This window comes from Colossoma macropomum, unplaced genomic scaffold (assembly GCF_904425465.1).
Source record: "Colossoma macropomum unplaced genomic scaffold, Colossoma_macropomum, whole genome shotgun sequence".
NCBI classification, from domain to species: Eukaryota; Metazoa; Chordata; class Actinopteri; order Characiformes; family Serrasalmidae; genus Colossoma; species Colossoma macropomum.
This window is the reverse complement of record NW_023494792.1, coordinates 40,363,729-40,507,907: the sequence shown is the minus strand read 5'-3', so window position 1 is coordinate 40,507,907 and position 144,179 is coordinate 40,363,729. Positions and strand designations below refer to the sequence as shown.

Here is a 144,179-nt window from a genome sequence, read left to right as displayed (position 1 = left end):
CCAAACCAGACCAGTGACAGAGACCCGGCCCGACCGGTACGGCTTAATTTGAAAACCAAACCAGCTTGCACAAACTAAGAGAGATGGACGATCACAAACATGGTTTTATACAGCTTTGCTTAGTTACTAAGAGCGTGAGATGATCAGCAGAAAATGGCATGCTGGGATAATCTTTTTGTAGACATTCCTTTCAGATAAAACAAAACAAAACAAAAAACAGATTAGAAAACAAACAAGAGCCTGATGTACATGAAAAACGGGCCAAACCTGGCCCAAAACTGGATATTTTGTCAGGCCCCGTCATTGTCGACTAGTTAGACCTCTACAGGAAAATTCTTTTTCCTTTTTAACAAACTATTCCTGAAACTGCAATAATAAACGAGATTTGTGTATTGATTTATTTAATCATTCATAAATATTATGTTAATTGAATAATTGTTTTAAATGGTGATTATAATAAGAAACTGATTTATCCCTCATTGCCCTTAGAGATGCTGCTACTTTATTGACATCGAAGCCTTACCTTCTGGTCTTCAAAACAGGCTAAAGAGCAGTTTACTCTCTTTTAGGTTCAGTATTTTCTGTGGAGACTTTCCCTCCTCTGAGATAAAGTCTTAGCGTGTCTGTGGGAAAAGAGAAAGACTGTGTTATCTGCTGGAGTGTGGAGGAACACTATGCACTTTGTTTCTCTAAGAGTGGGGTGTTTTGATTTGAAACATTGCCAGCTCACGCTAGTCGTATTAACTGCTCACCACATGAAATAAGATTCCAAACTGATCGTCATGCTAAAACAATCATCTATATTTCATTAGTTGATCAAAACAGATGTGAGTTTTGAGTTTGCCTTTGATATGAGAACCTGATGAACTACAGGTTAAACTGAGGTAAGGCATGTATCAAAGATAGCACTGTTTTTCTTTTAAACGGTATCAATCAATTTACATAATATACAAAATTGCCTCTTTTTTTCACTTTAACCCGCTCAGAAACGTAGCTGTGTCATTTTGCTGTATATTCAGTGTACATAATTACATAATTGCATGATGAATTACATAAAGACTGTAACAATAACTTTTCATCCAATTCAAATCATACTAAATTATCTCATCTTCTACATACAAACACAAATGTGGAGTGGATTGATAGTTGTGGTTTGTGTGATTATACTTATGATCTGTGTGTGTGTGTGTGTGTGTGTGTGTGTGTGTGTGTGTGTGTGTGTTAGCAGAGGTGGATAAGAAAGAGGCAGAGAAGGAAGCAGAGGATAAAACTCAGCCTCGCTCCATACGGGATCGCAGACGACCCCGAGAGAAAAGGCGCTCTACTGGAGTTTCCTTCTGGACCCAAGATGTAAGAGACGCTCACACTCTCTCTTTCTCTCGGCCAATGGACAAATTATTATTTTTTGTTTTGGTTTGATCCCCCCTCACCCTCAGACGCTCACACTGTGTGGGCTAAGCGAACACTTGAAAGGCAGTAGCACGTTTTTAGTTTTGTCTTTTAGCCACAGCCAATAAAAATAACATTATTTACTCTTTAACAGGCCACACTGACATGAAATGTCTTCAGTTTTAAATCAGTCGCCTGTTTAAATAACATGAATCAAATAAAGTGCTGTATCAAAACTAAGAGGCAGCTGGCTGTTTAGCACAATGAGTCATGATTAATTATGCTACAACATTTGTGTACAGGTGTAGCAGCGCGACTGTGCTTATCTGATATTAGGACATCTGGCGTTGCCTGTTTGACATTAGAAGTCTCACTCATTGTCTGTTATTTAGGATATTGTATTGGTGTGTCTGATTCCTACCAAAATAGTAGGATCAAGCCCTGTTCTCGTGTGTGTGGGGCGTATTGGTGGTCCACTACTCTATCTAACTGTTCTTAATCACTCCACTGACAGATAGCTTGCTCTTACCTGAAAGAAACAGCACCATCTTGTGGAAATAGAAGGAAATACATTTTATATTTTTAACAATGGATAAATGTTACAAATATTAATAATTAAGGAATAAAATAATGCTATTTTTCAGCCTTGTATATCAATACAATTTTACCACCAAATATTGCAGTAGTGTAACTGTACAGATTAGTTTTTCTCCCACCCCTACTAAGTTTTTCTGAATAAAATTAGTTTTCACTGTTACTTTTCAATTCAGTCCCTTTTTTAAGTATTGTCACAATAGATTTATTGATTGATTGATTGCTCTAATGATTTACAGTGATGTACAAAATTACATGCAGTGTATATCACACACTGTACATATACATACATCACTTACATAGTTGCCTACATGCATGCAAACAGCTCACGTCAACATGTATCATTAAACTGAAAAGCTCCTTAACACTGGATGTGTTTATTACAGAGTGATGAAAATGATCCGGAACAGCAGTCGGACTCAGAGGAAGGAAGCACTAAAGGAGAACCTCAGGTAATCTCACCATGACATCATTTCTCTCTCTCTCTCTCTCTCTCTCTCTCACTCTCACACACACACACACACACACACACACCTATTTACCCTTTTTAAGGTCAGCTGGATTGATTGATAGATGTTTGAATTATTGGTCATACGTTCTACATAGGGATGGGCAGTTTAAATCTCTATCAGACCTCAAATAGTAAGAAATAATTTGCTTAGTATTTGAACAGTTGGAATGCCAAACAAAGGCCACTAAATGCATGTTAATAACAAAAAAATATAGAGAATTGTATTTTGACAAGTTATCATATCAGTATTCTTGGTTACAATTTCATGATATTTACATGATATTTAGGCTTTCTAAAGTTTGAAAAGTTGTCTCACAATTTACTGGTCACATTTAAAAATGAGTACACCAATGTATTTAATATTTTACATACTGCACTGTAATGAATTTCAGTTAAACCTGACTAATTATGCTGTCTATGTAAAAAAAAATAAAAAAACACACAGTTCTTATCCATGATAAGCTCTGAAAATGAAAATAACGCTAAAATATTGTCATATTGCCCACCCCTATATTTTCATGCTATGTACAAGCTGTTAGTGGCCTTTAGAAAGGATCACTGTTAGTGGTCAGTAGAATGGAACACTGTGAAACAGCTGCACATAAGCCTAAGGTCTCTAGATCCAATTTTTGATGCTTAGCTTTTAGTTCAGAAATATGATGTTCTAACATCTCTTTGCTTTTTAATGGTTGCTGCTACAATTCTTAGATGCATCACGATGCAGACGTGAACGATTCTGAATCGATTCATAAATGTCAAAAATGGATTTTCTAAATATTTAATTTATAACGTAATGTTGACGGAATGTAAAAGGCGGAACTTGGAAGTGAGTAAGTACAGTGCCCGGCACATAACAAAAACACAACTGGATGAGCGAGAAATCCGACCGGCTCCCTCTGCATTAAAGCCAGGTTAGGTCAGGAGTCACAACACAAATGTTCAGAAGAGACATTTTGTCCTTTCAACAAAGTCAAAACCACCTTGGGAGCCACAACATTTAATGTCCAGTATGTCTCAGTATGTGTTGATGTCGTAGTATGGGCTAAAAATGTAAGCGAGAGCGCAGATTTACTTCGCTCTGCTTTAAGCTTTAGCTTTAGCCGCTTTCCTCCCATCTCCAACCTCAAAACTAGAAGAGCTTCTTGTAAAATGTCTCAGCATTCGGCTGTTTTACGAGGCTGAAGTCGCTTCTCATTCGCTTCTCGTTCTAATTGTCCCGTTCCACCTTAAATTCTGCCTTAGGCGCCGAATGTAACTGCTGCACCATTTAAGGTGGAACGGGAAAATACGAAAGAGAAGCGAGTTCATTTTCGCAACTTTTTAGAGAAAGACAGTCTCTCAGCAGATTTAACCAACGGCGCTGCTTATAAATGCGAATAAGTCTCCAAATGTTCGTCTTAATCTCTGTTTTTTCGTTCGCTACTGGCGAGGCCAGACCTCGGGGCTATGTGACCTGCTGTCTGCTGTCTGTTCTCGGTCGTTGAGAACCAGGGCTTTCGCGCTATGCTGCACACTTTGGAGCTGAGATTCGATCGATTGGATTTTTTTATTAATCAGCACCAGTGTGCACTGAAAACACTAAAGCTATCAAAAAAGGCTGTTTATAAATGTTGGTAGCTGTTTACTGGCTGAAATGTGTGACTTTTTTTGAGTTTTTGAATGAAAATGAACAATACAATCAAAATTCAGGCTTCACTACTGTTTTTTGGTATGCAAACGTACTTTAGTCCATGTTTGTAGATAACAGCGATCCTCATTCACCATTCTTAAAAAGAAATTTCTTTTTAAAACCCACTTACGCAGTTTTTACTGAGATTCTGACATTCACCAGTGTTTTCTTATTTGGGATTTGTTCTTAGGTAAGAACGGAATCTACACACAAAGGTGCGAACAATTCTGCAGTTTAAGAACGCGTCATGAATCTGACATGGATTTCTTTTTTAGACCTTTCCTAAGAGCAAATTTAAGAAAAAAGGAAGATATTGGTGAATGAGGCCCAGTGTGTATTTCAGTGTCACAAACCAAATAAGCACCATGCCAATTATTGTACAAACACTTCTATTACTTGTTAGCCTCATAGCTCTAGTCTGAAACTGAAGAAGCAAACTTAAGACACCAAACATGTCTTGTCTGATTGGCTACATTTGAATAAGTAAATAAAAAAAAAATTGTTGTTGTTTTTGCCCAACCATAACTTTAAAGCAATAAAAAGGCTATTTGTAACTTTCGGCAGCTGTGCTGTTTATCAGCCACGTGTCTGATTTGATTTTGTTGAAGTTCCACCCTGTTGAGCTTCTGAAAAAAAGTGATGAAAGCAGATTTAAATCACCAGCGTTTATTTTTTTTTTTAACTTGTTTTCCTGCTCAGTTTCATCCTTCACCTTGTATAGTCAAAGCACAGCAGGGTTTTTCTTTGATTTGGCCATGTTTGGCTAAGTACACACACTCACACACACACACACACACACACACTCACACACACACACACACACACACTCACTCACAGTAATGATGCTGGCTCTTCAGACTCACTCCATTTTTCACCTTCCTGTGATTGTGTTTGTACTTTGGATTTTTAAAGATTTTTATGGGATTTTTAGCAATAAAAAAGCAACAAAAAAGGCTATTATGAATTGGATTGTTCCATTTCTAAAATCTAGTGGGGCTTATTAAATCTATTAAAAATAAAGAAATATTCACTTTATTAATGCCAACTTGCTAACTTTATTAAAGCCAAAATATTGATTTTATTAATGTTAACTTACTAACCTTATTAATGTTAATTTATTCACTTTATTCATGCTAACTTACTAATCTTATTAATGCTCAGTTGTTAACTTTATTCATTCTAAATGGTTCACTTAATTCATGCTAACCTATCAGCTGCTCAAAGGCTGTGATGTAAAAGTCATTCAGAGTGGTTTGATGTGAAATAGGTAATTGTACGGAAACTTACTGACTTTACTGACTGATTACTTTACAGTGGTGATAGGAACCAGCGGTTGTGATGTCTACAGCACAAATATAGGCATTTTATTTACTATCCAAACCACCAGTGAACCTACACACGTCTTCTAAGTTTTATATGTAATGATGATGGTAAAATAGTGGTACAATAGTGGTACTAAAACTGTTCTGCCTCACAGAGCCCTGCATGTACCTCTTTGCCATGAATGTATTTAAAAATACATAATATTAATATAAAAATATGTTTTGGGCCAAAACCTTCTCAAAACTGCCATTAAACACTGTGTTAGTAAGTTTCTCTTGAACCAAGCATTTCACATCAAACCACTCTGAATGACTTTGTTTACATCTTAACCATTGAATTGTGCAGAAATTGTGAAGTACTGATGGAATTCCCCTTAAACCATGAGAATCACTGTAACAGATGGTGCATAGTGCTTTATAATATCAGTGTGGTTTCTCTGTAGGCCTTCAGGCAGCCACAATGGAAAGCAGCTTCAGCCTGTAGTTCAAAGGCTGCTGGTGGCCTGAAACGAAATCTGCTCACATCTTTTTCATAATGTTTCACTTCCAATAGATTTACACGCCATAAGCCATATCCAAGGTACGGGAGGGCCTGTTTTTCACTTTCTGTAGAGCCGGAACAGTTCTGGCCTTCATGTTTTGGATGGAAATGGCCTCTAAGCTCAGCTTCTGGATCAGATTCCATGAAATAAATTCTAATTTCTGAGTATCATAGGCGCACATGACTGTTCTCAGGTCAGCTTGTAAAGCCGAGCTTAAGACACAAGACCAAATTAAAGCTGTGAAAACCTGAAATGTTTCTGTGACTCAGCAGTGGGAAAGATAAGAGTGCCCTGCCTAGTGCTTAGAGAGAGAGAGAGAAAAACAAACCAGGCTGGATTTGCACCAGACACAGTGGGATGGATGGAGGTAGGGAAAAGGAGAGAAAGAAAGAAAGAGATAGAGGGGAAGAGGAGCAGACAGAGGAGGTGAAAGAGAGAAAGAGGGAGAAACTAGAGGTGAGTTTATGTCTGGCTAGCAGCCACAACTAGTACAAAAAGCTGCATTAGAACAACTCATACCAGTTCAGTGAGATGAATTATAAACACTTGTCAAGTGCTTTGCTAGGTGCGTCATGGCTGAATTATTAAAACGTTTGAAGCTTTCAGTTCTTCGGCTAATCTAGTGCTGCTAATATAGAGGGAAAGGTTGTAAATAATATTATAATAATAATCACATTTTGGAAATAAATCATGCTAATCAGTGGCTGTTAGCTTTCATTCGTAGTTAGCCCTGTTAGCACCTTTTCCTTATATTTTTATATAATTTAGCATGCCGGTTTGTTTAAAAGTGCTATCTTTCTGTTAGCCACCTCTCTTTAGACACGAGAAAAGCTAATAATTAAAAAGTGGGCTTGTTTGCTAGAGTTAGCAGCCTTCCCTTCAAGGCCAGGGTGAGTGATCAGAGTTTTATCAAGTCTTTTGAGAACTGGGTGGGTCAGAAACAAAAATAGGAAATGAGTCATTATCCCTGCACGACTGAAAAGAATGGACCATACTTGTGAGCTATTTTAAGCTGAATCGCAGCATGCTTTGCAACTGAAATATGAATGGGTGTTGTCGTTGGAATACATGGATATCTGAACCCAACTTAGTATTTGTTTGCTTATTAAGGTGTGAGCATTAAAAATAATGTGGAATTGAAAAATATAGTAAATAATGTACCACTAAAGGGACAAATGTATTGGGTCACCTACAGGAGTTTCATGACATCCCATTCTAAATTAATTAACGTTTAGGATGTAAACAAAATCAGAGTGGTTTGATGTGGAATTCTCCGAAGTCAGAATTGTTCACAGTGGTGATAGGAACCAGACGTCTGAAGAGTTTAATGCCTCTAAAAGCTCCCTCTCAGAACGTTACTAAACATAATTAGGCAAAATGAATATGGTGCCTGATGTCTAAGACATTGTTTTATGATAGTTTTGCAGCCAAACTGTCAACATGTACTTTTTTAATTCGTTCATTGCAGAGATTACATGCAGGGTGTTGTAAAGCAAACTAGTCCAGATGGAAAATAAATAAATAAATCATGTGTACTTGATCAACTTTTACTGGATGTTAATTAAATGAAGGATGGTCGCTGAGTTTTGCACCATACTGTACACAACAGTAGAACAGTAATCCAAATCCAGAGAACCATGAATGACCTCGTATAAAATGCGTCCATACCTTTAGCATGAGAATAACATGTAACACAAAATACCTTTTCCATCAAAAATAAAATAACTCTGCCTCAGTGCTACATTGGCTGCATTGTTTAAGGCTGTGAGTTTCTGCTGTTTGGTTGAGTATAAATTATAATCATGTCATTTCTCTGTTTTTCTCCGCAGAGTGACCGACTGTCCAGGTGTGTGCTCTTACAGACACTTGGGCCTCCTCCGAGGTCACACAGTGTTGCGTTTCATTTTTTGGAAATTCACTGTTACTTTGCTCTGTTAAGGGACTGAATGCTGTAGTCTGCCTTAAACCCCTGATACCTCTCCCTAGTATAAAACTATCAGAATTAATAATGCTTATATTACAAATGTTTGCAATGCATAGAAATATGTAATATAGCAAATGTATTATATTAAATTGTTTTATAACATTGTAGATTGTTATCTGAGTGTGTGTCTGTCAATGAGGTAATGAATTTTCAATGTTTTCCTCTTCAGAAACGATACAGTGCCCAGTAGTACATCTTATACCGACCGCTACGAGCACCTGGATAGCCGCGGCTACCGAGAGGGCCGTCGGCCGTACTCACGACTGGACAGAGATGATACCACTGACTATAAGAAGGTACAAAAACATCAGCCAACTCTTAACAGCAGCAACAATAGCAATAACAATGTCAAAATAATAATATAATAATACAGGGACTTTTTTTTTGGCTGGCGGCAGTTATGAGCACTGGACAAGATGGCCATTTTGTAAAAGAAAATATTGTATCAGAATTTTCTGACGGCTAACCTTAAGTCTTACATGACTTGCCATCTAATATTGATGATTCAAATTTTTATCGGTGTCATTAAAAATATTGCAGATATTCCAGTGTTGTGTAAATTAGAGGGGCAGTTTTTCGTACAAAGCCATACACTCTCCATCAGAAATGCTTCTTTTATTATTTAGTGCTTACTTGTTTGGGTTTATGTTAGTCCATTTGTGTATATGTGTATGTACAGCTTTATGAACAGGTCCTAGCTGAAAATGAGAAGCTGAAGGCTCAGTTACGTGACACAGATCTGGAGCTAGCAGATCTGAAGCTACAGCTGGAGAAAGCCACACAGGTGAGGCTCCAAATGAGCATGCTCAGAACAACTGTCCACCTGATAACTAGAGACAATGTGCACACAGATTGATTTGTAATCGCACATTCTGCTTTTTTTTTAATCAGACTTTGCTGATTTGTGAAGGGTTATAGGAAGTGGAAGCTACAGTTACAAACACACAAGCCTTTAAGATTTAAGATATTAGTGTAAACACACTTGTGAAATGAAATATTGACCTGTTTTGTTTTACTTCAAAGCACTGTTTAAGTAAATAGTGATACATGTAAGATACGGGCATGAACTTCGTTTAGACACAGAAAATTAACATTTCAGCATTTCCTGATTGGAGGCATTGTGGGAAGTGGAGCCCACTGTGATAAGTAGCCCCCTTAATTTTGTTCTTTACTTTATTTCTGCATCTACTCGACTGTCTAGGCTAGTTTACGCAATATGCCTGAGGTTATTCATCCAAACAAAGTTATAAAATTAGATGTTGACCCCTCCACTTCAAAGCACTGCTGAGCAACATAGTTTGCAGTTTAGTTCATGTTGACAAGATGTTGATATTAACTTTAACACAGAAGGCATTTATTCCTTTTTCTTATAAACAAAGAAATGTGAGATGGTGCTGTGGTGTCTGCTGATGTAGCATGAAGTTTGTAGATGTCCTGGTTTGCAAGAAAAAAAATTGTTTATGTGTGTTTGTGTTACAGAGACAGGAACGCTTTGCTGATAGGTCACAGCTGGAGATGGAGAAAAGGGTAAAGATGTTCATCACACTCTTGTACACTATATATGGATTGTTTTTCCAAATAGAACATAAATTGTATATACTAGTAGTACAGCGGAAGCATTGAAGGAAACAAAGCTCCATAATGTGATGTACAGTATGCTTTGGCCTGTCTGTAGATATGGATGAGTGAGTGTACTTCATGGTGATGGAGCATGATATCCATAATAGACATTTATGGATTAATAAACAATGCTCTATCACTGTTTTTCATCGACACATCTCATCTCTGCTTCTGAGGACCCACAGAGAAATGGAGCTACACGTCATTTTCATTCTACAGATTTAGAGCTGGACTATCAGGTTACACCCAGAGCAACACCAACACAGCTTTCAATGGGCAATGATGGTGTTTGATGGAGAATTATAGTGTTTGTTGGAGAAAGACTGGCAATTAGTGGAGAACAATGCTGTCAGGAGAATGATTGGAGAAGCGTGGAGTTTGATGGAAAATGATGAAGTTTGGAATAAAATCATGGAGCTTGGTAGAGAATCATGTGCTTTGGAAAACGTGTTTGATGGTATTTGTGTGATTGGTGTTTGTTCAAGAATGACCTCAGAATGATGTTCTTTGGTAAAGAATAATTGTTGAATGATTTTAGGAGAATGATTGATTGTTTTAGACTGATAGTGTTCGGTTGAGAATGTAATTATTTGATGGAGAATGAAAATATAATTGGTGTAGAGCGATTGGTGCTTATCGAAAATTGACGATGTTTGGTGAAGAACGCTGGTGTTTGGTCGAGAATGATGGACATTCGGTGGAAAAAGATTGTTTGGTAAAGAATGGCTGGTATTTGGTGGAGACTTTTCTTGAAGCTTGATTGTCATTTTTCTGAAGACAGTAATTGTAGAAAATGTTTTATGTTGGAGACCGATGGTGCTTTTAGTCAAAAATTATGGTGTTTGTTACAGAATGGTGGCGTTTGGTGGAGAATGGTGGTGTTTGATGGAGACTAACAGTGTTTTGGGAAGAATGAATTTGATGTAGAATGTTGGTTGGTTGATGGAGACTAACAGTGATTGAATATGGTGGTGTTGAAAAATGATGGTGTTCGATAGAGACTGACAGTGGAGAATTATAGTGTTTAGTGGAAAATACTGGCATTGGAGAGTAACCGATCGAGAGTGGTTGGGCATTTGTTTGATTGTGTGATTGAGTGATTAGTGTTTGTTGGAGAATGTTGGGTTGGTGTTGTCTGGGTTTATTGATCATCTGTGGAGCTCAGATGCAGAGAGTGAATAGCATTGATGTAGATGAAGGTACTGCACTGTGTCCTGTAAATGTCTACTAACTGGCCAGCCCATAATCCCTTCCCACTCGTTTATGTCTGAAGGTTGCTGGCAGGCCTCAGTACAAGCTGGGTGCTATGGGTAAAGTCTAACCTGCGTTCATAGAGTTTTACGGTTCTGCTGTTGGCTGAATCACATGCCTGTCACAGCCGAAGGGGTGGGACCAACCCCATCAGCCAATCACAAACGCCCTCTGTCACCCGTGTGTGTTTTGAATTTAGTGCAACGTGTGGTCACCTTTCGGTCCAGCAGTAGTCATAGAGTGTATGCGTGTTTGTGTGTGTGTGTGTGTGTGTGTGTGTGTAAGTGAAAGGTATGTGGGCTTTTTTTTTCCATTTGAAGTTCTGCATGTGCTTTTTGTGATGATTTGAACACACATCTTCAAGAATTAGTTTGAATTACATTTGCATGAATTCTTTTTTTTTGCAAAATCATCATATTGAAAACACAGATGATGTTCTAATATAAATCTGTTAGCACAAGTGAAGGGATTTGGAATAAAATTGTTTGAAATCATTTTACGTATCATGGGCTGGCTGTAGATTTTGGGGGTCCTAAACAGGTTTTTGGGGGCCTCCCATGTGCCTAGGCACTCCCCTAAATTTACACTTTGTAAAAGGCTTAGAGAATAATTTTTCCTCAAAGGTTTCATGCTATCGTTTTGAATTATCAGTCTTAGTAACTTAGTTGACGTGCCCTTTTTGTATTTTAGTCGCCTGTTTGAATACTGTCATGGCATTATTAATTTAATTCTAATTTTGTTTGTCTAATATGGAAAAGATTTGCTAAGGCATCCGTCACATACACAGTGCATCTGTTATTCTATTTTATTATAATTATTATCTTTTATTATAATTATTGTTATTATAACATCATACAATATTACGGTAATACTCTAGCTTTATTTCTTCTGTTACCTTTTACTGTAATGTACCGTCATCCTTTCTGTTCACTCCCAGCAGTTTTCCTCGTTCCCAGCGTTACCTAAGCGTTCCAGATTGTGCTGAATAAGCTTTTGTTCTCTAACGTGAGATTTCCCTCAGAGCATTCGTGACATTCCTAAGGCTGCATTCATTCCCCCCATAATGGGTTTACACTGCCAACTAGGACACACTAAACTATTCCTTTAAAACTTTTACCCAGACACTCATTTACCTCACTTATTCAGTGCCCCGTTAACACTCCTTAACAATCCCATCATGTGCATTTCTACCACCAATGTGTGTTTATTTCACAAATTGTGTTTTGTATTTAAGCTCTGCACTTTCATCTTAGCTTTTCCACAGATCAGCTTGTTGTGTTTTTCACTTTTTAGCAGCCATTCACATCATGCATCCTTTTCTCTAAATCTGTGTGCGTGTGTGTGTGTGTGTGTGTGTGTGTGTGCGTGTGTGTCTGTGTGTGTGTGTGTGCGACGTGAACTTGTCTCTAAGCAGTATGTGTTGTGTATCTACAGGAAAGAAGAGCTCTAGAAAGGAAGATTTCTGAGATGGAGGAGGAACTTAAGGTACTGACACACACACACATGCATCTTCTTTTGGACTTCCACCAATTTCTCAGTATTTCTTCATAACTTACTGGTTGAAGTGTATGTAAAGTCACTCAGAGTGGTTGGACGTGAAATGGTTCATGGTAGAGAAATTTTTGGTCTCTTTAATTTCTTTATGGTTGCGTTGATAGGAACCAGGGTTTGTGATGTCTAAAATGCAAATAATCATTTTATTTACTATCCAAAACCACCAATGAACATGCATGCATCCTCTGAGTTTTTGTATGTAAAGTTAATGATGGTAAAATAGTGGTACATCTAAACGTACTACAATCTGCATGTACCTCTAAACCATGAATGGATTTGAATACATTTTAGGTCAAAATCTTCTCAAAACACAGATGTTTGGTTTCTACCACCACCACTGTCAACAATTCTGAGGCATTTTACAGTAAACCACTCTGAATCTTACACTATAAAGGAAGTCTGGCTTTATCTCTATGCCTTTGTATCTCTGTAAACATACTCAGCAGTCTCCTTCCCAATTCCATTACTGTTGCATCTCTTGTATAATTGATATTTGTATAAATATAAGCTGCATACTATTGCACTGTGTATTGCTACAAGAAAATGGCCATTCTTCTCATGTATTAATGAGAATCTGTATCTCTACTTGCCAGAAAGTATTAGGTGCTAGATTTTTGGCTTGATGGGAAACTGGTCAGTAAAGAGTATCACATTGACAGGAACACAGTGTGCACTGACATGACTAACATAAGCACTATTAGAGCAGGATTAGGTTTCCCAGAGGAAGTTGTGTAATGTAATTTGTGTGATTTGATTGGCTGAGTTGTTTGGGATAGTTATGTGTGTAATTTCCCCAAATTCCCAATGGTTAAAAGGTCACACTTAATAATGGTAAAGTGTATCTAAAAGCAGGTTCTATGTTACATTAGCATCAAGTGGATTGGAACAGGACTGCTATTACTGAGGGAGCTCCAAATTAATTTACAGAAGAACATTTATATAGTTCAAGTATAAAGACGCACAATGCAGATTCAGACTGGATTAAATCACTCCACAATTATTACTGTCAGACTGTAATCACTACAATTCATACTGGATTAAAATTACTTAACAATTTTTTATTGTCAGAGTGAAAAAAGTACACCCTGTAGATTCATACCAGATTAAAATCATGTCATAATTATTACTGTCAAACTGTAACCAATACAGATGCATACTGGATTAAAATGACCCAACAGTTATCACTGTCTGACTGTCAAAAGTACACACTGTAGATTCATAGTGGATTAAAACCCAGATCCAGTGACTAATTGCACAAATTACAGAAACAGCCCAGCTAGAACTAATCCAGCTCCCATAGTGCTAAAGTTATTTGAGATAAATACACAAAGCGCAGACATTACTCATATCATATATTTCATAACGTGCAGCTGAGTAAGCCTATAGAAGACAACAGTAAGAGTAAACATGTACACATAAGTTAAGTGACTTCTGTTAACCCTCTGGGGTTCGCGAACTCACCCAGGCATCAGATTCGATGTTTGTATAAATGTTTGTCTATCTTTGAGAGCACAGCACAGAAATCCGGTCAAAATATTCAATCAAATATTTCCTGAATCTGTATCGCACTTTCCATTCCATCTTATCACAAGATCACACATGACTTACATCTAGGTTATGAGGCTGAGAAGAGGGGCTGAGATACACGTCATCTGCCTCTCAGCGTGTGTAATTGGTGGATTCCTGTGTCCATCTGCATTTTATGTGAAACCGACCATTGGACACTCGGGAAATCACAAGGACTGACCCATCACGCCAGAAACCCTTCATTCTTCATTCAGTCGACATTGCAGACATGTGAAATGCAGTGTTTTTGGAAAGTGGCAACAAAGATCATTTTGATATGAAACATATGGGTATCATGTTGTATGCAAGTGCCTTTAAAGGCGAATTTAAGAAGATAAAATCGAGAAAATGACCTTAGACCCTAGAGGGTTAACAAAAGTGCTGTTACATTCTGTGTTTAGTTCCTGAAAAGGCCTGTGTATGTGTGTGTGAATGTGTGTGTGAATGTGTATGTGTGTGTGTGTGTGTGTGTGTGAATGTGTATGTGTGTGTGTGTATGTGTGTGTGTATGTGAGTGTGGTATACATGTGCAGCTGAAGGGTTGTGGCACTGTTGAATGCTGTGTTGAAATTTTTACTGAATCTTCGCTCCTTACATTTCTCTATTTTCCTCGCTCTTTCTGACCCTCGCTTCTTTCTTCATGTTGTGGTCACGTGACCTGTTGCTCTGTGTATCTCTTACTTTTTTATTTTTTTTCTCCTGTTTCTTCTTTTCCTTAACTGTATCTGCTGTCTCCTTCACGTCTTTCCACATTTCCGCTCTCCATTCTTCCATCTCTCTCTCTGTCTCTCTCTTGCTCGTTCTCGTTCTCTCTCTCTCTCTCTCTCTCTCTCTCTCTCTCTCTCTCTCTCTCTCTCTCTCTCTGTAGAGTCTGCCTGAGGTAAAGCAGGTGCAGTCTCTGCGGGGGTATAATGAGCGTTTGCAGGCGGAGAACAGGGCGCTGGCCCGAGTGCTCTACAGACTCACTCTCGCTCAGAGCTGCGGCCAGCCGCCCTCCGCTGACCTCTAAACCCCCAGCACACTCACACATACCCTCAGACCCGCCCTCACACACAGGCAGGTGCCAGCCTCCTCCAGCTGTGACTCCGCCCGCTCTGAAAATCCCCTGCATTTATTAAAGGGGACGTTTTTCCCCTTTTTATTTACAGTACAATTATTACTGAGAAAAATCCTGATAACGTTGCAAGAAATACATTCAGTAGATGTAAACTTTGATGCAAAATACTCATATGTAACCTATATTAACTTATTATAAATACATATTAATACATATGTACACACTATGGTTCAAAGGTTTGGAATCACAGTTTTCGATAATATCAGTGCAGACAAATGTATCTGATGTGCTAATGTGCTATGCAGATTTACAGCTTGCAATTAGTACTAAGAACAAAAGCTATAAATAAAGAAATAAGCAAAAATAAATGTTACTTGAGTTCAGAATAGTGAACAGAGTTGTAGATGATTCTAAAATGTAGATCATCAAGAGTGATTTTCTTTAAAATTCATATCCAGAAAGAGGTTCTGATAAAATTAAAATCCTGCACGAGTTCAATCTTCTGAGATCCCCTACGGCCATCTGTGCCCAGAAGTCCAGGACAGCTCTTGGTTTCACTCTCTCTGGGTGGAAAGGATGGCCCTTCCCCTCCCCATTACTCAGCATGGTTCTGGAGGTGGGGGGGGGATTAATAAAATTAATGTTCAGAATTAAGTTATGAAGTTATAATAAAATTAAATTAAAAACTAATTCAGAAAGAGGTTATAATAAAATAATTTTTGACAGAGATTATAATAAAGTTAACATACAGAATTAAATTATAATAAAAAGAGATGCTGAATAAAAAATCCAGAAACAGCTGTTGTCGTTTAAAGTGTAATATTTAAATTAACTTTGTGCGCATTATTGTTTACAAAATAATAAAAGAAAGTGATTCCAAACTTCTGAATGTCAGTGTATGTGTGTTGTATTTATCTGGATAACAAAAAGGATATATGTACATATACAGTGTTAAATTTAAAATATTAAAATTTTAAAAATAAGTATAGAATTAAAATGCAACTAATTTATAGTTTTTGCAGTTTCTTAGTAATAAATTGAACTGTTATAGATTTTGTTTCCTTTTTTGTGTTGATTTTGCCCCAGTCTCGAGTGATTTGCTGTGGAGTGTAGCTCCTTTTGGATTGTCCTGGCTTCTTGCATGATGTGCTTGGCAAGCATTTTGGTGACTTTTGGACAGTTTTGTCTGAATTTTTGGATTTTAAAGAACCTCCTTTTGTTTTTGGATCTTGTTCTGGTTCTGCTGTGTCTTTCCAGCCTGAGGCTATTCTGAACTGCATGGCTTCAACATTATTCTAATTTTGTAACTGGCAACCATGCTGATTTATTTCAGCATCTTTTTCGGCATACTTTTGGTAAGATAATTAAAGAAATAGTTTGCAGAAAATACATTTTTACAGTTTTCCCGCTTACCCCAAATGTAGTTGTAGTTGTAGACATGTTTGGTTTCTGATGTTTGCTTGTGTAGTTTTACACTGGAGCTACGAGGCTAATGTAGCTAGTAAGTAATGGACGCTTGTTAGCATCAAGAATTAGCATGGTGCTAATTGGCGCTAATTGTGCCAAAAATACCACACGCCCTTCTTAAACCATGCACCAAGTAATCTCATAGACCATTATAAACATAGACAAAAAGATGGACACATTAATTATGCTAGCATGCTTTTGTCCACCATAAAAGCCACATAAAGTCTATTGAAATTACTTAACAGCTCAACACAGTTTGAGGCAGAACTGCGATGATTTAGGCATACAGTTAGCGCCATGCTAATTGTTGATGCTAATAAGTTTCCATTACTTCTTAGCTACATTAGCCTCATAGCTCTAGTGTAAAACTAAAGACGTAAACGTCAGACAGGGAGAAAACTGGGGAAATTTATATTTTTGCCAAACTATGATTTAATTCCAAAATCCTGTTTCATCTGTTTAGCTTGAATCGGTCACTTTTTTTTTTTCCCCTCCACTCCTCTCTTTTTGGACACTTTCACTTCCTCTGGCTGTGTTTTGGAGCGTGTGTGTGTGTGTGTGTGTTTTTATGAAGCGTTTTATTGATTTTTCCAGTCTATAACATCTTCATAATTCTCCCACTGGGACAAAGCTGGCAGGCTGCAGTGTGATTATACCACTAAACTGTAATAGGGATAGTAGTATTTTTTATTATGACAGGGCTCGAGTTTCACCATGTTGGTGAAAAAGCGCTTAAGGGTTTTTAAATAAGCCACTTTAGGCCGGTGTTAGTCGCAGTAAATTCCCACTAGTTTCCCCTGTTGTGTTATAGCACCAAGGCTAGCGCATGCAGTACTGTGCAGTTTTCGCCATCTGAGAAAATGATATGTAAAGATGGCCGGTTATATACAAAATACAAATAAATAAACAGTCCATTGTGATGTGAGTTAGCTTAACCATTTCCAAGTTCTAATCAAGAATGTCCAATATACAGTTACTATCCAACAACTGGTGTATCTAATCAGTTATTCATTAAATTAAATCAGGTGCTGCAGATTGAATGTAGTAGCCAAACCAAACCTGTTCTTCAAACCAGCATATTCATAACTTTAATAAAAACAACACATTTTTATTATGTTCTGCAGAAAACAACACACTCTTATGTGCTACTGTGTTTATGGTTAGTGGTATTTATTATAACATTATATAGTGTTTTTACTGGCAAAAACACACTTACTGCCAATAAGCATATAAATATATGCTGTGATATATACAGGAACCAAATTTTTAATTATAGTCATTTTTGCCACACTGCCCACAACCAGGAGTTGCTGCTGTTGAAATGTTCCATTACTTGTTAGCTATTACTATTGATTTATCCCCGTAGCTCAGGTGTAAAACTACAGCAAACAACTGACAAACATGCCTTGGCTGATCAAGTACATTTGGGGTAAGATGGGTGCTGAAAGTTTGGCTTTTGGCTGAACCGTTCCTTTAACCACTCTACGCTTCTGTTGTAGGCTCTCCGGTCAGAGAGATTAAGCCTTTGTGGGTGTGTTGAGCTCCTGAGTGTGTGCATTTTGTGTGTGAGAGAGATTAGTAGTTTCTCCTCTTCTCTTCTAGGTTTGAGAACTGCAGCAGCTTTCTGATTTGCATGGCTGGTGTTTTGCAGAGTTTTGGATTGACCTGCAGTGAGCTGATTAGATTTGTAGTTCAGGCTGCTGTCAGTGTGTGGAGATTAGTGTGTGACAGTGTCTGACAAAGAGTGTTGGGGAAAGGAATGTGCAAACACTAGGGGTGTAAAACCGCAGAAACCGCACGCCGAGCACTATTTATTCATGCAGTTTATTCGGATGTCAATAAATGAATTGGAACGTGTGTTTAACTGTTGATATCGTGCACGTCGAACGCCATTTTTCAGATAGGGAAAACAAAACGTTATTGTATTCGACATGCCAATCACTGCTGTTGACATGACGACAACCAGTACGACTGGTCAGCTGTACCCCGGCGACCAGAACTAGATGAACGTTATAGGATGTCTCGTGTGGGGCTGCATCTACAAAATTGAGCGTTATTGAGATCCGAGCTGAGGCACATATCTTTAGTTCCAGCTCCTGAATGAGGCAGTGAGCTCCTTTCACTTTTACTATATGGAAAGTAGTCTGTCTGTGTTACCATATGCCCATTTTGTGCATTGACAGTATATAGAAAATGGACCCAGCCATCTCGCTATTTCCAGGGGGAACCAGGTGAGGTCAGTCATGTCACTTCTGACAAACTGCTTGAGAAGCTGCCCAGCAAATTTTTGTGAACTTGTTTACACGAACATAAATCATCACAAATATTCAGTACGACAGTACATTTTCACCACTAAATGAATTTTAGTTACTCTTTCAGACTTCCTCCACTGTGAGCTGTTTGCGTAAACTATATTGTTGAATTAGAGATGAGAACAGAGCAAAAGAACAGCACAGTAAAAACAGTAAACATGCATTATAATACTGATCACTATAAAATAAACGAATAAATAAATAATAGTTTGAAATAATGTAAACAATTGTAATTATTGTACTGTATTGCAGCTTTATTGTAGCAGTAGTAATACCCACTCCATGCTTTTTACTATTGAGGAGCCTCTATTTCAGATATGTCTTTTGAGTCACAGCTTTATCACATCATTTTCTGTACTGTCATAGATAAATGTTCATTCTGAAGCTATGAAGTGATGCACATGTGGATAAAATGAGACAGTCCAGTCTCTGTAGAAGAGGACAGGGCTATGAAGTGATCTAAAACGGCTCAAGTGTGGCTTTATTTTTGTACTGAAAACAGCCCAAAATAAATTCCAATGACACTTTCTGTGAACATCAAGACATTCTGCCTGTTTTCCTGTTTTTTTCTTGGCCTGAACTTACAGCAGAATTCCAAAAAAAGGGTGGGGTTCAGTATGCATTACATTTTGATGTGAATAATTGAATATTTCACTTTTTCGTGTCGTTTACTGACGTCATGTTCGATGTGTAACTGAGGCTTAGAAATTTTACAGTAATAGTAGTAATAATTTGGCTATTTCAAGCATAATGAGCAAAATAAAAGCTTGATGTATAGTTTTTTATTGTCTGTATTCCACTGTGTAAATACACTGTGTGTCCAAAAGTCTCCGTACAACCCTTCTAATGAGTGAATTCAGCTACTTTAAGGTGAGCCCACTGCTGACTCCAGCATTCAGTTGTGAGCTCACAGCTTGTATAATCTTCATTATGGAACACTCTGGAGCAGCTGCACATAAGCCTAAGGTCACCATTCCCCATGTTAAGCATCAGCAAGCGGGGTATAAAGCCCCCCAGCACTGGGCTGTGGAGGAGTGGAACTGTTCTCTGAAGTGATGGAGCTCCATCCAATATCTTGTCAGTACCTGACCTCACTAATGGTCTTGTAGCTGAATGCAGTCAAATCCTCACAGCAATGTTCCAACATGTAGTGTAAAGCCTTGCCAGAAAAACTGATTTGTGGTGAAATTTCGTGATGAACTGAATCGTTTCCTAAAGAGTCGCAATTGATTTTGAGATAAGAGATTTATTTACACCCCTAGCAAACACCATCAGGAGCTAGAGCTGATTTTGGCTCCACTTATTTGGATTTTTCATTCAGATCTGTCTAAATTCTCTCTTTCTTTATTCCTTTTTGTCTTTCAGACGCTACCAGACTTGAAAGCTGACAACCAGAGACTGAAGGATGAGAACGGTGCTTTGATTCGAGTCATTAGCAAGCTTTCCAAATAGAACAGCGCCTCTCTTCCCCCAGTGGCAGCGTCTGGTATTACACCCCCCCTAGATTATTAATTACAGCAGACATCAGCAACGAGATGGCTCCTTCTTCCTGGTCACTGTACCCCATTTCCTTTTTCTCTTTCTCTTTATCCCTCTGTCTTTCTTTCCCCACCATCACTCGCTCCTCTCCTCTCCATCTGCATCACTTCATCCCACCCGCTCTTCTGTGCACGCTCGCAGCGCCAGAGTTTACATTTACATCGCTGAGAGAAAACGAGAGACGCTGACGGCACAGATGCATTGTTGGCCTGGATAAAAAAAAAGCCTCCAGAACTATTTAACCAGTAAAGCCTTAGCTGTACATAAAATAAAAACAACAAAAAAATCACAGAACACTTTTTTTCTTTCTTTATTTTTTCCTCGTTTTCTCTTGGCTTTCACAGAAGAGCAGTTACACCTCATTTTATTTTTATTTGTGCCACATGCTAGCTTTTTCTAATTTTTTTATTAGTCTTTTTTGTGCATAGAAATGTTATGCAGCTCATTCTCTTTCTTTTTTTCCCCGTCTTTCTCGCTCTCTCGCGCTCTCTCTCTCTCTCTCGCTCTCTCTCTCTATCCTCCAATCATCTCTTTCCATGCTGTAAGTCCCGCCCCCTTTTTCTGATTTGGCGGCACTGTTTCTCAGCAGTGGACTTCTCAGCATTCATCAGTGTTGGCACGCGCACACACCCTGACCTTTTCCCCTGCTCCTGCACATACTCACACACCCTGACGACCCCCGCCCCCCCCCCACGCCCCCTTTTTTTGGATCAGGTGGAATCTTAAGCTTTCACTGAATGTGCAATACGCGTCTTATTCTTCATTAAATAATAAAATGCTTTAAAAGATCAGTCCATCTCACATAGAAAATGTTCACTTCTCTTTTTCCATCGCTCACCCTCCTCGCTTCCTGTCACTTTTTCCTCCCCTCTTCCTTCTCTTTCTCTTCCTCTTCCTTCCCCCTACAACCCCAAATTTCTCCTCTTTAAGTTTGTAGTGTAGTCGATGGTTTATATTCCTCACGTTGTTTTTAGCAGGTACTGAGTGAAGCTGTATATACCTGTATGTATTGTTTGAGACAAGCACATGGCATGCTTTCTGTCTGTTACTGTTGAAATATTACCAACTCCAGAGGATGAAACGAAACTGAAAAAAGGTGTGTTTTAACTATTTTCTTCTTTTATAGTCTGAAAACATCGAATAAACAGTAGCGCCTCCCTATGAAAATAAGGGAACAGCTTACAAGGTGTTCAGCGCATTCTTTCAAGTTTTAAAGAAATATTCACGGTAATTGTGACATAAGAATAATATAATTCACTACTTTTCACACGCGTTGTATTCCGTATATTTGAAAGAGTGCTGTTTTTTTTTCTTTCTTTCTACCCTGCCCCCCCGCTGTTAGTATTAGCCGAGGTGTTGTCACTAAGGATATGCCTAGGTATCGCTAACCCAGCCCCTTTTTTTTAATTTTTATTTTATTTTTACATTGTCTACATGCACTGTCGATGATGCCATGCCAGGAGTCTCGCTGTCCATTTTTTTCTCCTTTTTCTTTTCTTTTCTTTTCTTTTAAAGCAAACTTTTGGTCACCGTGTCAGAGGAAGTCCGTGCATCGGAAAAGAATGAGTGAATGAACTTTATGCATTTCAGTGGCCTTTTAAAAATACTGTAGTTGAGAGAAGAAGAAGGATAAAAAAGTCGCTGTTGGACTGTCAGCTCTCCTCTTTTGGTTTAGGTTTTAAAATTATAATTTTTTTTTCGGTTTTGTTTTAATGTTTATTTTTTCCTCCTTTTTAAAAATTTCCCATCCTCTTGTTGTAAAATAGACGTGTGGCTTCCTACATGCAAGCTGTGCTGTGACTACCAACCACTGAGAGTTCATTAAAAATAAAGTTGTACATTGTAAAAATCCGTTACGGGCATGAGTGTTATTTATTATGATGATTATGATTATGATTATTATTGTTGTTGTTGTGATCGTATCACAAAAAACAAGAAACGATGTAGTATGTAAACACTGTTAAAGATTCAAAACATCCTGTTCACTTATCAGTCCATATATGAAAGCTAAACTGCAAAAACAGCCTGTTTTGTATTTACTGTTTTGTGATGTCACAAAAGACATTGCATTTACATATACATACCTTATAAGCCTTCAGCAGTTTAGCCCCGCCCATTCACACTGATGTTGTTATAAGAAGTGTTTAAGCCTGGACTGAGGCTCAATACAGACCAGCCGATAAGAACACAGCTCATTTACCTATATCAGTTCTAAGGCCACAGTAACAAAAGAGCCTGTTTAATTCTAAGGGATAAAAAAAGGTTTAAAAAATAGGCATGTAAAAATTTATTTAAAATTTATTTATATTTGGTACTTAAACACACAAATGTCATTAAGTGGACCTCACAAGAAAAAAATAAAATGCAGGAAAAATGAAATGAAAAAAAGGATGTGTGCTTTAATCTCCCTTTTGGAGTGTAACTCGTCATCAGTACAAACTGTTCTCACTGCCTTTTTAATGTTTCCTTCCAGATTTGATGGTGTTTACAGTAGCTATAAAAGAGTCATACAAACTGGACTGTGAGTGAAATCTGTGTTGCTCATTATGGTCAATATGACTGACTGGAACATAAACAGAATGTGCAGTAGTGGACACTTCTGCTTAATGCCACTAGAGGGTGCACATCAGATTCCACTCAGCTTGTTATAATGCTAGTTTTGTCTGTATGTGAACTTTAACCCTTGAACCCTAGATTTCTTATTAATCTTAGTGTGACAACAGACTGAATATGAATGTTTTATTCAGTAATACCTATAGAACATGTATGTTCTGGAGTTGAGTGTGAGGAACTAAATTGTGAGCTTACATATGGCCCCTTGACATTTAAGCAGTTCTAATAGTAAATAATAAGCTTTTGTATGTTTGTCAACTTTCATACATGTAATACAGCTCAGATTTCTTCAGAATAAAAATAAAATGGCATAGAACATAAAAACAAGAAGGTTACAAAATGAATGAAATGAATGTGCTTAAAGGTAGTAATAATAAATAACAAATAAATTGGCTTATAGCACCAGGGCTCAGGGGCTGTAGTTGAAAATTAGCCAGTTGGCTAACACTAGCACATTCATGTTGATTAATGTTTATTGTCCCTGATTAATAAATAAGCTCATCTTAGCACATAATATCTTTCCTTATGTACTACAAAACTTTCTTTGGTGTATATATATCAGAATAAGCTTAGTGTCCGTCTTTAAAGAATAGGTCCTGGACTTTTTCAAACAGCTGTTTCTGCTGTTCTGATGTCAGTTGAATGTTCCCTGATGTAAAAACATTCACTCAGCATGTTGTTTTGTTTTGCCTTCCTTTTCCTTCTGTGGGTCTTTAGTTTCCTCTGGCGTTACTCACACATGAACACTTTAAATCCACAAATAAAGCCATTGGACATGCACTGTTTTCACCAGAGGGGTGATTTCTCATCAGAACTGGAGTCAGTGGGTTTATGTAGCACGCTCCAGATTCATTTCCGCTAGTGAGGAACGGCTCTGTGTTGATAAACAGACTTGTCTCTGGTGTTTAAAGTCATAGCAAAAAATGCTTTCCTATTCACCTCCACCCCACACACACACACAACAAATGTAGGTAATCAGCCAGGATGTGTTTGGTGTCTGAAGTTCGCTTCTTTATTTTTACGCTGTCGCTACAAGGCTAATGTAGCTAACAAGTACTGGAAGCATATTAGCATGGTGCTAACTAAATCATCACTCATTTGTCTCAAATTGTCAAGTTATCTTAAATAGTCTTGCCTATGTGTTTCCAACACTGTATGGCAAACTGTTGTCTATAAATATGAACAAAAGTACGGACAAATTTCAGGCTTCAAGACTCTGTATAGCTATGTGACATACTTCAGCTTGAGGCAAGTGTGTGGCAATTTAGGTGTGTGCTAATAAGCTTCCACTACAGTAGCCTCACAGCTCCAGTGTAAAATTAAAGACACCAAACATGCTGATCCTCTATTTGGGATCAGAGGGAAACTGAGTAAATTAGATTTTTCTCCAAACTGTTGCTTTAAGCCCAGCAAGGTCGAGTCATGCTTTGTGGATAAGTGGTGGTGTGGGAGCAGCAATCTTAGGCATTCATGCAGTAAGACTTGTTTTTCCTCTTGCTCAAGTCTCCCCCTCTGTAAATAAATAAATAAAAGCATAAATAAAAGCATTCCTCCACTGCTTGCTGGCCCAATCACGGGCTTGACCAAAGATAATACGGAAAAGATCAGCTGGACATTGTCCCAGTTTAAAGGGGGAAAAAATGTCTCAATATATTTTTGGAAGCGAATGGATTTAATTACTTTTATTTGAGCCACTTTGGAGGAATCTAGACAATAAAACCCCTCCAAACTGCTCTGTGTACTCTGCCACTAAATTACTGAAGAATATAAACATTTAAACTGTATGAAATCCTCCAGAAAAGAGACACATGGACCATTTTATATAAAAAAAAACACCTTTAAGAGTATTATCAGCCTCACTGTACACTACAGGGCATAAGAATAACTTTTGTTGCCATCTAGTTTCCCCAAAGCAGTTTGTTTCAGAATATCCCGTGAGTGTTGCAGTGCTGTACTGTCAGGCTGACTTTACACTGTGAAACCTGCATGAAACTAAACACCCGAATTGCACAATGTAAAGTATCTAGCCATTCACTTGAAACTCAGTTGCACACAGCCACAGCAATTGCAGGTGTCGACAGGATGAACGACATAATTTCAAATGACCGATTTCACAAGAGAAATGGACAAGAAAATAAAGAAGATGGTTTACTGGACAACTGGGGAAAAAGATCCTCCTGAACAACTTTTATGTAAGTTTGTCATTTTGTCAGTTACCTGAACAATGACAACAAACAAACTACAACCTTCTTTCCAAAAAAGTTTAACCGTTGTGCAAAATGTATATGAAAACTGAATGCAGTGATGTGCTTATCATTTAAACCCTGTATTGAATTGACAGTAGTACAAAGACAACATACAAAATGTTGAATGAGAAATGTTATTGTTTTTTACAAATATATACTTGTTTTGAATGATGCCAACAACATGTATAAAAAAAGTTGGGACAGGGCAAGAAAGGACTAGTAAAGTTGTAAAATGCTAACTAAAAAAACACCTGGTGGTTGATTGGCAAAAGGTCAGTAACATGATTGAGTACAAAAGAGCCTCCCAGAGAGGCTGAGTCTCTCAGAAGTAAAGATGGGAAGGGGTTCATCACTCTGTGAAAGACTGCACGATCAAATAGTGCAACAATTCAAGAATAACGTTTCTCAACATAAAATAGCAAAGAACTTCTGCTTTTCGTCATCTATGGTACATAATATCATTAAAAGATTCAGAGAATCCAGAGAAATTTCTGTATGCAAGAGACAAGGTCAAAAATCAATATTGGCTGGCTGTGATCATCTGGCCCTAAGACAGCACTGCATTTAAAAGAAACAACTCATTCTGTCATCACATCCACAAAAGTTAAAACTCATAATGAAGAAATGCTGTATAAACAGGACCCAGAAACACCACCACCTTCTCTGGGCCTGAGCTCATTTAGGAAATTATTTTGAATTATTTGGAAATCATGGACACTGTGTCCTCTGGGCTAAAGACCATTCAGCTTGTTATCAGCACACAGTTCAAAAGTGAGCATTCGTGATGGTACAGGGGTTCATTAGTGCACATGGCATGGGTGACGTGCACATCTGTGAAGACACCATTAATGCTGAACGATATATACAGGTTTTGGCAACATATGCTGCCATCCAGACAACGTCTTAAAATATGTATCAGTTTTAGCATTTGATATGTTGTATTTGTACTGTTTTCAATTAAATATATTTTATAAATAAATATAAATTAAATATAAATAAATTTTCAATTTACTTTATTTGCATATCATGGCACTCTGTTCTTATTTATATTTTGCACAGAGTCCCAACTTTTTTTGGAAACAAGTTTGTAGTGTCTCGAGCTAACGTTTCTGTAATTGGCTGGCTTAACACCTTTAGAGTAATTAAATGTGTTGTATGCAACTTTGTGTTGTATTGCTTTGTGTAACGGTCGAGTTGCACAGAAATTAAGTTGCATGAAATTCACAACATGCTACTAGTTTCACTGTGTGAAGCCAGCCTTACTCTGGTGTACTCTCTGGGTAAAGCCGTCTTCACATTTTTGTTGATAACAGTTATACTGAGCACTCCTAATGTAATACACTAGTATTTTAAAGGAAAGTAATCATTATCCTGAACTAACACTTCTATTTTCCTAATGATAATGTGAGTTACCTCACCAGCACTTTAGCTAACTGGCTTGCTAGCTAGGTGTCTAATTTCCACCCAAACTGTGAGGTCTCTTAATATACTACTGTGGAAGAATTAGCCATCCTTAAGTCCATAGGCAGAACGGTTGCATCCTCAAATGTTTGCCTCGTCTCCTATCCGCCTGCAAAAAATGTGAAAAGGAAAGACAAGAGAAGTGGAAATCAAGTGAGTGAGCAGTAATGGGGGGACAGCTGATCCATTCCAAAATTTCAAATTTGATGTTGGCTATAGATGAGCTAATGCCAATACAACTGCTTATTACCATTACATACATACTAAGAAACGTCACTAGCTGGCGCTGGTAATGTTAAAGGCTGCGTTGAAATTCAATAACACAGAGGAGTGGCCGCCTAATTCAGTCATCTTTGGGTTTTAAGCTAATTAGCTAGCTAGGAAAAAGACCAGCATGAACCAGCTTAGGCTAGCATAGAATTCATGCTGGTCTGTCCTGCTTTTTTTGCCGAGAGGTCTGTTTGTTTCTAGAGTTGACTCTGATTTCAGTTCCAAGAACCAATTCTACGGAAAATAGTTTTCAGAAACGACATCTGGCAAAAACAAAGAGTACAGTATTAATTATATTGAACCCAAGCAAGGAAATTTGGAAATTTATCTAACGGTAGCTAAATTAACTTAGCTGACTAACGGGGGCTAAACTGAACATGATCCTCCTGTCAACTATTCAGATGGGTTGATGTTTTGCTGCTGGCAATTGTTTGATTGTTAGCAAATTTTCTTGCATTACAAATTTTACATTGTACCTTGTTTTCCACTTTGTCTAAAGTACATTTCTGGACTATCAATGCGTGAGTTGTGGAAGGACGTATTTTTTGTACACAGTCCAAACAGTAACAGCAGAATATCTTGCTCCATGTATGCAAGTGGAGGCAAACATGAGCGACCCTGTGCGGTATCGTGACCAAAGCTTCATAGTCGACTCTTGATTCCAGAATGCCTGGTATCGAGGAATCAATTCTTCTTGGGATCGACTCTCGACCCTAGTGTCCAGTGAGTGTACACAGAAGATGTTACCAAGATAAATGGCTGCATTTAGTTAAACCCTTTTGTCGAGTGTTGTTAATAATCACATTGCTGTCTTCGTTGAAAAACACGATTTATTTTTTAATGTAGTTATTATTGTTTTCAAACTTTTGGCCTTGTACCTGACGTGGTTTTCTCTCTGCAGTATGGCCGCCGCTGAATGATGAGGGGTTGAGTTTACGTTTAGATGATGCCGCTGTCTCTCCTGAGATTTGTTCTGAATGCTGGAATGTGGCTGGGCAGGAAGTGCTTTACTCAAATCAACATTCTTCTCTTCCTCTTCCTGTAATAAAGGAGCAGCAGCGGAGCTCCAGGATATTGGAGATTTGTCTCTGAAACATATTCTTCCCTCCAAGCCCTTTAATTTAGACACTAGGCCTGAACTACAGCACAGGAGAGTGTGTGTCTGTGTGTGGTGAAGGAAGCTGAAGGAAGCAGGAATGTTTGTACTTCAGGTGTTCTGGTGCTGTAAGTTAGCAAGTTAGCAGTAGCTATTCAAATAACAGTAATGTACGAGTAGGCATTTGAGAAAAAGTATTATTCAATTAGCAAGATTACTTAATTTTCCCCCCTGGAGTACAATGTAAAAAACTTCAAATTATAACAGATATCTGCTACTAGTATCTACTGCGAAACGTTCAGTATCTACTACAAATTGTTCAGTAGGTACTGTGAATTGTTCAGTATCCACTATGAATCGTTCAGTATCTACTGTGAATTGTTCAGTAGGTACTGTGAATCGTTCAGTATCCACTATGAATCGTTCAGTATCTACTGTGAATTGTTCAGTAACTATGAATCTTTCAGTATGTTCTGTGAATAGTTCAGTATCTACTATGAATTGTTCAGTATCTACTGTGAATCGTTCAGCAACTACTATGAATCTTTCAGTATGTTCTATGAATAGTTCAATACCTACTATGAATTGTTCAGTAACTACTATGAATCGTTCAGTATCTACTATAAATTATTTAGCAACTACTATGAATTATTCAGTATTTATTGTGTATCTACTGGGTTCATATTCATTGTTACAGGAGGATAATTTGAATTTAGGAGTGGCCAATGTTTTGATAATCATTTGGCTAAGAAAAAAAGTCAGGCTGTCGCATGGAATGTTTTTATCTTTTTTTGAGTTGGTTTTGTTCTGAGTTTGGATCAGATTTATGAAGTTATTATTTTTGTTAGGCACTTAGTTAATTCAGCATAGATATTGACCTGGCACCATTTCATAACAAAACTGTTTTTCAGTGTAATACAGGCCAGAAAACAAAGGCAGTTTAAACTGTTTAGCTGCACTCTTTGTGATCATTAACACACTTTTCTTTGTGGTTTAACAGAACTGTAACAGTATAGCACACTCATTAAAGGACATCTGTCACATCAGAGTGGTCAGATTTAACGGTATTACTGTCCATTCAGTTGAATAGAGCAGCAGGCTGGATCAGAACAGTTTTCCACAAGTATGTCTAGATTAGCATTTTGATATGCTACTGGGTATGACTGTGACTGGTCTGAAAGGTTGCCAATGAACGAGGTCAACACAGCCAAAGCAGCAGCATTGTTGGACATGAATGTGTAGTTCCCCAAAGTTGAACTTTCTCATAAAAAAATTTTGTGTGAAATTTTTCACACAATGTGTTCATCCCTGTGATGCAAGTGAAAATTCAAGCACAAGTGTGACTGGTCCGTCCTTTGGCTAGAAAAGTCAAAAAGACAGCCGAGTTTCCTGTGGGGTAGGAAAGTTTTGATAATGGATGAGAAATGTGACTCATTTTATGATGGTACCTACAAATACAATATAATTGCAAAGTCGTTTTCTGAACCACTTAACCATGTAGATTAAATACAATTGAAATACAAAACTCTTTGGTGTCAGAGCCGCTTTGTGAGATGTGTAACAGTGACGTCTTTCGCACAGCAGATTTTATAGTCTGTTTTGTAGAAACACTTATAAAAACTATATTTTGTTTTTTTGTCACTTAAAGAGTCACTGCAGCCTTAAACTACCATTTCATGTTATTTCTCTTGCCGTACAGTGTTAGAGCAACATGGTATCCATCAGCCTTATTGGTTTGACAGAGTTCATGATTTTATATAGTTTTCATGTTTTCTCACTAGAATACCCAGCTTGCATTACCCAAATACACATTGACACAGCCATTAGGAATCTCTGTGGTGTCAACCAGTGTTGACTAACCACTTATCTATAGACTAAATACAGCCAAGCTAGCATTGGTATAACTCTCACTTCAGTCACTGAACAAAATTGAAATGAAAACTGATTCTATCTTTGTTCTACCCTTTCAGCAGAAGAGAACATGCCTATCTGAGGTATCTAGGTATCTAGATAGCAAGATAGCTTTGCTAACTTTAGCTTTTAGCTTGTTGTCCTGCTCATCTACCAAGTCATTTCAGTAATGTTCCATTGTAACGATGGTCTGAAGACAGTTATGACAGTTATATGTCTGTAATTACATATTCAGCTTTCTGGCAGCAGTGTTAGCTTTCGCCTTGCTTCAGCAGCAACCAACTAGCAAAAAAAAGCCTGCCCCCAAAAATCCACTCAAAGTAGTTGTAGTGTTTCGGAAGGGGGTTTTGCAAGTCTTTAAACTGTAAAACTACACAACATACACACTTATGTTAGTATTTAATAGCAATTCTCGTGTCACCACAAACCACAACTACTACTGTAATGTTCCAGTAATAACGATAATGATATGTGACTCTTATTGTGATAGCATTTGTGTTCCTGCTGAACAAGAGTGAAGTTATAAGGAGTAAATTGTTGAATTCTTAGTGAATTTATTTTGTAATTCCATTAATTTATGATGTATCTACCACTGTTGCGTATGAATCCACAAAGGTAGATTTAAGTTACTATCTAAATTAGAATAATAGCGAAGTTAATTATAGCTAAATTACAGCCATACCCACTCAGTGTGCACTGTTCATGCTGCTTCAGGTTTTATTTGAATGATTCCAGTTGCATGCAGCACTTTATTTTTGCTTTGAACAACATAATCATCAGCCTGAGCTGATTTGATATAGTTTAGGTTGGGTAACCAGCTACAGTGTCTGGAGGGTAAAGCAAATCTACATGCCTGATTTAAATATTTAGCCACAGAGAAACAAAACAAAAATATTTGCCAGCTGTATTTAAGCATAAATTGCAAATATGTGATGGCTGTATGAAGCTGTCTCCACATCTGACCCACAGGAGACCCCTGTTTTACATTCTGTGGAGGTTCTTTAAACCGTGTTCTTCACAGTCGCATATCTCATTTACAAAATCAGTTCCCTAAAAAGATCAATTGAAAGGTTTTTAGGGGAATAAAAGTGCTTCTTCTATATATCCAGAACCATTTTTGGCATGTTTATTTTTAAAAGATGAGAGTTGCGGTTGTGCCTGTTATTAAAATATTGAGTAGACCACTTAGCTAGAACAATGAAAGTGTGCAGAAGAAAACCCAATTTATGAAAGACCTCCTGCCCATCTAAGCAGATGGCATCATTCAGCTGGCATGGCGATGGTCAACTGTTGGGCCAGGCGTGCGCTATGATTTGGATAATCAGCTTTTGTTTGTGCATGACTGTGTTTGAGAGAGACTTTAAAATGCCCATTTAGCCAAATAGGGGTTTGTTTAAACGTTACACATTTAGCAGAACAAAGTGGTAATCCCACCACCTGCTATCCATAAAACTGAACAAATAGGTTGCAGTTATTCTGCTCAGCTCTCACACACAATGAGAACTGGATGCACAAAACAACAGTCAACAACCTGAAGAACTTATTCAAGTATTGTTTACACCTCCTTTATTTAAAACCATGTTAATAATAAAGCTAATGCTAATGATAAGGCACCATGTTAAGTTCCTTAAAGCAATGAAGCTGCACTAAATACATGTTTTTCTTTTGTGGATTTGAGGGGATAGGTGAAAAAAACTAAATATACACCATTTCCCCAAATGTATTCACAGATCAGATGGCGTGTCTGAAGTTTCTTCACTTTTACATTGGAGCTATGATGTAGCTAACAAGTAACAGACGCTTACTAGCATGTTAGCATGGGGCTACAACCACATCCTTAGCTTATTACTTGCCTCAAACTGTGTCTAGTTGTTAAGTAATCTGAAATAGACTTGCTCATGTGGTTTCTGACACCGTATTACAGACTGTATTACAACATGGACAGAAGTACGGACAAAATTCATGCTTCGAGATTTTTTAGCTATGCTAACATACTTTCCCAGAGGAAGTAAATATGTTAAACGAGACCTCTTAATCTCATCTACTTCTCCTAGACACAGTTAAGTCCTTTTTAAAACCAGAGGAGATTTTCTCCTGTTTCTGAAATTTGGCTCCTGAGAAATAAGATTTTCACACTTTGATCAAAATATTGTCACACATATGGATTAACTCCTCAGTGTATCTCTCATCTCACCCCAGTCTCAGCTGAATAATATTTCCATATGAAAATGTGAGATCTCATCATTTTCTTATAAAGCTCTATTCTGTGTCATAGAACTCTTTCACCAGTCTGTCAGTATAGAAGAAGAACTTTTCTCATTCATCACCAGAACTTCTTACAGTGAAATGGTGATGTTAATCCCCTCTTTTCTCCTAAGGTGGGGAGACAATCTTAAGAAGGACATTTTCCTTTGGGTAATCTATGTTAAAAGATAACAGTGTGTCTTACAGTGTCAGAAACCACATGAGCAAGTCTTTTAGAGATTATTTATAACTCAACACTGTTTGAGGTGAGTTTGTGATAGTTTAAACGATCAGTCAGCACCATGCTACATAATGTGACAATAGGCTTTCATTACTTGTTAGCTACATTAGCCTTGTAGGTCCAGGGCTGAAACTCAAATGACAAACCTCAGATGACAGACATGTCTGATCGGCTGTATTTTGATTAAGGGGGTTGGGTTTTTACACCATTAACTTTTGATTTAAAGGAAAATTCCATAGATTTTCAAAAACTATTGACTATTGGCTTTATACTAAATGAATCATACTGTTTTGATGCAAAATGGTCCACTGCTTATTATTTTCTCTTTACAGTGGTGATGGAGCCAGCGGTCATGACATCTACCACATGAATATAGCAAATTTTACTAATAATATTATTAGAATTTAATATTATGTACCATCCAAAATAACCCGCAAACCCACATGTCTTCTCTAAACTATCATAAAACAGTGTCTCAGGTATCAGGCAGCACATCTGGGTCCTATCACCACCACTGTGAACAGTCCTGACACAGGAGGGCATTTCACATCACACAAATCTGACTTTGTTTACATTTTAACTAACGAATTATGTGGAAATTGTGAAAAATGTTGTGGAATTCCCAGTTATGTGGGGCTAAATCTAATGTCCTGTATTCAGATAAAGATAACAGGTGGTATATTTCATAGTCCACTCAGCTCAGTCCTGACAATTTGCCAGACTGTATCTAACAGTTTTAGCCCGAGACATTCTGTGTTCATTCATTAATGAACACAGATGTTTAGAAGTTGAGCAGGGAATATTGCAGGTTTTGTTCGTCTTCATTTGCTATTCTTAGAATGACTATCATCCATTTTCATCCATGGCAAAGCACACATACACAAGTCTCTTGCACAGATGTGTTGCAGCTGGAGCTGATTTGGATTACTGGCCTGGAATGGAGGTCTAAACTAAACGAAAGCTGGTCAAACAGGACTCCTCCGACTTTATGGCCACGTTCCAGGTATTTAGACATATGTATTTCCATGTATGTTCCATGGATAAGGTTTTTTTTTCATGTGTAAGGTATTTGTTTTGTACATTTGTTCATACTGGATATGTGCCAACTGCACCATTAAAGGTGTGGTGACATTATACATTGATTTTCCAGGTGTATATATATTTTATGGTTATCTTTAGTTATTTCTACAGTTATTTTTTAGGGGTGCACATGAGTCACATGAAAGTAGCCTAACTGTGGCTGTGTTAGCCAGCTGTAGTCCCTGATTCTTGATGTCATAAACCAAAAACAAAATAACAGACAATTTACACATGGACAAAACTAGCATTATAAGAAGATTTAGGCCTGGTCTTTGTCCAGATTACACTTTAATGGTGATTTTTCTCCTGAGTTTTCTGTGTTCTGTGGAGCAGTGGAACTGTGTTGTCTGAAGTGCTCCATCCAATACCTTTGGGATGAGTAAAGTGGAGTTTTCATCCAGAACTGACCATCAAGCATCAGGACCTGCCCTCTGTAGTGCATTTGTGGCTGAATGCAATCCGATTACACTTTAATGGTGATTTTTCTCCTGAGAGTTTCAAATACTACCCAAACCAGTTCAGTGTTCAGTGTAGTTAATAATTGTAGATGGCATGACAGTCAGATGACAGTCAGATGATGAACAAAGTTGCCTTCGACTGTGTTCAAGTGGCTAAAATTAAACTAGCTGAAATGTGGAGCTTGGCTAACTTTTGACTTATCACTTCATTGAATAGTTCAGCAAAAAATCAACACCCCCCCACCACCTCACCCCAAATGCAGTCCATCAGCAAAGACGTTTCTGAAGTTTGCTTTTTTAGTTTTACACTGGGGCAACAAGGTAATGTAGCTAATGGGTAATGGGAGCCTATTAACATACCATTTCGCATGGTGCTAACTGCATTGCTAAATTATAAAAACACTTTGTACTAAAAAGTAATGTAAGTTGCTTGACACTAAGACACTTGCTTATGTGGTTTCTGACATTGTATGATGTACGGTTATCTATAAGCACAGATGAAACTCATCATCAAAATCCTTTTCACCGTGATATCAACCTAATAGGAAAGCACTAAATAACATTAGTGACTATTGGACACCACCAGGAATCCACAGAAACGTTTAATATTTTCTATGATTTTTTTTCAGCAGGCCTTACTTGACATACACTATCTCTCCAGCGATGTTCTAAAAAGAGAGTTCAGCTACTTTATGGCGTACTCATTGCTGACACAGGTGCTGAATTATTGAGAATAATCTCCATAGAAAAGCTTAGCCTGATTAGCCTAATGCTAAGCATTGGCTAGAGGGGTATAAGCCCCCAGCATTGAGCTGTAGAGCAGTGGAACTGTATTCTCTAGAGTGATGGAACTCCATCTAATACTTTTGGGATAAGTTAAAGTGGAGTTTTCATCCAGAACTGACCATCCAACATCTGGACCTGACCTCTCTAATACTTTTGTGGCTAAGTGCAATCAAATACTCACAGCAATGTTTCAACAGTGTGAAGCCTTCCCAGAAGAGCCGAGGCTGTTCCTGCAGCAAAGGAGGGCAGAATCTCTATTAAAACCCTTGATTTCAGAAGAAACACTGGACAAACTTAGTGTGGTTTGAGGCAAGCGTGTGATGATCTAAGCATGCAGTTAGTACCATGTTAATTAGTGGAGTATAGGCTTCCATTATATCTTAGCTACTTTATAGCCTCATAGCCAGTGTAAAGGTAAAGAAGTGAACTTCAGACACAAAATGTTTTCACTGATCGACTGCATTTGTGGTAAGTGGAGGAAATTGTGTAATTTAATTATTTTTGCTGTCACTTTAAGGAGTAAAAGTGGTATGAGAAAAAGGGAAATCAGTGTGTGAACCTGTCGGGCAGCTTTTGCCAGCGGCTCCTGTCTCCAGGGTGATAAGGCAGAACAGTGAATTTAATTCCCAACGAGGGAGTGACTCTCCACTTATCTGCTCCTTTAGAAAGCGCATTGTTGGAATGCTAAGTGGGCCGTAGTTGAAAGGGGAGCAGGGTTTGCGTTGGAGTGAAAGCCGAGGCACTGGAGAGCCCTTTGGCTTTTTCTTTGAGCTTCCCGAAATCGGGCAGAAAAATGCTAAACATGCTGTATCATGACCTCAGTCTTTAGATCAGAGGCTATTTATAGAGCACGGTCTTTACACTGTACCTTTGCTACTCTCTCATTTATCTTTGACTGCATTGTGGAAAGGAGAATGCTGAATGCTGAAAGTTTTACCATTTTCCCAAATGTAGTTGATCTGACAAGACTTTTTTGGTGTCTGAAGTTTCTTTAGTTTGTACTGGAGCTACACTGTAAAAAGTGGCTCGTCAGATCTACTTAAAAAATGACTTCATGTGGTTACAAGCAATTGAACTAGTTTTATTCAACTTAAAAAAAACTATGAAATAATCATTCATTCAAAGTATTTATTTAGGTTGAATACAATTTTTTAATTTACTTGTTACCACATGAAGATTTTTTTTTTAAGTAGATCTGACGAGACACTTTTTACAGTGTACAAGGCCAATGTAGCTAACAAGTAATAGAAAGCTATTAGCAAAAGTTAGTATGGTTCTAACTGCACGCCTGAATCATCTTGCACTTGCCTTAAATTAAGCTGAGATGTTAAATAATCTTAAAAAGATTTGATTATGTGGTTTCTGACACTGTGTAACATACTGGTATCTATAAATATGGGCTAAAGTACATTAGCATGGCTAGCACACTATCAAAATAAAGGCTTCCCTGGTGAAAAAAAATTCATAGAAACCATTAAAAGTTTCTGCTTATTCTTGGTGGTGTCCAACAGTAACTAATGTATTTAGTGTTTTTCTGATGGATTGATATCACAGTGTAAAGGATACTGATGGTTTAACAGGTGTTCTGGGACTGATTCCAGATGAACGTGATGGTTGTCTAATGGGATCTAAAGATGTCCTATAGAAAACTAGTGGTCTTTACTGTAATCATTAAGCCAATTCCCATTAGAAAGGAAACCCATCAGGTTTTTATCGTAATCGTTCTAATGGTCTCTTTTCAGCAGCGTCCTAAATTGCTCTTGGCCTCGATGTTTGATTCTATTAAAAGCCCCTATTGGGAGAAAACTTGTGTTGTTTACTTGTTTTTTACTTTTTACCCTATCTGAAAACAACTGCTACTCTTGTGTAAACATTTCATGATAAATGGACATATAGAAATGGTCCAAAATGACTTGTTATAAAATCTTGTTACATTAACCTACGCTCAAAATTAAAAGGGAATTCTGCTGATTTTTCATAATTCTGCAGAATTAAATGATTAAGATGTACATAAAGTCAACTGGAGTGGTTTGATGTGAAATGCTCTGTTCTAGAGAGTCAGAATTGTTCACAGTGGTGGTGATAGGAACCAGACATCTGAAGAGGTAAATTCAGGAGAGCACATCTTTGGTCCAGCTCTGGTCCATCTTGGTAATTTGGTAATTCAGCTTATCTGTAATTGCCAGGTTTAGTTAGTGTGTTTGAGTAGGGGAATTACCAAACTGTGCTGGACAGCGGCCCTCCAGGACCACAGCTGTGCACCCCTGGTTTAATGCTTCTAAATGCCATCTCACGGAAACATCTTGTTACATGAAATGGTAATGAATACATTATTCGATTTCCGAGACATTATTTTACAATAGTACTGAGAAGATTATGTCCTAAACTGTATGTGTTTAATCTAGTCATGGTATTCACTTTTTCAGATTTATCACATGACACATGTAGATTCACTGGTTTTGGAAAGTAATTAAAATGGCTATATTTGTGTTGTAGACATGGTGACCCCTTGTTCATATTAGCACCACTGTAAAGAAACCTGAGTCAGTAAGTTTCTCTTCAATGAACCATTTCACACCAAACCGCTCTGAATTACTTTATTTACATCTCAAACATCGAAATATGAAAAAAATTTGAAAAATCATTTTTAAGAATGTTGTTCCTTTTCCTGCTAAATTGACATGTTAGAAAGGCAAGGTCTGGCTTGACAGTGCCAATTTACAAAAGTGGTCCTTTAAAGAACCATCCAGTGGAAGGGTCTTTGGCGAAGCAACAGTGGTTCTCCCGTGACATCACTCCAAACAACCGTTTTTTGGCAGCTTTAGGAGTATAGAGACCATTTCAAAGCTTGGTTTTTGTCCATAGTTTTGTGCATTTTAAAGAATTCCTGCTTTAATCTTAAGGTCCACTCAGTCTGACTGCTGTAAAAGAAGCTTAATCTGCGTCTGGGAAAGCAACACAATGAACAAAACGGCCATATTGACGTGTCACGTTTGCCTCTGGGCTTTCAGGCATTTCTCAGCAGGCCAAACCCTAAGAGAACCAGTTTGACCGTGTTTGGAAGTTGTGTGATGGTGGAAACAGCAGTTTCCAGCAGGTTAATGCTATGCCCTGAAATGCCTAAAGCTAAGACAACACACACACACACAGGTAGCAGCACAGCAGCACCACTAATTATCTTAGCATGAAATGAGCTTGCAGTCATCAAAGACAGCTTGCTATGATTACCCAATTCAGTTCAATTTTGTTGCTATTATGCATAAACCCAAGTGCATAGAATAACACAAGAAGCTTATCAAATGTCCCAAGGTGCAACGAAGAGAACATTCAAAGTAATAACAGTGCAAAACACCTTAAACAACCAGCCATCCACTAAAACAGATGTCATTAAAAATCCCCATACTGTAATCTCTAGTGCCAAAGGGAAGAGACAAGACAGAGCAAAACAAACACAATATTAATGTATGAAATACAGTAAAAAAAACCCTATGCTAGCTCTTCAAAACCAGCACAGGAAAAGCTCTGAATATGGATGGGATTAAAGACACAGGAAAAGTTATTTCACTGTCAAAGAAACAAAGAAAACATTCTTGTCAACGGAGCATTTAGCTCACACCCTACAAATTAGCTTCAGTTCTGACAACATAACGTTAGAGGATAAGTTAAAGTTTTTGTGGCTACATTGATAAAATATTCTCATAATATTGTCAATAAGTTTTAAGGTAAAGTATAAGCTTTCATTCAATTTTGTTACTCAAGGCTAACTGCTTGTCCTGGTGGGTGTTTGGTCAGAGAACTTGTAGAGAGGTGAATTCCCACTCTGCAATGTCTTTTGGGTTTTTCAGACGCTAGAGGGCGCTCCCGAGTGAGTCCAAAATGAATGGGTTGATATGGAGCATTTGAGCAAAATCATAGTTTATAAAAGCTTAAACATTTTTAATGTAAAAGAATACATTAATTTCCTGAACACGGAACAGCATAAAACATTTTAACACCGCTGTTATATTTTTAAGAGCTTTTAAACTCGAGCTATAGGAGTTTAAAACTGCACCCCATGTATGTTCATGACGTCAGTGAGCGCGAACAGCCAATGAGCTGCTCCGCTCGCCAATCAATCATCACGCTCTAGGAGTAATGCCCGCCTCCTGCTGCCCAAAACCCGTTTGCTGTAGAAAAAAGGGAATATATAGGTAAGATTTCTTTGTTTTTTAGTGAAATACATACTTCTACTTTCTAAAATTAAAGGAAAGTTCTGGGCGAGTGATTAGAAACTATTTAAACTTTTCGTTTTTAGCCGTTGAGCGCCATTTACTCCCATTCATTGAGGACTCACTCGCGGGCGCCCTCTGCTGTTTAGCAGTCCTGTTTTTGATATAACGGGGAGAATAGGTAGTGGCCAGGCTCCTCATAAACCGGCTCTGGTTTGGTTACTGTTAGCATTAACAAACAGCTAGCATTGCTAGCTAACTTCTCTAATAGTTTTCTGAAAGTTTTGGTCACTCTAAGCCACAAATTTAGCTAGCTGCTGAGTATTTTCATGCATTATTCTATAATATTCATATATTCCTGTGTTTTCACAAACTCTGCCACTTAAAAATTGGAATCCAAAAGTGTGAACATTTCAGTTTGCATCAGTGAGTTTTGGTCACTACCATGTAGAACTGAATGTTTTTAATATTTGCATTATTACGCTGGAATATCTATAGAACTTCATTTTAAACACTTTATTGTTTCAAAAAAGTAAGCAGATCATCCTCAAAGGCTTTCAACTGACTTTGTTTGAGTTGGTGGGCGTTGTCACTTTCTCGACAGGGGACGTGGTCGTGTGTTTGGTTGTAGAACAGGTGGCCTCAGAGAACTTGCGCTCGTGGGCGCCCTCTGGCGTTTTGCAGTCATGTTTTTGATATAATGGGGGCAACAGGGAGGACTCCTCATAAACCGGCTCTGGGTGGCCTCGCTGTGGCTCGGGGATATTTCTGTGCTGTTAGGGGCGTGGTCCTGTAAGGGCCACAGAACCCGAACAGGTAAATCAGAGCGCCATCTAGTGTAACAGTGTTAGCACTGAACATAAACAGTTTTTTGCTGATCAAAAGTGAGCTTCACGCATTCGGAATGAAAAATAAATACAAAATTAAATCCATTTAGACGGAGTTATGTTGCCTCGTTATGAATGCACATGAACGTCACCACAACGTGTTTAGTTTTGGGAAACTCGGATTTTCCAGTGAGCCCCGTTTCCGAGTTGGGGGCGTGTCAACAAAAAAGCAGCGATAGCCGCTGATTAACTGGCTGTATTTCAGTTATTCATCAGCTACAACCCTTAACACTGCAGACTAAAACCATCCACACATGGAAATACAGGTATAAGCATATTAGCTATGTGACACATCTAACTGCATAATACATCACTCTCCTTATAAGCGTCCTCTGCTCTGCACTTTGTGGCAGTAATGCAAAATACAGACTCTATTTAATGACAGAAAAACAAAAAAACCCAAAACATCATATCTATTAAACATGATATCAATCTTATGTCCAACCAAAACCACTTGAACACAAATCAAGTCGTACTCACGACCTCCGAAGTCGTAAGTAGGACCTCCCGAGGAGGACTTGGAGGCAGCAGCGGAGGTGGGCGGGATCTGTCGAAAAACGGGTGGGGAAAAAACTCCGGTCTGTTCTTCGTCCTCATTCGTGCGTTTCCGTAAAGTGCTCGGGAACGAGAGCGAGAGGGAGAGAGAGAGAGAGAGAGAGATAGAGAGAGAGAGAGAGAGATAGAGAGAGAGAGAGAGAGAGAGAGGAAAAAAGTGAGAGATCCGACCGGTTTAGCGTGTGACTGGCCGAGTTGTGAGAGAGGGACTCCAGCTGAACGGGCTGCGGAGAGCAGGTGAGTTTTTACCGCGTTTTCTTTCAGCTTTGGCTTCAGTTTTGGGCGCGTTTTGTGGACTGAAGCATTGCAGACTCTTCTCCTGGGTCTGTAAGACGACTGGGGGCTGTGGAAGGAGGTTAACTGTGCCCCAAACCAGGCAAACCAGGGTACCGAGGCAGCGAGAGAAGTGTGCTGTTGCTTTTTAGTGTGGTTTTGTGTGTTTAGTGTCAGCAGCAGGCTGTGCGTGTGTTTTATACAAGTTTAGTATCAACAGGTCCAACAGGTCGCTGCTGAAAACAGGTAGTTTGTGACAGCAAGAATGTGCGAGTGTTTTGCAAGAGTTTAGTGCCAACCGACAGGTTACTGTGTGCTGTGTGAGGATTTTGGGACAGCAGGTAAGTTTTGTGTTTTTTCAGAGTGAATAGACTCCTGTGTGTGTGTGTGTGTGTGGGGTGTGTGTGTGTGTGTGTGTGTGTGTGTGTGTGTGTGTGTGTGTGTTTAGTGCCACCAGGTTGTTGTGTGTGTGTTTGTTGTGGGTGTTGAGTGACTGCAGTGTGTGTTTGCTGTGTGTGTCTGTGATTATTTCCAGTGTGTTTAGTTCCAGAGGTCTGCTGTGTGTTTGTGTTTTAGTGCCACCAGGGGGTATTTCACAAAGCTAGATTTCTCAGTTTAGCCTAAACCTAAGCCTAACGTCAAGCCTGTCCAATAGCTGAGGGACATTCCTGTTTGACAATCCAAGGCCAGAACTGTGGGCTTAAAGGGAAAATCAACCAGTTTTTCAAAATGTCTGCAGAATTGAGTGGTTGAGATGTAAACAGTCATTCAGAGTGTTTTGATGTGAAAATTTTCATTTATAGAGAAGCTTACTGCCTCAGATGTCTTTACAGTGGTGGTGATAGGAACCAGGGTTCGTAATGTCTACAATACAAATATCGGCATTTTATTTACTATCCAGTGCCACCAGTGAACCTACACGAGTCTTCTGATAAATCTGAAAAAGTTTTCTTTGGGGACTTTTTGCCTCACAACACCATTCTTGTATTCTTCTACCATGAATTGATTAAAATATATTGATTAAAATACATTTTAGACCAAAAACGTTATTGCAAAGCTACTGTGAATCTATGCCTCAGACATCAGGCAGTGTATTCTTAACCATTTCATGTAATAACTTTATGTGACTGCACTTTCTTGAGGCAGATGTCTGGTTTCATCACTGTGAACAATTCTGACTTGGTAAATTTCTCTAGAACTCAGCATTATACACCAAACCACTCTGAACGATTTTGTTGACACAATAACCATTTAATTATGCAAAAATTTTAAAAACTGGTTGAGTTTCCCTTTAAGTGATCTGGCTAACTCAGAAATCCTGCTTTGTGAAACACCCCCCAGGTTGCTTAAATGTGATTATTTTTTGTAAATTAAGCTCCAAGCCTTTATTTTCTTAGGAAGACCAGCACACAGTGTACCACACTGCATGTTCACGAGCTCTGGTGTGTTTTAGGTGAAATATCCTCACCTAAAACTTATGATGTTGAATAGATAGAGATAGATATAATTATCATTGTAGCTCTTCTGATTTGAGAATTGCACTTTTTCAAACTGCAGTTTTGATATAAACATAATGAGCTGTTCAGCCCTATACTGTATATATAAGGTATGTGTATTTTGTGTGTGTTCAGTGACAGCAGACTGCTGTGTGTGTGTCTCTCCAGCTTTCCTTTTTTTCTGCTCCTTTGGAGGAATGTGGCATTCCTGATCCAGAGAGGGAAGCAAAGTCGGTCCTGCTTCGTTTTTGTGCGACTCCGAGACAAAAACAAAGCAAAAACGAAACTTCCTGAGCAGGAAAAAACAAAACGATCGCTTCCACCACGTCCGAAAAAGGGATGACCATGGCCTCTGGAGGTTTCAGAGCCAACGCAGCCACGGACTTCTTGGAGGAGTGGAAGGCCAAGAGGGAGAAGATGAGGGCCAAGATGCTGGGGGATATCGCCGCGGCAACCGGCCAGTGCCCTCCTCCTGGCACCAAAGCACCTGAACCGAGTAACAACGGCAACTCTGCGGCTGTGAATTGCGTTTCTTATCCAGTGGCTCGGTCTTCTTCTTCTTCTGCTTTAAGAAGGCCTGAAGATGACCCCGGCTCAAGGCCAGCCGATACGCCTGTGAAAAAAGCTCCTGACACCGGCCCTACTGCTGCCACTGCCTGCCAGGACAGCGATAAGGAAAGCCCCCCACACGGAAAAGGCAAGGAGAAGAAAAGCACCGGACCTAGTGCCAGAAAGGGCAAAGGTCAAATAGAGAAGAGGAAGCTGCGGGAAAAGCGGAGGTCAACTGGAGTTGTTAGCATACCATCAAACGAGGTAAGGTCAATCTGAATCACTTTATTGGCCAGTTACACTTGTGTGCACTTAAACTTGTCTGGAACTGGTGCTTGAGTAAATGGACAATACAAGAATAGAAGTATTAAATAAATAAAGACAAATAAGTGTTAGTGTCATATTTTATTTTAACTGACCCTCAAAATGAATTATTTTAAAGTGATATTGGTTTTATGTAAGAAAACTTTAAAAGCTTTAAGTTTACACAGATGAAAGAGCTCTAATGAGAAATCAGCTCACTTACGACTGGCCTCTAGCTGTGAATCATTACAAGAGTTCACCTTTTCTGGATAAGACTCCCAACCAAGAGCATTCTAAGGAAATTGGAGATAAAGTTACAGACATGCACACCATAGGAAAAGGCCACAAAAAACAAGTGTTTGGATATCCCAGTGAGCACTATTGGATCACGTGTTGGAAATGGAAGCTGAATCATACTAGACACTGCTTAGACAAGGCCATCCCTCAAAACTCAGTGTCAGAGCAAAAAGAGGACTTGTAAGAGAAGCCACAGAGAGGCCACCAATCACTCTTAAGGAACTACTGACTTCAGTGGCTGATACTGGAGTGAAAGTGCACCCATCAACAATATCAAGAGCTCTGCACACAACTGGCCTGTATGAGAGGGTGGCTGAAGAGAAGCCATTACTGAAGAAATAACACATCAAACCCAGCTAAAATGTGAGAGAAGGTTTTGTGGTCAGATGAGAAAATAGAGAAAATGGAGCTTTTTGGCAGAAATTCAAAATTCTATGTGTGGCGCAAACCTAACACTGCCTATTTCTTAAACACCATCCCAACAGTGAAGAATGGGCTGGTGGCACCCTGTTGGGGGCATGCTTTTCTGTCTGCTCAAGAACTGTTATTGTTGGAAAATGTAGTTCTATCAAGTACTGGTGTGAAGGAGCTGAATATTTATGCAAGCAGCAATTTTCAGTTTTTATTTTTTTTGTTTTTTATAATCTGCTGACAAATAACACATTTTGACTTTGATCTTTATTAATAGACTTTATGGGGTATTGAACACTTTTGCAAGGCACTGTTTTTCAATATTTTTCTGCACTTGAAACATAATTAAAACATTTAGTGACTCAGAGTGGCTTTGGTGACCAGTATTGCAATAGCTCAGCAACGATTAACAGACGATATATTGTGCAGCCCTATTATCTATAGCGTGCAAAACTGAATGTACAGGGTGTTATACAACAGAATAGGTTAGATGAGGTAGGATATGACCATAATAACATAATAGACACCTTGGATTCAACTGCAGTAAGAATTATCTCTGGCGCATTTCAGCGCATTTGGAGGTTCTGTTAAGTCTGGTTTAATTGCGGCACCACTAAGGCCAATCAGTGGCAGCAGTATAGAAATATGTAGCCTGATTTTCTCTAAGGATGATGATCTCAGTCATTCTTTCCATTGGTTGAAGCTTTCGCTATTGTCATATGTGCTTTTCTTGTTAAATTGTTTCATTACTAGGAAACTTTCACCAGTTTTTAAACATCTTGCCAACAAGCTCTTGCTACAGTTATACGTGAGTGACATGGTCCAAGTTCATTTCAGAATTACAGCCTGTTGCAATTTTTTTAGGTCCAGTGTTTTCTGGTGTGCTTTGATTATTTTAATGCTAAGACACACAGTTGAAAGTCTGAGCAGTTTTCTTATTCTCATCTGTTTGGGCAATCAAAGCTTTACACACTTTTGGACACCTGAAATTTTTCTTTGACCTTTCAAAATGATGTTGCCAGTACTTACTTTATGAGATTTTCTCATAAATTTTCTCACTTTTTCCATAAATTTCACATAATTTCCATTGCTTTCATCTTTTTTTTACAGTGTTACAGATTAAGATTTACAGTATCATGTTGCATGCAGTTATTCACTGTGATTTTTATTTATTTATTTATTTTTAAATATCAGGTATGCTTTTCGTCCTTGCATTCCTTTGCTGTGCCAGGTCAGATTTACCCAAATCACCTCAGCTCCTCATAGTTGTGTAACTGAAGTGGAAAAAAGATGAGTCTTGCATACAGTGCAATCTAGCTGTCAGAATAAGATCCAGCATTAAACCCCATCATTCAGACCCACAGGCCTCCCTTATGTAACGCATGCCAGAAATGTGCCCAAGTCTGCTTCTCCTCTGACTCCCCAAGGTACCTCTGGAATAATTTAGGGCAAAAAATGAAAACACCACAGTTATGCTGACTTATCTACAGGTTTGATTTGTGTTTACAGTATCACGGTTTAGAAAACCTTTGACCGGGAATGTCATGCATTTCTTGCCTAAAGTGACACAGCAAGAAAACCATCACTCTCAAACCATAATGCTCTAGGAACTGTTTAGACTAAGGTCCAGATGTGTGTGTCTGAGACTTCTGACTCACTGACTGCTCTAGGCTGCATACACTGTGTGCTTATGGTACATGTCTGTATTAGCTTAGTTTCCAAATTTAGCATGGTGTACAAGTCAGAGTTAGGAATGTCCTTATGAGACTTCCTTGCCTTTGGGGCAGTTTTTACTTGATGTTATAAAGCTTTAAGTCCTGCAGTCTATGGGACAGCTGCTTTGGTGGTATGAGATGCTAAAACTTTGAACCCATTGGGAGGTTTTGACTTCCACCTGTGGTCCATACCTGACGATATGGCCTATGAAGCCGTTTTTGTTGAAGGGAGTGGTGTAATGAGGGATGCTGTTGGAGGAGTATCTGACTCTGGGGCCTGTAACCTATGGGGCAGATAATATTGCAGTCTCTCAGACCTTCAGCCTATGGGGCAAATTTAGCTTGAGGCCTATGAGGTGCTAAGGCCTTCAGTCTATGGGGCTGTTTGTACTGGAGGTTTATGAGATGCTAAGGTGTTTAGCCTCCAGGGTTGTTTCTGCCTGATGGGTATGAGCCTCTCAAGGGCAGTTTCTGTTTGGACATAATGTGAATCTGAGGTGTACAGTTTATGGGTCAGTTTCTGTTGGAGTGTGACGCTCTTCAGCTTATGAGGCAGGTTGTTATGAAAGCTGTGAGGCTCTCAATACTACAAAATATGGGGCAGTTTAATTCCTTTGCCTGCAGCCTTTGATTCAGTTGCCATTGGAGAGTTTGAGGTTTCAGATGCTTTTAGCCGATGTGGCAGTTCCTTCTGGTGCCTTATGAGATGCTAAGCCCCCCAGCCTGTGGTGCAGTTTGTGTTTCTGTTCTGTGAGTTTCTACGTGAAGGTACAATGCTTTTAGGTCTTTAATTCACGGGTAGTTTTTGTGTCTTATGTCACCTCTGTTGGAGGGTATGACATGCCCTAGTCTGTCTGAGCTTGTCATACAGCTTCTGTTTGCCTAGTGGAAGGGTTGTGAGACTCTCAGCCTTTATCCAGTGGGGCAGCTTCTGTTGGATGGTATGAGGTGCTTCAGCCCATTGGGTAGTTTCTGTTGGTCGGTATGAGGCTTTTACGTCGTTAGCTTATGGGACATTTTCTAATAGGGCTTTATGATATGCTAAGGCCTTCAGCCAATAAGGCATTTTTTTTTACTGGAGGGTTTCAGCATTTCAGTTGGCCTTTTGTGTGCATATATGAACATGTGAAACAAACTCAGACCCCTCTAAAAGGTGCCAAAATGAGCTAAACTCAGACCACCTCTTGAGGTTCAACCTATCAAACCTGTTTAATGATGAACAACCCTGCGTATAATTTGGTGTTTCCTAGTTGGGTGTGAGTTTTAAATGAGTTGTGATGTGAACAATAAGTGGTGCTAAAGATTACCATAAAGAAAAGCGAGACCCGAGGTCACTTACATTTGTGAACACGAAAAGCACCAAGGTCATTTGCAGCTGGCTCCTTTTCAGGTGCACTTTAACAGAACTGAGTTTGGTTCATTTAAATGTGAAAACACCTCTAGCCCTCAGCTTGTGTGACTGTTTCTACTGGAGGATATGAGGTGCTAAGACCTTTAACCTATGGGGCAGCTTCTGTTTGCCTCATTGAAGGCTTGTGGGGCGTACAGACCACGGGGTAGTTTTTGCTGAAAGCGTATGAGGTGCTAAGGCCTCCAGCCTAAGGAGTAGCTTCTACTGGAGAATTAGAGGATTGCAGTCCTGCAAAATATGTTCTTTGGTAATGAGGCTGTAGGGCCTTCGGCCTGTGGGGCAGTTTATGTTGGAGGCTGCCCAGTGTCTTCCTCGCATGAGCACATCCTGTCATTAGCCGCTCCTCTGTGGCAGTCTTAAGTAGTTTGGGAACTGGGCATGGGCCAGACTTTAATGTGAGGGTTTCAGAGGGAGACTAAGCCATGCCAAGCAAGCACACGCATGCCCTCGTAACTGCAGGAATGAAAATGGTGTGGCTGCTGGCTAACATGTTTATGAAGCAGAGTCTTTTGTGTTTTTCCATTAGCTGGATTGGGACATGACTCTTTGAACATGGAATGTGGATGATTGAGAACATGAGCTGGTTTTGGGTGACTGTATGTGTGGATGTGATCACTTATGTGTATGTGAAGGAATTTGGCCTGACTTCTGCTGCGCTGTGTGTCTTTTTCTTACATGTTTCCCCACTTTAAAGTCAGACCTCTGAGGTTTCTGTAGGCTGCTCTGGCCTGTAGTGGATTTTCAGCTGTGTGTGTGTGTGTGCTTTATGAGCTGCTGTGAGTTATTGGGGCCTTTATGGACTCCCACCGCTCACCAAACTCCAAAAGAGAAGCTTCTGTCAGCATGGCTGGCCTAACACTAGCCTTCGTCAGCAGAATTTAGAGAGATTCTTATCAGTGCCAGCAATTTGGCCAATTAACACACACACACACACACACACACACACACACACACACACACACACACAGTCCCAGCAGGCTGAACGCTAGCCATTGCTTTGTGTGCCTGTGTGTATGTGTCAGAGTGTAAATCACTGACCTCACAACGATTGGGTTCAATTATATTTCTTTATGCATCATGAAATCTCAAATTTTACCATGATCTGGTTTGATTGAAAATTATGTTCAGAAATCCACTCAGTACACAAATGTAACTGTAAGAACAATTTACACAGCAGTGGAATATAAACAATAATAACAGTGTACTAAGAACTTACAGATCTCCGAGGTTGTGTTGTGATTCTGTAGTCAGGGTCATGCCTAAGTTCTTAGCTGGTTTATCTATGGGGAAAAATAAATACTGTTCACAGAAAATGCTGCTATAACATCCTTGTGTAAACAAAAATGTTTCAAACCCTGTACATATGGTCATTCTGACATTTTTCTTCTGTATGTCACCGCATTCTCTGAATAATAGCAGGAGTTTACGATTATTATTCAGCCAACCCACAAATACAGTATTTAATTTTTTATAGTCCTGTCAGAACGATGATAATGTTATCGAAACTTGAGAAGAGAGCCACGTCTCATGAGCAGTGAATTTCTTTTTTCTTCTTCTTTCTTCTTGTTTTGAACGGTGGGCAAAAACTTTATAGTTGTTAACAACCAAGATATTCAGCTTCCTTTTAATTACTGTTTTTCTAACGAAAATGGCAATCGTTTGGGTCCAAGCACTGTTTGTAATTGTGGAGCCAGTAGAACACAAATGATAGGCAAAGTCTTTAAAATCACCTCTATTTATAATAGATGTGGTGTCTTAAAAGGAGATCTCTGCCAACTTTTTTACACACTGTGTACATATCCTAGGTTTTCTTAGGTTTCATTTTTTCTGCTTGGGTCCACTTACATGTGGGCTTTATATACCAAAACCAGCTGTAATTCTTTTTTTGCACATTCAGGCTGTTTTTGTTACTGTGCCTTAAAGACTGATATTTGTAATAGCTCTGTTCTGAGAGACTGCCTTGTATTGAGCCTCATCCAGAATGAAACGCTCTTTATAACTTGCGTGAATGGGCAGAGCTCAACTGCTGTATGCTGAAAAGATGGATAAATGTGAATGCATTGATATGACAAAACATTGAATTCCAAATGGGCAGCTTAGTTTCCATAAATGTCCCATAAAGACTGGGGAGTGAACAGTACATTTTACACCTTTAACAATGTTTTTTGTTTTACATCAAATTTTTGTGTTTCAAAAAAGCAATAAAGCAATTACAATGTAGTTTTCCATGATATGAAGCCCCACGTAATGGGAATCTCCAGTGAAGAGTTTTCCTAGAACTTTTACCTTATGTGGAGGTTCTTAATGTAAAACAGTTCTTTACCTTTACCCATCTCATGTACAAAAATGATGAGATGTTCTTTAGAGACTCAAGAGAAGCTCTCTCAACAGAGCCCATTTCACACTTTAATACATGGTGTATATTGTATGTGCCAATCTGTGTGGTTGTAAGGTTTGTTTTAATTTCAGATTGTTTGGAACAGCACAGGTCTAATAAATGGTAGGGCTATTGTTTGACAGCTGGCAGACGCTCAAACTGTTCATGACCCGTTCAAAGATTAAAAAAGAAAAAAAATGCCCCATGTCCGGTTATTTGGTGCGTTTCTACCATCAAAATTTGTTGTCAAACTTAGGTGCAGTTATGTGGTGTACAGACTGCCTGACTGCCTGTAATGCTTTATTTTCTGCTAATGCATTTTTGAAATAGCATAGGGCGACACTGATATTCAGCCTGTGTCTGGATACAGCCATCTGTCATCGGGACATTATTTTTGAGTTTCCTTTTTTTGCCCACAGTCTGCACAGTCTTATAACCCTCATGTTATGGTTAGTGAAATGAACATACACTGTTTATCTTCCCATCTTACTGAAAGAGTGGAGATTGTTTTTGTTAAAGACGGCGCACTGTAAGGGCCAGTGAATCTGGAGCGTATTCCCAAACCTCAGTTAGGTTTGTGAAAGAAAGACTAATATATTATATGCTTCCTTTGAGGGGATTGACAAAATGTGTGGGTTCTCAAAAAGGTGTAGTTTCATGTGTGTGGAACATGGTAACATGCTCATTGGTCACTTTATAAGAAACAACGACTTTGTGTTTCCACTCAGTTGGCCACTTTATTAGAAACACACCTGTACTTACACTCACTGACCACATTATGATGTCCACCAACCTACATTCTTAAAGAAAGTGTGTAACAAAATGTCTTAAAATCTTGTTTCTGAAGAACTGTTTGATTCATTTCCAGATGCATGTGGGACACTAGAGCTTCTCCACAGAGCATAAGCCCCTAGGTTGGGTGATGACAGCATGTTATTGTCATCTATGGAAAGCTTATCGTGGATAAATTCCCTCAATACCGTTCTCCTGAGCGCACTACAGGTACTGTAAGTGTTTCTGGAACACTGGCCAACTGTATGATTCATAATAAATGGCGATTTAGGCCAGTTTTAGAAAGCCTGTGGGATTGCATGTCATGTTCATCATTAAATGATGTCATGTGTGCATCTCCCACTTGGTGGTGCAAAACAGACCAGTTTATTGGGTCTATTGGGAATTGTAGACTTATTCTGTAGGGACTTTGCAAGTTCTATGAGGTAATTTCTCATGTGAAAACGTCTCTCTTTTTTCAACCGAGAGACGCTGAACAAGATAAACGATTTGCACGGTTTGTGTGATTGCTTTTCTACAGTAACATCATTCTAATGCTAATTCAGCTGTGGTTTATACAGAGGGATTGCTGGGTCAGCGGGAATGGCCAGTCTTCCTGAACCGTGTGAAATTCCCATAGTTGGGTAACACAGCATGGTCGTACTAAGGTTCCACCTGCAGTTAGTGTGTTCTATTACTAAAGGTGGAGAACATTAGTTAATGTAAATTTAAGTTTGTTTGAACAGCCTTATGCAACTGGAATGTGTGCAGTTCATACTGTAAAGCAGCTTGTGTTCCCTGATAAAAGCATTGGCTGGCTTGTGTACTGGTTTTCATGAGACTAATGCATAGTTCTATGCAGAGAAAGGTATAAATTTGAGTGGTTTACAAACATGCGGTATTAATTAAAATGAACTTAAACAAGTAGCTCAAATAGATTAGAAAGGCTAACGTTAGCATTTCTAAATGAACTGTTCCTGAGTACATCAATCTTATTTGACCTTTTTGTGCCAAAGTAAGGCCAACGTTTTAAGCTATTTTATCGGGAAAAACAACAACAAACATAATGAAGTAATCAAGCTTGCATGGCCTAATTAGAGTTTTTAAACTGATGGAAACAAACTCAAATTTTGTAGATTCTATCATTATTTCATGATAAGCGATTTTGAGGCTTTGAGATTATCTTGATGGGTTTTTCCTGCGTGTCTACCAGTGTAGCTTTCATTTCCTTTTACAGCGAGTTGCTTTAATAATGGAGGGTGTTTCTTTCTTTCTTTTTTTTTACCCATTGGATTGGGGCTTCTGGTCTAAATGAATGTAAAGAATGAGCAATGGCACGGGGTGGTGCACTTTTTACGTGGCTGTAACTCTTTCTCCAAACAAGGTTACATCAACACTCCAGATTCCTTTGGGATTCTATCATTGGGTCTAGGTAAGCAATCAGTTAGCAGGCTAATCTCTCTCTCTCTCTCTCTCTCTCTCTCTCTCTCTCTCTCTCTCTCTCTCTCTCTCTCTCTCTCTCTCTTTTCCCATTTTTCTTCTCAGAACGTTGCTAGCTGCTGTCTGACCACAGGAGAAATCTGGACCTTTATTTTTGCACGGAAATTCTTCTTCTTACTGCACACTACTGCAGAATAAAGCTGATCTGTGCTAATAGATACATTACGGTTCATTAGCTCTTGACAATATACAATTGTTTTGTTAACATAATATTACTCTCACTCTGTGGTGTATTAGTAGGGATGATGTGGTTAAAGACAGCTGAGGACAGTTAACATGTTATCCATCTGAGCCTAGTAAAGGTTTAAAACAAGACAAGAAAGTGCTCCATCTGAGGAGCAGGTAACGCTTGTGGCCTGAGGATCGCAGTCATAGATCAGTGGTTATAGTGCAACCTTGGAAATGCATGTAGCGTAACCTTCGAAATAGGTGTAACATTAACTACAAAAATGAGTGTGGCTTAACTATGGAAATGGGTGTAGTGTAACCATGGAAATGAGTGTAGCCTAACTATGGAAATGGATGTAGCTTTACCCTGGAAAGGGGTGTAGTATAATCTTGGAAATGGTGCAGTGTAATCATAGAAACGGGTGTACCTCACTGATCCATGATCAGTCAGCCCGTGTTTTATTTCTGTTTCAGTCATCTGGATTAGGACAGCTGGACAGTAAAAGAAAACCTGCACTATTTACAGATGTCCTCCCCAAACCTCTGCATCAGTCTGTACAAACTGTCCCCTCTTCCCAGTGCAAATGAAATTAATAAATGTAAAAATGTGAGGGTATGAAGTTCACAGAGATTGTATCAGGTTGTGAAACACATTGCCTCCTGTGGCTTTTCTTCTGCAGAATGACGCAGGCGTCCGTCCACTCTCGTTAGTGCGGTGCTAGCTGAAGCGTGATGTGCTACCATCCATTAATCCGTCATTAAATCAGCACACATTGTCGAGGAGGCGGAATGTATTAAAAAAAAAATCTGGCCCTTTGTTTTTGAACAGCCAGCAATCTTCTCGTCCTATGTGAGCTAAACTGTGTTTCGTTTAGCTGTTTAATCTCTTCAGACAGCGCATGCAGACTGAAACTGTGCTTTACCTGCTTCAGGACAGCTTTGACTTAATGCACTGTGACGTCCTGCAGGAAGCTTTCATTAAGGAAACACATTTTAATTGTAAATCTGAGTTCCTTTGTTTCCTTTGACGTTTATCTCTGTGTTATGGAATGTTTTTCAACAGGCATTTGTACCTGTGGACACCTGTCTACTGTCAGGATTGGTTAAATGTTCTGCAATCACTACAACAATGATTAAAAAAATAATAATTAAGTAAAAAATATATACTACTATAATAGTATCCTATAATAATAGTTGTTATACTAATAATGGTAGATTAAGTGTAGTGTAGGCCTGTGTCTGCTTGTTCATTTGTAGTTTGTGTTTTTATTTGCATATTCTCAGAATTCCATTAGCGCATGAAATTTGCGATATTTGCAAAGCATGAAATGCTTTGTTAAAGTTAGCTTAACAGTTGCTGTCTTGGTGACTGTATTGCCATTTCTTTCTGTATCATGGAAATTATAATTCCACATTGTATTGCAGTATTTATAGTATAGTATCATCTATTTACTAGCCACAAGTTCCTCAAAACGCAGTCTGTTTGATATGAATAATCCTAATATATATCTGTTACATGTCCTTATACTTCCAAAACCCATTGCTTCAGTTTTTTTCTGTTGGCTTCTGTTGCAAAGGGTGAAGGTTAGCAATTAGCTTTTAATGTGATGTCGCATACAGGCTGCTTAGAGAATCTAATCTAATCATTATACTTTGCCTAACTAAAACCTGCTACTTCAGCACCTGCCCATTGGCTTCTATTCTGTGCGGGGAAATGTGTTGAAATAATTGCCTGGTTTAATTGACTGTACGCTACAGATCCAGCTGAAAAATGCTGGTGTATTCCTTTAAAATTTTAGCACACCCAACTTAAAATTCTTTTTCCTGTGTCCCTGGGTGTTCCATGAAGCCAGATAAATCCAATAGGAATGTCCCTGATCTTTCCTCCTGTTGGACGCGCTTTGCTTTGAGCTAAAAAGAAACAGTACAGTCAATAAAAAAGCTAATATAGCCAACAGTAAAAGAAAGCAATTGGCTACTAGTTATCATTATGCAAATTAAATCATGCTGAATAGTGCCTGTTGCTTTCCATTTATTGCGAGCCACTTGAGCATGTTTGAGCTGTTCTTCTAAGTTGTCTGGCTAACTGATAAGTTCTATTTGTGAAATCCCCCTGGTCTTTTGGAGGAACTGTGTGTCTTTGCAGACGGTTTTCTCTCACAACACAGATATGAGCTCTATAAATAGACCCTTTAGTGTTCTCTGTGTGTGTGCATGTGTGTTTGGACTGGGCTTTATGTTTACATGAGAAATATCTCTCTGCTGTGTCAGTGACAGAATGACGCACTGCTTAAGTCTGACTTGTCGTTCATTAACGCAGAGCAGCCGCCTTCAAACCACATGCGTTTTATACAATGTCAGGATGTCAGCACGTAAGGTCATACAGTGTTCCATATGTATTACTTATGTAACTGCCTGATAATGAGTTCCAAATGTTTTATATACAGTATTGTGGCAAAAGCCTTACCTAACCCTAATCTCAACTCTAGGAAACACAAAGGAATGATTTTACCCTTCATTTTTTTTTTTTTTTAAATGAAGGACTGATATGAAAGTAAAAATATGCCAAAACAAAACACATTGATACACAAGTACACATACACACACACACACACACACACACACACACACACACACACACACACACACATGGATCGATATGACCTCTTGCTCCCTGGACCTGCTATGACTGCGTGTGTGTGTGCGTGTGCGTGTGTGTGTGTGTGTGTGTGCGCGCAGTTTCTTGCCTAAATCAGTAAAGGTCTTTGGTATCAGTGGGTAGCTTGTTAGCTCTGAATGCCAAGACATGAAAGCCAGCGTTATGTAAGCTCCTGTTCTGAGGAATTCCACAGTTTTGTAGTGACAGAAAAAAGGGGAAAATAGTCTTAGCTTCCAGTTTAGTGCACCATTAAACCACTGCTATTTGGTATGGGATAGTTCAGGGTTTGTGGGTTCAGCTGTTGGTATAAGAGTGTTCTTATGGGAAGTTATCAGTGTAAAAGCTGTATTTAATCGTAACCACACAAACAGCCATAAAACACTAAAACGATCAAGAAACCAGTGTGTCAGTGCTCAAAGTTTCTACTATGAAAAAGTATGGTCTAGAAAGTATGTGGATGATTCTACCGAATAGGTTCAATGTCAGTGTTGAAAACCTATTTGGGACTTTTTCCTAATTATGTTTGCACTAATTTTTGGGCCAAAACATTCTTAGATTATTTCAAACATAAAAATTAACATTAAAACGCTGTCTTAAAAACTGTCTGAAATACAAATAATAACCCAGTAATGATACTAACAACGGTATACAGTACTGTGCAAAAGTCATATACCACTCTTGATTTGTTTAATTTCCAGTCAAAACTGCCATTAAGTACAAGTCGTTCATGTTTCAGCATCAGGAAAAAAAAGTAGAAAACATATATTTAAGAGAAAATCTTATATCTAGTCTTGGAGATATCTCCTGAAAAATGAGCAACTTGTACTTAATGAATGTATAACTAAAATTCTCAGGCAAAGGTGAAAATTTTCTTTTCAAAGGTGGAAAAAAACAAGTATTGTTTTTATTTTCTATGTTCCGCTTATGTGGAATATAGACAATAAAGTTTCAGTTGTATGTTTAGTGGATTTTAAAATATAATTCTAAATCAAACCAGAATAATCATCAAATGTTAAACTGAGATTTCATGATGCATTGAATCGTGTCCTAAAGAATCGATTCACTATAAGGTCAGAGATTTACCCTTAGTTTCACTTTAATCAAACTTACAGTGTAGTTACAGTGAGGTCTGTTGCCTTTGGCTTGATCATAACTTCTGCAGAATGCCACTCAGTGTCGTCTCCATGGACACGGCTCAGACTTTAATCCCGGAGCTGAAGGTGGTATAATATTAAAACAAACACAGTCATAAAAACGCATACTTCACCTCTTCTGTGTGACCTGCTGGGTCATCAGAATGCAGTGACCTTAAAGAATGCAGTTACATTAGCTTAGCTAGCATATTTGCGTTCCTGTGTAAATTGCTGTTCAGGATAAAGGAGTAGTTAAGCCAGAAATGTGCTTTTTCTCTCAAATGTAGTCAATCAGCCAAGACGTGTTTGTTATCTATGGTTTATTTCTTTAGTTTTACACTGGAGCTGCGAGGCTAATGTTGCTAACAAGTAATGGAAGCATAATGAATGTTAGTTCTTGTTTTTATTTTGTTGTGGTTGTTGTTTTGTGTATGATTTTTCATATCCTTTAATCTTATATATGTGATTTCTGACACTGTACAACACACTGTTATCTATAAACATTGACATAAGTTTGCTAGCATGTCTAAAAATAGTAGCAGCAGCCATTGAAGCCTGAATTTTGTCTGTGTGTTGTCTATGTTATAGATAACAGGTCGTCATACACTCAGATTGCACTGTGCAGTTTGCATAATGCTAACTGGTATGCTAACATTACTTGTTAGCTAAATTAGCCTTGTAGCTCCAGTACTAAAACTAAAGAAGCCAATTTCAGACACCAAATATGTGGCTGATCAATTATATTTGGAGCAGGGGGGGTAACAGGATAAATTTGATCTTTTTTTTAACCAAAGTATTGCTTTAGAGTGCAGCTGCATTAGCTTTCTTAGCATCCTTAATTCCTCAGCATGCTAAAAATGTTGTGCTAGGTTTTCCTTGATTAAAGACACATTGGCTTTTGCGAGCACGTTGCACAGCGAGCTCACATGATTCATTTGGGAGATGATAAAAGCAACCTCATGAGCTTTATTCAGGACTTTTTTTTACTGGTCGTGTTTGAGGTGACTGTGTGACCGTTGAACTGTGTGCAGTGTGTTTGCAGCGGCTTCAAAGAGAGAAGGAGAGTGCAGTGGAAAGTGTTTAGGAATGTGGCGGCAGATTGAATCAGAATGTGACTCCAAACAGAAAAGGAACATGTGTTAAGATCTTTTAATGGAGACAGAAAAGGAGAAAATCAAGGGCACTGAGTTTTGCTCTTTCATGCTAGAACCAAAGCTATGGTCCTGTATGTGTGGTTGTGTGTGTTAGTGCCTGCTTGGCCAAAAAAGTCAGCTGATATTAAAAGAGAATTCCACCAATTTTTAAACATTTCTATGTTATTTAGATGTAAACAAAGTCATTCAGAGTGGTTTGATGGTTCATTGTAGAGAAATGTGCCTACTCAGGTTTCTTTGGTGGTGATAGATACCAGAGTTGTGATGTGAACAACCCAAATATAACCATTCTGTTTACTGTCCAGAACCACCAGTTGACCTACACGTGCCTTCTGAGTTTTATATGTCATGGTAATAATGATAAAACAGTGATGAATCTAAAAAACTTTGCTTTGAGGACTGTTTTGCCTTACAGCAGCCTGCCTAAACCTCTTTACCACAAGTAGATAACAAAATATGTTTTAGGACGAAACCTTCACAAAACTACCTAAAACACTGTCTCAGGCCTAAGGCAGCATATTTTGTAATGTTGATTTGCCTCTGTTTTGGACCCCTTTCCTGAGTCCACTGTGGTTAATGAGTGCTACAGCTCTGGGGAAGAAGCTGTTAGCATGTCTGATTGTGCTGGTTTTGATGGCCCTGAATCTTCTACCAGAGGGAAATGGCTGAAAGAGTTGATGTCCAGGATGAGAGGGGTCAGCTGTAATATTGCCACCCTGCTTCATCACCCTGCTGTTGTAGCTATCTGAAGTGTTGGCAGGCTACATCCGATGAGCCTCTTCACTGTTCTGATTATGCACTGGAGTTTGGCTCATTCTTTTGGGGTAAATGAACCAAACCAGATTATGGATAATGTGAGGATGGACTCGATGATCGTTGTGTAGACCTGGGATCATCAAACTCGGGGGCAGGTTGAATTTCTTCAGTTAACTCAGTAAGAACATCCTCTACTGCACTTTCTTGGCTATGAAAACTGTGTTCCTCTCCCACTTCAGGTATCTGAATATGTAGGTGACCAGAAACTTGAGTGACCCCATAGTGGAAATTACAGAGCTATTGATGTTGAGGGGGGTAGTGAGGGGGGTTGTGCCTGAAGTTACTACCACCAAGGAGTCACTGACATTGTTTCCCTTCAAAGAGACACTAATATCCTCACAATTAGCTACCCAGACTCACCTTAGTGGACGTCAAATTTCTCTAAAGTGGAACATTTCTGAGGACATTAGATAATCCACTTGGAAGGATAAAGTCAAAGGAAAATAAATAGAGTTTCCAGAACTGGATTTCAAAAAATTATTAAAAGATACAGAGAAAATGGGACTCTTAACAACCATGCAAGACCTGGCAGACCATCAGATAAACAGCACTTTCATCTTTGGGAGAGAGGAGAAAATCAAGCTCCCCTCTCGCTTCAGATCCATCCTTCCACTGTGAGAAGACAACTCAACACTATTAGTATGAAAGGATGTGTAGCTGTCAAGAAGCTGTTACTGAGAAAAGAACATAAAAAAAGAAGAAAATTTTCACTAAAATACAAAAACTTGATGTTTAATGTGTAGAGTAAGGTTTTTTGGACTGATGAGTCTAAATCTGTAATGGGAATTATTTGGATCATTAGAAGCAGAAAATGCAACCAAGTTCTAAGACTCAACTTTGGAGGTGTAGAAAAATATCCCTGCAGATTTCTTTAAAAAACTGAAAGCAAGACATCTGAAAAAAATGGAAGCTGTAATAAAGGTAAAGAGTGGACACACTAAACACTGAAAAAATCTTATTATAATTAGTTGTTGATGTTTATATTCAGTTTTCTGTTAAATATGTTTTCTGCTTTTTTTCTAACACCTGAATAATGAACAACTTATATACATAATGGACAGCAAAAGAAATGAGAGTGAACAGTACTATTAGTATGCAATTGTGCACAGTACTGTATGCTATTATAAACAACCAAACAAACCATGCTGGAACAAAGTGAGCGTTCGTTATTTACCTTTTTAAATTTGCATATTCACATTAGATTTTTCATGTCTTGTTAGTGTCTTTCTAATGTGTGTGCATTTTTAAAAACATTTACTGCCCAGAAAAATGTCTTTACAAATCATTTTCTCAGATGGTCTGAGACGTTTGCACAGTGCTGTACATGTGTGGTGTTCCACTTTTGCAGACTTCATAGTGATTAGATCTCTTTTGTCCTTGTTATGCTAATGTTCCTCCTGTATTTCAGGCCTGCTGATTGATTTCAGTCTGACCGGTCCACTTTAACACAATCCTGGCATCCGTCCACTCTTCCGGCCTCTAGAGTTACACACCCTGATCTAATCACACACTCCGATCACTGAACACACTGTGGGCATTTCCACCTGCCGTACATTAACCCATGGAAGTCTTAGCTGTAAGCCAGTGGTAACAGAATCATGCTGTAGTTTTATGTAAACTGTTTCTGGCTCATAGTTCATTGAAACAAGTAGAGAAATTGTGTGGAAAGTGCAGTTCTAAGCTTTCAATCCCTACAACATTAGTGTATGTAATAGGGCCTCACCGGTATATGTGTTGGCTAATAGTATCTGCCAGTATTGGTGACTCACAATTTTACTGAACTGGCGATACCTCAGAGAAAGGCCTAAACGTCATGCAGTGCTAATGAGGAGTCCAGTATCAGTTACTTACTGTTTAACTATTTAACAGTAATGCAGACTGAATAAGTGAATCTGAACACAAAACGCCATCAAGGTTACAATAACAACACATGTAAAATGCACCCAAACCTCATTAGCATCAGAATAACTTGTTATAACTAAGGCTAGTATTGAATATTGTCATAATATTATCTCAAATATTCCATTTCCATAAGATGTTTCATTTTAACAACTTTATAGAAAAAAAAAAAATTTCTTATTGTTGGCTGTTGTTATTATTATTATTATTATTATTATTATTATTATTATTATCAATGTATTTATTCATTTATTTATTGTGCTATTGCATAAATTGTATTTATTTTAGATTTTTTAGAAAGCTTCATTGTAGTGCTACATGATGAAAACACATATTTAAATGATATTTGATTCATAGCAAGTTGCAAGGAAAGTCCTGATCCTACCCAATCTGGCAACCCTGATCTTGCTGTCTGAACAGCAGTGAGCAGTGATTAAACAGCCTCTTTTTAACCATCGTCTTCAAAAAGGAAATAACTTTTTAGTGAACTTTTATCGGTGAACAGAGGAGCAATCAATGTTTTGGACTCTACCTGGAGTTAAAAGTAATATTGCAGAAAGAAAAATATCCTTTACATCTTTGCCATGTTTTTTTTTTAAACATTTTTTAACATTGAAACACAGTCAGACGTACAGAGTCATACCTGTTGATATGGTTCATTGTGTAACTGTGTAATTATGTAATTACCTTTGAACAGAACAGCAAAATTAAAGTAATTGTACTCATGTTTCACCTTTTCAACAGCAGTTAAAAGGGTTAATGGGGAAAGGTAAAAGGTCATGGGTAAGACGAGGCGGCGGCGTTACGCTATGAATAAGGAATGTCACCTTTATGGCTTTAAGAAAACTTCAGCAGTGGCTGTAAACAGAGCGCTCTAAGCCTGCAGTTGAGGAATGCTGATTGTGCTTTCACTCCCGTAGAAATGAACTCACCTTTCTCCACCCTTCTCTGTGTTTAGCATTGGCGTTCTCAGGGTAGCCAAGACACCACCTTGCGTCTGTTTTCAGATCAGATCTCTGATAAGATGCTGTGATGTAATTTTGGAAACATTATCTGATACAAATGTCCACACATTTCCACATTCCTTCACGAAAGAACAACATTGAAGAAGAGAACGACAACAACAATGTTTTACTGGGGCACCCAAACCTTTGCACACGACTGTATATCAGTTTATATACAGCATATAATATATATATTATATATATTTATATGCGGTATGTTTCTGTTCATTTTCAGTATATCAGTATGTATAAAATGTCAGATTCTTTACAGTTAATAACAGTTTATACACAGTACATATTTATATTCAGTACATATCAGTTCATATAAAATATCAGTTTGTGTGTAGTGAATATCAGTTTACATACAGTATATCAGTTTACAGTAATTATGAGTAGATGACACTGCCAGCAGGTTTTCACCTCCTTCCCTTTAAGTTAAATAAAGGGTTTGAGGAGAGACTGCTGGTAGAATTTTAATGGCTTTCAAGATGTTAGCAGGGATTCCCCCGAGGACAAATGTGGAGGGGAAGTCTGGGAGTGGCTTTCTGTTCCGGTATCGGACAACGGAGCTGGTCTCCCTTAGCGCGAGTGTGCAGAGGATCAGCACCGCTTCCGGCTGTGTTTGACGACAGTGCCCATGCTGCTGGTCAGAACAATGCCCTAATCCTGCCCTCTGTTAGCCGTTTGCTGTGGGGATTTAGCCTGTTAGTTTAGGGGAGGAACAGCATAGAGGCCTTCAGTCGCCACATTAAAGCACATTCTCCACCACTGACTCAAAACAAATGCACATCGTTTATTTTATTTCCACAGTCCTCGATGACTCTTTTGTTTATTTCCAGAATCAAGTTCTGGAAAGATGCAGTAATAGATGGTGAAGTTTACCGTTTTTTTGGTGAAGTTTTTACCATTTTTAGGACATGATTTCTCCACAAGATATGTATAAATACACTTGACCTGGCGCCTCACAAAGTATGTTTTATTCAGGGAAGGCTGTCCCTGATTAGTCCAAGAACTTCTCAGAAGATCTGAAATCACAAACTTAACCTGCCCTGGAGCAGGTTAGCCATAATTTTTCATGGTGATGAGGCCTGGTAGTGATCCACCAACAGAAAATCCAGATTCAAATTGAAATAAGCTCAAAATTAGCTGGCTAAATAAGAATCCCTACATTGTAATACAGGCCCCTTCATACAGGACACTCTGCTCTTCTCATTTGACTTTACTTTCCAAATGCTACACTAGACAGTTAGCCATTAGCATCTTTTTTCAACATTGACGTGATCAAGTTAGGACTGGAAAATTGACAGTGGGGGAAAAGATTCCTGCATTTTAGTGTAGTTAGCAGTTTTGCTATCGCTAAACATTTCAGCTGTGGCTGACTGTACTGTGGTTAAGATGAGCACTAAACATCTGAGTTAGTTGCTAGCTAGCTAACTTGCTAGTCACAATGAAGGCACAAGGAAACAGTAAAAGCACAAAGTAAAGATAGTTATACTGTCTAATTTAGCTCCTAGAAGACTGTGTGCTTTCCCATTTCTCTTTCATGTATTCATATATAGGTGGGTCTAACTAGCCCTGTTTTAAATGCACTGGGTCTTAAAGATTGTGGACATTCAGTTCAGTTGCTGTTTTTTTAAGCTATATTTTTTAAGATATATATCTTTTTAAGATATATTTGCAGCTGCATTTTATACTGCTTTCAAAACCTACATTTTTTTTATATGTGCTGTAATAAACAAAAATGACCATTATTAGCATAAGACGAATTGTTGTAGTAATTCGTACTCTTCAGTTAGGGTCTCTGAGCGTTTTCTTTTTATGCACTTTTAATGTGTTCTTTGTTTATGGTGTTCATTGTTTGTGTATAAAAAAAAATGTACTTTTTATGCTTACAGATTACATTTGACGTAGATTACATCAAACTATGCTTTAAAGCTGTGGTCTTTTAGGTCATGAATCTTCACAGATTCTCTAGTAACTTCATTAATTGGAGGTTTCCCCCACTGTTTTCACAGTTTTAAAGATAAACGCATTTGCTAAATGATAAAATGTGAAAAATTATTAAATAAAATCAATGAATGGAAGCTGTAAATGTAAAGCTAGCACTTGAGCTCCATTCAGAGCATTGTACATGTAATTATTCATTCATCTGGGGTTTTGCGACAGATTTGTGAATATCCTTGCTGTCAGATAGAGGGATGGGAAGAACATTCTGCTGTGGCTGTCTCTGATGATTGACAGGCCTGATAAACAAGCTGGGCCTCTGCTTCTCCAGCAATAGGAAGAGGCAGCAGAGCCAAACTGTTTATCTTTTTAAGGAAATTCCTGTGTGCAGCGTTGTCTATTTGTTTAATTATGTCCGAAGCTTTAAAGTAATAGTAATAATAATTTTAATAATAGTTTTATCAAATACTTTCATAGTGTAGCTCATATTTGTGCCTGGCTTATATGTGTGCGTCAGGATAACTGAAATTAGAATATAGTCGTAATTCAGCTCTGAGCTGGCTGTCGCTACCTGATCTGCGTCCTCTGCTTAATTTTTCATTGTGCATGTCGGCCACTGTCATGCATGTGTACGCTGCTTTGTTTTACGCTGCCCGATCTGTACCCCACATCATATTAGCAGAGTAACATGGGGTGTTTAATGCCGAAAACCACTATATAAGCAGTCTTGTTCTTTTCCTAGTTTAATACTACTTAATATTATGTTTCGTTCTGTGGGTGAGGAGATTCATGCTAGAGCACAGTATGATATTAGCGGGATGTGGATAAGAACCTGCTCAGTGTTACTATCATTTTGGTTAAGCATGAGCGAGTCTGTGGTTGAATCTCAAATGGCCCCTTGCTCCTTATAGAGTGCACTGCTTAGGTCATGAAATCATAGCTTCTACACTCAAATAGTGCTCTTAATGTTAGCTAGGATGTTGTGCTGCTATGACTGAATATAAATGACTTTTTAGACATTTGATGCTCTGTGTGTTTGTAGAGGGCCGTGATATAATGACCTACATGATACACACTGCATAGTGAACAGGAAGCCATTTGAGATTAGGCCCATTTTAACCCAGAGAGGATACAGAATGGGTGGTGACACTAACTCCTCTACATGACCTGAAGAGTTGGCTTGTTTTTGTAAAAGCCATTATGTTATTTGTCTTTTGAAATGCTTTCATAAGACAGGTTGGATTTTTTTTTTCTTTCTGTTTACCCCTGCATTCCTCTGCCTCCTTCCTTCCTTTCCCTCCTTTCACCCTTCAGAATGTGCCATTTATTAATGTCCTCCTGCTTTCATTTCTGTTAAATGCCTTTCATTTGTCTGTTTTCCCCATCTATGTACTAGAGAAATGGAATTCTTCCCATTCCACTGATATACAGTAATCCTGAGGGTATGTGTTTGTTTACCTAAAGAGCGGTCAGTTCTGCATTTATGTGTCCAGTTCCTGGAAAGAAGCTGAGGTGTAGATAGTGATGAATTGTGTCATCTCTAAGGATTTAACTGGACTGTGTCAGCTGGAAAAGGTCACAGTGATGATTCAGTGGAGTTGTGTTTTTGGTTATTGCGATGAGAAAGGAAAAAGCTATAAAATGTAATTAAAACAGTGTGCCTCTGACTGGGTGTGCAACTAATACATGGATGGAAAAAATACCAATTGTGAAATGTGCAAAATAAAAATTATAATAATTGCTGACACCCAATTGCAAGCTCATTGTTTGTGCTCTGTGAGGCTGTTAGAAAAACAGTCAGCACTCTTTGTACAACCTTTTCTATGCAAATATAAAATCGAGCATACAGTTTGAGCACTGCTGGTCAAATTACATGTTCTGTTGATTTTCTTAGAGAAAATAAGTTAACACATCCTCTACGGAGAACAATGTTCTGCGTGTTTTAATGCACAGTTACTTGGTTGCTTGTTTATTTGCTAGGGGAAAAATATGTTAAAAAAAAGAAATTGTACACTAAACTTTGCGGAAAAGTGTCATATTTAAGTGTCTTCCATGTATAAGGTGTGTTCAGTTACTTTCACTTATAAAATCAAACTAGAGGTGTTCAAACTTTGGCATATGACCTGTAAATATTTTTCTGCCCGTTTTACAAGAGATGATTGTAGTGCAGAGGGATCACGTTAATTTATCATCTTGAGTTTTCTGTTCGTTTTTAGGCACTTTAGTAGTTATTTGCTGAAACTAGTAACCAGAATTGTTGTAATGGACTTTATTGTATATTATTATATTATTATTTTTTTAATTACATTACTTCTACATGTAGTCATGAATTACACTGTTTGTTGTCATGACTGGTTCCCACTGCATTATGGCATTAATTCAGCTTTTTCCGGTCACTGTAGCCATCCCTAAAGCCATCGAGGCCTAAAGGTTCATTTTGTAGCCAAGACAACAAATAAAGAGGGAGGAAAAGCTGCAGCTGAACCCAAAGGTCAGTTTTTTTATTATAGCTGGCAAGACCAGACTGCTAGAAGTTTCTGAACTTGAACTGACCTTATTACCAACAAAACTAACGTGCCAAGTTCTATGAATTGGATTAGGACATTCATTCAAAAGTATTGTTTTTTTTATTTTTTATTTTTTTTGGTTTTTGTATTTGACCCCATGTTTAACCCACATCAGCATCTATGCATAGTGTAGCATATTGTAGTATACTGTGGAAAGTATATTAGACAGTGCTGAACAGGTTGAAACTGCTATATAAGACAGAGTTGCACGTTAAAAACAGACTTAAACCAGATGGCTGTCTGCTTCCTGTGGAGAATGCATAATAGAAGAATAGAGTTTAGATGAATGGACAGAGACGCACTCTAACACCGCTTTAGACTGTGATCCTGTTTACATTAACCGTCTCTGCTCAGTGTCTCAGCTACGAGAACAGCTAATAACTTCCTGATAGTAACTCTCATAGTACACTGATGACAACACACCACACACTCACCATGTATTTGTGTGTACTTCTGCTTTATTTCAGGTTAATTTGTAGTTGCTTAAAGTGTAATTGTTCATTTGTATTAGAAACATAATTTTGATGGATTTCAAGAAAATGACTTGTCAGAATTTTGTCAGGTTGTGTTCATTTAGGCCTGTGACCGGTGCAGTTAACCATGTTACCGTGGTAATAGTCTTCATTGATGGTAGAAACTTTAGTTTCCTGTCGGTTAAAAAGTACATTTTTTTCATGCATTTATTGTACTTGACATAAACGCCGCTGTGCTAGTTAATCATGCTCTGTACTGCAGGCGGATATGCATGTTCAAAAGAACGAAAAACAACTTTGGTCTCCAGAAAACAAGAGTAAACACATGTCTCAGCTCTCGTTCATCAGGCAAAAGGAGTCATTTCAGGCGGAATGGCTTCAGAGAAGAAGATAAAGGGCTAACGTTAAGCTAAGCATCCACAAACTCTCAGATGGTGAAGATTGTTTGTTTGTTTCTTACCAGATTGATTACAGTTTTGTGACCAAATTAAAGATCACATTATACTACAGCTACAACTTTACTAAAGTGTGCTTTATTGTATTCGCTTATTGGACAAAGATGAAGTCTCAGCTCACACGCTTTCACTGTGTTTGCTCCCTGTTTCACTTCAATGTTAGAGACTGTCACAAATTTACAGCGAAGGACTCCACACGGTTAGCTAAATAAGATGTCTCTACCTCCAACAAAGGCCTATGTTCATTTTTTTCATGATTTATATTTTAGCTATATGTTGGGGAACAACGCTGTTTATTTTGACTACTGGGAGGGTGGCCCCCCTGCTTCGATTACATCCCCCACCATGTCTTTTCTCCACCTTTTCTTTATGATCTGGGAGAAACTCAGACGAATGAGAAGGTGAGTCATGCTGTGGTGTCTACAGTGGAACACAATGGACTCCATACACGCTGCTTCCCCTGCTGTGTAAGGCACTCCCAGTCTAAAAACCCCACGATTAACACCAGTTTGAGCGCCAGAATGTTCTCTGGATCGTGTGGAATGCAGGTGCATTGTGTGTGCCTGTTCAGTTCACTTAAGCTCGGTTGGCATGAGCATATTTAGTTAGAGTGTCACAACAGTATCATTTAAAATAACACAAACTGACATTTAAAGATTTGCCCCTTAGATGTCTAGACAGAGGTTGCTATTGTGATCAGTTGTCCCACAATCCACTTTTCTGAGTATAGGATGGGTAGACTCAAAACACTAAATCCAAAAGGACAGATTTAGACCAATTATAGAGAACCTGTAAACAACAACCACCAGTGTTTTCTTTATGTTCCTTCTTTTAAGGCCTGTCTCATGGAAAGCCAGAATTAAACAGGCTGTTTCTGTTACACATACTATTTTGTCATGCATTAGTTTAATTCAGCTTCAGGAATGACATAAAACAGCTTCACCCTCCAGTTGATCAGGACAGTGTGTCAGGCGCTATAGTCTACGTTCCTCGGTAGCACATTTCCACCATTAGTTAGTCTAATAATTCTACCACTGCCGTTCTCACTGCAGGTTTGTTTTGAAGAGTTCAGTGGTGTTTTTCCGTCCTTTAATGGAGGAAGGAAAGTTTGGAGATGAGTGTGATTGGCTGAGAGGCATATCATTCATAATTTTGCAAAAATTGTGGCCAAAATAATTTCCGTTTGTTGATTTACATGAATATGCTGATTCTCCAGATGACCCATAGAAACTCATCTGGAGCTGGTCAGAATGATCATCATTATTTCAAGATGAGCACACACATTAAAAACACTATGATGGTGACTGGTTAGAGGGCTCATTTGCATTATATCAGTATTATGAAAGCCAATATCATGATATTCATTAAAAATGAAATATTTGGCAGCCCTGCTCAGTAGATTTGTTTCCATGGGCAGAATTGAGTGCGTGTTGTGTTTGGAGTGTAATGTACCCTGTTAAACGTGCTGTTCTTGGAAAACTGTGTGTGTGTGTGTGTGTGTGTGTGTGTGTGTGTGTGTGTGTGTGTTAGTCATGTGTAGACATGGTGTTCCTGTAGAATAAAGAAGAGTTGAACACTGTGTGTGTATGTGAGTTTCACTGGTTTTGAAGGTTCCTCAGGGACTCTTAATACGACTTTTAATACTGAGTGAAAAAACCCTGTAAAAATACCTCTCTTTTTTCCTGTTTCTTTCTTTCTTTTTTTCTGTTTCCCTCTTTCTCTCACTTTCTCTTGCTCTGTATTTCCCTTTCTTCTCTCTATCTTGCTTTCTTTTCTCTTTCTTTCTTCTGTCTTGCTCACATTCTTTTTTTTCTTTCTCTCAGTCTTAATCATGGTCTCTCTCTCTCTCCTTTTCTCTCTTCTCTTTTCCCTTTTTCTCTCTCTACCTCACTTTGCTCTTTCTTCTTTCTGTCTTGCTCTACCTTTCACCTCTTTTTGTCTCTCACTGTCTTCCTCCTTTTTTTCTCTCTTTGTCTTTTTCTTTCTCTCAGTCTTGCTCTTTCTTCTCTCTCTTGCTTTCTTCTCACTCGCTCACATTCATTCTTTTCTCTCTCACACTCCCTCTTTTACTCTGTCTTTTCTCTTTTTCTCCTTTTCTCTCTTTCTCTCCCTCTCCCTGCCTCTCTTTCATCTTTCTGTCTTGCTCTACCCTTCCCTGTCTTTTTCTTTCTTTCTCAGGCTCTTCTTCCCCCTCTTTTTCTTCTCTCTCTTTCTTTTTCTTCTTTCTTCTCCCTCTTTGTCTGTCTGTCTGGTAATTACAGTTTGTGAGCCTGTGTAATGTGTAGCTGGTGTGTGTGTGTGTGTGTGTGTTGTGTGTGTGTGTGTGTGTGTGTGATGCTGTAACTCCTGCGTGTCTCTGCAGGTTCTTCTCTCTCTTCTCACACATGCTGGACTCTGAGGCGCTGCTCAGGATCAGAAAACTCCTCTGTCACACCAGCAGTTTGAGATTCTTTCATTTGCGTACGTTGTCTGTTAAAAGTTGGGGGACACCTCGTTTTCTTTTGACATTTTCAGAATTGTTACATTTCAACAAAGTTAGAAAGGAAGGTTTAGCAATCATAAAGCAGCTGTGCGCTGAGCCTTTGGGATACATGGTTGCCTTTTGTTTTTTTAAAAAAACACTTTTCAATTAAAAGCCCATATCTTGTAATGTATCTTTTATGCGAGATTTTGATATAGTATGTAATCATTTTTTATAGGAGTAATTCAGTACAGGACAGCTGGTTAGAACAGAGCTAATTTACATATATCAAATATCTTATTCTCAGTAACAAACTTCCTCTCATGTGTTCCCTTCTTTTCTGCTCCCTTTAACTCCCTTCTGTTTCTTAATTTTAAAACATCATGTTCATATAATACTTGATATATTGAGAACATCTAAAACACCTTTTGGTGTGTAGTTTATATATTTGAGTCCATACTGAATAAGCTGTTATTGCAAAATCACAAAAATGTTAAAATGACAAGTCCAACCTTCTGAATGTTAATGTATAGATTTTGACAAAAGTTGTTTCTTACATGATGTTGAGTTTCCAGTTTAAAATGCTATGCTACCAAGCTGGACTGTTGTCGCAGCTAATCCAAACTAGAAAACAACAATGAACACCATGCTAACACATGCAAGAAAACATATACCCAGTCTGTCTTAACAGTGTGGCCTTTAACACACAAACAAAACAATATCATCTGAAATGAATATCTCACTCTGAACATAGGTATTGTAATATAAACTGAGTTGTGAGCTGCAGTTTCTCATTAGGTTGAATGAATATCTCACTCTAAATGTAGGTATTGTGATATAAACTGAGTTGTGAGCTGCAGTTTCTCATTAGGTTGAATGAATATCTCACTCTAAATGTAGGTATTGTGATATAAACTGAGTTGTGAGCTACAGTTTCTCATTAGGTTGAATGAATATCTCACTCTAAATGTAGGTATTGTGATATAAACTGAGTTGTGAGCTACAGTTTCTCATTAGGTTGAATGAATATCTCACTCTAAATGTAGGTATTGTGATATAAACTGAGTTGTGAGCTACAGTTTCTCATTAGGTTGAATGAATATCTCACTCTAAATGTAGGTATTGTGATATAAACTGAGTTGTGAGCTACAGTTTCTCATTAGATTGCCTGGGATTATTATCAGTGTTCTGTAAAGCTTGTCCAGCCTCCAACAGTAACTATGAAAGAACACATTTGTGGGCGAAGCAAGGAAATGGCAATTTTTAACTTTAGGAATTTCTTTAATATCAGGGTTCCTAATCTTGAGTTTCAGCTCTAATCTAATCCACTTGATCTTCATGAGTGTGTGAATGTTAGAATCAGGTGAGGTAGATTAGGGTTTGGAGAGAAGAACCCTGGTGAGGCAGTAGATTCCCTCTGATTGGTATGTCCTGTTTCTACAGGCCATTAAAAAAGCCTTCTGTGTTTATTTGGTTTGTGATGTTATTATTTTGGTATTTCACTGCATTACGTATGCGAGTGTCTCAGTTATCACTGGAGCTGTAAAAATGTAATTGATTTTCTGTCAGAGAGCAACTATGATGTTTGATATTGGGGTGGAATATCAGAGCAGGTGAGACTAAACCACACCTGCAGTTTGTGAAGGCATGAGTTTTCATGCTGTCACTCATGGCTATAAATTGATGAATACATACATGCATATGTGTGTAAAGCAGTGGTTACCAACCCTAGTCCTGGAGGTCTACCTTCCTGTACATTCTCTTTCCAGCTGCAATCTGCCACACCTGCTCCAGATATTAACCTTTTCAGAAGTTCTTACTTGGCTGGGCCAGATGCATTAGTGTTTGGTGGTGGGGGGGCAGCATGTTAGAACCAGAAAAGTAGATCTCCAGAAGGAGGACTGGTGACCACTGCTGTAAAGCTGTTTATCTGGGCAGTTATAATTTACTTGTTTAAAGAAAAGAAACACTTAGATTAGAATAAATCCAAATAAACAATCCATTGCAGTTGTTCTGTGAGTGTGTTGGCTCAACCATTTCAAAAGATCTCCTTGAGAATGTCCAGTATTTATGGTTACCATCCAACACCTAGTTTATTTAATCAGTCCTTCACTAAAATAAATCTGCTGATGGAATTGGCCATATTAATATAATGTCTGGAGTGCAGCACAAAGTCAGGAACCAAACCTGTGCTCTTCTAAACAACATATTAATAACTTCGCTGAAAATCACTGTAGATCATATGAATATTACAGAGCATTACGTAGCGCTTTTTTAAAATGTAAAATGCCCATCCTGCCCTGGGTCACACTGGATAGTGCAGTTAGGGTTCAAGTAAGACAAGTTTAGAGGGAAAGTTAGAGAGAGGCATTAGAATGATTGTGGTTTTCATTCTTTCTCTTTCTTTTCCCCTGATCATAAACCCGTTCCTTCTCTCTCCAGCACACACTGCTCCTGTAGAAGATTCCCACGGCCCTGCAAAACCCAGCATTTAAACATGAATAACAAACACAGCTTACAACATTTCAGTTTCTCTCTCTCTCTCTCGTAGTGCTCTACATTAATTTTTGCCAAAACAAATAGAAATACATCAGTAAAAATCACCAAAATAGAAATAAATTAGTAGAAAAAGTGTTGAAACAGCCATTCTATTGAGTAAATTCAGCTACTTTAAGATGCACCCATTTCTGATCTTCCTAGAAAAACACTGACCAATAGAACGGATGCTCTAGAGCAGCCACACAGGAATTAAGGTCACCATGTGCAATGCCAGGCGTCATCTTGAGGGGTATAAGTCGTTCTCCTGGAGCGAGCGAGCTCCGTCCAGTATCTTTGGAGTAAGTCGGAGTGATCCAGAACTAATTGTCCGACATAAGTACCTGACCTCGCTAATGCTCTTGTGGCTGAATGCAATCAAATCCTCACAGCAATGTTCCAACATCTATTGTAAAGCCTTCCTAGAAGAGTAGAGGCTGTTACTGCAGCAAAGGGGGACAAACTCACTACTAAAAATCTTGATTTCAGAAGAAACGTTGGAGCAGCAGATGGCTACAGACTTTTACATTCACCGTCAAAACATAAACGCGTGTCTATGTAAACTTACAGCTCCACGTACCATATAGTTGCATTTTTAGTTCTATGATTACAGGCTGTAGCCCATCTGTTTCTATGTATAGTTTGTTTGCCCCCCCCTTTACCCCATTCATCATTGGTCAGGACCACCACAGAGCAGGTATTATTTCCTGACTGCGGTGACACTGGCATGTTAGTGTGTGCTGCAGACCTCAACATTGCTGAAAGTATTTCGGATTAGAAGCAGAAAATGCAACCAAGTTCTAAGGGGTGTGACAAAAATTCCCTGTACAGAACCTGTTTGCTTACTTTCACTCAGAAAATCAACAAAACATTTGCATACAACTGTACATGACAGCTGTCATGTCTAACATTTTACCATTTTTTTTTTCCAGCCTTTGCTGCAGCATCATGGCAGTGAATTTAATCCTCACACACTGACAAAAACTTTCACAAAATTCTAGTATGCTGCATACTGCCACCACAGCGACGGTTTCAGGATTCGACAGGCAAGATGGTTAGTGGAGCTGATGAGATGGACAAACACACACTTACACTTGCTTTCAGTCTTTGTAATAGAAAATGTGTGTAAATGAGCATGTAGAGGTGTGTGTGTGTGGTGTGTGGTTCCTGTTGAGGATGTTTGGGTGTGTCTCTCTTGAACCTACTGTGGTGGAGCAGAACAGAACTGTGGAATGCATTAATCACCACACACACAGGCACGCACACACATACACACACTCTCTCTCTTATTTCCCCTTTGATTTTACACAGAAAGGAATGAGAAGTTGATGAAACACATTCTTTGCTGTGGTGGAGCTGTCCTTATTTAAAGACATTAATATAAACAATACAGGTAAGGGCATTTTCACCACAACAGAGAGTCTGTATGAGCTCATTCTGATGAAGAGGGCTGGTAGTGACCTCAGCTTCATTACTCTGTTGTACTGTAAATCATCACACACTTGCCTCAAATTGTGTTTAATTGTTAAGTACTCTCAAATAGACTTGCTAAGGTGGTATTTGACACTGTCTGACAATCTGTATGACTTACTTTGCCAAATCTGATTTAAATAGGCAGCAAATCTTTTATTTATAAATTTAAAGTGCCAGTATAGCCAATTAAAGAGCAAATAATGTTGTTTATATAGCACGTTTGGCTAATAGAAAGTGTTGGAAATGTGCTAATGGCCACATTTTAAAACAAAAAGGCTAACAAAATATTTTGCTGTTAAGAAATCTTAATTGGCAATAAAAATTCATAATCAGTGCATCTACAATGTTCTCTATAAAAATGGACAACAAAACATGACCTTTCTGAAAACAGTAGCAGCGTCTTGAAGCCTGAATTCAGTTCATATTTGTCCATATTTATAGATGAGTGTGTCATACAGTGTCAGAAACCACACAAGCAAGTCTATGAGATTTTCTAACAACTCGACACAGTTTGAGGCAAGAGTGCGATGATTTAAATATGCAGTTAGCATCCTGCTAACAAGCTTTCATTGCTTCTTAGCTGCATTAGCCTCGTAGCTCCAGTGTAAAACTAAAAAAGCAAATTTCAGACGCCAGACATGTCTTTGCTGATCAACTACATTTGAGGTAAGGAGAGAAACTTTGTAAGTTTGATTTGTTTTTTTTTCACCAAGCTAATCCTGTAAACAGTCGTCTACATTCGTTAATGCTCACTTATCTGCCATGCGCACCTTTTAGCTTCGTATGCTCTTTGGTTTTCTTTGTTAAAGCACTTTTAGTCAGTTGCCACATAATGTTTTCAAAGGAAAAATGCGAGAGATAATTGGAGTTTGTTCACAATCAACCCCCCTGAGGCAAATTCAAACGAATGCCCTCCCCCAGTTTGAAGATTAGTTTGTTTCTCAATTTGAGCATGATTTCTCTGTAGGCTTTTTTTCCTCCTGCATAATTTGTTGAATTAATGTAGTTTTACTTTTACTCCTCAGGAATGGATAATGTGTGCTGTATAAGATTGACAGTTGTAAATGCAGGCTGCGAGTGTGTTTAGCTGGTGCTTAGCTGGGGATACTGCATAAATCACTGGAACTGCTTTATCTGCAAGCTATAAATGATTTTTTATTAGCTAGAATACTCGGATTTGCTGCTTTGGTTTTTTGGATGCTGCGGTGCAGTGAATATGAACGAGTAACACATTGGTGTTGAAGAGTACTGCATTAGCCTTTTTCACCGCCCCTCTCTTACCCCAAATGTGTTCAGTCAGCCACGACATGTTTGGTGTCTGAAGTTTGCTTCTTTAGTTTTATGCTGGAGCTATGATGCTAATCTAGTTCTAACATAGGTAGTAATGCTAACAAGTAATGAGGCTTATAACCATGCTAATTAACATGGTGCTAACTTCATGATCATCGCACTAAATCATCACACACTCATACTTAAACTGTGTTGAGGGACTCTCTGGCTAAAATTACATATTTAACCATCACTACTTTTAGTGTAAACATGTCTTCTCGCCTCCTGCAGCGGCGCTGCAGTAGTTTCCAGAGCGAACGATTTTCCGGGTGAATGCTCTACCAGGTCATGCGCGGTTGTACGGAGTTCCATTTTCTATGGAACTTAATTTTTTAAGTTGGTTCTTGGTTCCTTCCCTATGCAGGTGGATTTTCTTATATCTTATCTCCTCAGAAATATCTCTTTTAGCCATTTTAGATGCACTTGAGAAAGAAATTTGTAAGGTAGCTGGGGGGTGTTTGAGTAGTGTGGATGTTGGTTTGTCTTTAAAGAAGAACATAATGTCAGTGACTGGCTTTTGTTGAGAGGACACAGCTGCAAATGGTTGGGTTAAAGATTGGAAAGAAGGAGTTAAAGTGGCATAAAAGTAAAGAATGGACAAATTAAATACTGATAGATTAGATATTATACTTGGAGTGTTGGAACTTGGTGTAATTTCCTGTTTCCTGCTTTTTTGCTGATGCTGAACAATAACATACATAGTAGCCGTTTGGACTAGAAATTAAATAAATGAGAGGGGGCTTTCTGGCTTCTGCACATTTACCATACAAAATAGTATTACATGGCCATGTCTTATGAGGCAAGTGTGTGATGATTTAGGCACACAGTGCTAATTAGCATGCTAATAAGCTTCCATTGCTTGTTAGCTGCATTAGCCTCATAGCTCCAGAGAACAAACTTTTCACACCTTGGTTGTCTTGGTTGATCAACTGCATTTGCGGTGGGGGACTGTGTACATTTGATTTCCAAACTTTCACTTTAAAGCCTGTTTTAAGACTCCAAAGCTGTCAGTGTAAACCTGTGTTTGTTGATCATAAAGAAGCATATTTACTCTTCTGCCATTGTTCTGAAGCAGTCTGCTTTTGGGGGAATTGTTCGTTCTTTCTGTAGAATCTTATCCAGATGGATTCTAAACAAAAAGCCTGAATGTGTAGCTTTGGAAAAAAAAGAACATTGTGTGCTGTTCGCTCATCTTCGCTCAGGCTGTGTATGTGTTTACTGCGGCAAGAGACTGCAGAGGCTTTCGATAATCGTTCCAGTTTGTCGAGAAATTTGTTTACGGAGTCTGGACGACATGTTTGACTGCGGGCTGACTGTGAGGGGGGCTGTTTTTGGTGGATTTATGTTTTGTGCCGCTCCTCTTCCAAAAATGGACTTTTTTCTGGAAGCACGACTCCCAGCGTGTGTTTGTGAGTTTGATGAAAAAACGTCTGCAAGCGTGAGCGAGTCGTACACCGACTCATTTCATGCAGCCTAACCTCAGCCTGCAAGGGAGAGAGGAATAATAATAATAATAATAATAATAATAATAATAATAATAATAATAGTACTTAGTAGTATTAGTAGTAGTAGTAGTAGTAGTAGTAGTAGTATTAATAATAATAATCTTAAGTAATTTATATGTAAGCAACTGGATCTGACCTTATGATTTGATTGTGTTTTGAGTTTTGGTTCTGTAGGAAATTATTTATTTTTATATTATTATTATTATTTAGTGAGTCATGAAATTCACTAGAATTCAATTAAATTACTTAATTACTTAAATTACATGTAGAAGCTCAAATTACGGCAGCTATATTTTAAGATGGACTGCGATGGACTGGCGACCTGTCCAGGGTGTATCCTGCCTTCCGCCCAATGACAGCTGGGATAGGCTCCAGCATCCCACCGCGACCCAGAAGGATAAGCGGTTTAGATGATGGATGGATGGATGGATGGATGGATATTTTAAGTATATTTTGAAGAAAATGTATGGGGACTATCGGGATGTATCGGGACTATAGAGCTACAACTAATTATAATTTCTGTTAGCAGAAATAACCTATAGAATATTGTTTGATTCATAGACCAATCCTACTATTGTGCCTTTTTTGGTTCCTCTCTCTACCATCATTTAAAGTTCCCTCTGTACAACAAGTACTTTCAGTATGTCGCCACCTACACTTCCTGTAGTGTATTGCTGTCTGTCAGAATGACTGTGGATCATATGAACTTTATGGAGCATTATAGAGTGCTTTTTAAATGAAACAATAGAAGCCATATCGCCCCCTACCTTTCCTGTATTGTATTATAGTCTTCCAGAATGGCCTATTTAAAGCACAACAACAAAACATGCACATGTAACATTATTTATCACTAATCAACTTAAAATTAGTAGACAAAGTTCTCCTCTCAGCAGTGGTCTTTCATAACAACACTCTTAAATTTAAAGGCATTTTCTCAATACACGAAATACACTGGTGTTCAAAAGTTTGCAACCCCATGTCATATTAATAATAGCTTTTATTTTTCATTTATACCTCACAGTGTAGATTGGAATACTTTGATTGGATTAGATTGGAGTTGCTAGGAGATGTGTTTTAAATATTCTAAGTTTTTGGGGACACCACAATGTTACTAAATGATAAATACAATGTAATTATTTATTATAAGTAATTTCTTGATGCATTGTCTGCTTGATATTTGATCACCATGTTTACATACAAAAAGATCTGGATATGACTTCATTAGAACTTCATTTTCGATGTTCTACAGATTTCTTCGAGTTCAGATCATGTACCTCCTCTGGACACATCTAACATTCTTTTTTCACTTCCTGCTACTACTTGAAATATGAATTTGTAGAATAGTAGCATCATAGTTGGATAATTTCATAATTGTGACATCACAGTATGATAAATATTTCCATCTGCAATTTTTTTTAAACATTTTATTGAAATCAGTGATTCCATTTGGATTTGGAATTTGAATTCCAAACTTTTGAATGGGTGTACAATATTTCATTTTTCTAAAAAAAAAACAGTAGTGTAATCTTTTATGAGTGCAAAGATTTTTTTTTACCCAGTTCAAGGAGAAAAACAAACAATTGGGGAAAAAAAAAGCAAATGAATGACATGATGTCATAATGGGCTACCATCCAATCAGCTGCTTTTTACTATGTGGTTTATGCAGTTATTATACACTGGTTGATGTTGTTTACAGAAACACTGTAATTGGTCAAAATCTGGTATCATGGTCTGTCTGTGATCCACACAGTTGTTCGCTGTTCTAGAAGTACTGACTACCCATCATACACTTAGAAAGAATATTGTAACGTAATTTACCATGATAACAATAATATTGTAATATCAGACCAACCCCCCCCACCCCCCACCCTGTTTGAAATGCTGCTCTAGCGGTGATTGCTGAGGAATGAGCTGGACCTGCTGTCTTATTTATTTTGGCCGTCCTCACAGCCACAGTTATAATGAGGTCGTTTAGATCGGAGCATTTCAGGAATCTGCACTGCTGTAATTAAAATTAAATTTCACCATTGTGCTCTTCGAGTGTAATATCTCTTTGATGTGCTTCCACAAAGCGTCCAAGGCAAACGAGACTGTTCTGGAGGAGCTGCCAAATGGGTGAATGAAGTTACACAACAGGCGTAAAAAAAAACAAAACACCGACCCAAGGTCACTGTCGCCGCGGCCTGTGTTTACCCAGCATCCTCCACTATTGGGCTCTGAACAGCCTCCTGCATGCAATGTGGATGGAAAAAGCAGCTGTAGCAGATTTTTATCTGTTCAGCTGAGTGCAGCGTGTCAGAGTAGAACGTCCAAATCAGTAGATTGCACTGTTTTTATTTACTTTAACCTTTTTTGTTGATTTTTTTTTGTCAAATACTTTCTCAACTTGCTTGCATCCTGCCCCGTCCCCCCCCCGCCTCTCATTTTGTTCCTCCCACTAGCTAGGTCTCTCTCTATCACAGTGGTACCAAACTGGGAGGGTAAAGGCTAGCATGTCCTTCCTCCAAGTGAAGTTCTGCCTCATCTTTGCAAATGGCTGCTAACGCAATGTCACTGGACAGCTCAACACAACAGCTAACAGATGCCTGCATTGGCTAGATCATACTGAATGATGGGGAGGGGAGGAACATCTTCCTGCTTGCCCAGAGAGTGCGAGTACAATTATGTTCTCTTGGAAGTTTGCACACCCCTGCATTTTAGAGCAGGAAGTGAGACTGCATCCCTGTCTCTTATGACCACATGGTATGCAGTTAGACCTCATTGTTTTCAAGTAAATGTGTCCCTGAGTCTAAAAAAATCAGATTACATTTTTAAATGTGTCTTCCTGGTGCATCTAATTCTCATTACTCTAATTCTAATGAGTGCATTCTAACGGTATATGTGTGCATACTATTTAGATTGATAGTATGCGGTTTGGGACGCAGTAGAAGTAAAGCAGCAGGAAATCTCAGGCATTTAGACTTTCAACTTTCATTTGTCATGACTCCAGTAAAAAATCTAATTAAATCAGGGTAGTACACTCAAATATATTGGTTGATACGCTGTAAAATAAGATTAAGCCATGTTCCAACAAAAGTGTTTTGCTGCCTTTGCTGGATCACTTATGGCTTTGTTTTCTCATCAAACTGCCACAGCGCTGCTGAATGAGCTGCCTACCAATATGGTGGCAGCGTGATTGCATGATATCATTGGAATAATACAAATAGCAAGCTAGGTAGGGTGGCTTTTAACTTAGCTGTTGAAAGTTAGCTTCATAATTTAATTTAGATTAAACCAGACTGCGATTAAGTAAATAACATGAGCGCAGATAAATACTAATGCACTTGTACGTGTGCCATCCTGTGCATTGATATCACTGAGGTTTGACGAAAGACCTCATGTATGCTGCACTGAGTAGCTCTAGTGTTAGCTTTAGCCCATCTTAAGAAGCAGCCTCCATCACTCAAAGCCTACTCCTCCTAGCACTGGCTAAAAGATTTCCCTAGTTTCATTAATATTAATAATGTTTCCACAATTCTTTTAGCTTTAAACTGGTGCACAATCAGGTGTTCTTGATTCTCAGATGTATGTCAGCATGAAAAATGTTGTAAATTATGCTTGTTTTTGAGTAACAATAAAATGATCTAATATGTGCTTATGTTTGTGCTGCTGGACAACTGCTGCAATGGATGCTTAAAGAGGAATTTCACTGATTTGTCAAAATTTGTACACCATTAAATCATCAAGATGTAAACAATGTCATTCAGAGTGGTTTGATGTGAAATTCTCTGTCCTAGAGAAATGTACCAGTGTATTTTTAGACTTTTTTTCTAGATTTTTGTTCACAGTGGTGGTGATGGGAACCAGACGTCTAAACAGCTCTAAAAGCTACATAACAGGGAGGTGTTATACATAATAGTTATTGATACACTGCTTGTTGTCTGAGACACTGTTTTACACCAGTTTTGGGACGATCTTGACCTAAAATACATCTTTTAAAAATCGATTCATTGTGGAGAGATACATGCAGGGTGTGGAAAGGCAAGATATTCCCCAAACAGAACTGTTTTTTTTTCAGATTTACCACTATTTTGCCATCATCAGCATTACTTCAAATCAAATTTAGATGTGTGGGTTCACTGGCCATTTTGGACAGCAAATAAAATGCCAAATGTTTGTGTTGGTGACATTGTGACCCTGGTTCCTGTCACCAACACTGTAAAGAAATTTTGAGTCTGTAAGTTTCTCTGCAAAGAACCATTTCACACCAGACCACTCTGAATGACTTTATTTACATCTCAACAATAGAACAATTTGAAAAATCAGTGAAATTCCCCTTTAATGGTCTAAAGTTGACCACCAGCCACCACTGGTAGATAAATATGTTAATAAATCTCCATTAAAGTGGCTGGTGAGTGTAAATATATATACATATGCAAATACACAACCACAAGCTTGCCATGCATTAAACGGCTTAACCCCAAATATGCCCAGTATCTTGTGTACATTCTGAGCATGTGTGTGTGGTTGTAAGTTAGTCATTTATGGAGGGAAAACAGAGACGCTGTTTAAATCCATATGCCTCAGGCTGTGCTTTCTGATCTGTTGCAGAGCCACAGCTTTGGTTAGGCCTGAAGAGTTCCTGCTGTTTGGAATTCATTCAGCACCAGCGGACGGGTTTAAAGCTATCAAATGTCCGCTAATGTCTGAGGAATAATATGAATTTAATTAGGATCCGGTTATTCTCAAATGAGCGCAGGGGATCAGCGTGTGTAAAAGACTTTTCCTGCGGTTTCACTTTCACATACTAATCAGCTCCTGAGCCACCTGCACCTTCGGATTCAATATCAAACTGATTCATACACGTTTTATTCGCGTAATGAAAAGAATCTGCGTGGAGCGACTTGAGTCATCTATTTGATTTCCCACTTAATCACTTTGGTCAATTTATTTTCTGGACCAGTTATTTTGTCACGATTAGACCTTAAGGGCCTGCATAATAAATAAATTGAAGTTTTTTATTACCTCGCTCTGCATTGCACTTGCAGCCTATTTCTGAATCTTGCAGTTTGTTTTATATTTAGGATGGCGAAAATTAAATGTCGCAATGCTTGAAGCCATTTTATGATATATGATACGTATCACAATATTTTGTTTTTTATTTTTTTCTGGATTTTTTTTTTTTACAAAATGCACCAGCAATATAGCAGCATTTACAAAAAAAATTAAACAGCTACACTCCAATCAAGCAGCACCACAGTTCATTCACATGACACATACAAAATTATACATACAAAATTAATACAAAATACAAAGGAGGGAGATGCAAAAGGGCACAGGCTGACAGATGTGGTAGGAATAGTTGTGTTCTAGGCCACAGCTAGGCAACATGCAGCCCTTTTACTGCCCTGTTGCAGCTACTTAGCAGAATAAGATTTGTAAGTAAAAATAAAATAATCCTCCTTTGCAGGAAAATAAAGCTTTGCTGATCGTTCTAACACAGTTTTAACCGAAAATGGTCTGGAGTTAATGTATAACTGCTAATTCACCGTTTAACCCTGATGGTTGGCATGCAGACTGCTGGTCACCATAGAGGCGCAGACAACAATCTCGCTTAGCTAGTAGCTAACAAAAAGGCAAAGAGAAAGATTTACAACAAATGCCATTTAAGAAAATGGGAAAATTCGAACAAGAAGCTAGTGAATGAGACAATGACCTCAGCCTCATAAAAAATAGAAGGTTGAGAGACATTTTGCAAGAAACTGTTCTACTTTTGAAGTTTCCTGCTAGAGATGTGAGAAAAGCGACAGTAGCTGAGCTAAAGCTTAAAATAGAGCAATGAAAGTGTGTGTTTTTGTTTATATTATATTTTTTAGTCTGCGCTAGGACATTAGCACATACTGAGACATATTTACAGCCAAGATGGTAAAGCGTTACTTCAGTAAATGGACATGAAATGTCTCCCAGGGCGGGTTGATTTTTGTTGAAAATGAGGCAGTGGTGCTTAGAAACACATTGGAACTATTTTTGATTTAATGATGCTCTTTTCACTTCTACACAATGTTCACTTACATGGAAAGTTCTGTAAGTATTTAATAAATGTGATATATTTAGATAAAGTAAAAATCATGAGATTTTATGTACTTTTCAGCACTAAAACAAATAAAAAGTGGACATTTTTAGCAACTTTAGCATACATACAAGTATTAATATCTACAACTTGTCACTATCAAACCCAGTAGAAATAATTGACAACGGCTGGACTTCTGACTAGAGTTAATATATCCTCCTGTATCACTCAAGAAGATTCTTTCTCTAATCATGTTGTACCAACCATTAAAACTAAGATCATCAGATCAAATAAAGTTTTATCATTAAGAACACTGAAGACTGAGGCTCGCCATTTCAGGGATAAATCACTGTAACCTTAATGTGATTATTTATTTTTCCTGAACTATGCAGTCATGCAGCCTCCCTGATCATATTTTGCACTTTATCTCGTCTTTTCACTCTGAGTCGGCCGTGTTTGGGTGTGTGTTTTGCTAAGGTTCCAAAGACAGCATGAAGCTCCAGCCTCAGGACACTTTAATTTCTGCAGCAAGAGGCCAGAAACATCTCCATCTAACAGCATCCCACCAGCACAAACCAGTGTTTAGTTCACGTCCTGTGGATTAGTGTAGTTGTAGTGTGTGTCTGTGTGTCCTCTCCAGGCTCCAGACTATCAGGTGTCTCCTCGTGCTGTGAAGCTCTAATCGCTCCTCCAGACTCCTCTCAGACTACTCAGTCTCATGCAGCAGGCAAAGCTAATTTATTTATACTTTGACTTAAAAGAATATTTTGGCAGAAAATCAGATTTACCCAGTTTCTCCCTTCCTTCCTTACCCCAAATGTTTCCAATCAGCCGAGAGATGTTTGGTGTCTGAAGCTTGCTTCTTTAGTTTTACACCGGAGCTACAAGGCTAATGTAGCTAACAAGCTTCCATTACACCAGTTAGCGGTGTGCAAACTATATGCCTAAATCATTGCACATTTGAGTTGTTAAGTAATCTCAAAAAGACTTGATTAAGTGGTTCCTAATGTACTGTTATCTGTAAGCATGGACAAAAATACATGAGCAAAGCTAAAAAAGTAGTAGCCACAGTTGTTTGCTGCAAATCTGTCTGCTTTCATAGATTACAAAGTCAAGTAGTGTCAGAAACCACATAAGCAAGTCTATGTGACATAACTTAACAACTCAACATAGCCTTGCTTATGTGGTTGATTTAAGCGTTCCGATAGCACCATGCTAATTGCTATGCTAATAAGCTTCCATTGCTTGTTAGCTACATCAGCCTTGTAGCTCGTTTATAAAACTAAAGAAGAAAACTTACCAAACGTGTCTTGGCTGATCGACCACATTTGGGTTGAGGATGAGGATAACAGTTTTGTTTTCAGTTTTAGTTGTTTTTTTCAACAACATATTGCTTTAAAATGCTAGTATATGGCCGAAGGCAGAGCAGGGTTTGAGGGCCAGAACAAATCCTCAGTTTTGGCACTGTCTATGGACTATGCTTTGTTCTTAGGCTTACAATCCATCATGTCCACACTTAGGATTCAGACCTGTTTAGTTCCTTTTTTATTAGCTTACCAAGGAACCTGAGGCTTTTTATTAGCTGAATATAATACACTTTTCACTGTGGAGAGCATTTTTTTTCTTCTGTGTGTTTTTCTATTCTTTTTTTTCCTCTATCTGGACAGGAAATGAGAAGAGGTGAAGTGCAGGGGTAGAACGAGCTGCGAGTGTGTAGTACAACATGAATGTAATGTTAGTGGACCACTGAAATCGTTGCTGCTGAGTAAAACTGAATAATCATAAATTTTGTCACCTGGTGGATATTTCTTTTGCATGCTGGAATAAACTGAAGTTGTTGTTCCACTTCATGTGTTTTAAATCATAATATAAATTACAGTTATGGCCAGAAAACGAATTGGATTTGGCTAGTTTCCAGATTAGCGAAGAGCAGAAGTCGCTACGTGGTTACACAGATGGTTTGAGTTAAAAAGAATTAGCCTGGATTTCCTAAAGCTTCCAGAGTCTTACTGAAATACTACCTCTACTGCGCTAGCTAGTGAGCCGCAGTTAAGGAAATGTGTGGGAAAAAGCTCTGATATAATCAAGACTGGAATCAAGGGTGCAGGTATTTATAAGACTTGGCAAAAATGGAATGTGGTGGAATGTTTTATTACGAAGAGAGCATAATATAAAAAGATGATTGTAGAAAAATTATTGTATAAAATGGTTGTACTTATAGCTTTAACAGTTTTCTTAAATGTGGCAGTACTGGGGCTTGGTATGCCAGCCAAACGATCAAGGGTTTCCTGCCATTTGCACAAAGACCGCTGGGATAGGCTCCAGCATCCCCTTGACCCAGGAGGATAAGCGGATTAGATTGTGTGTGTGTGTGTGTGTGTGTGTGTGTGTGTGTGTGTGTGTGTGTGTGTGTGTGTGGAGCTTTCTTTCACAGTCCCCTAAGCTGCTAAATATGTAATATAATGCCTTATAATTATTATTAGCAAGGTGGTAAGAGTATATGCAAATATACTCATACTAAATGTCAAAGTAATCTCATATGTGTAAGCAGGAAAGTAAATCGGAGACGCCTCCAAGTACCGAGTAGTAAGGTGGCGTAAAATGATGGCATGGAAGTGGTAAGAACCAAGTAAAACTACAGTTACAATTGCTGCTTTTAGCCTAGATTCAGTTTTGGCACAGAAACTCATCTGGAGCTGTGATTGGTTGCAGCAAACAGTAAACAACACTGTGATTGGTTAGAGGGCTTGTTTACGTATTGCACCCTTCTATGATATGAATATCTCAAAGACCTGTATCATGCTAATGATTAAAAAAAGTATACATTGTGCAACCATAATGCAGTACAATTAAAGATAAAGCTTTTCTGATCGCTATGATTCATGACCCGAGAAAATAAAATCACATTCCTAGATTTCCAAAACCAGCTTTAAGGTTTTACTAGCTGATGTAGGAATGTGCAGTTCAGTATGAAGAGATTTATGTGACCCATTTTGCAGCAGCGTCTCGGCCGCCAGCAGTATTTGTTTTGTTGCTTTAAGACATTATCTCCCCAATTAGAGATGAGAATGGCTTGTGTCCAGTGTGCTGGAAATAGAAGGGAACGACCCAGGATTTTTTGGAAAAGGTTCTCCAAGCCTTTTGCTTTCTGATGATAGACAGTTTTGGTGGTTTTTTTTTCCAACCAGCACTTCTTTCCTGCTTCTTTAGCTGGCTTAGAGAGAGAAAATGGAATTAGACACAGTGTGCTGCAGTAACTTGGCTGATTCATGGCTGCGATAGTATAGTTCTCACTGTTTTAAATATGCTTTTAAATCCGATTTCTTGACATTAAGATATCAAGTCTTGTACACTATCTCTGTAGAGGTGCAGTGCCATCAGGTGCTTTCAATTAGAAATGTGGTCTCTTATAAGACATTATTATAAAAGATGTCACCATTGGTTACTATCATTAAAAAACTACTCAAATTGAAAAAGCTAGACAGCCATAGTAAAATCTTAAACATCTCTGTCAGTACAATTGAGTCTATAATATGTAAGTGGAAAGTTCATGGAACCACAACTAATCGTCCCTAGGCAATTGTACTGTGGAAGATTTCACAGCTCGCTCTTAGACTAATGATAAGGAAGATAAGAAAGAAGCCAGCAGTCTCTCTAAAAGATTCAACACAATCTAAAGGCAGCAGGAACAACAGAGAACAACAAGTATTTAAGCAATGTAATCAGCTCTGTTTCCACGCCCCACATAAAACTCCATTGCAAAGAAAGAAGCACAGAACTTCACATACTAGCATTTAGACAAATCTGGATTCTTTTTGAACAATGTGTTCTGTTCAGACAAAGCAAGACTAGAACTCTTTGGAAATAATTCAGCTTATTGTTTTGTAGAAACAAGGGTTGTACGTATGATCCCAAGAACACCACACCCACAGTGAAGTACAGAGCATCATGATATGCGTCTGCTTCTTATGGGCATTATATGTCATCAGAGGAAACATGGATGTGGAGTACTGAGTGATGTTCTCGGGAGAAAGTGGACATTTCAACAAGACAGTGACCCCAAACACACAACCAAAATAACTCAAGACTGGTTTCTAAAAAGGGAAGTGGAGGTGCTTCCTTGGCCTAATCTCTTGACTTGAGTCCTGTTAAATTTATGGAGGATTTTGAAATTGTGAGTCCATCAGAGGGCCCCTTTTAATCTTTGGGAATTGAAGATGTTTTGCCAAGAGGAATCGGCCAAAATCAAACCACAGTGCTTCAAAAAGCTAATTACTTCTTACTGTAGGTTTCTCAAAGTTGTAATTGCCTACAACAGCTTTGCAACAAAAAGCACTACTATTATTAATTAGTGATGCCAAATACTTTTTGCCAAATCAACTTTGTTCTTTAAACATTTAGTCAGTTAAACGTTTTTGTTTATGCTTATGAATACACACTTCTTTGTTAATATTTATTATAACATGGCTATGGACAAAAAAAAAAACCCTGGCCATAGATCGCCATCAGTACTAAATGGTTATTTCCCTACCAGCAGCACTCAATCCCTGTGTTCAGTACTGTGTTGTTTACTCTATTGAGACATAGAGTGACATTTAAACTGTGATTCAGTGGAAAAAAAGTACAGTTTTCTTCCCTTACTCCAAATGTAGTGGATCAACCAGAACATTGTTCTGAAGTTTGCTTCTTTAGTTTTACGCTGAAGCTATGAGGCTAATGTAGCTAACAAGTAATAAAAAGATTGTTAGTATGCTAATTAGTGCTAACTGCATGCCTAAATCATCTCACACTTGCCTCAAACCGTGTTGTTGTTAAGTTATCCCAAATAGACTTTATGTGGTTTCAGACACTGTATGACATACTATTATCTATTAATGTGGACAAAAACAAAGACAAACTTCAGGCTTCAAAATGCTGCTACTGTTTTTAGCTATGCTAACATAATTTAGCCTGTCTACAGGTGACTAACAGTGTCAGAAACCACATAAGCAAGGCTTGATTGTGATGCATACAATTAGCATGATGCTAATTTGAGGTGTGGAAGCTTCTGTTACTTGTTGGTTATTTGTCTCGTGGCTCCAGAGTAAAACTAAAGGAGCAAACGTCAGACACCAAACGTGTCTTGGCTGATCGACATTTGTGTTAAGGGGGGATAATTTCACTTTAAATGGTATCTTCCTGTATGTGAGATCGACCTGCTGAAAGATTCGGCCTGAATGAGCTGAAAGGCTAACAAACAGTGATGATACATTCTCTCAGTGCACAGGTGCTCTTTATTTTTTGTAAAGTACAGGAGGACTTTGGGTCTCTGTGACTCTTTTTGTAGCTCGAGTATGTCTGGATGGAGGCCAAAAAGAAGAAGAAGAAAAAAACGACATGAACACTGTACAAAGCTTGTTGCTTGGCTCCTGCAGCGACGGCTTGTTCTGTCAGATAAACTCAGTCAGAGAGCGACACAGCAGCTGGTTTTCTCCTCTTTAAGCAATTGAAAGGTTTACTCACTACAATGTCCCTGCCGAGAAATCTGTCCCTCTCTCTATCTTTCTGTCTCTCCTTTCTCTATTTCTCTCACTCTTTCTTTTTCTCTTTTTTCCGTTTCTCCATTATCTGTCCCCTTCTTTCTTTTCTCTGTCATTCTCTCTCCTGCCGTCTGTCTGTCTCTCTTCCTGTGCACTCTCTCTCTCTCTCTCTCTCTCTCTCTCTCTCTCTCTGTCTCTCTCTCTCTCTCTCTCTCCCTCTCTCTCTGGGCTGCTGGTACTGCTGTTTAAATGGTTGGACACAGTTCTGGATGTAATCAGTGTTATCTCATTGTGTGGTGTGTGTTTAGCAGGCAGACCAGGTTGGAGGGTTGGATAACATTTGGATGCCAGAGATTCTTAGCGTGTGAGGTGTCTGTGGAAATCTGGCTACACACACATTCTGGGGTCCCTTGCCCTGACAGTCACGGGTCAGCAGGTAGCAGCTATTAGAGGCCCATATAATGGAAAACTGAATTTACCTCAGTTGTCTGAAACATGAAGCAGCATTGCATCTTTTCAGCCTGCTGCTAACAAAACATCGTGGACAGCTCAACATGCTTGGAGGAGAAAACGTACTGTTAATTCTGTTATGTAGGCTAACAGACATTAGTGCTGAATGATGAGGGGAGAAGGAGGACCATCCACACAGAGAGAGGGAAGCCAATTGTGATCTCTTTGACTCCTGACCGCAGATGGCTATGGCAGCGTCAAGGAACAAATTTGCGCAATTTACCTCTTTCCCCAAAAACAGTTGATCAGATTTCTTTTGTAAAGTTTGCTTCTGTACTTTTACACTAGATGTACAAGGCTAGTGTGGCTAACAAATAATGTAAGCTTATACTCCACCAATTAGCACTGTGTGAACATTGTATGGCATACTCTTATCTATAAACATGGACACACATTTAGACAAAATTCAGGCATCGGATGGCTGCTGCTACTGTTTTTAGCTATGCTAGCTATATTTCTGTCCATATTTATAGATAACGTTTTTTCATGCAGGGTCAGAAACTACTTAACTAATCACTGAACTACACACGGTTTGAGGAGAGTGTGATGTAGGCATGTCATTAGCATCATGCTAATTGCTAATGCTAAATGCTAATAGGCTTCCTTTACTTGTTAACTACATTAGCCTTATGGCTCCAGTGCTAAACCAAAAAAGCAAGCTTCAAACACCAGACATGTCTTGGCTGATTGACTACATTTGGAGTTTAGCTTGTACACTAAGCTATCACTTTAAACCTGTATGTTTATGTCTGTACCTGCTTCTGGAATAAATCCCAGCAGCAGCTAATTGTTTGACAATGAGTCAGCAAGTCTGGTGACCAGATGAGAATGGTCATCATTAGATAAGAGGGACAGTAGGAAAGGTTTGCTGTAGGAGGGACAGGAAAGAGTGGGAGAGAGAAAAGAGGAGTGTAAAAAGGAGGAAAGGAGGGAGTAATAGTGCAACTGGTAGCTTAAAATTTGTCCTTTTGGCCTGGATGTTCTTTAGCCTGGCTGAACTTTTCATGAACTCTGTTCCTGTGTTTGTGTGAGTGAATGTGTATGAGCAAGAAGTTAGAAGTGTGTGTTTATGGCTGGAATATAAAGCCAGACGTTTTGGCTCAGTGTGAAGTTGCGTTATTTCTGGTTTCTGTAACCAGACTATTCAAAATGAGTAGTTATTTAATTCATTGTATTCGGTTAATTAAGTACTTGCTGGCATTTTGGAAGACAAGTTGCAACAGGGACACTCCTGCAAGTGGATGATGGCCAAGCAAAATAGCCAATATGATCACGCAAAAGATGAAAAGCAACCACTCCAGCTGTCAGTAACTTGTACCAGCTTGTTTGGTCATCAAATTAAGAGTTTCGTTAACGCATTAGGTAGAATGAATAATACCTTTTTGGAGCCTGTTTTATGTGTATGGCACCTTTTTTGTGATAGGCATTGTCCAAAATAGGACTGCTCAGTGTATTGTTTGGAAATTGCTATGGCAAATTGGTGTTTGCAGTGCTGATTCTGACATTGTACGACTTACTGTTATCCACAGTCAAGATGCTGCTACTGTACTTAGCTATGTGATGTATTTTTGTCCATGTTTATAGACATGGGGCATAATATAGAACATTATACAGTGTCAGAAACCACATAAGCAAGTCTGTTTGAGATTACGTAGTCTGTGACAACTGTGTGATGGATTAGACTTGCAGTTAGCAGCATGCTAATAAGCTTCTGTTACTTTACTACAATAGCCTTGTAGCTCCAGGGTAAAACTCAAACTTCATAAAATTCAGGCATGAAACATGTCTTAGCTGATTGACTGTTTGTCAAGATATTTTTTTTTCAGGGAGGGCGGTGATTGTGTAAATTTGTCTCTTAACCGCTGTTTGCTAATTTAGCAGTGAAGATGCTTGTCGTGTTTGTCTGAGTGCTTTAGCAGCCTAGATTTTTCTCCCTGGTTTGAGTTAGCTGTGTGCTTCAGAACGAATAAGCAGATGTTAAACTTATTTGGCTGAAAGTAAGAGCTGTTTTTTTTTTTCTCTTCTTTTCAATACTTGCACTCTTCTCTGAGCTGTTTTGTTTGTGTTGTACACGAATAGTTTCATAAGAGGTTTAGTCAGATATGGGGATATGAAAGTTTTTCTATAGATGGATGTATCTTTATATCATTATTTTTCCCTTCTCTGTATTCCTTCCATCTGTGGTTTGGTTAAAAGCTCGCTGTTAGACATTCTGCTGGCCTTGGGTCTCCTCTGCTCCATTCATGTTGTAAATGAAAGTGGCGTGTTTGAAAGAGTTTTTGAAAGAAACCCAGCCTATGAATCAGAAGTGATGATGCACCGGGTCTTTGTGAAGCTTCTCAGGGTTTCGTGTCCTTGGTGAGAGAGGAATAGAATGTACAAGCCAAAACCTCTGAGCTGGTACACGCAGCAGGCGGTTTTACAGGTAATGATAACCTCCCTAATCAAACACAAGTGAAAACAAACACCAGAGTCTGTCAAAATGAAACTTGCTGTTACTTTACTAGTGGAAGCATCTCTTCACAGTTACAGAATGTGTGTGTGTCTACATGAATAATAGTAGTCGGAAGAAGAAGAAGAATGATGATGATGATGATGATGATAAAAATGACTTTATTTACATAGCTGCGTTTGTCCAAAAAATCTAATCTAAAATCTAAAAGTGCTCAACAGAGTATGTAAATAAAACAGTCTATGTAAAACATGTGCAACGTGACAACAGTATAAATTAGGAATGAAATGTAGTTCTGTGCTCTGCATGGCCGTCATTGGGATTAAAACAAATTTAATGCCATGTCTGTCAGTGTAAAAGGCCGAATTTGGGTGGTTTTTGACAGAAAACCGCTAAGTTTTTCTGTTTCTCAAGCCGCATTCATTCTCATTCTTCAGAGCAGTTATTATTTACTCATATTATCTGAATAATGCGCATCTTCCTCGCAGTAAATTCGGCTAAACAGCCTGCAGCTAAATGCATATTAGGAATTAGAGGCAGTACCATGTAATTAGCCAATCCTCCATATGATTGGAAAATTACAGAGTGGGCCGTATGATCAGCAAATTTCATGCACTCAGTACTTCGCACTGTTTTTATCAGCGGCTGCACAGCAACCGCTCCAACTGTCAGTCACTTTTGTGCCTGCTTGTTTGGTCCTCAAAGCAAGAGTTTGGTCAAAATATGAAATGCCCTCCCCCGCCCCCGATGAGGTTGATCAGCCTACACATATTAGGTGTCTGAAGTTTGCGTTTATAGTTTTACACGGGGTGGATTTAGTGACTCTGGGGTAAAAGACAAGAATGAGGCCCCCTGGTAGCACATTTTTAAATTGGTTTAGGCTCAGGCCTCCTGAGTGGCTGTTTACACAGCAGAAAATGAAACTTAGGTAAATTAAATCTAGGTAAATTAAGTCGATATAACTAATATTTATAATTTTGAGATTGTGGTAAGAATATTATAAGATTATTGGTGAAAATAAAGAAGGATAATCTTTAAACATATCACGTATTTGATTCAACAATTCATTTTATCCCATAAATGTCCATATCTGAATTGTTTCCTTTCTTTGGTCCACTTTTTTTTTTTTTAGAGAATAAATCTTTTTTTTTCCAGTTGAATCAAAACATATGGCCAAAAACTGAAGGATTTTCTTACATTGTGAATAAAAGTTAAACAGTATGCATGGCTAGATGTTCATCCAAGATATAATTGTACAAAATTCATCACTTTACACCAATTTGCAGAGGTTCTGTTGCATTTTTGCTCATCACACTGAATTTAGTTGTTGGACATGAATGGGTTAATATATTGTGAGGAGTGTTGCAGTCACAGTAAATAGCAATAGAATCACTATGCTAGCATTTTGTCCCTATTGTGCAGCCCTTATTGAGCCTGTGTCTCTGGTCGCTTGGTGAATAAAGAGGCAGCTGGACAGGGCAGCAGTTGGAAATTACAGTGTAAACCGTAGGGCAACACGCGTAATTCTCACAGACCGGAGATTTATGAGCCGCTGGCAAAGAGTTTTAGCGACTTGCTGGAAATGTCTGGGTTTGGGAGTGAAAGCTACCATTTTAGGAGAGAAGTCTGCTTCCTCAGGCCTCCAGAACATTCCTCCCAAACCTCAAAATACGGTCAGACGACAAGCCACCCAAACCACGGTGGTTATGCACCCAGACCAGAATGATTCTGCTGAAGCGCTGCTGTATACTCCGCTGAATAAACTCCAGCAGAGCCCTAGTGGTGGTCTTGTTCTTTTATATAGGACCAGTAATAGAAGAGTTTTGGTCTCCCCTACATATCTGATATTAGAATAACAGTAAAGACATCAAACTTATGAAGTAGCAAAAAGTGTTAAACAAATCCAACTATCCCCCCACATTGTCTTAGTCTAGCTTTTATGGACACCTGCCTGTCCAGCGTTTCTTCTGAAATCAAGGGTATTAAATGGGAGTTTGTCTTCTTTGTTGTAGTAACAGCCTCTACTCTTCAGAGAAGGCTTTACGCTAGAAGTTGGAACATTGCTGTGAGGATTTGATTGCATGCAGCCACAAGAGCAAAAGTGAGATCAGGTAGTGATGTTGGATGATCAGTTCTGCATTACAGACTCCACTCAAAATCATCCCAGAGGTATTAAACGGAGCTCCTTCGCTCCAGAGAATGCAGTCCCACTGCTCCACAGCCCAGTTCTGTACTCCCTCTAGCTGATGCTTGGCATTGGGCATGGTGTCCTCATGTGTGGCTGCTCCAAAGCATCTCATTCTGTTGGCAGATAATACAAGCTGAGCGTGTGCAATCGTATGCGTGTGTCAGCAATGAGTGAACCTGGACACTTTGGGGCAAAGTGTATAATCACATCAACTGTACATCAGCTTTTATGGAAGTACAGTTTTACAGTGAACATGCTTTTTATGGGCCTAGTGGTCTGCAAATGTTGATGGAATAGTTTGTGCTGGCTTGTTAAATTGAAAGGTCTCTTAAAGGTAAAGGCGCTGATTTGCCTCTTTTTATGTTAACGGGAGCATTGTGCTTACTTAGAAGGAAAGAAAAAGCCCTTGGTGCCTTTTTCTTCTTTATTAGGCCAAATCCCAAATCAGCCTCATGCTGAAAAATCCTCAACATTCTCAGGAATGTTCTGAAATAAAATGAAAAAATAATGATATATTTCAAAATGGGGGGACAGAAAGCAGGCAGGGAACTGACAGGTGATATATCAGCTGCTGGAAGATGGATCAGTGTGTGTAGTTGGCCATGGATGGAAGGCTGAGAGAGAGAGGTTTATGCTTTATGATTTAATAGCCAAAAGCTTCCCATCCACTGATGCTGCCAGGGTGTGTGTGTACAGGGCAGTGTCCAGAGCAGAATGTACAATAAATGGATAATGGATGTGAAAAGCAAGTACTGGATGCGAATAAAGCAAATTTTCTCCCTAAGTTATTCATTGCCACTTTCACCCATTAGCTGTGTCTCCCTCTAATCACAAAATGCTACCAATCCAGGAGGATGAAGGCTAGTAAATGTACTTCCACATGCCTCTAGACACATAAAGTGCCACTGCATCTTTTCAATCTGCCACTAGCTAACATTATTGGACAGCTCAACACGCTTGGAGGAGAGAACTGCTAATTCCGTTACATCAGCTAACATACGTCTGCGTTGGCTAGCACTGGTGAAGGCAGTTATACTCTCCTAGACTCCCGACCACGGATGGCTGTGGCGTCGCTGGTGATTGCCTGGCGATAGGGCCAATGCTTAGATGGTTGCATTATATGTTACACAGTAATTGAGGATCATTTGAACTGCTCAGTCTTATTCTAGTTCAGGTCAAGTACTGTCGGTGTTTGCTTCCCAGATTTGCACAGTGCATAGTTGTGATTTCGGATGTGTGCATGCCTTGAGGCCGAAACTTTTTCATGCATCTTCGCAGAAGTATATATCGGCCTTAAAAATGTATGGATTTCCCAAATTTATATTGGCCTTTGTAAGTCTTGCAGATGCAACAGAACTCGTCTTGGCTGTTCTGGACGTTTATAGGTCAAGCCGACAGCACTGGGTGGAGAACACAGAGGTTGATGTACTAAGCCTGGTCTAGTTTTACAAGCTATTTCACTAGAGGAGAATTTTTTGTAATTGATTAAAAATATGTGGAAGTAACTACACAAATCAGCTACCACACTAACATTAGCTTGATTACAAGAGAAAAAAAACAATCCACCCGATCTATGCTGACAGTGTGACCTTTCACACATGTACAAAATAAAGACCTTTTTAAATGAATAACTCACTCTAAATGTAGGTATAGTGATAGAAACTGAGTTGTGAGCTACAGTTTCTCGTTAGGTTGAATGAATATCTCACTCTAAATGTAGGTATTGTGATATAAACTGAGCTGTGAGCTACAGTTTCTCATTAGGTTGAATGAATATCTCACTCTAAATGTAGGTATTGTGATATAAACTGAGCTGTGAGCTACAGTTTCTCATTAGGTTGAATGAATATCTCACTCTAAATGTAGGTATTGTGATATAAACTGAGTTGTGAGCTCTGAGTTGTGAGTTTCTCATTAGTTTGAATGGGATTTATGCTTACGTTCTGTAAAACTTGTCCAACCACTCACTCTCTCTCTGCTCTAAAGTGTAATGCATCATCCTAATGTTTTTCCAGGGCAAACAGCATTTGATTATAATGTGTAGTCATTAAGCTCAAAACACAGAGAAGGAAGCAGAAGCAGCGCCCCCTGTCAGGCTCTATTGAAAAACCTCACTGCTGCCTGTCTGGCCTAAAATTGGCCAGTGCCTGCAGACAGCTTACAGCACTCCATAAAAAGCAAGGCATGTTAGTGAAAGGATTCAGACAAGAAAACACCATAATAATCTCTATAATGACAAGGTGTCAATGCTGGGGTTTGTGTTTTTCCAAAAGTGCTGAAGTAGACCAGCTTCTCAAACTTTGATAAATAGTGAAGTGGTTGACCTAGACCTAATACAAATGACCATGTTGTGTTTGCCGGTTTATAATAATAAATCATGTTAATTAGAAAGCTTTTTAGATTTTCTTTTTGCAAAAACTGCAAAACTGAAGGAACAGCCAATAAAAGTGGGAATAAAGCCAAAGTCCACACTGTTGATCTCCTTTGTTGTGACATTAGCACTCATCACTACTCAAACCTTTCAGCTTTTTAAACTACCTTTAGACTAAGAGAGTTTCATATGTGCTTTTCATAACAGTTTACAAAAGAAAACTGTCAGATCATTATTTAAGTAAAACCTGCTCTTCATACCAAGGAAGACACTTTGATGAACATTAAGCTGAGTGTTGTAGATAAAGATACCCAAAGCAGTCATAATTCATTTTTAAACAAACATTTTTCAACCTCTCTTTATCCCTCAGAATGAGACTGATACATGAAAATGAGCCCTGTTCTGATTGGCTGCCCTGTGCTATTCAAAAAGCAGTCTGGGCTGAAACACTCTTTATAACTTCAGTGGAAATGGGCAGAGCTAAACTGCTATAAGCTGAATGGGCATACAGTGCTGCTTGAAAGTTTGTGAGCAGTTTAGCATTGTATGAATTTCTATATGAATTAGACCTAAAATGTGATCAGAACTCATAACAAAATATAGAGTCCAATTAAACGAATAACACAAAAATGGTTATTGTTTTTCATTCATTTATTGAACTAAGTAATCCAACATTAATGTCTTTGTTGGCAAAAGCATGTGAACCTCTGTTTTCAGGAACTAGCTTGACCCCTTTGGGCAGCAATGACTTTAACCAAATGGTTTCCGTAACTGTTGATCAGGCCTGCACATTGACTTGGAGGAATCTTGGCTCATTCCTCTTTACAGAACTGCTTCAACTGTGTTATGTTGGTGGGCTGCATTGCACAAATGCGATGCCTTAGGTGCCGCCACAACATTTCTATTGGATTAAGATCTGGACTTTGACAAAGCCCTTCCAGAATGCAACATTTCTTCTGCTTTAGCCATGCTTTGTAGACTAACTGGGTTTTAGGGTTGTAATGTTTCTGCAGGAGCCAGCTTCTATTGAGGTTTAGTTCATGGATGGATGCCCTAACATTCCCCTGTAGAATTTCTTGACAGTCCAGAATTCATATCTTCATCAAATGATGGCAAACTGTCCTGGTCCAATATCAGCGAAACATTCCCAATTTATGATACTGCCACCACCGTGTTTCAAAGTTGAGATGAGATTATTATGGTGGAATGCAGTGTTCAGTTTTGCCAAACATAATATCTCTCATTTAAGCCATAAAGATCCATTTTTGTCCTTTTGTCTTGTCCTTCTTGTCCTACTGAAACTGGACAGACTTCTAAAAGGCAGACTTTACTGCAAATTTTAAATAGGCAGATATGTTCTTCTTGGAGAGGAGGGGCCTCCACTTTGCTGTCATAGCATACACATATTCTTTTTCAGTGTTTGTCTGATTTTGGACTCATGAACAGTGGCTCTAGCCAGTGTAAGAGAGGCCTGCAGATCCTTAGATGTTACCCTGGGGTTCTTTGTGGTCTGACGGAATATTGTACACCTAGTTGGATGGCTGCTCCTGGCAGGGGTAACAGTGGTGTTGACTTTTCTCTATTTGTACACAATCTGCCAGGGGATCAGTGAAGTCCAAACTCATCAGGAACTTCTTCTAGCCCTAATAAGCATTCGCAAATAATTTTCTGAGGTCCTCAGAAATCTCAGTTGATTGGTACATGGCATGCACTAACAAATGTGTGTGGTTAAAAAAAACTCAAATTGATGTTTTTTTTGTTTGTTTGTTTGTTTGTTTGTTTGTTTGTTTGTTTGTTTTTTAACAGGGTTGGGTTTGCTACACTCATACCTGATTTTCATCCAACTGATGGAACCTCCTGACCCAAATTATCACCTATACCAAAATGATAATTCTAGAGGTTCACATACTTTTGTCAACAAAGGGGTGGTATTTGTTTCTATTGTTGTGACTTAAATGAAGATCTGATTATGTTTCAGGTCACATTTATGTAGAACCAATGAAAAGTTCAGCATACACAGTGCTGCTTGAATGTAAGTGTATGTGTGTATTTGTTTTATTTAAAGAAGTCTGTGGGCCCTTTAGTTGAAAAACATCTTTTAGACAGACATTTTTTGACAGGCAGTGTCTTGGGCTCTGATGGTGAGTTGTGAGCTTTCGAGGATACACTCATATGATTTATTCCTTAATGGACAGAGTTGGATCCTGTTTCTACCTCAAAAATAGACAGAGAGGCCATAATAGTCATTTAAATGTTGCCGTGTTGGACATTCCTGCTGTAAGGAGAGAGATAAATTGTAGATTGTTATTTATTTTTTCCACCGGCGGGATGCAAATATTTCCAGCCGCACATGCTTTCCTAATAAAGCACAAAGAGTGGAAGCAGATGGAGGGATTTTTTTTCTCCTTTTTTTGCAGCAGAATCGGTAGAAAGTTTTGGGTGTGAGGTGCCCCCATGTTTACGTGCAGCGAAAAGGCCAGCAGCTAATTTCTGACCAAAACACTTGTCTGTCACTGTGTAAACAGGAAAGAGAAGGAATTTGGAGTCAGCTGCTTCTTCTCCATTTTCACTCCCTCTCCTCCCTCTTTCACTGAGATAAACTCACCGGCCACTTTATTAGAAACACTTATCCTGTATTTCCACTTACTGACCATTTTATTAACACCACCTACCTTGTACTTCCCCTCTCTCGCCACTTTTTTTAAGGACGGCCTGAAGAGGCAGAGAAGCTGTTCAGGTGTGCTGTAACGTCATGTCAGATAAGGAGATAGTGGAGTCTGACTAGATTTCCGCTTTCCCAGATATCAGCAATGATACAGAAGTAAATTCAAGATATTTATATATTTTTTTTAAATCTTTGCGTAGCAACATATTTTCATAGTCATTTTAGCTGGTTTACTGAATGAACAGCCATGGTGATATTCCATTGCTAACTTAGTGGTCAAATCTCAGTTCCATTGTGAGCAAAATAACTTTGATAGATGAATATAAATCTTGTTCAGGATTGTTTTGGTGAGTTATTTTAAAGATTTACAGCCATTCAAAACCTATATGAATCAGCTAAACTGATTAGCTAGCCTGCTATCTCTGTTTGTCTCTGTCCCAGCTCTGCAGTGGCTAAAAAGTAACGCTCAGCTTCTTCATCTAATTTCAATGAAAAGGTGACACTAAATCCCAAGAAGGATTAGCTGATGTTACCTGGGTATGACATAATTGGTTTTAGCCTAATATCATGGCCATCGTTAAGTAATTGCCATTTTCTCCTGGTTTTGGGTCAAATGTTCTGTGTAAAGCAGTGATAAATAAGCCTCCAATTCTGAAAACTGTCAGGACTCCATGAGAATGTTCTCGAATTCTGGTGGGGACCCAGGACCTACCAGTATATCACTTGAAAACATAAAGACCCACAGAAAAACAAAAAAAGCTTTTGGAGATACATGTTTTTCTTTGGACAGTGACAATCAGCTTGTTTAATAGCTGAAATCAGGCAGAATGCTAGTATATTAAGCAAAATGTTTGGCTCATGACTGAAGATTGAAATTTTGATTCTAGAGTCAAAATATAGATGAAGCGGCTTTGTGTGCCGCTGTTGCATAGCTGTATTAATATTATTTACCATTTGAAAACATTCTAGGTTTCTTCTGGATTGAGTTAAATTTTCTATCATTTTAATAACAAAGTGCCATCACTGACCCAGTACACTGGCTCCCCCTCAGTACTGTCCTGAGGACCACCAGACGGTGCTTCGCAGCCCACTTGCGCAGCCCAGTCATTGAGAAACTCTAATCTAAAGGGTTAACAAAAGATAAACCTTCCAAATAATAAATAAAGAAACTGAAACCAACTTAACAAATTAATACTCAAGTATTGAAATGATTCGACTCAGACCTTAGTGAATTTTTAAAAATGACTCTGAACTGTACCAAAATAACAACTGTAACTGAATGGAGTCATTATGAGGTCAGAGATTGAGAGCACTATAATATAAATAAAACATTTTTATTATTATAGCAGTGAATGTGCACCAAACCTGCCCTTAAATGGGTAACTGTGCAGTTGCGGTGCTTTACCTGTTCCAGTAATAACTGCTGAAGTTCAAAGTGTTCAGTGTTGCAGTTGTAGTGCTTGTTTTGTTTGAGTGTTGATAAAATCACTGTAATAGGTACTAAGATGTTGAAAGTGAGCAGTAACAGTATTTGGGTATGATTCTGGGTAAACTGTTATTGCAGTTAAAGTGCAGAGGCCACTCTGCAGTCACTCACTCATTTAGAGCTTTATTTATATGGTTTTATGACTGTTGTTTTGTTTTTGTACTGCGCTTGTACTTTATATCCGGTGGGATTTTAGTGGTGCCTTAACATCTCCCCCTAGAGTGAGTCACATCCTGTGTGTTTGTCTAGGCATGTGTGTTACTGTGTCTATCAAAGCTCACTGGCCACTCTATTAGAAACAGCTACCTTGGTTTTACACTCATTGTCCATTTTATCAGTTCCATTAACCATAGAGGTTTGCCTGTTAAACTTGTTTTGCCTTTGCTGCGGTTTCATGAAAATGGATGATTATCAGACGAGAGCTTCCATAACGTTGTTTATTCATTTGAGGTGGAAAAAATCAGAATTGTCAGTGATCTTAATTGTTTGTACTATAATACTGAATAACCCGGTCTTCAACAGTCAGAACCTTAGAGTCCAAGGAGCCCAGAAAAATCAACATCCAGTTTTATGACCTTATGACTGCATAAGCTGAACTCTCTCTGGCTGAAGTCTTCTTACTGCTGCGTTACGCTACTATTTATTGGCAATGCACTAGCTAATACTGCCCCGTCAATTTTGAAGACTAGATAATTTAATAGATAATATTATCTATGCCCAGGTGGTAATACAAAAACATTGGTTTTTGGAATGCAGAAAAAACCCTCCAACCAATCACGGCAGTGTTTACTGTGTACTGTGAGCATAAAATCACAATACTGGAATGTCATCCATATCGTGCAGGACTACTTTGTGCATTGTATTCTCTCAGTATAATATTTTGTCCATGTAACACAGCATCATATCGTTTGCCCTTGGTAACCCATGTCTGCCTGAATGTGTGTTTAGAGTTTGGATGAGCTGGATGATGATGATGGAGGAGAGAAGGAGAGGAAGAGCGAGGAAGCCCTAACACAGCACAACACGGTCCAGAATGAATCCATGACCTCTGATCCCGCAGGTCACTCAATACAGGTCGGTGTAATTGTGTGTATGTCTTTGTTATATATATATATATATATATATATATATATATATATATATATATATATATATATATATAATATTTATTGGACATATTAATACTTTATATTATTATTACTCTTATTATTATGTGTTATGGGGCATATATACAATCAAATACATATGGGACATATAATTATGACCCCATGTCCTGACATTGTAAGAAAACTCTGTGTGTGTGTGTGTGTGTGTGTGTGTGTGTGTGTGTTTTTGGTGCTGCCACTGAGTTGCCAAGCAGTGGCACTGTTGGCCAGAGAAAATCAACAGTGTGACCATCAGCACTAAAGACCATAAACACTGCAGGACATTCAGTACTAGAGAAAGAGAAAAACACCATATCATTATTACAAATAAATAAATGATCAATTATAAGGGGTCTTTATGATTAATTATGTTAATATTCAAAAATGGCTTGGAATAAAATCTCTTTACATTAACTTTTTACAATGACCATAAAGACCTTTTTTCTCTTTCTCCTGTGAAGTTACTATTTTGGAGATACTTATTTTTCATTGGACAGCGACAATATATAAAATGTATATATTATATAACATTATATAATAAACATTTCTTAAGGGGCCCTGGTTCAATACTTCTCTTGATTTTTATTTTTTTTGTCCCTGAAGTCTCTAAAGAGGTCTCTCTTTAGCCCTTTGAATTAAACAGGGTATTTTTTTTTACTGTGCCTTTAAGATTGATACATATAAATTACTTTATTCTGATTCAATTCATTCAAAAATGACTCCTGTTGCACACACTTATCACTTCTTATCACTTCAGTGTAAATGGGTGGTCTGAAACAGCTGTGGACTGAATAGGCGGTCATATGTGTTCATGGAAGTGACATCACAACCATGATGACTTCAAAATGGTCTGGTTTTGTAGCTTTGTTTCCATATATGGGCTGAGAAGTGTGCATTTTTTAACTTCATATTACATCATACTCTTGTTTCAAAAGAGGAAAGAAAATATATTTTTCCATGAAACAGGCCTTTAATGTATCACACATCTAGCCAATTATACATGTCTTAATGTAGTATTTTTAGTGCATTAGCTGTGGAATTAGCCTCTTTGCAATCGTTTAATTCTCTTCAGAAAATAACAAAGGACAAAATGGTCTTAAAGCAGTGAGGAAATGTATCATTCACTGGAGGTTCCCTCTCTGACTCACTGAGCACGAGTGAAACAAAGACACGGAATGTCATAGAGCATGCTGGAGTGCTGTTTTCTAAATCTAATTTAATTTTGTTTCACTTGGGCTTTACCTGTTATTCTCATTCAGCTCAGGATAGAGAGAGAGAGAGAGAGGGTGGAGACACAAAGAGAGAGAAGAGAAAAAGGTCCAATTATATTTTTCAAATGGAAGTTATTACTGTGTATTCAGCTTGTGATTTTGAGACGTATTATTATTGTTATCATTGAAGAACTGAAGAATTGAAAAAGTTTCAGTATTAGAAAAGTTATATTTTGTAATACTTTATTAGAAATCCCTACCTTGTACTTCTGCAGGCTGGCCACTTTATTAGGAACACCTTACATTTCCGATACAGAGTTAGTAAAGAAATACTAACATAACTGCTAACTTCGATATTTACTTTTGTATTTATTTGTTTTTTGGTAATTCATAAAATGTTTTTTTTGGGGGAGGGTTTGTAATTTCCACTGTTTTCTCTAAAAAGAAAACAGTCACAAGTCTTTTTCTTAGAAGATAAAATAAATAAAAAAGAATATAAACAAAATTGCAATATCTATATAAAAGTAAACAAAAAATGTAAACTATAAGGCTACATGTCAATATTAAATAAACTAAATATTACAAGTTTGTTTACAGTCTGATCTTGTGTTTGTATATATATAGTGTAGCTCTTACCTTCTGGCTGAAATGAGTGAGAGGGGATTTTCTAATGTGACTCAATCATTCCCAGCAAACTGCGGAATCCACAACTGTATAGAGCTGGACTCTACAGCCAAATAGAGGTGGATTCCACAACCAAATAGGGGTGGACTGTACAACTGAATAGAGCTGGACTGTACAACTGAATAGAGGTGGACTATACAACCAGATGGGGGTGGAATCCGCAACCAGATGGGGGTGGACTCTGTAACTGAGTAGATGGGCGAATTGGTAGCTTTTAACATCTCTATTAAGCATTAGCTTCGCATTTTCTCCTCACTCTAGTAACTAAACCATTCCTTGTCCATCATTGTTGCATTCAACTAACAGACTTCAACCTCTTCAAATGGCATGGCTAATCAACACAAGAAAGGCTAACCACACCATTTTTTCAGTTCCAAGAATCTCAGTGGTTTTGACGTTCATGGTTATTAATTGTAGAAAGATCATGGACCGGGTTAAATAGAACTACAGAAACAATTACTGATATCACCCATTTTATAGCAGCGTGTGCCGTCTAGCAAACCAACATATTGCAAAACATAAATATAACTGTGTGTATTGAGGCAAAAAGTTACAGACTGTAGATTGTCAGCTACTGCACAGTTTATCAGCCCCTCTCTACATCATTCAGCATTGGTCAGTTTCTGACCACAGGACTGCTGTTCTCCAGATATTATTTGGATGGTGGGTCATTTTCAGCACAGCAGTGACACTGACATGGTAGTGGTCTTGGTAGTGTGTGTGGTGCTGGTATGAGTGTATCAGACACAGAGGTGTTTCTGGGGTTTCTACACACGTCAGTGTCACTACTAGGTTGAGAGTGGACCGCCACCCAAAAATATTGAGTCAAGAGCGGCTCTTTGATCCAGCTTGTGTGTGTGTGTGTGTGTGTGTGAGAGAGAGAGAGAGAGAGAGAGAGAGAGAGAGAGAGCGCACTCCTGAGAACTCCTGATTAGTGTGAGGTCCATCTGCTTCTGTTTAGTCAGCTTTTCCTGCCCCTGTTCTTCTGCCATAGAAGGAAAACTCTCCGCTTTACAGAGAATCAGCGGAACATGCAGAACATTCCAAAAAATTCCGGAAAATTCCAGAGGATCTTCTCTGGTTCCTGTCTCAGACTTCTCTGATATTAGCTCTTTTTCTCCACTTGCTACTTCTGAAAAAGTTAATTTAATGAAATACCAGCACATTATTTTTCTGTTTTATTTTATATTGTATAGAATGAATGAGGAGATTTTTTAATTTGTAATTTTTCTTCCTTTTTTTTTCCACTACCACTTTTTGATTTTGGGTCACACACTGCATTAGATCACAGAGAATCAATGTGTAACTGTTAATAACTTATCAGCCAAGGTCAATAGTTCTCGTGTCACAACTGTGAACACATTTACATGAAACTGCTCATTCATCTTACAGAAATTAAGGTCCACCCTTCTGGCCTACAGCAGTTTAGCTCCACTCATTCAGCCTAACCCTAATTTAGCAGTTTAGCTCCACCCATTAAATCTATAGCAGTTGAGCTCCACCCATTAAATCTACTGCAGTTTAGCTCCACCTATTAAATCTACTGCAGTTTAGCTCCACCTATTAAATCTACTGCAGTTTAGCTCCATCTATTAAATCTACAGCAGTTTAGCTCCACCCATTAAATCTATAGCAGTTTAGCCCCACCCATTAAATCTACAGCAGTTTAGCTCCACCCATTAAATCTACTGCAGTTTAGCCCCACCCATTAAATCTATAGCAGTTTAGCCCCACCTATTAAATCTACAGCAGTTTAGCTCCACCCATTAAATCTATAGCAGTTTAGCTCCACCCGTTAAATCTACTGCAGTTTAGCTCCACCCATTAAATCTATAGCAGTTTAGCCCCACCTATTAAATCTACTGCAGTTTAGCCCCACCCATTAAATCTATAGCAGTTTAGCCCCACCTGTTAAATCTACTGCAGTTTAGCTCCACCCATTAAATCTACTGCAGTTTAGCCCCACCCATTAAATCTATAGCAGTTTAGCTCCACCCATTAAATCTACTGCAGTTTAGCCCCACCCATTAAATCTATAGCAGTTTAGCCCCACCTGTTAAATCTACTGCAGTTTAGCTCCACCCATTAAATCTACAGCAGTTTAGCTCCATCTATTAAATCTACTGCAGTTTAGCTCCACCCATTAAATCTACTGCAGTTTAGCCCCACCTATTAAATCTACTGCAGTTTAGCCCCACCCATTAAATCTATAGCAGTTTAGCCCCACCTGTCAATTCTATAGCAGTTTAGCTCCACCCATTAAATCTACAGCAGTTTAGCTCCATCTATTAAATCTACTGCAGTTTAGCTCCACCCATTAAATCTACTGCAGTTTAGCTCCACCCATTAAATCTATAGTAGTTTAGCCCCACCTATTAAATCTACTGCAGTTTAGCCCCACCCATTAAATCTATAGGAGTTTAGCCCCACCCGTTAAATCTACTGCAGTTTAGCTCCACCCATTAAATCTACAGCAGTTTAGCCCCACCTGTCAATTCTATAGCAGTTTAGCTCCACCCGTTAAATCTATAGCAGTTTAGCTCCACCCGTTAAATCTATAGCAGTTTAGCCCCACCTGTTAAATCTACTGCAGTTTAGCTCCACCCATTAAATCTACAGCAGTTTAGCTCCATCTATTAAATCTACTGCAGTTTAGCTCCACCCATTAAATCTATAGCAGTTTAGCCCCACCTATTAAATCTACTGCAGTTTAGCCCCACCCATTAAATCTATAGCAGTTTAGCCCCACCTGTCAATTCTATAGCACTTTAGCTCCACCCATTAAATCTACAGCAGTTTAGCTCCATCTATTAAATCTACTGCAGTTTAGCTCCACCCATTAAATCTACTGCAGTTTAGCTCCACCCATTAAATCTATAGTAGTTTAGCCCCACCTATTAAATCTACTGCAGTTTAGCCCCACCCATTAAATCTATAGGAGTTTAGCCCCACCTGTCAATTCTATAGCAGTTTAGCTCCACCCGTTAAATCTACTGCAGTTTAGCTCCACCCATTAAATCTACAGCAGTTTAGCCCCACCTGTCAATTCTATAGCAGTTTAGCTCCACCCGTTAAATCTATAGCAGTTTAGCTCCACCCGTTAAATCTATAGCAGTTTAGCCCCACCTATTAAATCTACAGCAGTTTAGCTCCACCCATTAAATCTACAGCAGTTTAGCTCCACCAATTAAATCTACAGCAGTTTAGCCCCACCCATTAAATCTATAGCAGTTTAGCCCCACCTATTAAATCTATAGGAGTTTAGCCCCACCCATTAAATCTATAGGAGTTTAGCTCCACCCATTACATCTATAGCACTTTAGCTCCACCCATTAAATCTATAGCAGTTTAGCTCCACCCATTAAATCATAGCACTTTAGCTTTACCGATTAAACCTATAGCAGTTTAGCTCCATCAGTTAAATCTACAGCAGTTTAGCTCCACCCATTAAATCATAGCACTTTAGCTCCACCCATTAAATCTATAGCAGTTTAGCTTCACCCATTAAATCTATAGGAGTTTAGCTTCACCAATTAAATCTACTAGCAGTTTAGCTTCACCCATTAAATCTATAGGAGTTTAGCTTCAACAATTAAATCTATAAGAGTTTAGCTCCACCCATTAAATCATAGCACTTTAGCTCCACCAACTAAATCTATAGCAGTTTAGCTCCACCAATGAAATCTATAGCAGTTTAGCTCCACCCATTAAATCTATAGGAGTTTAGCTCCACCCATTAAATCTATAGGAGTTTAGCTCCACCCATGCAGCATATAGCAGTTTTAACTGTACCTGTTCATATGTCAGTCTTAAAGTTGCTGTAACAAAAATAGGAATAAAGAGAGGTTGGAAAACAGTCATGTAGAAATAACTTACACCTGTTTCTGGTACATAACCTCCCCCATGAACATAGGTGGACTTCTTAGGCAAAAATAAAAAGCAAGAAAAATGTAGGACGTGGGCCCTTTAATTCCAGACGTTGCCTCTCTCCCTGTCCTCCGCTCCTCTGACAGCTCGGCCTGTCGCTGTCCACACCTCGCTCATTTGCATTTTTAATTAGCACCTTTTCCATGTGAGACGTTTATAATTGTCTGTGAGGATTTTCCCACGCGCTCAGAGAGTCGACCCTCATCACAGTTAGACAGATAACACTGGCAGGCTGTAATTTTCACAGAGACAAACCACGAGAAAAGCCTCTGTTAAAGTAATAGTTTGGCAAAAAATCAAATGTGCATGGATTTTCCTTCCTTACCTCAAATGCCGTTGATCAGTCAAGACATATTTGGTGCTTGAAGTTTGCCTCTATATTTTTAGCTATGAGGCTAATGTAGCTAACAAATAATGGACACTTATTTACACCAGTTAGCACTTTGCCACTTGCAGGCCTAAATCATCACATCAACAGAAAAGTACAGACCAAATTCGAGCAGATGGCTGCTATTGGTTTTAGCTATGCTAGCATATTTTTATCCATGTTTATGTCAGTTTATCATACAGTGTCAGAAACCACATGAGTAAGTCTATTAGAGATTACTTGACACCTCACCACACGTTTTGAGGCATGTGATGATAGGCATTTAGTTAGCACCATGCTAATTAGCATAATAATGAGGTTCCATTACTTGTTAGCTACATTAACCTCATAGCACCAGTGTAAAATTAAAGAAACTTCAGACACCAATCATGTATTGGCTGATTTGAAAACTGTTTCTTTAAATAGTCATTTAGGGGCGCAAAACTGAACACTGTTATTTCAGGAAATTAGCAGATAATTTTGTAATTGCTCATCAGTTTGATTATATTTGCTAGTCTTGACCTTATTTCTGATGGCTTTATCATATGTGTGCAAATCAGCGGGAAACGTGTGGGACCAGGCTTTGGCTGCCTGCCTTGGATTCAACTCTACGATGTTTATCGGATTAGCCGGGAAAAGATAGGGAATTCAGAGCACATCCACAAAGCTGTGGAATACCAAAGCAGCTCTATTGTTGGACCTGCATTAGGCTTTTGCCTTTTGAGATTTTCTAATTTTAATGGGCTGTCAGAATCACAAAGGCTGGCAGATCACAAACACCTATGAATTTCTTTCTTCTTTTTACAAAATGCGCATGTGATTTATACGAGAGGAGATTTGGCATGAATAATGCATCGGAACACGCGCACACACACACCTGATGGGCTGATCCTTTTGAAATTAAAAAGCCTACACCCTTGTACCCTTGGATGACTTCGCTGTCTACTGCTGTTCGAACTAAATAGACAGAGATTACTCCCTGGTTAAAGCGATAGTTCAGCAAAACAATCAAATCTCTCCTTACTTCAAATGTAGCCAAACATCTGATAGTAGACGGTTCTGGGCCGATTCTGGCTTTCACATGCAAGTGTTGGTTCACCGGGCAGATGTCAGGCATGCGGGCCAGAACAAGGCCAGATGCGGTACAGCTGAGTACATTTACATTTACATTTACAGCATTTAGCAGACGCTCTTATCCAGAGCGACTTACATAAAGTGCTTTTTCTATCTAGAGAAAGTATCTTTGCTAGTTACCAATAGGTTAGAGAGAAAGTCAGTCCTGAGCTCAGATACTGCTAGAAACAAAAAGTCACCATTTATACCCAGAGAAAAGGAACAGAGTTAAACACAGCAGTGCAATACAATATAATACATAAGAGCCCAGAGAAAGAGGAACAGAGTTAAACACAGCAGTGCAATACAATACATAAGTGCAGTACAATACATTACAATCAGTACTTAACTCAGTGCTCATTTAAGTGCTGTATAAAGAGACGTCACAAGGCAAAACTGAGTACAGTTTTGCCTTGTGTCTATATTTGTGGGTCAATTCTGGCATGACTGTTGTAAATCAACAATGTAGCTGGGCCAGATTTGGTTCACATCCATTAGTTCTACTCGTTTTACAGTGTGGGCTAGATCTGGGCCCAGGACCCAGCTGTATACTGGGCCAAAACAAAGCCAAGGATGTGGCCCACAAGTGGGCTAGACAAATTTTGCTAACTGGGATGTTTGGAGTCTGAAATTTGCTTCTTTAATTTTATACGGGAGCTACGAGGCTAATGCAGCTAACAAGGATGGAAACTTATTAGCATGCTAATGGGACTAGCAGCATGCCTAAATCGTCACACACTTGCCTCAAACTTTGTTGAATTGTTAAGTTATCTGACATAGACTTGTTTATGTGGTTTACTCACTGTGTGACATACTGTTATCTATATAAATGGGCAAAAATGCTAGCATAACTAAAAACGGCATCATCCCTGTGTTCAACAGGTTCTGTGTTCCCTCTTTGTAATTTTGGAAACAGCCATATATTTCCATGGTCAAACATGTTCAGTAAATAAGTTCTAAAATTGTGTATATGTACATACTACTTCCAGTTAGATTCCCTCATTAAAACATGCTCTGAGTATTTCAGTAAAGAATAATCTTTGGTAGTGTTTTGCAATGTTGCTAACATTGTGAAAGTTAGTGATCAGGCTAACAGTGGATTCTTTAAACGTATCCTAAGCGACAACATCTGCCCTCCATTTCTACATGGCCTTGTCAACTTGCCCTCACCGTCCCCTTATTTTTTACTTTATTCCGCTAACTTGGTAGTGAGCAAGCTACAGGCTGTACAGTTAGCAACTACAAAAAAGAAAGCTAGTTTGCCACATTTAAACCAGACAAAGAAATTATTCACAGAGTTTATGTATTCTACACTCTGACTTAAAAAATGGTTTGAGTTACAGAGTTTGCGAGCTAATTAACTCCTTGAGACTAACCTAGCTGAATGACCTTTGATGAGCCCGTTATGTAAACCAGAACCTTGGGATCCCCTTCATAGGTTCCTATAATGTATCCTATTGAGGTATGATGTATCATATAAAAACCTGAATATAGAACCCTGTGAATGTATGCATGCAAGCCTTACATCACCAAGTGTAATGCCAAGCATTGGGTGGAGTGGTGTAAAGCACACCGCCACTGTGCTCTGAAGCAATGGACACATATTCTCTGGAGTGACGATTCACACTTCTCTATCTGGTAGTCGGATGGACGAGTCTGGGTTTGGTGAATGCCAGGAGAACGTTACCTGCCTGACTGCACTGTGCCAACTGTAAAGTTTGGTGGAGGAGGGATAATGCAATGGGGTTGTTTTTCAGGGGTTGGCCGAGGCTCCTTCGTTCCAGTGAAGGAGAACCTTAATGCTTCAGCATAACAAAACATTTTGGACAAATGTATGCTTCCATGCACTTCCATGCACATGCACTTTGTGGAACAGTTTGGGAAAGGCCCTTTTCTGTTCTAGCATGACTGAGCTCCAGAGCATAAGGCAAGGTCCATAAACGCAGGGTTGGGTGAGTTTGGTGTGGAAGAACTTGACTGGCCTTCACAGAGCACTGACTTCAACCCCATCAAAGACCTTTGGGATTAACTAGAACGGGGATTGTGAGCCAGATCCTCTCATCCAACATCAGTTTCTGACCTTACAAATACTCTTCTGGTTGAATGGGCGAAAATTCCCACAGACACACTCCAAAATCATGTAGAAAGCTTCCCAAAAGAGTGGAAGCTGTTGTGGCTGCAAAGCGGGAGCCAACTCCATATTAGTGCATATGGATTTAGAATGGGATGTCATAAAAGCTCCTGTAGGTGTAATGTGTAGGTGTTTCAGTACTTTTGTCCATATAATGTAGTAACAGCAAATATTTTCCTGAAAATTCTCTGTACAGTTGTCTACTGATATATGTACTTGAGCTCTGTGTGCCATGGCAATTAGCACCATGGTAGTTATTGCTAATACAGTGGCCCCAAAAAGAATTTGGACATTTGTGCCATATTTGAAAATCTATTACATTGATTGTGTTTTTATTGTTTAGCGCTGTAAAGTCGACTGAAAGTGCTGACTGTATGGATAGTGTTTTTCCAGAATGTCCAGTCCTCTGTTTTGCTCTTTAGGCTTCTGAATGGCTTGTTCATGATTCCTCCAGTTGTATCCATCCAAATCAAAGCTCTTCGTCCTCTTCCTCTTTTGCCTCAGCTTTTCCAAATGTAACATTTTTTGCCAATGAATTGGTTCTTCTGAGAATATATCTAAAATAAGTTAGTGTGGTTATCTGGGGCTTGATTTGGTTGAGGATCCTTTGCCATCCAAGGTACTCTCAAAAGTCTTTGTCCACACCGAAGTTCTAATGATTCAATATTTTTCCTGTCTTGCTTGTGTATTGTCCCGCTTTCACATCCGTAAAGACCAACAGAGAAGACCACAGCGTGGACACTTCTGATCTTTGTCTCTTGAGACAAATTGTTGCATTTGAAAATGCTTTCAAGCTCCTTCATTCTTGGTCTGCCGAGTGCCAATCTGTGTCATATTTCTTGTGTGCTGGATCCTTTGTTGTTAATAATTGATCTTAGTAGGGAAAAGCTGTCCACCATTTCCACATCTTCTCCATCAGTAGTAACGTTAGTGGTCCTTCCTGTTGTCATAACCTTCATCCTCTTCATATTGAGCTGCAGTCCCTTCTGCTCACACTGTTCTTTAACCTTCAGAATAAGGACCTTCCAGAATTTCAGCTATGAGTGTTGTATCATCTGCAGATCGGAGGTCATTGATGTTTCTTCCACCATTCCTTAATCCTTGATCATCTTCCTTCAGTCCAGCTTCTCTCATTACATGTTCTGTATGGTGATAGTGTTAGGAAACAAAATATATCAAACCAAGTGGCATTTAATTTAAACAGACCATTCCAAGACCTGCCATTTTCAAGTAGTCCTTTCAAAAGGTGGCAGGTGTTATTCGGATCATTATTTCTTTGTAGACCTCTGCAGGTTTGTATCCAGAATGCCTTGGCACACTTCTTAGTTCGTGATCTCATCAATGAATACAAGCTCATCAAAACCACAATAAGAAAAAAAGCCCTGCAAAGATTTTGATGTTTCCTGCTCTTGTGCTCTTGGTGTAGTCTGATTGCAGTTCTTCTTCAGGCTTTCTCTACACAGAGTCTATGATCAGTTTGACGTTGTGCTAAAAATATTTACCATTTTGTAACACATCTTTTAGAGTCCCTTAAATTCAAGGCATTAAGTGTGTGGTACAGTCTCCAAAGTGCTATGGAATTATTTGGGTTAAATAATGGAAACCAACACGGCCTAACTAAATTACACTCTTATAGATCATAACAGGTTATAGATATGAATCTATTAAAGGGCATCATGAAATATCTCATGATTGGGTAATTATTTGGAGTAGCAAGGTAATAAGGACAAACATACTCTACAGCCCTTTCCTGCTTAAATTTGTGACCTCCACGTTGACCAGGTGTAATTCTCTGTGTAAATTTAAACTATTCCTTTAAGCTATTTGTATGGCATTTTAAAGGGCCCAAATCCTAAAATTTTCTTGCATTTTATTTTTTTCTCTGTGGTCATATATGTGGTTTTATTTAGCTAAATCAGGCATAATTCATTTTTACATGAGCAATTTCCAATCTGTGTTTATTAGAATTAAATATAAAGCTGTTTTCGGTACTGTGCCTTTTAGACTGATGTATGTAAATAAGCTCTATCCTGATTGGCTACCTTGAATTGTGCCTTATTCAGACACTTCTTATAACTTCAGTGTGAGTGGATGGAGCTAAACTGCTGTGTGCTGACTAGGTGGATGTATGTGAATTTGTTTTGAACTGTTTTCATGACATTATAAAAACAATGAATTAAATATGGGCTGTTTTGGCAGCTTATTTCCATATATATGGACTGTAAGGACTCAGGAGTGAATGGTGATTATTGAAAATTTAACAGCATTCACATACCATGTCAAACATTCATTTCAAAACTGTGAGGAAAATTCAGTTTTTCATGATGGGGACCCTTTTAATATTCCATCATAATTCCAGCTAATAACATGTATAATGTCCAAATTACTGCAGAATATCCCATTTTACTTGGCAACAAATATCTTGACAAAAAAAACAGTTTCACCTAACACACAAAGTAACTTTTCTCCAATACATCTTGCTGTTATCAAATGGTGGGATATGGTTTTAGCTGAACTGTTTCTTTTTAGCATTTCTTTTCTGCATTAGCTTATCTTGTGGCTAGAAAAGAAAAGGGTACTTTATCTGAAGCTGCTGCATGTCAGACTGAAGCGAGCATGTATTGTGCAGGCTGTCAGTGGAACTAAAGCGTGAAAAATCCAGCGGCTCCACCTGTATGCACAGTTTCCCTGAAAGCTCACTTGAGCAGCATTAACCCTACACCTTCTCTCTCACATACACACACACACACTATACACACCGGCTTTCAGTGCAGACACAGCAAATGAGCGATTTTACAGTGTTCTAGTCCCTTCAGACCTGTCACACTTACAGAACGGCTGAGATTTTCCAGTTTTGGGTAGGAATAGAGCTGTTTGCTAACACTTTATTGAATTTGGATTGTGGTATGTACCACAAACAGTCATCATTTATTTTTACATGACCATTTTGCAACTCTGCAGACCATACAGGTTATATATAAAAATTAGACTGCAAAAAACTATCGGTAATAAGCTTCCTGGACAAAAAATTTGTCACCTTGCGTCTCTAAGGTGGCCATAGTATACGGTCATACAGTTCTACCAGCAGTGGCAAAAATTACAGTCTACAGGAAATTCTCGTCAGGATTGTGAAGGACGAAACTGATGGACAGGGTCCAAAACATTCCTATCCTTGCATTCCAAGATGACAATTCTCGCGTTCGCAGGGCTGCAAATGTGACTGACTGGCATGATGAACTTTCAGGAGCATTCACACATCTGGATTGGCCTGCATAATCCCCAGATTTGAATCCCCTTAAAAATCTGTGGAACTACCTAGAAAAATGAGTAAGATGCCAGGGAAGGCATCCACGAAATCTGGCCGAACTGCGCAATTCTTTGGTGCAAGAGTGGCTGAACATTGATGTCACCTACATCCGGAAACGTGTCCATCCCATGCCGAATTGAATCGCAGCTGTTAATCATGCTCGTGGAGGTATTACACGCTATTAGGTACGTTTTAGTCACAGGTGACAATTTATTTTGGCTGGTGAGCTTATTTATATGTATAAATTCATATGTATAAATAATAAATTTATATGTATAAATAATATTCTTCTTAGGCTTAATGTGGTCACTTGTAAAAAATCTGTGAAAGCCAGGTGTCCCCAGATTTTTGACATTTTTGTTATATTCTCTTTTAACGCTGCTATGAGTGCTGGTATAAAGGTCGTTCTAGTTTGTGTATTTTTAATGTGTAAACTCTTTTTCTAAGGCTGCTGTTGCTGTAATGAGTAAAGCATTGACAGAAATGTGACAAACATGCACTCTGACTTGTACTCGGTGGTCTTTAGTGAAGCAGCTGCATCTGTCTGTGTGTGTGTTTATAAAGGTTATAGTGAGTGTGTTTAAGCTCTAGGCTGGCTGTAATGGCCATTTGTGCCAAAGGGTGTGTAAATCACAGTGATGGAGAGTATTTTGCTGAATTTGTGCTGGATTGCAGTGCTCTGTTTGACCATGAACGATTCTACAGGGTTTTCTCTCAGTTTTCAGACAGTGAATAATAGAGTGGAAATAAAATTTATTGTTCTATGTTGTCAAGATTTTCCAAAATGATCTGACAACATACAGTACTGTGCAAAGGTCTTATTACCTAATCGCATTGTTTAAAACCATTTATCTTGGCAAAAAGTGTGTTTCAAGACTCGAGATTCGACTCAGACTTGCACCCCCTAGGCTCCATACCCAACTTGGCCTCACACCCCACTGATTCGAGACTTCACTCAAACTCGCAAAAAGCAACATCTCTGGCATATATGCATTCAAGACTGAATGTATGTGTGTGCACGTGTGTGTGTGTGTGTGTGTGTGTGTGTGTGTGTGTGTGTTTCTCCCATCTGTTATCTGTCATCTTTCAGATTTCTGTCTCAGCAGTTTCTTTGCAGGCTTTTTATTCACTCCTAATGAGAAAAATCTGAATATGCAGATTACACTGTCCTGGAATTTCAACATTAATTATAACAAATGTAACTTTTTTTTTTCTTCTCCAGGACACTCCAAGATCTGGCACCAGCCGCCATAAGAGGTAAGTTCCCTCTACCCTGCATCTATCTTGTATTTCCACTGCCTGGCCATTTTATTAGAAACCCCTACATTTTGCTTCCACTCACTGGCCACTTTATTAGAAACACCTACCTTGTATTTCCACTCACTGGCCACTTTATTAGAAACACATACCTTGTGCTTCATCTCACTGGCCACTTTATTAGAAACACCTACCTTGTGTTTCCACTCACTGGCCACTTTATTAGAAACACCTTGTGCTTCTACTCACTGGCCACTTTATTAGAAACACCTACCTTGTATTTCCACTCACTGGCCACTTTATTAGAAACACCTACCTTGTATTTCCACTCACTGGCCACTTTGTTAGAAACAACTACCTTGTACTTCCACTCTTTGGCCACTTTATTAGAAACACCTACCATATAGCTCCACTATATAAGCGTACAATAACAGACTGTAGCTCATCTTTTGCTGCACAGTTTATCAGCCCCCTCTACCCCGTTCATCATTTAGCCAGTTTCTGACCACAGCACTGCTGTTAACCAGATATTATCTAGTGGTGGACACAAACAGTGCATCAACAGATGGGCTACAGCCTGTAACTGTAAGGCAAGGTGGAACTACAAAGCAGGGGGTTTCTAATAATGTGGCTGTTAAGTATATATTGAAGAATGTGAAATGTATTTTCTTGTCATATTACAGTTGCACGCTTGAAGCATTGAAAATACAAATTTTTGCAGCTAATTGCAGATTATTTGTTTGTCTTCATATTGAAGGTCAGGAATAGTAGCTAATACCCTTTCCCAAACCTGAAAGAATTTCCTTTTTCAGAGGCTGTCTCAGCAAAGTACCGAAAAAAACTCTTTTGTCAGAACAAACTGCCGTTCCAAGTCAATTTAAAGCTTCTGAAACTGCTCACTCTCTCTCTCTCTCTCTCTCTCTCTCTCTCTCTCTCTCTCTCTCTCTCTCTCTCTCTCTCTCTCTCTCTCTCTCTCTCTCTCTCTCTCTCTGTGAATTATTGTGTGCGTGCCAGCAGAGCTGTTCACTTTCTGAAGGATTTTTCTTCTAAGCCTTGGCAGCAGCTGTGGAACTGAATTTTCACTCCTCATTGCGATGTGGAGAGTGATTTTGGGATCAGGCCGTCCACTAAAGTCTAATATCTAGCACTCCTGACATTTCACACACAGTTTGAGTGGGATTGAGATTTACTTTGCTTTATTCTTTTATTATAACAAACACTTCTGAAGTTCATATCAGAATGTGACCTGCTGATAGTATAATAAATAATATGGGCATTTGTATAAATATATGCAACATAGTTTGATTTCATGCTATAAAATGTGTGATAACAGGAATGGTTTCTTTAATTATATTTAAAACAAACCATGTATTGGCTTAAAAGTGGTCATCAGCAACATTAAAGAACTACTGCGCAGCTCATGGAACTAGAAGAAATAGGATTGGCAAGGCTATCTTGGATGGTTGATTAGCAGAGCTGTTTGAAATACTGAGGTTTCTCAGTCAAGTACAGTAGTGATGGACAAAGAGTGCTAGGTCAAATGGTGACCGTGTGCTGACACTGCTCACCGCAAGGATCAGATAACCATGCCAATGCCTTAATTATGCTAACTTTTTTGTAATGACATCCCCCAAACGTGTGAGTTACTGGAGCAGATACAAAACACAAAGATTTAAAATTTGCCAGCTTCCTATTTGAATTTTCCCTTCCACCTTAAACAGAGCACCAGGTACATGTTACTGAATTTGAATAAAAAGCTGACAAATAGGAAGCCAACTTCATCCTCGAAGAGGAAACACGAGTCTCAGCAGGTGCTTCTCACAGGATTCAAGCAGCCACTTAATGCCGATTCTGGACCAGGGAAACAATAACTCGCTCTGTAGGAATGTTAGTAGCTACCAATTTGCACCTCTCCTCGGTTGTAGAGTCCAGCTCTGTTCGGCTGTAGAGTCCAGCTCTGTTCGGTTGTAATTCGGCTATAGAGTCCACATCTATTCGACTGTAGTCCCCCTCTATTTAGTTGTAGTTTGGTTGTAGAGTCCAGCTCTATTCAGGAGTACATCTCTATTTGGCTAATTAGACATTGACTTCAAGTGTAAATAAATAACACAATTTATGTAAAAACACATTTATTAACATTGCACTGCTGCAGGCAAATCGTTATGTCTTCAACTATTGCAAATACACCCATTAGTTACGTACAAATAATAATATCAATAGATTAATAAGACTTTCTGTTTTCATTATTTGTTTATTAGACTTTTATTTGCAAATATGGGACTGCGGAAGGCTTTTTTCCTGTGAAAATATCATGTCATAGAGCAAATGTCAGTCTGTTTGCATGTAGTGTTTCTTCTTCTCAGCAAATTAAATGTACATACCATGGTATATAGATCAGTTTTTATCTGATATCTGTGTTAGTGATGTAACGGATGGCAGTTTAGATCTGTTTCTGAGGCTTTTGGCTCCCGTAGGTTGCACAACAACATATCAGTGGGTCTTATTTAGAAGTGTGAAAGCTGCAGGCATCTTTTATGTACTCTGGCAGGAAAACAGTGAGTCAAAGTGTTTTCATAGTTGACAGGTAAAACCAGGTCTGGTGGGTTTTGTATTTGAGCCTGTAATTAGCATAATGAACAAAACCTTAATCACTGGCAAAAGGGGTTGAACACACGCTGAAAGCAAAGACGCAAGCTAGACAACCTATACAACCATATGGGTAGTGATAAGAAAGCAGTGGTATGGGTAGTGATACGAGCACCACCACCCACACCACTGCTCATATCACTCCCCATACCACTACTCATATCACTACCCATACCACTGCTCGTATCGCTACCCATACCACTGCTCATACCACCACCCGTACCACTGCTCGTATCACTGCCCATACCACTGCTCGCACCACCACCCATACCACTGCTCGTATCACTGCCCATACCACTGCTCGCACCACCACCCATACCACTGCTCGTACTGCTACCGCTACCCATACCACTGCTCGTATCACTGCCCATACCACTGCTCGCACCACCACCCATACCACTGCTCGTACTGCTACCGCTACCCATACCACTGCTAGTATCACTACCAATACCACTGCTCGTATCACCACCCATACCACTGATCGTATGACTAGCCGTACCACTGCTCGTATCGCTACCCATGCTAAAAACAAAGACGCAAGATAGACAATCTATACAACCATATGGGTAGTGATAAGAGCAGTGGTATGGGTAGCGATACTGCTCATATCACTACCCATACCACTGCTCATACCACCACCCGTACCACTGCTCATATCACTACCCATACCACTACTCATATCACTACCCATGCCACTGCTCGCACCACCACCTATAGCACTGCTCGTATTGCTACCGCTACCCATACCACTGCTTTGTATCACTGCCTGTACCACTGCTCGTATCACTACCTGTACCACTGCTCGTATCACTACCTGTACCACTGCTCGTATCACTACCAATACCACTGCTCGTATCACCACCCGTACCACTGCTCGTATCACTACCTGTACCACTGCTCATAACAATACCCATACCACTACTCATATCGCTACCCATACCACTGCTCGCACCACCACCCATACCACTGCTCGTATCACTACCCATACCACTGCTTGTATCACTGCCTGTACCACTGCTCGTATCACTACCAGTACTACTGCTCGTATCACTGCCTGTACCACTGCTCGTATCACTACCTGTACCACTGCTCGTATCACTACCCTGTACCACTGCTTGTATCACTACCCATACCACTGCTCGTATCACTACCTGTACCACTGCTCATATCAATACCCATACCACTACTCATATCGCTACCCATACCACTGCTCGCACCACCACCCATACCACTGCTCGTATTGCTACCGCTACCCATACCACTGCTTGTATCACTACCTGTACCACTGCTCGTATCACTACCTGTACCACTGCTCGTATCACTACCAATACCACTGCTCGTATCACCACCCATACCACTGCTCGTATCACTAGCCGTACCACTGCTCGTATCACTACCCGTACCACTGCTCATATCGCTACCTGTACCACTGCTCGTATCACTACCTGTACCACTGCTCGTATCACTACCAATACCACTGCTCGTATCACCACCCATACCACTGCTCGTATCACCACCCATACCACTGCTCGTATCACTAGCCGTACCACTGCTCGTATCACTGCCCATACCACTGCTCATACCACCACCCATACCACTGTTCATATCACCACCCATACCACTGTTAATATCACTTCCTATGTTGCTGCCTGTACAAATGCCCACATAATTGCCCATAAAAATGCCCATAATACTGCCCAATAAAAATTCCTACATCACTGCCCATACAAATACATATATTACTGCCCATACTTTGTTCCAAGCAGGTGCTTATAACTGAATAGTGAATTTACTGTTGACTTATGTGTTGGTTATTAAATGATAACAGAAGGATGGAATTAAGGAGAGCAGACTTAATGACTCAGTAGTTTGGGATGTGCAGCCTTATAGATGTATCTGCTTAATACATCAAACCCCGCAAGACATCGCACACACACACACACACACACACACACACACACACACACACATACATATGTAGGATTATGTTATGATCTATTTAAATCAAAGGCATTAATAGAGATAGTAATGAGCAAAATATATACAAAATCATAATTTATCTGGTACTTTCTATTTGGCCACATGGTGAGCAGTTAGATCTCCTTAACTCCTGTACCCTTAAGAATTGTCACTACTGAAACACATTTTCTGCAATTCAGTAAACTTTTTTGTGTTTTAATGAAATTATTATAATTTTATGTGTGTAGAACTGAAGCTATGTTTGCTAGTCATGTACTGGCTAGCGGTTTTGAGTTATGCTCAGAATTAGCTAAAATTGTCAGTATCAAAATAGTCACTACAAAACATTTGGTGAAGTTTTGATAGTGTTATGATAGTTTTGTTAATGACATAATGGAATGTTCAGTATATATATAGTCAATAGGCTCTTTATATAGAGTTACTCAAAGCAAAGGGATTTTAGTCTTTTAAGCCAGTTAAAAGTCTGAAATGTGTTTTGAATTATCTGTACAAAACAATAAAACCAAGATTAGACTGTTTGAATTTAGTCTGTTTTATCCCTGATTGTAGTTGGCTGTTTTCAGTTGTGCTGGACATGAGGCTTCCTCTATACAATGCCAGATAAATCCACTTTACTGTCATCTAGAGCAGGAGATTGGGCATACACATCACTAAACGACAGATAAATAAAACAATAACAGACAATAAAGTGGCCTGTCAGATCGCGGTGTAGTTCAGACACACAGATGACACGGTGCTCTATCACTTCTGTATAAAGCAATTCTTTTTCTATATGAACACAAATGTCTGTGATTTGTTTCCCAGACAGTTATTTGATTTCTGCACTGCAAGTTATAGCCCATCTTTACAGAAATGTCAGGAAGCTTGCGAGATTGTGGATTGCGTTAGCTGGAGATTCAGCTTTTTCTGACCATTACTGTATGTAAAATATCAGTTTCAATGAAAGGATTCAATGAAAATTTGCTAATACATTAGCATTTCTCTCCAGGGCAAAATGAGTGCATGTTAGACTATAATAATAGTAATAAATAGTAATGAATGACATGATAAAGCTATAGTCTGGAGTTTGCTTCTTTAGTTTTACAGTGGAGCTATGAGGCTGATGTAGCTGATTAGCTCAAATGTTGGGCTAAGTAATCTCAAATAGACTTGTTTACGTGGTTTCTGACAAAAAAGGCAACAGAAGACAAGCAGTGGTAGCATATATGCTGCTAGTAAGCGTGTGAGAACTGCCATATTGAAGCCTGAATTTCGTCTGTATGTTTGTCCGTTTTTGTAGACAACAGTGTGTGATATTTATGCTAATGTGGTTTCTGACCATGTTTAACAGCGACAAAAGAGCATGGACAAAAGTATGTTAGCATAGCTAAAAACTGTTTTAGCTATGCTAATGTAGTTTGGTCCAACAGCTCAACACGGTTTGAGACGAGTGTGTGAGGTGTCTACAGTGAAACTGGAGTGAGATTCTCGATTTTGCATGCATGAGTGCTTCTCTATTGTGATCCTGCTTAAAACAGTCATTTGCCTGTATTAGCATGTAGCTTGTAGACCTCTCGTTCTCAAAAGAGAAGACTCACTCTATATTCTTTGTTCTTACTGATTTGTTCTTACAATCAGAGAATCTCTTACTTTTAGAAGCCAGTTTTAAACCAGGAATGACGCAGCACAAGCAGCAAGCCTTAAACCGCGCCCAGACTTCGCTTAATAGAAGAGCACCAGTCAGTCTACATTTGTGTTTTTCTTGCAAAGGATTATGTACAAATATCAATTACATCACTGTAAATGTATTTTGCCATTTGTAAATTATCAATTAGTCTGTAATATAAAGAGAGAACCCCAAACGTCAGCTTTCTAAAGTCGCTACTCACTCCGCTTTCGCTCAGCGCTTCAGATGCTCTCACATCTGTCCATGTTACTTATACACAACTAGCAGATGGGATATACAACCAGTGTTATGATTAGCCAGTAAGATGTAAAAATACAGAAAGAACAGGAATAGTCGCTTGTCTGTTCTGAGCATGGAGGTTGGTTGGCCGTTCGCTGTACTTGTACAGCACTAGAGCTTGAGGAAAGGCCCAATATCATGAGAGCTGGTAACCCTGTTTAGGCACATGGTTCACACTATGTAAATCAGCATGCGAAGCGTTCACTTAGTTTGTAGTTTAGTTTGCTTTGTAGCTTCAGTGCTAAAACTAAAGAAGCAGACTTCAGACACCAAACATGTCGACTACATCTGGGGAAAGCGTTATATTTATTAAATTATTCCTTTAATGCTAGAGGCTAGTTTAAACTGTATAGATGACTTCATCATTTTCACTTTCACCTTATCCAAACACACTCATATTTTTTTGTCTGTCTTTGTATCTACCTGAGAAACATGTTTTTTTGTCTCGCACTGTCACACATCCATATTCCTTCTGTCTTTCATATACACACACACACACACACACACACACAAACACACACATGATCTCCAGCAGCACATCATTACCCATGTTTCCCTCTGTTTCATCCTAGCAGGGGGCTCACGCTCCTGAGTGACTTTTACACTCCCTGGACATGAACATTTCCAATTGGACATCTGCTCCATTCCCCCAGAGCACATCACACTCAATCTGCCTTACACGCTTCGCTTTAGCCGACTCATCAAAGAGAAACACATACTGTTTCTGCTAAACCTCCCTCCCCTTCAAATGTATCCTCTCTCGCTTTTCTGATTGTCCTGTTTTGTTTCCATAGCCGCTCTTCTTTGTAGCAGTGATTTTATGTGAAATTGGTTTTAAACACTAAAGAAATAAGGTGAGGAATAGCATCTGCAGCAGACATTAGCCTCAGCCTGCTAGGCAGAAGGAGGAGGGTTTGCTTTTCCGGTTTCATTTGTGCAGTAGCATCTCTTTGGCCATGTTCGCATTGAAAGGAACAGCAAATTTTCCCACCCTTATGCCTGATGTAGTCAATCAGTCAACACAGGTTTAGTGACTGAAGTTTGCTTCCTTAGTTTTAGCACTGGATCTAGAAGGCTAATGTAGCTAACAAGTAATTTAAGGCTATGGGGAGAAAAAGCACAGTTTGAATCACCAGTCATGTTGCCATAGGAAAATTTTTAATGTTGAAGTGAAATTCATTTAAAGCTGGAACTTTGGGGCCCATAACTGAAGCGTTGACCCTTTTAGGAGATCCTGAGTTTGCTTGGTAGCACTGTGTGATTGGGGAAGCCTAGTTAGCAAATGGAATTGGACACATCTAAATCTAAATTGTGTTTAAGAAAAAAAAAACTCTGCAACTTTTTATCACGGGAAGGGTGTTTTAAATCTCCCTTCCCATAAACAAGTATTCCGATAAGAAATGTAGTTGCTTTAAAGTATGATATCATTGCCAAGCAACCATGGACTGCTGAATGAGGAGAACGTTTGGTCGCCCATCACTGTATATTTCGGTCATTTGTCATATAACAATGAACATATTGTTATGAATACTATTTAATGCAAAAACTTTCGCTTTATAGGTACTTTCTGGCCACCAGATTACCACCGTGAGTCTTATCTAGCACCAATCCAGGATCCTGCACCCCAATGGTGCAAAATATAGCTAAGAAATAGTCATCACATCCTTACTCGATAAATGATGCACTGTTTGGCTGAAGAGCCTAGAGTTTGACGCTACTTCTGTCTGAAAAATCGAACATTTGAAGCATGTAATCCATTCACATGACGTTGTTTAGACTTTTACACTGCCGCTTTACAGTGAATCATGCCGTAAGTACTTTAATTGAAGCCTGTGATATTAATGATGGAGCTGAAACGGGTTCATACTTCATCAATATACTCAGAGGTCCATATGAGCAGCATGAGAGTCAAAGATTATTCCATGAACAGCACAAGGGTTTTTTTTCGTGCCATGGCGTAGTAATACACAACTCAGTTGTTGTGAGGCGTCATAGGTGTGCGATTTTATAACGGCTTCGAACGCAGCTCAGCCAGTCAGATTTTAGGACCAGAACTATCGGTTTTATAAAATAGAATATTTCACTGAGGCATATCGTCAGCTTAGAATTGTAAAGTTTGGTCTCTGTTCAGTGCAGTTTTGAGGTATTGAGAAGCAAAGATTCCACTTTCATATACAACCCCATTTTCAAAAAAGTTGGGACGCTGTGCAAAATGTAAATAAATACAGTATGCAATGTTGTGTAAATCATGTAAACCTTATATTACTTGAAAACTGTACAAAGACAACATGTCAGCTGTTGAAATTGAGAAATTAAATTGTTTTTGAAAAATATATGCCCATTTTGAATTTGATGCCAGCAACACATTCCAAAAAAGTTTTCAGCTGCTCAACAGTTCGGGGTATTCCTTTGTCATAGTTCTCGTTTTATAATGCGCCACATGTTTTCAGTTGTGACAGGTCTGGACTGCAGGCAGGCCAGTTTAGCACTCTAACTCCTTTACTACAGAGCCATGCTGTTGTAATATGTGCAAATTTTGTTTTGGCGTAGTCTTGCTGAAATAAACAAGGCCTTCTCCGAAAAAGACGTCGTCTGGATGGCAGCATATACTGTTCAGCATTAGTGGTGCCTTCACAGATGTGCAAGTCACCCAGGCCATATGTACTAATGCACCCCCACACCATCATGGATGCTGACTGAACTGTGCTCTGAAAATATGCCTGCAGAGTCTTTCACAGACTGGTGAACTGCTCATCATCTTTACTTCTGAAACAGACTGACCTGTTGCTAATTAACCACCAGGTGTTTTTTTAGCATTACACAACTTTATCAGTTTTTTGTTGCCCCTGTCCCAACTTTTTTGGAGCATGTTGCTGGCATCAAATTCAAAATGGGCATATGTTAAAAAAAAAAAAACATGAAATTTCTCAGTTTCAGCATTTGTTACGTTGTCTTTGTGCTATTTTCAATAAAAAATAGGGTTCAAATGATTTGCACATCATTGCATTCTATTTTTATTTACATTTTGCACAGCGTCATAACTTTTTTGGGAACGGTGCTGTAGCAAAACTCTGATGTCACCTTTCGTTATCTTAAAGTAAGTTCCCTGAGATACTTTTGACCACTGAACATCCTACGATATTTGGAAATGGCTCTTTCCAGAATAGACCAAATGCAGATACAACCTTTTAATTCTGAGAATTCTCTTTAAGTTTCAAGGCTTCAAGATGGCTGCTGCTGCTGATTTTTAGCTATGTGTGTCCTTGTTTATAGGTACCAGTATATCATACAATGTCAGAAATCACATACACTAGTCTTTTTGAGATTATTTAACAGCTCAACACAGTTTGGGGCAAATGTGTGATGATTTAGGAACCTTTGCAAAATGCTGATTGCTAATGTAATTATTAGCTACGTTAGCCTTGCAGCTCCAGTGCAAAACAAAGCTGGTTAAATCTGGGTAAATTCAAATCTGAGCACTTAACAAAAGTTTTATCTCACAAAACTTATAATAATGCTGCAGTCTGAATAACACATCGACAAAACCAGGAATCTCTCAGAACATTTGAAGGTGAGGATGAAGTGTTGAAGGTAGATTTGAATCCTCTGTTCTGTATCACAGCTTTACATCCCTGATAGCTGATAAATCTACTGTTATTGTTGCTGAGAGAGATGGAATAGTGTGTGTGGAAACACCTTTATTTCTGTCCAGAAACCTTCTGTAGCACATATTCCCTTCAGTTCTATTCATAGGGCTTTTTCAGCCTTCTGAAGTGCTTAAGTTAATCTCTCTGCAGATTCTTACTGTCATATATGCTACACTGGTGTGGCTGTTACAGGCTTATATATGGTTTGAGAGTGAACAAAACAAAGATCACTACATAGGGATTTAAATACTGGATCCTGCTCCACAACAACACATAATATAGCTAAAAATAGTCATTTGGGATTCGGCCATATCCACGCAGAAGGCTAAAATGTCTTAACTTCCATAGCTAGCACACTATTTAGGGAGTGCTGAGCCGTTAGGGATTCAGTCTGGGTTTGATGCTGCTTCTGACTGAACTGCAGATACTTTGAAGTGTGTAAGCCAATAAAGTGACATTCTTTAGACTTTTATATTGCAGTTTTATTGTGCAAGTACTTTAATTCAAGCCTGATATTAAGGATGTAGTTGTTTAGGCTGTTAGCTATTTTTAGCCTGTTGGCTAGCTGACCAGCCTAGTTTTAGTTAAGAAAATAAGTTGTAAGCTCTTCAGTTTAAACAAAAAACAGGTTCTTACTTGATCAGTACACTTGGTGGTCCACATGAGCAGCATTAGAGTCAAAGATTGATCCATTAAGAACACAAGTGATTTTTGTGAGGTGACGTAGTTGTGAGGCCGTCATAGGTGTAAGTATGTTGTGTAGTTTACAACGACTTCGAGCACGGCTCAGCCAATCAGATTTTAGGACTGAAACTATCCTTTTAATAATGGCCCTTTAAGCATCTGTAGAACACCTACACTGGACCATCCAAATAATGATTTGCTCTTTTAAGTCTTTTAAGTCTGTTTGTTTCTTGCTTTTCCTTACTCCATTCTTCTTAAAAAAAACAACCAAGTGAAATGGTCAGAGGAGCTTTTACATGCAGCTGTTACATTTCTTTTGTGAAAAGGATAAACATCGTTTTTTTATATTTATTCATTTATTTAATGATTTTTATTTTTTTCACACCACTGAGAGCTCATCCATTAGCGATATAAAATACTCTAGGAGCGAGTTATGGATTGACGATGCCATTTCCATGGCGTGATTTTCTGTGCACATGAATAGATGTTTTTCAGCTGATGTTGTTTTTCTGCGTAGGCAGGTACATTAGTTAGCATTAGTGCCGCTGCATTGTCGGCGTCGGGTTAGATGGAACGTTTAAAGGGTCCATGTCCTACATTTTTCTTGTATTTTTCCCCCTGAGGTCCACTTATGTTTGTGTGGTTTTTATGTACCAAAAACAGGCAGAATTCATTTTTACATGAACATTTTTTAACCTCTCTCTATCCCTACGAATTAAACAGGCTGTTTTTGTTACTGTGCCTTCAACAGTGATATATGTAAATGACCTGACTGGCTGACTGATTCCCGTAATATGAGGCACATCATGGTCTTTTAGAATTAATGGGAAACTCTATGAGGTATATAATGTCAGTGTTGTTGAATTTAATCAACGAGTGTGAATGGTCAGCTCAGGTGTAGTTTTTTGTTGTGTGATTGAGGTAACATTAGTATGGTGGCTAATACTGACATTTCCAGCCTATCTTGTTTGGATTAGCTACAACAACAGTGTAGCGTTTTAAACTGGAAACTTCCTATGTAGCAACTGTAAACAAAGATCGCTACAGATTTTTACATGTTTGATTTGATCTATTCAGTTAGATTATTTTAGTTTGATTAGGAATTAGTTGTAAAAATGCACTGAATACACAATTGTGACTGGAGAATGCAGAAAAGCCCCATAACAACAGGAATGTTAACTACTGTGTATGTGTTTGTGTTGTGTGTGTGTGTTCGCAGTGAGGATGATGCGGGAAACAGGCATCGTCAGGGTTACAGTCGCCATGGCAGAGAGAGCACATCACCTACTAGACTGGAGAGGAGGATTGAGGAACTGGAGAAGGTATGGTGGTGTGTGTGAGTGAGTGAGTGACTATGTGTATGTGTTAGAGTCCTGTTTTTATCTCACTCATCATCAGTTCTATTGTACATATTGAATCTGGTCTGTAAAATTGAATTGAATTGTATTTAATATACAGTAAGAAACTAATAATTTGCACCAACTCTGTGAATAGTTGTGTAAAAGTTTAAATGGAGTATTAGACTTTTTATAGAGTTTATAGGACCATCTTATAGGAGTTTATGGATCATCTTTTTACATGAGTACTTTTATACTTCTATGTTATATATATGAGGAATATTATTACTATGTATAAGTATTGACATATCCTGTCAAGGTATAGCTTTTACATGTATATATGTGTGCATGTATCCAGAGAAGCAGCCCTTCTCCTTTCGTTCTGTAACATGTGAAATTCTCAAGGCCAAAAGGACAGTACACTTATCTTCACTAAAATCAATCCTACGAACACACACACACACACACACACTTTCAGACACTCTCTTATCTAAGCTCTATGGAAAATGTAGCCTTTGCAGGTCTTTTGGGAAGCTGAGAGAGGGTTGAATGTCAGGACTCAGTGCAGCTTGTTTTTTTTTCCAGCTGAAAACCTGCTTCTTTTATACATGAAGCTTTACTATAAAGCAGTAGACTAAAAATCAAATATGCAAATTATGTATGCACATATGCACAGCCCCCTTACCCCAAGTGTAACTGATGAACCAAGACATGTTTGGTGTCTGAAGTTTGCATCTTTAGTTTACGCTGTAGCTACAAAACTAATGTAGCTAGCAAGTAGTGGAAGTTCATTAACTTCCTGCACGCCTACATCATCAGTCACTCACGAAACTTCCTGGAGTTGTTAAGTAATCTCAAATAGACTTGCTTACATGGTTTCTGAGAGTTATTTGTAAAAAAAATAGCAATGAAAACCAAGTAATATGCTACCTAATTAATTTTTGCCAGCTGACATCTCAAAGCCTAATTTTTATCTTTGTTTTTTTCTTTATTTTTTTTTATATTTATTTATATAAAAACTGTCATATTTATGCTGATGTTGTTTCTGACTCTCTCTAGTTTCTGACAGCAAATAAACAGAAATTGTACAATGAAATTTGCAGAAAAATGCCATATTTAGGTGTGTTCTTTGTATAGGATGTGTTATTTTCACTTAGAAAACATGTAATTTGGTCAAACTTTTACATGTGACTGAGAAAAAAAAATCTTTTTATTCCCCCCCCCCTCTCTCTCTCTCTCTCTCTCTCTCTCTCTCTTCCTTTCTCTCTCTCTCCTGACCTTTCTCTTAGAGATATCTCTGCTCACTCTTCTTAGAAAACGCCAAAAGTCCCACCTTCACTATTCACTCTCAAATGCCAGTGTGCTTTTAAAGCAAAAACCAGCACAAACACATGATCCACTGAATTTCGCTTTCAGCATCGCCCATGTCCTTTATGTCCAGATATAGTAAGGCTTTAAAACTGTACTTCTTAGATTCTGATCTTTGGCTGGTTTTACATTTCACATTCTAGCATATTTCACTGATATTGCTAATCTGCTCTCATTTTATTGCCTTCTGTTATATTATGCGATTAGAATTCAAGCATAAATGTTCAGCTCTGTGCTGTTTTGCATTACAGAGACGAATGCGATGACTTCAAATTCAGTTCAGAAGCCCCTGGGCCACAGAAAACGCTCATGCTTTACACTTTCTCTGGGTTTCGGCAGAAAAGGACTCATGCATTACGATAAAGGAAACAGGGCTCAGCTGGCAGTGCAGTCTTTCATTCGCCCAGCATAAAGCTCATAAATAATAATCTCCTACTCAGAATAGGACACGATTTGCTAGTAATTCTGTACTTTAAAACTGTGACACAGCTGAACTTTAGGTGAATAAGTTGTTTAATAGTAGTAATAATAATAATAATAATAATAATAATAATAATAACTTGGGGGAATTTATGTTGATGTCTTGCATATAACAAAGTATGTACAGTAGTAGTAGTATAGTAAAGTATTTACATTTAAAGGTAAGTTTTGGCGAAAAATCTAACTTACTCATTTTCCTCTTATCAACATAGTCAATCAGCCAAGACAGGTTTGATTCCAAATTTTGCATCTTTAGTTTAGCGCTGGAGCTACAAGGCTAGCATTGCTAGCAAATACTGGAAGTCAATAGTCACCCAAATCATGTCTATTAGTGCAACAGCTTCTCTCCGAGATCACATACATGGTAAATTAAGCACATATTTTTCATATCAGTAGTGCTTAAAGTGATACAGTTCCTGTCTGTTCAGACTCAAAACCCTAGAAATCACAAAAATGGCCAAAATGTTTGCTGTAATCATGAAAGGGGGAAAGATAATCGCTAAAGTTTACTGAAATGAGCAGAATTTCTCAATAGTGTGAATGGAGCTCAAGTCTCTGTTGTCTGCATAAAAGGGGGGTGAGTCCCCCCTCACTCTCACCAAAACCATATGACCACATTTCTGGAAATATTCTTGCATGATGGCTCTCTCTCCTTCTCTTAACCTGCTCAAACCACATCCTGCTCTTCATTAAGGTCCAGCAGAGTCGATGTGGTTTAGAGCGCAGTATGACTTATGGTGAACTACAAAATGAACAAAATTTAATCATGAAGCTCAACACTACATGCAGCCACTAAACAACCAAATTGTGCCAAATTCCTACTCTTTTTTTTGTGCATGCGTGTCATGCAGGCATATGGAAACTAGATTTCTGTTGTTTCTGTTTATAAATAACTGTTATCTTAAATTTTCAAACTGAATATTCATGTTTGTAATTAGAAACAACAGAAATCACCAGTGTAGTCTAGCGTTCATATGCATCATGCATGTGTATTTTGTGTGTGCATATGATGGTGAGTGATAATGAACCACTATAATATAATAAACCTTTATAAAGATGGGCATTATAAAGTTTAAACGCACTCAGTTATATTAAATTTAGTTGAAATAACTTAGGCTCTACATATGACATTCTTCAAATTTTAGTGCACTTTCTATTTATTTACTGAGTTACTGATAATAGTAATAATAATAATAATAATAATAATAATAATAAAGCAGTAGGCATGTGTACTTACATTATATAGGTATTGGTGATTAATTTAAATACCGAAAATATGTACAGTTATGAAGTTATACAGTTAAAGTTTGAATATTAATGCAGATATTGAAGACTTTTAAAGTTATAAACATTACACATTATCTATACATTTAAGGATGCTAGCAGTATATGTCACTTTGGATTGATGTATTTGATAATTCTCGATTTTATTTTTGAATTGTAGAGCGAAATGTGAGTTCTGCAGTAGCAAAAACTGACAGTATACAATAAATAGACACATAACCACACATACTACCATACTGCACAAATACGCGATGTATAATAAGAACATTGATAAGAATAGTAACAATGATGTGTTATTGTTCCTTTCACATAGTCAAAATTGCTTTACTCATAATGGTAATTTTTTAACATTTTTGTAAACAGTACTGTGTGTGTGTGTGTGTGTGTGTGTGTGTGTGTGTGTGTGTGTGTGTGTGTGTGTGTGTGTAGGAGCTGGCTCTGGAGAGACAGGAGAACAGCCGGCTGTTGAAATCTCACCAGGACAAGGACGAACTGATCGTTAAACTGAAGGAGGAAATCGATCTGTTAAACCGGGTAAGGAACAGGCTGCAGTCTGCCAGCAGGGGGTGACAGTGAGACTGAACAGTAATTGATAATGATGATAATGATGATGATGTGAATAACTGTAATAATAAATAATAATAATAATAATATAATAACCTTACATATATGTAAATGCAGATCAAATTGTTTTACAAAGAAAAATCGAGCAAAAATTAATGTAAAGCAGTTTGACTTTCACTGCATAGCTTTGATGCATAATGTACAACATTAACAAAAAATAAACATCAACATTCTGCATTTAAAATAATTTAACTTTTAGTCTCTTTTAGCCCCACCTTGCTAGTGTACAGTTAGAGACTGAAGCACAACTGTTGATGTTGTTTGTGTTAGCTGCCCCCTATCCCTTCATCAGTGGTCAGTTTCTGACCAGAGAGCTGCTCTTGGCTGGATATTTGTGGTCCACTCTGATGTGTGTAAAAACCCCAACACTCAGGTGTCTGGTACACTCATACCAGCACCACACACACTACCATGTCAGTGTCACCGCTGTGCTGAGAATTATCCAAAATATCTGGACAGTCCTGTCTGTAAGTGTACACCTATATAGTGGAAGTATAAATTGTGGGTTCCTAAAAAAGTAGACAGTGAGAGGAAGCACAAGGCAGGAGTTTCTGATAAAGTGGCCAGCCTGCAGTTTAAGGGGTTAATGAAATTGCTGTGCATTACTGCGTCTTTCAGATGAAAAGATCTATCCTCTCCATATTCAACAACATTCCTCTTTACCGTTCTCACTGTTCAGAAACGGATGTGAAACAGTGACCAAATTGCGACCCCAATATCTCCCTGCAATCAGCAGCGTATTGTAAAGCTCTTCCACAGCTTAATGGAAGATTACAATTATCCTCCGCTTTTCACTAAGTCACCCTCGCAGATCCAGCTGTGCGATTCCCCAGCGCTCTGCTTTCCACACGCTGTGGCTCAATTGGACCTGATTGGTGTTTGATCAACATTTTAAACTGATTGTAAGCTGCGGAGATCAGTGATTAGAGCTGAAATAGCAAAAAATCTCATTTCTTCCTTAACAAAGTTTGCTGTGAAGCTGCAAGTCTAACACTGTAGCTGCCAAGTAACATAAGTAATAGGAGTGTCTCTCTGATCCGCGTCACTTGCCCGATTTGCACCGCGCATGTGCAGAGAACATTACTTTTACCAGCACCAGCCAGCAATACCAAATCTGTAGCACATACATGTAAGCATTTTATGGCAGTTTAAAATCGTAGTTGAGCCGTAACAAAATGACCGTGTTCTTCAGTAGTAATTACGGGTGCATTTTGTACTCTTCCCTGCTCAGTTGGCAAGCTATTGTACATGTTTATCAGTGAAAGCACAAAGCTTTAAAGGTGTGATTATCTACCTGAGCGGTTCTGTTTTGTGTAAGATTTCACTCTAAGCCTCTATGGGCGCTACAATAACAATAGCGTGAATAAAGCTGGGCAAATTATAGGCTCATTCTCAAATGGCTTCCTTCTCCGTATGTGGTGCGCACTACGGAGGTCATTATGTAATGGCTTCTACACACAAATAGTTCATTATGTGTCTAAATAAAATCTGTTTATATAGCATTTAGTGCTCTGTTTGGGTACGTAGAAGCCATAGTTTCATTACCTGTGCAGCGCACTATATAAGGATAAGGAGTCATTGGAGATTCAGCAACAGACATGCTCTCAGACTAAACCAAAACGATAATGTTGATGCTCTAACCTGAATTTTTCACCTATAGAAAGAAACTTAATTTTAGCTAGTATTAAACCAGGAAAGAAAATAAGACAGCCAGCAGTTTCAGCATTAAATACTCCAAGCTAATCCGCTTATATGAAGTCGTAAAAAGACAGGAATGCGGAGTAGAGATTGGGCAGCTTATTTTGTTCTGATTCTTTTCATCTGCCCTCAGTCTGTACATGGAAATACGCTACTACACTGGGAACGCGTGCTTACGGAGGCTGCCAGTCTAATTATGTGAATTCAGTGCACAGTAGCATTACATGTAGCAATATTCATATTTCACCTCTTTAACAACTTCATAATTAAAAGGATCCAGTGATATTTGAGAGAAGAATGTTCACAGGACAAAATGTATCATGTACTGAACCTTTTTATCTACCACAGGGTGCGATAGAGGTGATTTTTCGAAAACCCTATTCATTCTAGCCTTACAGAAATTGAGCTCAGAGATCCTAATATGGGCATAAGAGCATGGCACCGACTACAAGAGGACGACATGACTACAGTGGTCTATGGTGCACATGACTTCAAATCAGGCAGAAGACGCAGATCGTGTACCGACAGGGAGCGTGCCAGTTAGCATTGCCTGAAACCATGTGGAGTTGTTCCATGGTTGAGATTTAAACAAAGTGATTCAAACCAGTTTGAAGTTTTTTTTTATTATTATTTATTTATTTTTGTTTGGTGCCTGAGCCCATAATATACAAGGGGCAGTAGCTACAGTCATAATAAATAATGATCAAAAACACACTGTCTTCGCAATGAAACCCAGGCAGGTTGGAATAAAAGGTAAAAAGCCAGTTTTTAATCTCAGATGAAAAGGTTCTTAATATTCACAAGAAAAAAATGATGTTCAGTGGTTTCACACTGTGAATGACAAAAGCTGCAAGGCATATTTTCAGAACCAAATCTACCACAAAGAAAATCATTAGATGACATAATCTCAAAGTGAGTTTCTTTTACTTTGATAGATATTCTGTAGCAGCCTTGACCCACATTATGGGTTGTTCACTGTTACAACAAAAAGCCCTGTTGAAACCCACAAACTTACTTTCATTTATACCCCTTATTGTCCACTTATTTTTACATCTTTAACTCATTAATCCCAGTCCATCACTTTGTAGTATAGGGAGAGATAAAGATACATTAGAATGATGCGTTGTACCTTTTATGAGCTGAAGCAGAGCTGGAGGAATAGCTTTACATATTTTAGAAAATTCTTTACTGTTAATGTTAAATTGAAATTCATTCAAAAATCAGTAATAGACAAAAAGTTATTATCTTAATCCAGTACATCACAAACAAATTGAACCTCATGCTTAGGACAGTTTTGCTTAAAAGTTGATTGTAAGGTGGAAAATTGTGCTTCAAATTATTTAACATTTTCCATAAACGTAAAGCTTGCTGATAAATCTAGATAGCTTTATTGGGATTTTCACATCTGACCACTCTGCATGACTTTGTTTACATCTTAACCATTTAATTATGAACAATTTTGTAGAATCCCAAATGGCCTTGCTTATGTGGTTTCTAGCACTCTGACATACTGTTGTCCATAAACATGGATAGCAGCATCCTAAACTCTGAAGTGTATCTGTCATGTTGTTTGTGTTTATAAATAACAGTATATTATTCAGAAATAACAGTAGCAAATCTATTAAAGATTTACCTTTAATTTAGAATTAAACTTGTTTCTACACTCATTGTCCATTTTATCAGCTCCACTTACTATATAGGTGCACTTTGTAGTTCTACAGTTACAGACTGTAGTCCATCTGTTTCTCTGATACTTTGTTAGCCCCCTTTTACCCTGTTCTTCAGTGGTCAGGACCCCCATTTACCCTCACAGAGCAGGTACTGTTTGGGTGGTGGATCATTCTCAGCACTGCAGTAACACTGACATGGTGGTGGTGTGTTAGTGTGTGTTGTGCTGGTCTGAGTGGATCAGACGCAGCAGTGCTGCTGGAGTTTTTAAACACTGTGTCCACTCACTGTCCACTCTATTAGAGTCAGAGACAATAGCTCCTCTGCTGCTGCACAGTCAGTGGTCACAGGACGCTGCCCACAGGACGCTGTTGGCTGGATATTTTTGGTTGGTGGACTGTTCTCAGTCCAGCAGTGACACTGAGGTGTTTAAAAACTCCAGCAGCACTGCTGTGTCTGATCCACTCGTACCAGTGCAACACACACTAACACACCACCACCACATCAGTGTTACTGCAGTGCTGAGAATGATCCACCACCCAAATAGTACCTGCTCTGTGAGGGTAAATGGGGGTCCTAACCACTGAAGAACAGGGTAAAAGGGGGCTAACAAAGTATCAGAGAAACAGATGGACTACAGTCTGTAACTGTAGAACTACAAAGTGCACCTATATAGTAAGTGGAGCTGATAAAATGGACAACGAGCGTAGAAACGGGGAGGTGGTCATAATGTTATGCCTGATCGGTGTATAAGCTTCTGTTTACTTGTTAGCTACATTAGTCTAAAGCAGCAAACTTTAGACTGCTTGTATTTGGGGTAAAAGGGGAGGGGAGTGGTAGTGAAACAGAATTTTTATGAAACTATTCATTTGAGAGCTGTAATGTGTTAAATTGTCTTTGCTGTAGTAAATCATGTTCTATTTTAAATTGCATCTCCTGAACCGCTTCAAGTCATTATGTTGAATTCACATTTTTCTCTCCAGCTTACGCCTCTTAACATGTTCGAGACGTTCAGGCAGGATGAGTTAGCCTCCTGGCAACAGTAGCGCCTCCAGAAACGCTCGACTTCTGTCTGCTGCAATCCTGCCAAGAATGAGATTTGTATTTTTTATTATTTTTTTTTTTTTCCCCTCAGAAAGATCAGCAAGGTCTCTCTGTCTGTCCCAGAGCTCCGGCACTTGCTCTGATTCACTGTCCCACACGGCCAGAACTGCCTTTCCCTCCTGCACTCTGATCCAGGGTCAGCGCTAGCTAGCAAAACACGCCTCAACTCTCAGCCTTTCAGAGGCGAGGGGGTCTAACCCGCTCATGTCAGAAATAACTCCGTCTGAAGCTGCAGTCCAAATCAAACAGCGCTTCAGAGTCTGCTGCCAAAAGATACACGCTGTGCTGCTGCACATTTCAAGCCCAGAAAAGCATCCAAAACGACTGCAGATATTTGAAGAAATAAATAAAATAAAATATGAGGTGGTTCCCTGCATATCTCTAAAGGGACCATGTCATGGGAAATCAAATTCTCCTCGCTTTTTTATGAGTATGAGATGTAATATGTAAACACTGTTGCAGTTACAAAATATACCATTCAATACAGTCCATATATGGAAACTAAGCTAAGTTGATTTCAAAAACCAGCATATTTACATATCTCCACCTATTCAGCCTACAGCAGTTTAGCCCCGCCCATTCAGATTGAAGTTATAAGGAGTGTTCCAGCTGCTTTTTGAACCAGGCTCCAAACGGGGGATTCAGTCAGAGCAGAGCATTTGCATATAAAGACACAGTAAAGCTGGCCATACACTACACCAAACCCAAAGTCCAAAAAACAAGAGTGCATCACACACATCAGTACTTCAGAGAATTTCTTGACTTTGTCATGAGTACCCATAAATACTCATTTGTCATGAAGTGTTCATTTCATTCCTACACTACTGCTAGCTATTATATTAGTGTTGCCAGTGACTGGACAGAAAAAAGTAGTACAGAAGAAAACACTGCAGCACATAAAGGCAACACATATTTTACATATTATAAATAATGCTTTGACTTTTTTTCTGCAGTAGTGCCTCTACTCTTAAGGTTATTTGTGAAATAATTTAGAAGCCTTAGATGGTAGTAGAAGAGTGTGGGACTGAAGGAACAGCATCTTAGAACCGCTGCTGTACACTGAAGATTTCAGGAGATTCTAGGCAGAACACAAAACTAAGCAAGGTCATAAGTGACATGACAAATTGGTAAAAAGCAAAGAATGTTCTTGTGCTTTCTGGGCCCCACAAGTCTGCCAAAATATGGAGTGTTTTTAAATTGTCTGCAAGATTTAGCTGCTCTGAACAAAATATCCCAAGCAATTCCACTGGCAATTTTGTTATCAGAAATAACATTTTCAGACCCTTACTCAGGCAAAACACAACTAACAGCAAAAAATTAGTAATACATCATACATTGTACATGGCAAATAAGAGGATAGTAAAAGGAAGCAGGCAGAAATCAAACTAACCCAGCATAGTGAAAATGCATCTAAATAGTCAGCCGGGAAAAGTAATGAAGGTTCTCTTAAATTAATTATTTTTAGGAAATGTTCAAGGTCCATATCATACTTTTTTTTATTCTTCTTCCCTGAATTCTTTTACATGAACATTTTCCAAAATCTCTTTGTCCCTTAGAATTAAACAGGTTGTTTTATTTAATGTCACTTTCAGACTGATATATGACCAACAATATAGATAAATCCAGTATTGCTTTCTGGCAAAAATGGTACTAAATGTTAAGTCACGTCTGAATTAGGCATTTTGGAATTTTTCATTCCACCTTAAATGGAGCAGCAGTTACATACATGTACCTATTCAGACACTTGAATGTAACTGCTGCACCATTTAAGGTGGAACAGGAAATTTGAATAAGAGGCCGATTTCAGCTTTGTTAATTTCTCAAGTCATTTATCTTATACATGCATCCCATACGCTCGCCCCTCTGCTTGTCAAACGCTGTCAGAAATAGGAAAATATTACAGTTATTCCTGCTTCAGTGTGAGCTACAGCATGGCATTTTGTGCGGACAAACCCGGGAAACTGGGACACTGTCCAATGCAGCTGACAGAGTCCGGCGGCTCATCAGCCAGGCTTCGTCTGTGTCCATGTTAGGGTAAGGCATACATACAAAAGACTGGCAGTTTCTTTATGTCTGATGCGTTGAAAGCAACGTGGACTTCAGATGCAACAGCCGGAGGTGATCGAGAGACTACTTAGTTTTCGTTTTGATTTGAATCATTCTTGGCTCAGCCACTCAGCTAATGAGGCTTACATTAGCGTGATTTGGACTGTTTGTATGTCGCGTTATCTGCGTGTGTTTGTGTATACTAGTATCACGAAACTCATACCAGAGCAAGAATTTCAACCCTACATACCTCTCACTACTACTGAGCAGGCCAGTGTGTTGAATGTGTTGCTTTTCTTGTCATAACAACCTTTTGATTAATTCAAAATGGGGTGTTTTTGCATCTTAGTTTTTATATGTGGACTGTATGGACTGGAGAACGAACAGTACATTTATAAAATGTATTTTAAAAAAAGGATGGAAAGTCAACTTTTTTTAATGATATGGTCCCTTTAAGTTAGTACAACAGCAGGAAATAAAACCAGAGAATAAACTAATTTCTCTATACTTTCTGTATATTAGGAATATTGTTATTATTTACCTCCCCTGTGGATGGACATTCGTGCAGCCAGCAGTGTTGGTTCGGAGGAGGACACAGTTGCTAATTTGGTGACTTACAGTCCACAGTAGCTGTCAGGCTGCGATTTCAAGTGGAAATGAATGGTGTTTTCCATTAATCACCGTGCTGAGTCGTGCCCTCTCTCGTCCGCTCTCGTTTTAAACTCGTGTCCGACTCCTCCGTAATCTCCCACACTCAAGACTCTGCGACAGGCCGCTAATCCAGCCGATTGGCTGCAGTCGTTGTTGATGGAGGAAAGTGAAAATGAGAGTTGTCACTTTCACGGCTGAGCTTTGATGAGGCAGCAGGGCGGCTCATTTGCAGCTAATCGAAGCTGCTAATGTTTAATTTGTTATTATCAAGCATGCTCGGTTGAAGGGCAGAACCATCGTCTCCAAGACTTTGAACAGTGCACTAATGTAATGAAATTATCACTTTCCAGTTTATATTGGAATTAAACTGGGGGAATATTCACTCACTGGCTGTTTTATTAGAAAACCCTACGTCATGCTTCCACTCACTGGCCTCTTTAAGCTCCACTTACCCTAATGCTTCACTGTGTAAGTGTACAGTTTTAGATCTGTTGCTGCACAATTTATCACCCTCCCCCACCCCCCCAAATCATCTTCGGTCAGTTTTTGACCACCATACTGCTGCTGACCAGGTGTTATTGGGGTTGTGGATCATTCTCAGCCAAGAACGACTCTGTGGTCAGAAACTGACCTTAGATGAAGGGCTACGCCTGTGGTCATCAACCCTCCTCCTAGGGTTCTACTTTCCTGCAGAGTTTAGTTCCAAATTGCATCTAACATGCTGCCCTCCCCTTACCTGACAATCAGGGACTTCTGAAGTTGTGTCAGGTTGTTGTTGAAACTAGATTCTGGAGGAAGGGAGATCTCTAGGACCAGGGTTAGTGACCACTGGGATAGAGGATGGCCAACAAAAACAGTCTATAGTTGTGCACCAGGGGTACAAAGGTACTATAAATACTCGACATTCCTTAAAATGCATATTTACCAGTTCAGATCTGTGAGTAAGTAATAAGTATAGTTTTCTACATTATAGCAGAGACACTGGAATTATAGTAGACAAAGCTTGTGAGCGGTGCAGAGTGGAAGTGACTCTAGCTCGAAACGGCTTTTCAGAAAGTCAGTGTTTTCTCTCCCTCTGCAATCACTCCTGTATCACTCGCGAGCCAGACAGCCCTTTTTTCTACCTCTGCGTGACATGAGTGATGCAGCAGTGACTCTACAGCTCACACACTATGGCGATTCACTCACAGCGTCTGGGCTGCGGAGTTGTTCAGCAGACTTACATACTGGAAATTCTCACCGATCATAAGTTCTACAGACGTAGACATATGACGATGGATGATTGCATCGTCTATTGGCCCAACCTTAATAGCACCAAAATACTTGGTGCTATATAAAAACTGTTTGAAGGTTATTTGAATACAACAGGTTTTTCGCCATAGAGGAGAACCATTTAACCATGCAAAGAACCTCTTAGAGATTTATAAGGTTCTCAGCATTCATAGTTCTACCCATAAGCTTTGCCTTTACTAAAGAACCCTAAAGAACCCTCAACAAACCAGATTTGTAAAGGTGTTGAACCACTTTCTCATCCCTAAAGAAACTTCTGGTAAATAGTTCCTTAAAGAACCATGTTTTGTACATGTTCAAAGAACCTCCACACAATTTAAAAGTTCTATGCCAACTGAAGGTTTTTCCTAGAACCATACATCACAGCAAAGAATCATTAGGAACCTTTATTTTTCAAGGCCCATATTATTCACCGTCCCTCTACATGTGTTTTGCAGGATCTGGATGATATTGAAGATGAAAATGAGCAGCTGAAGCAGGAGAATAAAACCTTGCTGAAAGTCGTGGGCCAGCTGACGAGGTAGAACAGGAATGGGAAGTGACATCTACCCTCCAAAATCCCACGAAGAACATGGGCTTCTTTCTGCTTCGGCCTGTTCCGTCTGTCCGTCTTTCTGTCCATGATGATGATGTTGCTTTTTTGGAAGAGGAACGCTGTGTGTTGGTGTGGGGGGAAAAAAGCGTATGATCTCAACAGATGCTTGGAGATGGCGCACCTTCAGTATCTCCAAGTCATGATGTTCTATTTAATGTAAATGTGTGTACATACAGCATTCCGATTGTTTTGAGGAACTTTAAAGAAAAAAATCACTACATAAATTGAATGTACCATCTCTCTTCCCCATTGTTTTTCTACTTGAGTTGAAAAGGGCCCTGACATTCAGACTAATAATCTCCTCAACCAGCATGGATGTTTGTGTACTTCTATGTTTGTATTTGATGCTCTGATGAGACTGAGATATGTCTTTGTGTCAAACAACAAAAAGAAAAAAATTGAAAGATATTGGCTGAATGATGGAGAGTCATCACAACCAAAATCAAAAGGATATATGTTCTTCTTTTGGCCAAAGTGGGTACAATACCCTGCACATTACAGCAATGTCTCTGAAACACATTACTTCCATTTCCCCCCCTGGGGATCTAAAAAGGCCTGGTGCTCTCGGATGAGAAATGTCAGTGCTAGCGCTCCTCTCTCCAGCTGCATAGTACATTAAAGGAATAGTCTGGGTGAAAATCAGATTTACAGTTTTCATCCTTACCTCAAGTATAGTTGATTAGACAAGAAACATTTAGTGTCTGAAGTTTGCTACTTTTCAGACATTGCAACAGCCTAGCAACATCTTAGCAATCACCTGGGATACCATAGCAAAAGTCTAGCAACATCTTAGCAATCAACTGGGATAACATACCAATTGCCTGGCACCACCTTGGCAACCATCATAGCAGTGGCTTAGCAACACCTTAGCAACTACCTGGGATACCATGGCAATGCCTTAACAGCACTTTAGCAACCACCTGGGATTCCATAGAAACAACAGCCTTGTAGCACCTTGGCAACCAGCTGGGATACCATTGTAATGGCCTAGCAAACTACGTTGGATTCCATAGCAATGACCTAGCAACATCTTAGCAATCAACTAGGATTTCATAGCAACTTAAAATTTGTTCATGAACTTTTCCTCTCCTAGTTTACTTTTGCACTATAACTATGAGGCTAATGTAGCTAACAAGTTTAGCAGTTAGCATCATGCTAAATTATTATACACCCAGTATACACCAGGTTGTTACATAATCTCAGATTGACTTGCTTATCTGGTTTCTGACATTGTATGATATACTATTAAAACTAACAATGAAAGATGCTAATTAGCATTATACAGACTGCCGTGTTGAATCCTGCATTTTCTCAGCATCTATAGATGACAATGTACAGTGTCAGAAACCACATAAGGAGGTCTATTTGTAATCACAAATGTGACTTAACAGCTCAACACAGTCTGAAGCAGGTATGTGATGATTTAGGCTTGCAGTTAGCACAATACTAATTTAGCATGCTAATGAGCTTCCATTACTTGTTAGCTTCATTAGCCTCGTAGCTCCAGTGCTAAAACTAAAGAAGCAAACTTCAGACACCAAACACGTATTGGTTGACCAGCTACATTTGGAGTAAGGTGGGAAACCATGAGCTTCGTTTTTTGCTAAACTATTCCTTTAAATTCATCATTTGTCAGATCTTTTCACCAGCCGTGCACCTTACACACTTTCTGAAGGACAACAGAACATTAATAGAGGATTTTCCACTTTCTAAGACTTAGTGAGCTGTATGTTGTATGTAATATCATGATTTCTATGTCAAACGCATCATTTGAATGTTTACAACTTTGTTTTTATTTGCGAGTATCATTAGATGTAGCTATTCATGATATACAGTTAGGAGATTTCTAGGCTGTAGGCTCCTGCGGTGCATTTTAAATAACCAAATCAACTGATTGAGGAGGCGTTATAGAAAGCCGGAGAGCTGAGACTGTATTGCTTTTGAGCAGTGCATTGCTCTGCTGTTAGCTTGTTTGCTCCCCATTGCTGGGTTTTATATCCACATAAATGCAACAACACTAGCAAAGCTCAGCACATGCAGTGGAAAAGCCTGATAGAATGTTTTCTTGGGAGCGCAATCTACATCTCTCTCTCTTTCTCTGTCTCTCTCTTTCTCTCTCGTTCCTTTGCATTATGCATGTACAGAAGATGAAGTCATTTAATAAAATTTGATTATCTCTATCTCTGGGCATATTTGTTTATTGATTGTGAGTCAGATGGGGGTATATGGAGAATTTTTTGTGGCAAAATGAAAAAGAAATGAGAAAATGTTAAAGAACACTGTCCTCATCGGTCATGTCATTATAAAATGGTCATGGGTTTCGAGCAGCGTTCATTTAAACACTATTTTCTTCCCATAGGAAACGAACGGTGGGATGTTGAGAAAATTCCTACTGCCACTAGTGATGTCACAAAGGACCTCTCTTACAATGACCCTCATAGGCATTACACAAAATATAAGCAACCACCTGGGATGTCGTAGCAACAGCCTAGTGACAGCTTGGCATCCTGCTGGGATAACATATCAATGGCCTAGCAAACTTTAGCAACCACCTGGGATAACATAGTGAGGGCCTAGCAACACCTTAACGCCTGGGAGACCATAGCAATCACCTAGCAACCCCTTAACAATCACCTGCGATACCTAACAACGTTTTTATTTTCAGTATCTTTTTGATTTATTAGTGAAGCTGAAAGATTTATATTCATCATGAGTTTAATTTTTAATTAAAAAAAGTTCTGTCACTACAGAAACACACAATCTGCATTTGGAATGGTTCACTCTTTAACTCGTTCACTACATGTGCTATATAGTGAACTGACTGGGAGCAACCAGAAGACTTTTTGGACACTACATTCGGAAGCACTGCTCTATAAAAAGGCGACAGACATTTGTGAGATGTGTCTGTCGCACAAACAAATCAAACACATGAGAACCCTGTGAACTGTTGACCTGCATTATTGATTTTGGAAAATACTGGCTGTAAGGATGTTTACACATCAAGTTACGATAAAACTGAATCATGTAGGAGAGAAAAATCTGCCAGCAAAGCATTTTTTATAGTTGACATTTGAAAGGAGCTTCACCAGCGTTACACAGCTGTGTGTCGTGACAGGTTTCATTAATAAAAATGTTCCCTGTATCTGTTTTGTTTCTCACTGTGCACGTATTATATGAATAAAAGACTGCTCATCGTTTTTTAAAGTCTATATATCTCTCTCTCCTACATCTCAGATATTTTGTAGCATCTACCAGAGCAGATCTGTCATTTTCACATTTATCTCCAGAAATTCTTACAATACTTATGATAAGCTCCTCTTTTCTCTAGATGAATGTTTCATTCAGAAATGTTTCCTAAATTGGGCATCCGGGATGCTTTATTTTTCAAACATTAAGAAAATGTGATAAAAAAAAAAGAAGAAAAGTTTCCTTAGCGTGCAGCGCTGTTGATGGACGTTTTGGTGGAAGGCTCTTTGTACTCGTGATTTTTTCCAATAATGCCAATACATAAAACGTTTAAATTTACATTAGCTTAGTGCCGTTTGTGGCCTGCAGCTATAATTAATTAAGGACAAACCAGTAATAACAGATACAGAATCATGATTAACGTTAGTTGTTATGATTCACTAATGCAGTGATTTTGACCATGAAGGACGCTGAGGTAAAAATTAAGGGTGAGCAAGCACAACACATTAACTAGCTGACCAGCTGTCATAATCTGTGCCTCCAAAAGTTTAAACCGGTCAGTAAAGCTGTGTAAGGTTAAGTATGCATTGCCGATTCACTCATGTAAACACACACGCACACATTTTCTAAACCGCTTATCCTTCTGGGTCATGGAGACTCACGTAAATGTAGTTATTTTTGTTGAAATAATGTCAACTTATATTCGTATTTTATATAAAATTGGAGTGTAGCGCCCTCTGCTGTCTGTGTGCGTGTGCTCCTGCTCTAAGGAGATGCATCTAAAGAACTTGTAGAATTGCCACTCTGTAATGTCTTCCGGGTTTCTCAAACACTAGAGGGCGCTCCAGAGCAAGTCTAAAATAAATGGGTTAAGATGGAGCATTTGAGCAAAATCATAGTTTATAAATGATTGAATGCAGAACAGCATAAAACATTTTAACACTGCTGTTATATTTTTGAGCATTTTTGAACTTCAGTTATGGGAATTTTAAACGGTGCCTGATGTACATTCATGATGTCAATGGGTGCGAACAGCCAATGAGCTGCTCCACTTGCCAACCAATCAGCACTCAGTTGCAGTAATGCCAACCAATCAGCACTCGGTAGCAGTAATGTTAGCGTCCTGCTGCCCAAAACCCATGTGTTGTAGAAAAACGGAAACACAGGTAAGTTTTCTTTGTTTATTTAAAGAAATACAAACTTTTTTACACACTGAGGACTCACTCGCAGGCGCCTTCTGGTGCATCCAGTCCTGCTTTTCACATAACGAGGAAAATAGGAAGAGGCCAGGCTCCTCACTGACTGGCTCTAATGCATCTCACTCCAAACTCTCACACTCTCTTCTACTGCTTTAGTAAGACACTGTTGCATTCTGGTATATGTTGGAATTTGTAGCGTACATTGTGTGTACACTAAAAATGCATTATGGGTATTTTATAGTGATCTATATTGGGAGTGAAATTTATGGCTGAGATTTCGAACAACACTATGAAATGATTGACACACGATGTAGTGAACTATTTCTGTAATAGGGAGCGAAAGAGGTTAAGTTCACAGCAGAGCCTTATTTTAGCCACACAGTGGGAAAAGTTTAAATATGCCAGTAAAGCTGTTTAATGTTGAGCATGCATTGCTGATTTAATTAAGTAAACCTTTTTGTTTTAATAAAATTATTATGGTTTTATTTGTATATAACTGTTCAAAGCTAGTGTTTTTGAGCTGAAACAGTCACTACAGACACAGTCACTACTGAAACATCTGGTAAAGTTTGGGTAGCGTTTTGATTGTTTTTATAGTGACTAAATTGAATGTTCTATCATTTGTTTTAAGGAAGTGAACATAAGGTATAGAGTCACTCAAAGCAAAAGGAATTTGCCTGAAATGTGTCTTGAGTTCTGACGATTTGGTAGAATGATCCATGTAAACCTGGGTAATGCCTGTGTCTGTATCCTACACTTTTAATTGCTACAATCTTATTATTATTTATTTATTTTTTTTTTTTACTTTTTACAGCATTAAATGCACATTCAGTTTCTTAAAAGAAACACATTGATTTTGGTTGATTTTTCACTGATTGTTATTAGGTGTCAGTGTACAGGCTTTACCAATACATTTGATAGCCATGAATAATTCTGTATTTCTTTTATGTACATTATCAATAATTTGTAAAAAAAAAAATTGCCAAATTATTAGTTAGGCAAAACCTGCGCTTTATACCAAAGGAAGACAAAGGATAAACTTAAGGCTGAGTGTTATAACCAAAGCATTAGTGCATAGCTGCTTCCTTTTCTGATGTTTTCTTTCCTTTCTTTCCAAGGCAAAAAGGACAAAAAGCTGTTTGTGGTAACAAAACATTTGCTAACTTGCTTTTTTGTTGATTTGAGAATCAAACATAACAATCCAGCAGTCCAAAACATAACAATTCAACAATCCAAAAAAATACCAAATGTCTC

General features: G+C 38.7%; 2 protein-coding genes across 11 annotated transcripts in view; both read left to right on the top strand.

The window, feature by feature from the left end:
* Positions 1-21,853, top strand: part of ppp1r12a (protein phosphatase 1, regulatory subunit 12A) — a 100,828-nt gene extending 78,975 nt beyond the window's left edge. For 3 of the 9 annotated variants that reach the window (XM_036577189.1, XM_036577197.1, XM_036577196.1), the window contains 9 exons: positions 1,226-1,350; positions 2,370-2,435; positions 7,857-7,873; positions 8,181-8,307; positions 8,691-8,795; positions 9,491-9,538; positions 12,317-12,367; positions 14,871-15,058; positions 20,204-21,853. In XM_036577189.1, coding sequence (XP_036433082.1) covers positions 1,226-1,350; positions 2,370-2,435; positions 7,857-7,873; positions 8,181-8,307; positions 8,691-8,795; positions 9,491-9,538; positions 12,317-12,367; positions 14,871-15,011 — 680 coding nt within the window. In that variant the 3' untranslated portion in view covers positions 15,012-15,058; positions 20,204-21,853. Of the gene's footprint in view, positions 1-1,225; positions 1,351-2,369; positions 2,436-7,856; positions 7,874-8,180; positions 8,308-8,690; positions 8,796-9,490; positions 9,539-10,904; positions 10,942-12,316; positions 12,368-14,870; positions 15,059-20,203 lie in introns of those variants that run through there. The other 6 variants (XM_036577198.1, XM_036577190.1, XM_036577194.1 and 3 more) reach the window with 5 other exon arrangements.
* Positions 21,854-40,515: 18,662 nt separating this feature from the next.
* On the top strand, positions 40,516-138,615 carry pawr (PRKC, apoptosis, WT1, regulator). 2 transcript variants are annotated; one of them, XM_036577187.1, is made up of 7 exons: positions 40,516-40,670; positions 42,371-43,015; positions 99,300-99,425; positions 113,459-113,493; positions 125,615-125,717; positions 129,294-129,398; positions 138,383-138,615. In XM_036577187.1, the coding sequence occupies exons 2-7, from the start codon at positions 42,542-42,544 to the stop codon at positions 138,467-138,469; spliced, it is 930 nt and encodes a 309-aa protein (XP_036433080.1). In that variant the 5' UTR covers positions 40,516-40,670; positions 42,371-42,541; the 3' UTR covers positions 138,470-138,615. The 2 variants fall into 2 exon arrangements, with proteins under 2 accessions (XP_036433080.1, XP_036433081.1); XM_036577188.1 differs by lacking the exon at positions 40,516-40,670 and having other exon boundaries at positions 42,353-43,015.
* Positions 138,616-144,179: the final 5,564 nt, after the last annotated feature.

Coding starts and splice junctions, on each gene's coding strand:
- pawr (XM_036577187.1), top strand. CDS start 42,542: ATGACCATGGCCTCTGGAGGTTTCAGAGCCAACGCAGCCACGGACTTC. Junction 113,494..125,614: donor GGCACCAGCCGCCATAAGAG/GTAAGTTCCCTC, acceptor GTGTGTTCGCAG/TGAGGATGATGCGGGAAACA. Junction 129,399..138,382: donor AAATCGATCTGTTAAACCGG/GTAAGGAACAGG, acceptor TGTGTTTTGCAG/GATCTGGATGATATTGAAGA.